The sequence below is a fragment of the Echiichthys vipera genome, assembly GCF_963691815.1.
Source record: "Echiichthys vipera genome assembly, chromosome: 22".
NCBI classification, from domain to species: domain Eukaryota; kingdom Metazoa; phylum Chordata; class Actinopteri; order Perciformes; family Trachinidae; genus Echiichthys; species Echiichthys vipera.
The window spans coordinates 16,701,329-16,845,507 of record NC_139847.1 but is presented as its reverse complement, the minus strand read 5'-3'; the positions used below and the strand labels follow the sequence as shown (position 1 = coordinate 16,845,507).

Here is a 144,179-nt window from a genome sequence, read left to right as displayed (position 1 = left end):
CTCTCTCTCTCTCTCTCTCTCTCTCTCTCTCTCTCTCTCTCTCTATTAGTTATGTGTGGTTGTGGTTGGTTTGTGCATTGTTGACTACAAGTATAGCGAGACTGGAAATATGACACCTAGATCAAATAAACCTTATTTATATGTTTAATTTGAGTTTTGCAAGCTAAATCTCTACATTCAGTGTGTGGAGAAGAAAACTGATTAAATTGTCACTTCTAGTATCACAAAGAACAAATGAAAGATACAGTATCCAGCTCTAATGCCTTACACCAGAGTACACACATTCACTCCAGGTGTCGTCTCTTTGTCTCATTGATCTGTTGGCCTGGTTCTCTCTTAAAGCAGCATAATGGATGTTGTCTGCATCTTGGTATCCCTGGGAACACAATAAAAAAGAGTTAACTGCCATATTACTAACAAAAAATAGTTATAACAATTTTATTTGCATAGCACATATACTCATACATTCATATATTTATTTTACATATTTGAATGCAGTTAAATCTAGACACAGTAACAGCACCAACTTCAGAGCATAGTGCTGTTTATAATGGAGCACTTGCTCTGAGAATCTTATTTCAAAGTGGACAGGTTTACAGTTAAAGAGCTGATGAATCTGGTGCTGAATGCAGAGGGTCGTGACAAATCTGTGACATTTGATGCTCCAGGAACAAGAATAGGCTGGTATAAATTGAACTGGATATTGTCAAAGTGTTGCATTTTGCTCTTTTGTGTTCTCGCTATTGAATACGTTATGGTCATGGTAGCAAAACACTAACTCACCTCTGCGATGGGAGCCGAGGCAGCTGAGGATCTAGCTTGAGAATCTGGTTTTTAAAAAACACAAAAAAAGTTGTCCTCGAAATCCACTATGCTTATGGTGAGAAGACCCGTTATTATTATCATTTGATGCCTGCTTTGTTGTGTCAATACACATTGATTGTTCGATAGTTACTATTGTCTTAATTAAGTTGAATTAATTAATCATATCAACAAAATTAGTTCCTTAATGCTCTTTGGTATCACACACATTGAACAAACACAAAATCTTAAAGAATAACAGCTAAGCCCACCTGTACATTGGCAACTGTTTGTTTTGTACATTGCCATGTAAGCCAGGAAAACACTCAGAAGGGAGATGAATGCCAAAGCTCCACTCATGAAATACACCAAGACCAGAGAGTTCATCTCATCTGCAGATGAACATTAGGAAACATTTTTCAGCACTTTCCCCTCAAATTGGATTATAAATTATCCATCACCATTTTAAAATCTGCTACTAGGTTATTTACCTTCAAGGTCCAGCTTGGTCCCGTCTCCAAACAGTATGTGTCCACATGAGGCCACAGCACAGTAGTAGGTCCCAGCATGAGAAAGATCCAGGCTCTTCATTGGCAGGTTGTAGACACAGGTGTGTGTTTGTGTGTTGGGTTTCTTCTCACACTGATCATTCCTGCCTCCATGGGTGTAAATGAGTCCTGGCTGAGATTCTTCAGAGGTTTTGAACCAGTAAACACTGTGTTCTCCATCACAGGTCCCAGTGTGTACTGTACAGTTCAGAGTCACTGAGCCTCCTGGCTGGACGCTCTCAGATGCTGACTGATGGACCAAAGCTGAGATGCTCAAACCTGAACCTTTTACATGGATATAAGTGCCTTCCGTGAATTCATACACGGTTAAGAAGCTATTTATGCAGTAGTAGGTAGCTGAGTCTGAAATTTGCACATCTGAGATCTTCAAGTTATTTCTACCGCTTGCAGTTTCCACTTCAAAACGTGGATTGTTCTTAAATTCATCATTAAAAGTAGCATATTTGTCATGTTTATAAAATCTAGACACCAGCTGCGGTTTCTGTCCCAGAGTTTGTTTATACCAGTAAGACATCACCGTCACACTATCATCTGCATAGAAACATTCCAAGGTCACGGCTTCACCAACGCTGACTGATGTGAAACGTAAAGACGAGGACAGTTTAAGAGCTGCCACATCTGCTGAGGAAAAAATTGAGAATGTGCAAATGCGCAATTAACTTTTTACCTTGTCTGGGAGCAAATAGCAAAATGTATCAGCGGCAATATTTTAAAGAACATAAAGTGACAAAATGCAGCTTACCCAATCTCCCCAAGAGCAGACATGACAAATACAAGGCAAACATTGGTGGTGTCATTTTGTTGAAATTACTGTGGTCACTTGAGAGAATTGCTATGCGTTCTCTACTTTTCAGAGGCAAGACTTTGCTTGATTAGCCAATCAGAGATGAGTCTGAATGATCACATGGTCAGTGTTCCCTACAGTGTAGTCTTGTGTAGACATAATTGGGAAAGACTTGGTATGTAATACGGACTTATTTAGGAAACTCGACACTAAAGGGTAACTTACTGTAAGGGGCCTTGTAACCTTTAGCAGTGTTGAATGCGCTAAACTACAAGATTCTGAAATGTGTCTTAAGATAACACTATATGCAATGATTGTGGAGTACACACATTCACTCCAGGTGTCATCTCTCTGTCTCATTGATCTGTTGGCCTGGTTCTCTTTTAAAGCAGCATAGTGGCTGTCATCTGCATCTTGGTATCCCTGGGAATACAATATAAAACCGTTAACTGCCATATTAGACATGGTATATCTGGACCTGTTGTCAAAAATGTAAAGATTGATCTGGATCTGACCTCCTGATAGCAGCATGTTTATAAAGTAATATGTTTGGTAATGTGTAATAAAAGATTGAAATACGGGTCAAACACCAGTAAAGATAGTATTCCTCTTCTCATGGTTCACCATTAATCATGCTTTTTTTATTCATGTTCGAACATAATTTTCAGAATGTGGACAGTAAGAGAAATCTGAATAAAAGTTTTGGTAAAGTCATTTTGATTTTGAATTTTCTAAAGAAAAAAGCACATCTGAGCAAAGAAATCAATCTGACTGGAGTAATGTAAATATTCTATCACCTCACCATAGTTGTTCTACAGTTCACTTCAATGACATAATTCTGTCTGATTTGAGTTATTTTCATGCACAGCCTGTTTTCTGCATCTATAAGACAGTGGGATAAAGTTTACTGAGATGCAAGACTAGTTTTCTGTGGCTAGAAAGCGACAGGCCGGTCTTCCTGTGTTCAAGCTCTGCTAGGACCTTTGTTTCCACCAATGGAAACGTCTACTCTGTATTTCACACCACCGTCACCACAGGAGTGAAAGGTGAACAGTGAGAGCTAGCTATAGACTGAAAGGTGCAACCTGTGCATGTGTTTCTGGCAAAAGAAGATATAAATAGATCGCAGGGGATTTTCATGCACCTCCTTGGCCTACCCAATACAACCCTGTATCTGCACTCTTAGAACATATTTTACATGAAACAAATTGCATTTTTTTTAACATTGTTTTTTTTATTGTACATTTAATCATGGAAGTATCTTGCAAATGAGATAATTTGCTGAATTGGTCGAATGTTTCTTTACTCTTTCCTGCTCTTCACTCGAGAGTATACACAAACATTCACATCGTCCTCTTGACGGTGTCGTTCACTGGTTCTTCTCAGACTCAGGGCAGCATATTGGAGCATGTCGGCATCGTGGTGCTTGTAAAGACAAAAAAGGCCAAATTATGTGAGTAATATAGTAGTAGAAGTAAAAATTATAGCTGTTATAAAAATAGTCTTTTATCATTCAGTTATTTCACCTACCGTGGTATCAGAAGCTGCAGAACTTGCCTCATGAGCAACAGTTCCTGTAATTCAAAATATGTGAATGATGCAGTTTCGTCAATAATGGAATTTTTTTAATCAAAAAACCTTACCTTCGCAGACAGAACATAACTTTCTTTTCAACATGTACATGATGACAGCCAAGACAAGGAGCGGGATAATGGAAACTGCCAATGCCACACTCAGGCCGTACACCAGGAGCAGTGGGACTTTGGTAGAACGTCCTAACATACAGTGGAGAGAAAACGTGTCAGTAAATGTTCAAATGTTGGGTGAGGATAAAAAATACAATAATATGGATCCCCTACCTACAATCTCCACTCTGGATCCATTTCCAAACACAATCTCCCCACAGGAGGCCAGAGCACAGTAGTACATGCCTGCATCAGATGAGTTCACAGACTTTACAGAGAGGTTTAAAGTGCAGTTTTTCATGTGGGACTCTTTATTGGAGATATCCTTACACTGTCCCACACTGGGATACATGGTTGCAGGCTGAGCCGTACCATGTCTGAACCAGTAAAAACTCTGCTTCCCTGCACATGGTTCAGTGTACACTGTGCAGCTCAAATTCACAGAATCTCCCAAATGAAGTTGCTCCAACGCTGGTTGGTAGATGACAGCACGGATGTCGGACTGTGGTGTTTTGACTTGAAGGAAAACTCCTTGTCCAAATTCAATTGTGTTGAATTCTAAAATCCCACAATTATAGGTGGCTGAATCCGACAGATGGAGGTCTTTGATTATGAGATGGTTGATGCCTTCTTTAGGTTGTGCTAAAACTTGAAACCGTTCTTTATAAGCGGGGGAGATGGAAGCTTCTTTGTTGTGCTTCATCTGAGTTGATATAATGAGAGGTTTGCCTCCCAAGCTTTGCTGGTACCAAGAGAGGAAAGTTACAGCATCATCCTGACAAAAGCATCGCAAAGTCACATTCTGCCCAGCTGTAGCTGTTATGACCCCACTGTCCTGATCTATACCTGAGGTCTTCTTAGCAGATGGAACCTCACCTGCATAGAAATACATCAAATCTTATTTAAGCTTTCAAAATCTCATCACTCTCACTTCAAATAAAAATCATGCACATAAAAACAGGGAAAAGGGTATAAAATACTCACAGATTTCACTGAGAAGCACAAGCCAAATGCAAAGTGGAGCCATCCCTGCTCTTTAGTCTGAATCATACTGTGTGCGTGTTGACGGACGCACTCAACTCTTATAGGAGACAAAGGCTATTTGTGATTGGCTAAACTGATTTAGAGTCAGTCTTGCGATTTGTTCTTTTGTAAAAGATGAATCTCATCAGGTGACCAGAGGTGTAATTGAAGTTGATTGAGTCTTTTGGTCGCTGTATATCATTTTAGTAGGTGTGACAACATTTTGTGTACAATGAAAAGGAAATTATTTCAAGTCCAGTTTTGCATGGAGGCGTAGACGTCGGTGCATGTCAGTTTTTGTTCTCCACAATATGCACAGCATAGGTGGTGGAGGTAAGTGTTGATATACTGTATTTTTCAGATTTGGAAAAGCATGTTATAATCTATAGTTATGCACATATAAAAACATGTGTTATATTCATATGTACTTATATGCTTATTTATAGAAATTATTTAGTTAAAAGGTGTGTTTGAGGGGGGTGTTTGGGGTTAAAGGGAGTGGGTGGGAGAGTCTAGAAAGAAAAACAGAAATCAGGTCAGATAGTTTAACCCATTTTACTTGTACTTTGAAGTTAATGTAGAGTGTAATGTAGTGTTGCAGAAAGTGATTATTTTTGTTCTTTTGGTGTTTCTGATTGGAACATTATCTTTTTTTGTTTAACTTGTTCACAAGGTATTATGTTGGAAGTTTATGGCTAGCCACCTGTGAAGTCAAGTGAAGCTAGATTGTCTGTTTATAAAAACATAAAAGGAGGATACATTTTAAAGTGAAGGGAAGACCATAGACTTTATAATAAAAAGGATGTAGCCTCTGGGTCTGAAAAGTGAAGCCAATGCAAAAGTGCCTTAAAGTGTAATACGGAAGTACCAGAAACTGCAGTTCTCCGAGTGTCCAGTAGGAGTAGTTTACATAATAGAGCAGTTTCTCATTGATCCCCATGTTAAACAGGCCGTCTTCACAGCATAATTAAACCTATTTAAGGCCTTGTACAAAAAAAACATTGTAGCCTTTATGCTTAGTTTATATCTCCATGACAACGCTGAGGGGGTGGATTTTTTTGTAACAGGCTCGTTTTTATTTTATTGCAGGTTAGAGATTATGAATTATTAGGGGCCTCTTGAGTGACAGCTAGCCTCTGGCCCTCACCGCTCCTCAGAGGCTAGGTGTCAGGATTAGCATGCTAACTCCATCATCTCAACCTGGACTGCGGTTATTCGTGTGGCTGTGTTGCTATAAGTGACAAGATGGTTTGCTCTTCGAATAAACTGCCGCAGTTGCACCATGACTCGCAGTACAGCCTGCTATCTATGGCACATACACTAGATGCTAATCTGGAACAACGGTAGGATTTGGGCCGTGAGGGTCGGTGTTTTACAGTCTATGGGCATGGTACTGTGTTGAATATCAGTTTAAATCAGAGATCATAAACGCTGTCTGCGGTGTCTTTTTCGGCAATTACATACATCAAATAAACCATCCAGACAGTTTTTTTCATGAATGAACAATTAATGGAGATATTCCAAGAGTCCCTACCAGCCTGACTGATTAGCTCGGGGCAGTACGGTGAAGGCATCCAAATGTCTTTTTTAACCACTAATACTCCTCAAAATAACACTAAACCTCTGCAGTAGCATGGTAAGCGTTCCTATACATAAAACGAAGCACCAGCAACATAGTTAGAGAACCCAGAGTTTATTAAAAGAGTGTTTTAAAGACTTACCTTCTGGCTCCTGTACCAGCTCCTGTCATAGTAAAGTCCATTTAAGTCGATTACCAAAGTCAATCCAAAAGGAAGGAGCCCATCGGTGCTTTGTTTTCTGTGTAGGGACTCTTCTCATGCTACTGCAGAGTTCTGGTGTTATCATGAGCAGTATTAGTGGTTAAAAAAGACATTTTAATTCCTTCACCGTACTACCCAGAGCTAATCAGTGTTAGCCACGTTCCAGTTGTTAGTGACTGTTAGCGACTCTCCGGGATATCTCTGTTAATAATATGTACATGGGAAAAAAAACTGTCTCAATGGCTTATTGTTATTTTCAGGAGGGGGCAACTCCAGTGGTTGCAAAAAGAAATCAGACTGTTTCAAGTCTTTTTCAATAGAGCATGATGTACATTTAGAAACGTATGGTCCCATTTAGAGTAAAATAGACCACAGAGCAGGGCATTGTGCTTCTGTCACAAATGGGCAAACGGATACAGCGAGAAGAAATACCTCAATCTTAGAACTTTTTTTGGGGGGGCTTTTCACACCTTTATTATTTATATATTACAGCTGGGGGGAGACGGGGCGGGGGGGGGGGTGACATACAGCAAAGGTCCACAGGTATGGTTCCAGCGGGGGGGGGGGGGGGGGGGGGGGGGGGGGGGGTAAGCAACCCTCAGATAGGAGATGCCATCAACCTCAACCACCTCAGTGTGTTATCTGGAGCACATCAAAGCCTTGTGATTGTTATCTAATAACATTTATATCCCCTGTTTCAGCACGCACCCATTGCCTTGTATATGTATCTCGTAAGCAATTTACAAACTGGGAGCACCCATTGTGCTGTTAAGTTTGTTTTCTCAAAGGGTAAAATGCACCCCTAACTGCTGTCAAGCAGATAGCTTCTCTGTGCCCCTGTGCTACTTGCATGTATGTAAATGGGGTAATATGCATACATTTTGTGCAAAAGTGGCCACTTCTATGCAAACGAGCATTATCGTTGCAAAAACATTACAAAACACAAAGATCAGTGCTAATAGCCACACGCAGTTCCAGTAAAGTAATTAGTCTCTTCAGAGAGTGGGTGGTACTGAAGCACATTTATAAGGAGTGTCCTCTGCTTCAAATCGTGAAATCCTCTTTTGAGACTGGGATATTAAAAGTAACAAAGAAGCATTCTCAGTAAGTTAGGCTATTAATAACTTATAGAAACATTGCATGCAATACTCCACCTTCTCTGTGTTTTTTCTTTTCTCGTTCTCTCTCTCTCAAACACACACACACATTTGACTGCTCTGCAGTGTCTGTCCTCAAAGTACGTGAGCACAGCAAGTGTCATTTCCAGCTTCTCATTAACGCATTGTGGTAGGAAGTCTCGAGAGACGGAGCATTGAGTTCCTTAGTCAAGATTAGCTTTGCATGAAGGAGTCATGATTGATTGTAAATTAGTGGTTAAACTATTTTGATGTTCATATGTATGCTGCATGCATTTATTTTATATTCCCCTCTAACCTTCTCTTGCAGGTTTAACAGCACTGTCAACTCATGCTGCAGCAGCAGGCTACTGTGTGTGACTCAAATATGTCCTTTGATGTTTGTGGTCTGTAGATGCTTTAACAAAATTGTGGTGAAGGCTCTACAGTTGTTGACTCAGTAGAGACGGGCTATACTGACCAACACTCTTCTCACTTCACCCCATACTTCCGGAGTCGTGCAAAGTGACAGTAGGACAACCTCATTTCCACTGTTTCTCAAACATGTTGAAGCTGAAATGGAAAATAGCTCCTCCCATTCTTGTTTTAACCCGTCAACGGTCAGAGGCCCACTCAGGCCCTGCTGACTTTTCTTTCAGAGGCCGTAGTGACCTCAATTGTAAAGCTACAGTCAATATGATGAAATTATTTTAAACTAAACCACCTGCTTACTGTCTTTAGGGCAATACTGGGTTCTGTTTTAGCTTGTCAGGAAGAGGGATAAATAATGATGCAAAGTAAGACTAGATTTTGGTGAGGCCATTTTCAGAGGTCACTTGACCTCTGACCTCAAGATATCTGAAGGAAAATGGGTTCTATGGATACCCATGAGTCTCCTCCTCTTTTTTAGAGAAACTTGACACATCATGCTGAGCTGCATCTCAAATTAATCATCACGTTCCCCGCTTTCAGATGATGTGTAATACTTCTATGTGGCATCTGTTCACCTGCTATCTGCCCCTGAACATGGCCTGTCCCCTGTCCCCCACCCCAACCCTCCTTAGAAAAGGGGAGTGACTCAAGATAAGAGAATGTGAGACCAGGTGGCAAATTAATGAAACTGTAATAAAAGAACCGTTTACTGCGGTTTTGGCACGTGGAACAAAAAGCTGCTTGTCAAACTCTACTCTGTCTTCAGTGTCATTTCAATGTCATTGGGAGCTACAGTAAGGGCTCAGTACAGTCATGGTTTTGTACTGAACTTCCTGAAAGTGTAGTAAATGCAGGTGAATTGCTTTAAATCAACTTTTTAAAAGCTCTTAGATTTTCCTGATTTTAGTGGTTTAGTACATTAATAGACTCACTCCACATTTCCGCTCTTCATACACAAATTACACCTATGCAGTATGGAGGTAGAATTGTCTCAAAAAGATTAATACACGTTTATTTATACAAATTAGTTTATTTATTTGTATGTCACATTTTTATATTTGTATATTTGTATTAGTTTATTTATAAATCTATGCATATATATATATATATATATATATATATATATATATATATATATATATATATATAATTTAGATATGTATTAATCTTTTTGAAACAATTCTACCTCCATAACGCAGCAGGGGTACATTTTATGCATGAGGCTCTTTGGTTCCTGTAATCAATTTGTTCAACTGTTGAATATAGGTCAGAAACACTGTGAGCTGGCTACCAGAACACCTCGTCGGGCAGCAGACACAAACTGCAAGTAAAGTAATACTAGGTTTCCTTTCCACTGAATTTTTGACAAAAAGAAGTAAATCATGTCAGTTAGGGGAGGATACACTGTACGCCCTATGTACATCATTGTTAAACACAAATAAGTGTTTTTGGTGGCGTTCTGCTATTTACAACTTTAATGTGTTTCTAGTAACATTTATCCGAAGGTACATAAAACAGAAACATGAAGGTAAATGTTTAGCTAGAATTAAAAAGAAAAAAACCTGTTGCAGGGAAGAGAAAATGAAGCCTAGCCCCAAACCTTGTCATAATGCTCCTCCTCCATCTGCTTCCTCTTCAGAGAACTCTGCTACAATGACTTTTATCAGTCCTTTTTTATTGTACAGTATTTGTGACTTCATGTATTTGCTTTTAGCCTGTTCATTTATTTATAAATTAAAAAAAATATATGCAGGAGAATGAGAAGTAAAAAGCTGAGGTGTTACTTCAGTGACTTGAACAAACAAACAGCATCACAACCAGACCACACACACATCCTGTCAGGAGGGGAGGGCGACAAAACCACTTGCGTCGAACCTGATGTGAGCGTGCTTGACCAGAGCGGGAACTCAGAAGCGAGAAGGTGTTTTTTTCTTCTTCTTTTTTTCTTTTCTTATAAGTCAGTCGGCTACAGGACTTGAAAACACATCATTGTCTTTATGAGTGTTTGAGTCAAACAACTTCAAAGTTGAACAAAACACCCAACCTACATTTCATGGTTCCCAAGTGGCTTTTTTGTTTTCTGAGGAGGGAGGGGAAAAACACTTGAAGTGAACATTATAAATATATATAATTTGATAAATGACCATAGATAAATTGATTAAATGGTGACCTACTCATTGAGGAAATCTGAAAATACAAAATTAAAAGAATGAAAAACTGAAAATAAATGTGTATTATTGACTAAATTAATCAGAAAGCATAAAAGTGAGCGTTGCTAACTATACAGTGATATGACACGTTGCTGTCATGGTACTGACGGTAGGTGTATGTGAGATATTTATGTCAGTCGACCACAACACCTCCTAACACATCACTCAGGTTGAACAAACAGGACACAACTTACAAGAGTCTTTGAAATGTTTCTGTGGTGTGTTCAACAACTTATCTTTCCTGTCTTCCAGTCCAGCAAACAGGTGGTCACGACAACATGTAACTGTTGAGTGATCAGTTAAAAGGTAAAAACAGTATGAGCATCACGATGTAGCACTTCACTACTGTAGGTGGACTGTGCTCCCTACTGACGGAGAGCTTAACTGCACGAAGTTCTGCACACAGAATCCAGGTCTGACTCCACCGGGTTTACACATGAAGTTCAGTTTACTTATCAAGAAAAGAACGACTTGACCTGTGGAAACGGTTGGATAATGAGCTTTACAAAGTCTGAAAAAAAACCCTGACGAGGATCAAGTGTTTTTAAACCCTGACTTTATGAAAGTGGAAGAATACATTGCTGGAATACCATTAAAGCCCCTGTGTGAGATGTTAGAAGAGGGTAAAAATAAGTAATGGTAGGCCACTTGTTTAGATTATACAATGTTACATAAAGTACATGTAGAGTAACATGTAACATGTACAATAAACTCATGCAGGTCACATAAGGACAGAGGGTTTTTAGGATTTAAAGAAGTTACTGCATTTAAGGAATACATAATTATTCATACTTGTAGTTGCTTTATGGAGCTCAGCAGTTTGATCATAAAGTGAACATCATTGATTTTGAGTGATAATTAAAATGTTGCCACACTGCCTTTTAAGAACAAATAATGATACATTCTTTACTTAATCAGTTTTTGAAATTTGCTTGTTTTGTATTTATCAAATGATCGAAACACAAAAGTTGATCTTAATATAATACTACATACTTCATTAAAAAATGAAATTACAGGAGTTATAAAAAGAGCAGCAGTGGTGGCCTTGGGTAGGCACTTTTGAGGCACTGTATGGGCTAAACTTTCTTTCAGCAAATTGTTATTTATTGAGCTAAAAGAAAACCTATATACAGTACCTCTTTTTTGCCCGGTTTTCAGGCTTTAGACAATCTAGCCTGTGCACATACACGTCCTTTCAGATGACGAAAGCCTGATTCAATGGCAGACAAATGCAGAGAAAGTTGAGTTCAGCATTGGAAACAATTGCCTTCACTGCAAAGCAACCCACGAGTTAGATCCTTGAATCATATCGTCTCAGAGGGATTCACATAGAAAAACATGAAGGTGACTCTCACAGAGATGCTGCTATACAGCATCAGGATCACAGTGACAATGTGGATGACTGGAATGAATGACTGGTACAGGTACAGGTTACTGTATGCAGGGAGGGGCTCAGGACAAGGATGGGAGAGTTCCAGGAGAAGCGCTGAATTTTACAGTTCTGATATTTCTTTTTCCTTTTTTAGAAAACTGTCAGCTGTAAACAGTAAGAATCACTTCCGGGCTGACGATCTAACTCCAGAGTAAACCGTCCCCTCCTCTGTGCTCCTCTGTCTCCTGCTCTCTCCTTGCTTCTTTCTGAAGTCCAGAGCTACGTACTGCAAAGCATCCGACTCTTCAGTCTGTAGTTATTAAGAAAGCTAATTTGTTCTTGATGTTAAACATATTAAGATATGGTTTGGGAAATAAAAAATTCTGAAGATTTTCAGCTTACCTGTCTGTAAGCAGTGTATTCTGCGAAACCCGAGTGGGGCTGCAGCCCTATAATAAAGAAAATGAAAAGTGTCACAGAGTCTGTGAGTACTGGTAAAACGCTTATTTTAGAAGCATTTCCTTTTTTAATAATAAGAATTCTTTCCATATCTCCCTTTCATTGTACTACCTATGTTTTGTATGTATGATACCTTCTTATTGTATGTTTTTGGCATGTGTGATAATTTCCCTGTTTTGATTTGAATTTTGAGGCACATGGATTTATCGCTGTCTTATGAAATGTCCTATAAATAAACTTGTCTTAACTGGTGGATTATCCTAAACTCGATATTGTCTCTTTAAAAAAAAAAAAAAAAAAAGACCTGAATGGCTTGGTACAACTTAGGTTGAGTAAGAAAACATGGTTTATTACAACAAACTTCTTCTCTTCCTCTAGATATGAATTAATTGTACCTTCAGAATGAAGATCTTTTCTCCTGCTGGACATTTTGCAGAGGATGCCGATTACGATGATGTTGAAGATAACAGACACAAGCAGAGCTGCAACCACGCAATACATCAAGAGAGGAAACATGTCATCCGCTTTCCCTGTGAAAACATAAAAAGCAATGTAGACTAAGACTTCCATCTAGATTTTATTTACAGTACAGTGTGTTGCTCACCTCCAACCTCCAGTGTTGTTCCTTCCCCAAAAAGTATCTCTCCACATGAAGCCACAGCACAGTAGTACGTCCCAGCATCTGACTGGCTCACATTCCTCTTGGATAAACTGTACACACAGCTCTGTGCAGGGGGCTTGGACTCCAGGCTCTCTACACACTGGCTTTTGCTGTGTGCGTGGATGTACATAATTCCCAAGTGGGAGTTTCTTGAATTCTCCTTTTTGAACCAGTAAACACTGTGTTCCGTGTCAGTGGTTCCAGTGTGTACCGTGCAGTTCAGAGTCACAGAGCCTCCTGGCTTCACAGAGTCGGACTCCGGCTGCTGGAGGAAAGACCTACGACCGGACTCTGGAAAACAGACATTTTTAGAAAGGTTATGAAATGGAAAATCAAATGGAAGAAAATGTATTGAAAATTGTTTTGTGTCCAAAATCTAAGACAAAAATACCCTTTAAAATCAAGAATATTCCATGATCAAATTTAGTGACTGTAACACTGGTTTGTCCACAGTAGTACATAGCGGAATCCGAATACAGGACATGAGAAATGTTCAGATGGTAGAACCCAGTTCCAGTATGAACGGAAAAGCGTTTGTTTTCTCCAAAGTGGTTGTAGAAGGTGTTGGAGTCAGGTGAATGCTTGTAGAAAGAGGAAATTATTTGAGGTTGCTCCCCTGCAACCTGCTTGTACCAAGACAGATATTTGGCACTGGAGGGGTAGAAACATAGTAAAGTCACATTGTGTCCAGGGTAAGTGTAGAGCAGAGCGCCATCTGAAACACAGATACATTACTGTAATGGCAACTGAATACAAAAAGCACTTGAAATTACACATTTAAAACATTTCACTTAATCCACATTCATTTTCAGCATGGAAAATATTGTATGCAGTGACTTACAGGTTCTAAGGAGAGGAACCAAGAGCACATAAAACTTGAACATCCTTCACTTTCCGCCGTTCAGACTCTTCCAGTGTGATTGCAGTTTCAGTAAAGGGGTCGAGGACAAAGCTACACCGTCAGCGGAAATAAGTATGTGACCCAGGTGGTGCAGATTTGTGTCAGTACAACACGAAAGGAAATGAGAAGCTCTGATTTTCCAGCAGCAATTTGAATTGGTCCGTTGACCCTAGCTTACTTTAAATCTTTCTTGAACATCCTTATCTTTCTTCGGCTTGCCTTGATTACACTTTCTGTGCTTTTTTTTAGTTTTCGAGTGCATGAGACTTGTGTGCAATAATCTGCATACTTTTGTGCATAAAATAATGCCTCACATGACTGTTTTCCTTCATTTGAATATAACACTCATTTTTAAACAGGGGCGCCAACAACACTCCATCATTTTTCCAGAATGAGATGTTTGCTACTGCAAGGCAGGGCTAGTTCATTTGTATAGCACCTTTAAACAACAAGGGAATTCAATGCACACGCTGGAGATCAAAATTAAAGAACAAATTATAAATACTTCCTTTATTCTGAAATATTGTTATTTTTTTACTGTTCATAATTTGATAGAATATCCGCTGTGGCTATACCACAGCTGTACTAGCATGCTTTTTTTTTAAAATAACCAAGGCATTTCAATAGAAACCTTTATTTTGTGAAAAAAGCAGTGAGCAAAATTAGAGAACAGTAACCACTGCTCTGGTTTGATCTTGGTCCATTCTTCTTCAGTCTGTTTTACAATTCAGTAACTGTAGTGGGTTTCTTAGACATTACTTTGTTGCCAAGGATTTTCCAGAGATTATCTAGGGATTTTGCTCGCTCACTCGCTCGCTCTATCTATCTATCTATCTATCTATCTATCTATCTATCTATCTATCTATCTATCTATCTATCTATCTATCTATCTATCTATCTATCTATCTATCTATCTATCTATATATCTATCTATTTATCTATCTATCTATCTATCTATCTATCTATCTATCTATCTATCTATTTATCTATCTATCTATCTATCTATCTATCTATCTAAATATTAAATATGTACACCATGTCAATACAGAATTGGAGATGTAGCATTACAATGCACAGAAACACCACAGAGGACCAGCAGATGTCAGTGTAAACCTAGAACACAACACAATCAAACCCGAGGTTTGTATTTGCTCTATAATGATACATCACAGTTATTCACATTCTCACAGTGGGTAAAAGGGGAAACTTGAGCAAGCATCTCTTATTTAGCATTTACCCAAACAGTGACATTTGGTACTGATCTTAATTTGTGTTTTACACATTGCTTTTCATGTTTTACAATGTAACAGGCTCATTCTCCCCCATGTTTGGTAACTTCTGCCTCTGTCTGTGACACTCATGTGTAGCTGTGTCTTCTTTTATTGTGCTTGACGACACAGCAGTGAAGTGCATTTATAACTAAATATTGCACCTAAAAAATACAAAGTAAAAACGTATTAATACAAATGTTATAATTGTAAATTGTAAGTCACAAAATATTGTCATATGACAAAGCCCAAAGACTATACGGGCTCAGTTCAGTCCAGCTTTCTTCTCTTTCACTCTAATACTCTAATTGATTTCTGAATTTCCTAAAAATGCAAACTCTTTGCCCTGTAATATAGATATTAACATCACTAGATCATATTCAATGTTTAGTTAAGCTTTATTTAATCAGGAAGTTTCACTGAGATCAACATCATTTGTAAAGGAGAGCCCACAGAGTAGTCATCACAAGTGAGTGTCTCTAACTACGAGTGCCCCGTATTGGGGGGCATAGTACCAGAGTCCTCCTCACTTCAGAGTTGGTATGAGGACATGTAGCTAGAAAATACCTTTAATGCCTTAAAGCCCAGTTAAAGCTGTAATTGAGAACAAAGCAGTGAATCAAGGAAATAATATGTTATTTTTGCCATTTTATCACTGCTAGAAATGCAGCTGGTATCTCACTATCTCTGTCCTCGTTTTTATTTTACGATGCTACAAATGAAACCCAGGTCAGAAAAAAAGCCTAAAAAGTCAGAAGTTAGAATGGAAGTACAGCAAGTCGTCTCGTCTCGTTGGTGTGAAATGGCAGGTTTCAGAACGTTGCAGACCTGAACATTGCAAGCAGCTGTAAGTTTCAACTTGTTGCAAATCTTTGGCCCGACCTGTACTTTAGAGTTCCATTAAGAGTAGGAACATCAACGCTCTGTGTTACAGCAGTACAATAAATGAAGTACATTTACAAAAAGGATCAAAACAGAGCAAAGGAAGTAATGACAAAAAAACCCTATAATAATCTGTTTGAGTTGTGTTTTCATACCTCAGTATGTACATTTATTTATCTTGATTCTTGATACTGTAGTATAAATGATGGAGCCAAGTTCGGGTTAAACCCATACATGAATTAAACTCCTGTTTATATTCAATATATGCTGTATGGTCATAATTGTCTGTTGTTTTCCTGATATTTTAGAATAACTGGGTCAGTGTGTTCTCTTCATATTGGTATCCTTTGATGTTCACACTGGTGGCATTGAAGTTTTTCATAGTCGCTCGGCTAAAAGGTCAGCAGACAAAAAAAGGTTTTAGATCGACAGATAACACCGATGGGAAACTAAAGGATTATGTAATTTTAACCCACAAATGTCTGTACATGGAGATTTTGTGTTCAACTCAAATCATAGTGCAAGAAGCTCTATAAATTCCCTATTCCTCACTCCGTTTCTTCTCATATTCATATCAAAGGCCTGAGGTGGAGTTGAATTAGGTTGATTTCAAACTTAGCTGTACGTCTAAGAAGTTTAGGTTCCTTTTGAGGTTTGTGACTTCCTATTACAGTACTTATACGCCCATGAGGCTGGTGCTGGGTACTGTGGCATACAGTAAGATAACATGACAGAGCTCTCATCAGACCTGCAAGAGACACAGGCACAGGTAAGTGATTTTTGCAGGGAGGTCTGTGTGTTCAGGGATAAGGGGAGAGACCATTCCCCTTATCCCTGACCATTGAGTCAATATCTTTCAATGAGCCGGATAAATAATGTTTTCACTCAGTAAAAAATCAAACGAATGTGCATTTGAAATAAAGTGGAATGACATTTGATTATTTGTTCTTTTAGCAACATTCAGATTTGAAGACATCACGCCAGACTTATGTGTTATGTGTGTTTCTTTGCTGTTGCAGAGCTCACATCAGCTGCATGGTAGTAACACTACTACCAGTAGCACTGGGTCTAAATATTATTTTTCCACTCAGTGATACACAAATGATGCATTACACGTTTTATTTCATATGTGCGGCTGAGTCCTCATGTTTTGGTCCTAACCGTTGTACTAGTGCATTTAATTGTTACAGCTATGTGAGCATTTACATCTGTGTTTAACAGGATACGCCACATGCATCATGCTCAGTGCATATCTTACATACAAATCTAATTTAGAATGATGTGATATTTTGAGTATGTTTTATACACATTTGCAAGTTGTGTGATCACAGTAGACAGGCTAACACAATTGACACTGAATAGAATTATAGAGAGGATGTGGGAGATGTGAAAGATAAGACTGCAGTGCCACAAAAACTGTAAACTGAATAATGCATTCTTTTTTCATCGGCTTTGAAACAGAATCAATTGCTGTACTGCTAAACTAATCAAGTTCTTTTTTTTAGTATGCAAAAATGGATAACTATTGGACAGTGAAGTTATTATACAATACTTGTTTACAGTACGGGTAAAATCATGGTGGGAGACATTGTGGTGTTCATCTCATCATCATACTGTGAGTTGACCACATTGGAAAGACAATTATGGTGTCTAAGCAAGTAGAGTACAAGTGAGTACTAACTGTGTGTTGGCCTGGGTCCAATGTAACTTTCCTGGTGTTGTAACTTTCCACACTCGGTTTCAACTACTCAGCAACTGGGGGAGCACACTCTAGATTCTCTGAACTTTGAACTGAGCATTTGCTTTGTAATTTGGGCGGAAGTAGCTCAGTCCATAGGTGACTTGGCTTGGAACCGTAGGGTCGCTGGTTCAAGTCCCCGTGTGGACCATGTATGGAGCGTGGACTGGTGGCTGGAGAGGTGCCAGTTCATCTCCTGGGCACTTCCGAGGTGCTGTTGAGCAAGGCACCGAACCCCCAACTGCTCGGGGCGCTGGTCACTGGCAGCCCCCTCGCTCTAACATCTCTCCACTAATTGCATGTATAGGCCCTGTTTGTGCATGTGTGTATTTCGGGTCTCTGTGTGTAACATGTATAATAATAAGAGTGAAAAAATCCAATTTCCCCGTGTGGGATAAATAAAGTAATTCTTCTTCTTCTAATGATTTTACTTTATTATAGAGTTTTGTATATTTCATATATTTGGCAATAAGTTGTTGTTGTTGTTAAAGTTTATTCACCATTTTAGGTATTTGTAAGGTTTCACAAGATATTCAGATCATTTGAATGCAGAAGCCTGAGTTAACAACAAAACAGCACACCCATCTTCCTCTCACCACTGCTACTTCTTGTTCTTGGTGTTTGTGAAGCATGTGAAAATGTATTCTAGCCTGAAAAAATCATATGTCATATGGTATTCACAACTTTTACATTTTAGAACATGTGCTTGTAATGTCAGGAACAACTTAAACTGTTAAGCAATGTATTGAAACTGTTTATGAATTATTATCATTATCATTACTATTGTTATCATTATTATAGAACTAACTCAATAGCCATGAACCCATAACCATATAGCAAATGCATCCCTATTTATCTCTGAGCCCTGAGACCTTAATGTGTATATTGTAATAGACCTTTTAGAAAACATTATGTCCCTTTAATGGAAAGTTTTTATTTACAACTGTAAATAAGAACAGTACTTAAGTAAATATACACAGGTATTGTCCAGTTTATGGATCTGGTAAGATAAAGTACTGTCTTCAGTGTGGTAGTTTAAATATGTAGAATTTTTTGTTGTCTGGTGTATTTTTGTCAAACTTTGAGTTACATTAGTTATGTATAGAATTGTTGTTTTGTGTTCTCCTTGGGTAGCAGCAAGTTTTAGTTCTGCATTAGTTAGCCTTTGCATGTAGAAAATGAGAATTTAGTCAAGACGGGTCTGTCTGTTCCACATTCCTGCCTGATAAAAGGAATGTTTTCGTTGCCACTGTGTGCACAAGATTGCTGGATAAATACTGTATGTAGATATTATTATTATTATCAATAATAATAATAATATAGATATTGCAATGTGCTGCTGCTCATGGGGGAATTGTTGAGTCTCTGCAAATCATGAATAAGCCATACAGTATGGTCTAGACCACGTAAAGTGTCTTGAGATAATTTTGGTTATGATTTGGCACTATTAATTAAATAGAATTGGATTGAATGTTCTAATTTCTGTTGTAGATCTAAGCTCAGAACGACATCAGGACGTTTCCCTCCAAGATGGTGTACTGTCCTTCCAGTCAGATGGCAAATATCAGCATTTATCACGCATCAAACCAAACAGCCAAGATGCCAATGAGTTCATTGAGTGTCTTCACCATTTTCCTCCATGGCTTGTTCTCTTCCATTGGCATCATAGAAAACCTCCTCATCCTCGGAGTTGTGGGCTTTCATGTCCGTCGCTCAGTCATCAGCATCTGGATCCTGAACCTGGCAGCCTCCGACCTCCTGGCCACCTCTTCCCTGCCCTTCTTCACCCTCTACATGGCCCGTGGCAAGACCTGGACCTTGGGCCCAACATTCTGCCGCATCCATTCCTCCATCTTTTTTCTCAACATGTTTGTCAGTGGCTTCATGCTGGCGGCCATTTCTATGGACCGCTGCCTGGTAGTGCTGAGACCAGTATGGGCACAAAACTACAGGAACGTCCGACTAGTGGGGAGGATATGTGGGGTGATTTGGGCCTTGGCCGTTGTTTTCACTATCCCCTTCTACATATTCCGTGACACCATTTCCCTTCCAAACGGCAAGATCCTGTGTTATTACAATTATGCTCGACTCCTCCCTGCTGAACCCTTTGACCTGGGATCTTTATGTAAGCAGCGCGAAGAGGCCTTGACCTTCATGAAGCTCTTTCTATCCTTCCTGATCCCTTTACTGGTCATCATCCTCAGCTATGCTGCCGTGAATACCGGCTTAGCGCGCAGAGGCTGCCGACGCCCTTTCCGTTTTGTCCGGCTCGTTACGGCCGTGGTGGTGAGCTTTGTACTCTGCTGGGCCCCGTACCACTTCTTCATAATCATGGAGGTGATGGCCCCCAGTGGGCATCCTATGAAAAGTGTCGCAGCCAGGGCCCTCCCAATCTCAGCAACTATCGGCTTCCTTAACAGTGTTCTTAACCCCATTCTGTATGTGTTCAGCTGCCCTGACCTGTGCAACAAGATTAGGCATTCTCTGGGTGCAGTGATGGAGAGTGTTCTGACTGAGGATCTGGCAGAGCTGGTCCGACGCCGTAGCACTGCTCACGGCTCTGTAAGCACCACTGAGCTTGTGTTGAAGCCGAAGAATTCTATTGCAACCTTGTGTCTGAAAGAAGAGGATGAGGAGCAAAATCAAAGTTTTGCTAAACCTGCTCAGCTGAATGAAAACGTCTTGTAGTTATCTTTTTCTAACAGTGGACAGGCTTGAAAATGCCTAACTTTATCTCACTGATAACACTGTAGCATACATTGGTATGAGAATTCAAAGATTTAGCCAGCATACTCTGTGTTTTTAACCTCCAAATGAATGTTGGAGAAAACATTCTGCGTGATTTTCTTTTTTTTTTCCACTTGGATGCTTGATTGATGTGCATATTTTGTTGAATGACCAATACATTATTGCTTTTTTTTTTTTGCCTAAGACAGGGTTTAGACATAACTCACAAATACACTCACCCGATGTGTCAGTAGCTGCAGGAGCACAACATTCTGGAGATACAGCATGCTCAACTTATTTTTTACAAATGTGCCTGTCATACTTATAATAGATAATAGATGTCTTCTTAAATATCTGTTATTTTTCCATTCATGTCATGTCTATATGTGTTAATTCTGTGACATTTGTAATCCTTAATAAACAATAATAAAATCATTCTGGTATTGCTGTGTGAGATTTGCCTTGCAATTCTATAAGTTACAGTCATGCTTGTGTTACTGTTCTACTTGACTCACACCGATTCTACTTTTTAAATGACTGACAGCAAACAAGTAATTAAACATGATTTTTTTTTAATCATTATAAACATAACGGTAAAAAATGTGTGATTGATGTCCACATTTGTTCATTTCCATACACTCGCCAGAAAACAAATCTAGTAAATAGATGAAATTAGTTAAATTGCATTTCCTTTGGCTGTATATGTCTTCAGTATTTTGAGGCTACAATGGATATGGATATGACAAAGGGTTGATACATTTCTGATCATTTAGTTTAGTTTTGAGTTTATGTTAGCAACAGTTTAAGTCTCTTCAGTTTGAGATCTGTGTGCTGCACACAAATGTTTCTATCCTACTGAAACAGTATTTAGATCATCATGAGAAACTGAACTCCTGGAATGGCCTTACCCTGGAAATTGAGTGTTGAAACTAACTTGCACTTCCACTGGGTGGCACAATTGCTTTGACTAAATTCCAGGAGTCAGTTCTGTGGTCAAATCCAAGTTATAATGCTAGATGATTATTATGTCCAGTTTCACTGTCCCTCTGGTTGTCTGGGCGGGCTCTGGTACTAAGGACAATCTTTTTGCCGGTGTTTTGCCCCCTTCCCAAGCAGGGCAGGGATCTTTGCAGCTCTAGCCGGGCGTCAGGGCACAGAAAGATGTAGAAGAGGGGGTCCAGAAGGGTGTTGAGGCTGGTCAGACCGTAGCACAGGCGATAGATGAGAAATAAGGAACGCTCGAAACCACACGGCTCGTCAGTCAGCAGCAAAGACACAAATCTGTATCCGCCCACGAGATGATAGGGTCCAAACACAACAATGAAGTTGATGGTTATCACGACTAGGATGCCCACGATTTTGTGCCGCTCATGGTCGGAGAGGGAAGGAGATCGTCGAAGTGTCACCCCAATGTGGGCTGAGGTGTAGCTAAGGGAGTAAGTAGAATTGCAGATGAGAACTCATCACCCTCAGAATAAACAAAATGTATTAATGTCCTCTAAGTACATTCTGCCATTTCCTTTGATAAACTTTACCACTCACAAAAAAAGAAAGAGCTGCTCAGATGCTCAGAATCACAAAAGTTTCAATGATGATTTGCTCATTAACTCCGTGTTTAAGCTTTAACCCTCATTTTAATTTGTGTTGCAATTATCTCCATAAATCTTACTGAATTATCTTAACCTGAAGTTGGTAAAAGGTTTTCTGTTTTCTGATCACTTGAATTATTTAGACGTAAGAAAGGTTATTGTGCATTGGGAATAGCAGACTCATTTGACTACAGAACCTGTACATGAACAGGTTTACACATTACAAAATATATCCCCGCTGGGGTTAACTCACCCAAGTATGGCACATGGCAGCAGGAAGCCCAGGGCTACGGTGGCGATCTTGAAGCGGGCATATCCAGGGCTGACAGGGTACTGCTCCAGACACAGCAGTCTGTCAGAGTCAAAAACTGATGGTAGCAGCCCACTCAGGCAGAATAGGAAGGTGAGGGTCCAAACTGCCACACCTGAAACCGCTGCCACCTTCACAGTCCGTACCCTTCGGCTGCTCAGCGGGTACACGATGGCCAGGCAGCGGTCCAGAGCTATAAGGCACAGGAACATGACACTGGCGTAGACGTTTACATAAAACACGTAGCCAACCAGCTCACAGGTTAGCTGGTCATAGGGCCAGCGGTGCCCACCTTGGAGATAAATGATCCAGAGTGGCAGGGTAAGCAGCTGGAGGAGGTCTGACAGTAGCAGGTTGAGAATGTAGACCAGCTGGCAGCCTCCTCCACCTGAACGGCCCAGGTGGTACAATCCCCAGAGAGACAGTAAGTTGCTGGGGAGACCCAAAGAGAAGATCAGGCCATAGATACAGGTCAGACCAAACGTGTCCGTATCTAACGGGAGGTTGCAGCTGCTATTGGACATGTCTCTGTTGGTTCATGCCCCTGACATGGGAAACTAGAGGTGGCCTTACACAGACATGGATGGATACTTGCAGGATGGATGCAGCCAGGTTAGTTGTCCATGGTTTAATTTTCATAAATGCATTCTCCTGTGGAAAAGTTCATTCTCAGACTACGTGCTGTCAGTCAACCAGTCTTCAATGCGTCCAGGATCCATCAGGGAAGACAGACACCTGCAAAGTAGATGGAAGAACATTCTCAGGTGGTTAAGAAAGGTGCATGAGCAGACAAACCATATAATTCAAAGTAAGATTCTTCACTTGCCTCTCAAAGCTGTGAGACAGGCTTTCTTCCACAAAAGCGTGTTGCCTGCTCTGCAGCTGGGTGACCTGTACTCAAGAAATGTTGGGAACTCGGTGTCTCGACCAAGCCTTGTCTATTCTGCTATCGTTTCCTCCACAGGAAACCCACTTCTTCAGCTTTAAAGGCAACATCCTGAGGCAGGAGCACGCCTTTCTTCCCCAGAACAAAAACATATACTCTCTCTTTCTCTCTTTCTCTCTGTCTCCGTCTCTCTTACTCCAGTAGCAGACAGGATGATTGAGGTGGACAGGAGCTGTGAGGGAAGGAACTGATGTAACGTGTCCACAAATGCCCTTTAGATTGTCGGTTGCTGGCTATGTGCCATTAAACACATTAACTATTTTGCTGTGCTGTCTTTAAACAACTTTTCAACACATCTGAATGTTTATTTTACATGTATTCTGACAATGAATTTAGCAGATTAAAATTTGTTTTCCTAAAGTGAGTTCAGGTTTGTATATATGCATTTTGGGGGTTAGGAATGTCCCCTGGGAATTAAATTAAGTCAATGCAATGTCTTCCAAAGTGACAAAAGCAAGAAAAAGTGTGTGTGTGTGTGTGTGTGTGTGTGTGTGTGTGTGTGTGTGTGTGTGTGTGTGTGTGTGTGTGTGTGTGTGTGTGTGATTTACATGAGAATTGATTGATGGACAAGATTGAATGCCTAGTCTAAATTAAATGCTGAAACATTTCACCTGGACTGAATTTCATTATTCCAGTTCATATACAGTATATTACTGTAAATTACCCAAGCTGAACTTTACTCTGGGAGAAAAAAAACCCTAAACAATTGAAATTGTTTTGGGGAAGAATGGGTATGTTGAGACAATGGGTGTTAGGCAGTATTTTTACCACACGGTTTCAAAAGGAGGAGGGTCTAATCACTCACTTAGTTTCCTTTAAAATGTCACCATTCTCTGATTTATTGAAGATTATAACTAATAAACTATCCTGTCCCCTGAGACATTACTACCACTTCTTACTATGCTTCTCCAGAGCTCTGCATTAATGTATTCGTCTCCATTTGTAGACCACAATGGACATGGCTGTACACTGTGACTCCAGGAGGGAGGGTCCCTTCAGAAGAAGTAGTTCCTGTCACAGATTGGCGTTAGGCTATGTTGGCTGGAATTTCATCTTGTTCTGGCAAAGGGAGTTGTACATGCACATAGAAAGATGGGGAGCCCTTGCTACATAAGCTTCACCAACATTAACCACCAGCAATCTGAGCTACTAGAACCCCTATGGGGAACACTGAGCTAAACTTGAAGCTTACATTCTGTGGCCAGAAGTTCTGCAAAATGAAAATCATACAGGAAGCTGCAGTGAGAAGAAGAAACTTGCATCCTCATTGTGACATTATTCTGCCTCTAAAAGTCAGTATACTGGTGACAACTAACAGTACTACAAGAACGAAACACTCTTTCTTCTAATATCTACTTGTTCAGTCTTTCTGGAAGCTGTATGAGAAAAAGGCATTGTCATCGTGAAGAAAATGCTGAAGTTCTTGCTTCTACTGTTTCAGCCAATGGAGCATTATCATCATAACACTACATCTATGTCTCTGTAGAATAAGGTGAACTACAGTAGGCCTATATGTGCTCTGGGCAAACTGCATATTTTATTATGTGACCCATTTTCCATTTTGCTTTATCAGCTTTATCCTTTATCTTCCTTTTGAATCACCACCACATGCATATATACCAATCACTGGAGAAAAAAGGTAGTTATCATTTTTATTTTATTCAAAATCTGTACAGGTGACATACAATTCCAAATGGGCTTTGAATATGATATGGTGAAATAATTGCACCTCTGCTACAGTCTACTGAACAAAGGAGTTTTTTCTCCTCAGTGCTACTGTTTTCCAAATTTAGCAGCTACAAAAACAATTGTGTACACCACAATCTCACACTTGTTTGTGGCGTGCACTAAAGCGATCTCAGGATAAGACTCCATGTGTGTTTGCAATCACAATCTGCAGTCTGTTTAAAGGTGCAGTAGCCTATAGCGTTCGTATCGTGTCTGACATCGTCCCATCGTACGTTTTTACATTTATAAAATCACTATAGGTCATTAATATGTATGTATTATTGTGATGTTAGTTTATTTTAAGTGCAGTCTGTAATACTGTAATACAAATATTTGCATAACTTGCGTACATGTGTCGACATTTCTTAAGTAAGAGAAAAGAGTAGACATTAAAATATGTTTGGTACAAAAATATATGGTGCCAGTGTTTGTCGTTCTTGAGGATTTAGATTGTATCTTCATGAGAGCTCTCAGTAGGTTCCACTACGTGCAAGTTTGTGTAATACAGGGAGTGGGCGGAACTAATAATAAACTTTCCATGATGAGACTGTCAGATGGAGGCTGTCTGTGAGCTCTTTGATAAACCACTTGATATGATATGATGATATATGTGTTGCTACTGTGAGGTAAACAAATCATGTATTTTATTTCAGTTTGATGTAAACTACTGTTTGGGCATCATGTTGTTCCGCCACCTGTCTATTCTCAGGTCAGAGCATTAAATAAATTGTGGTGAAAAGTTTTGGTCTTTACCCATGAAGTTTTTTATTTTTTTTTTAAAATCAAAATAGAACTAAAATTATGAAATCAAGCATAGAAATGGGAACCTATAGCCCCTTCACACATGCACAGCAACCCTGAAATTCTTTTTTCTACAACAAAAGCACACTAAAACAGCATATTTAAGACCTTTATCTAAAATGATATAATATCAGGCAGAAATGATTCCAAATTGTAAATGATAGTAAGTTGCTGATAAACTCCCTTATTATGTGGATGCTGTGTGCTTATGACCCCAGCAAACACGGAGCAGTGTCATTGCAATTTGGACAAAAGAGGAACAGGACAAACATCTTTTTACAGTACTGTCACACTTTATTTATGCTCCGAGCATGGTACACAAAACAAAGCCATAGGTTAGTTGTGTTCCCCGATAAGAAGCTGTTCACTTCTTTTATACCCTTGGAGTGGTCCCATCTTAAATACCCTTATTTGATCACACTCCCTTTAGCTAGGGCAGTTTATTATCAGTCTTGGTGTTTTTGTTAATACAAAACTAAACAATCTGCTGGTTCTCACACAAGGTTATGGCTTGACCCTCGTCCCATGAGACGAGACCACTTCTGTCAGAGGCCCCTCAGTATGTTTTTTTTTCTTCTTAGTTTTACTGCCTGACAAAAATGTTATACAGTGGAAGCCACCGATCACAGTGGAAGCCACCGATCGACCACTTATATGGATCAAAAGCTTGGGACAGAATTATACTTATAGAAATGTTGTTTCGATAATAATAAAAAAGTACGGTAATTCTTTTTTACTTTACTCCTATGATACTTTGCCTTGCAGTAGCCTGTCTGCTTCTGGCTGGTGAAGCTGGTGCTTTGTGCATATTGAAGTCCTCATGGAAAAAAGAAAGTAATTTTCTCTTGATTAAATAAACTAAACAGAAATGCAGCAGCAAAACTTGGTGTACCAAAGGCTACTCAAGCAACAAACAAACAAATCCATAGGAAAAGACGTTATGGTTTGAGCCTGGTTAATGCCTGGTAAAGTACTGTAATGCCCCCTTGAGCCGCGCTTGATGAGGAAAACAGAATTGTCAGCGAACATGAGAGAACAAACTGTCTTATACTTTATACTCGTAATAAATATTAGAATTAGATGGTAATCTGAAGTAGAAATCATACTCGAATAATGATCAATTTGACCCAGCCATAACTGTAATGTCAGACAAAACTTGCTTGGTCATACACATTCCAAGTACACAAATGTTACATTTATGATACTCTCATAAAGAATGAGGCTAAGGTTCAATCAAGTGAAGGTAAAATGGTACTGATTCAGAATGATCAACAAGTTGAAATCACACATGATTACATGTCCCGTATAAACTGTGATAAGGATTATGTGTAATAAACATATTCAAACATGATCGTGTGTGTAATTGTATAATCTCCCTTACAGCAGTCATTAAGCATGAGTTATGTTCAAATCAGTTACTCTGCTTTTGTCTTGCTCCTGGACCTTCGGCAGCACAGAATCTTACAGATTAAGACTGAAGCCCAGATAAAACCTCCAATGAGGGCTATGATTAAAAGAGCCACATCCAGACAGAAGTAGGAGTACCAAGGAAGTCTAAAGCCTGCTGACTGCAGATGGGCTGCTCCTTTGTTCCGGATGACATACTCAATCCAAAAGATAGCGGTGTCCATAGGAGACACCGGCCGGTCGTGGTGTAGCTGTGAGAGACGCTGTATGTTGTCACGGTAGGAGGGAGTCTCCAGGATGTCCTTCAGAGCCTCCAGGAAGTCTTCTTTGGTGACTGAGTTGGCCTCCAACACCCGAGCTGCCCCACGTACCTTCAGCCTCAATAAGTTGTCAAACTGGTCAAAGAGGAGGGGCAGGCCCAGAACCGGCACGCCATGGTAAATGGCCTCATACATGCCATTGGTGCCTCCGTGGGCTACAAAGGCTCGAGTCTTGGGGTGTCCAAGGAGGTCCTTCTGAGGCAGCCAGTCCACCAGCAGTGTGTTGTTCCCCAGGGTTGAAGGCTTTTCACCTACAAACCTCCACACCACCTTCTGAGGTACCTGAGCAAAAGCAGCAGCTATGGCCTCTGTAGTCTCACGGGGCAGGGCTGACACCAGAGACCCCAGAGACATGACCACCACCCCATGATCCCCAGAGCTCTGCATAAAGGCCTCCAGTTCAACAGGGAGGGGACGGGCCTTTTTGCACTGGAACCCCCCTATGTAGACAACGTTGGGCATGGTGGGCCGAGGGAACTCAAAGACAAAATCCGCCCTCAGCAGCCAGATATCGGCTGCAAGCTCCAAAGACAGCAAGTCAGTTCCTGGAGGAAAATGTCGCTGAAAGAGATCTGAGTAGGCAGGATTAATGATAAAGTGGTGTTCAACAAAACTAAGGAGATAATGTAACATGTTCTTGGTCCTTTCCAAAAAATCCATCTGATCATGAAGTTCACTTCCTGACACAGGGATATAGGAGACAGGAGAGGGAGCTATGGTTAAATGGCCCTCACCATTATTAATCCAGCGCACATTGAAAACCATCGGTAACTTGAGGTAACTACCCAGAAGAGTCCCTGTCGGCAGGGCAGGGTCCGTTAATATTAAGTCAAACTTGGCATCTTGCATTTTCTTCATAAAAACAGGGTCATCCAATATGATCCCAGTTGATCTGGCGAGGATCTCATGGCCCTTTGCCAACATTGATGTGATCAAGTACTGTTGGCAGAATGTGCGCATAAAAGTAGGCAACCTGCGGCATTCCATAACATCTTGTAGCATTTTATTGTAGTAGTTCATGTCCGCCTCATCTTCCAGCATGGGCACATTAATAGATGTAAACATTGAAGAGTTACTAGGGATGTACCAGCTCTTTGCAGAACGCAGCACAGTCATGTTGTGGCCTCTGGAGTGCAGCTCACGGAGGATCACCTCCATGTTGATCCAGTGGCTGCCATCAACGGGCACCACTAGGATCCTGCTGCCACTACAGCAAGTGGGCCTGAGTAACAGGAAGCAGAGCCCTGTCAGGAATACAGGGATCATGCTGGACGTTTCCTAGGAGACATAGCAGAAATGATTAGACTTGTAAAACTCTAATACTTATAAAGTAACTTTAAGTTGACAGGCTCTGAGTGGAGTGTGACAGTGCTTAGTTGAATGGGGAAGGGTGGATGGACCCACAGGGGGGTCAAAAAGTGACAAAGCAGAATTCATATTAGTAATTCATTAATAATTTACAGAAACTTTGCTAGCAATAGTCCACCGTCTCTTCCCCTCCACAGGTGCTGCTGCACTGCAGTTTGTCTCTAGCCAACTGCACAGACTGAAGCTTTATCTGTATTTAACCTTACTTGGGATGACATTTACACAGTTTTACATATTTCTAATAGTTTTTATTTATTCATTTTATATTTATTTTTTGTCCCGTATAAAATACACTTTTTAATTTACAGTGACATTTGCATAAAATATGTTTAGTAAAAGCCATTTAAAGTGTTTTTTGTTAATTCAATTAAAAGCTAGTCAAATGCCTCACCTTGTTCTTGCTGAATCACAATCCAGAGGTTTGGCTTGAGCTCCAGATCCTGAGTGAGCCAGGAGACCATGTGATATATGTGTTTCAACACAGCTTAACATTTACACACAGAGACCCTTTCCTGCCGGGTTAAAGTCCAGGAAATGGATTATAGGCCGATAACTCCCGAAGGTCTGTGCATCGCCTTTAAGAGCAAAGGTTGATATTAAAAGTATACGTAGGTGTGGTCGAGTGCATAGTAATGGTTTGTAATTTGCATTTGTCTTGATTGTGTCAAATCATATCAATGTATTTCTCTTCACATGACTCATCTAGGGAAATCAGTACGAGATAACGTTATCAGATATATTTAAGTGAGTGCGGTGATCTGAAACCTGTGAGCTTCAATACGAAAATGGGGTGGAAGCGCAAACTCTCAGGTACTAAGCCTTGGATAAGTACCTGAGAGTTGGCTTATGGCTTTTTGTTTGGTGCTTAGAGCATGTGTTTTGGTCTTTTTAAACTAGGGGCCTTTGTATGTTATTTCAATGATGGTGGTGGCTACAGGAAATCAGGAACCACTCGTATCACCTGTGAATATTTGTGTTTAGTCCGGTTTAATCCATCCCTCACACAATCAATAACATGTTACTACTAATAAACACAATTCCCTTCAACAAAACAATCCACCACTATTCATCTGCAGCTAATCTGTACAACTACTGCTGGAAGTCGGCAACCAGACATTTAATGTCTACGACAAAGTCATCAGTTGTTGTTGTTTGCTGTAGGTACCGGGAGCTAAACAGAGCTGCTGCCAGCTGCAGGTAAGGTTGGCGTCCTCTTTCAGCTCCTGGCACCTATTATTATTATTATCATTATTATCATTATTGTTATTATTATTATTATTATTATTATTATTATTGTTATTATTATTATTATTATTATTGTTATTATTATTATTATTATTGTTATTATTATTATTTAGCTTACAGGAGTGTCATCTGTCTCTTGTTGTATTCACTTTCACGGACATTGGATAAAGTTTTGCTCTTCGCACTGGCACCTTTAGCTCGGCCTTGTGCACGTCCCTGATTGGATGACAGTTTTAATTTCTTAAATATTCCCATTTGAATACTCACAGGAAAGTTCAATGCACGGATGTTACAACCTGATTGTTGAGGGAACTTCAGAGAACTGGGGAGAAAGCCAAACTGGGACACAGTCAGGGAGACGGGAGTGGCAGGGAAGGAGAGAAGGAGGAAGCAGCAAGGTCACACAGCGGAGGGAAAATAAAGTGAGCATTGGTGATTACAATAACAGCGCAAGTCACTGTGCAACAGTCATATCAGTGAGCCACAGCCTTCCCCTCCTCTCCTCTGCCACTGTGGGATTATATAAACCTGAGCCAGGGAACAGCACTCAGCTTGAGCTAACAGCAGCCCACAGAGATGAAGACAGCAGCTTGTGGATCAAGAGTTTACAAGTAACAACATAATCAGGACTTATGAGAATTACCCTCAAGAACGTCTTTCAGATAAGAATAAAACACCATAGCATGTCACTCCTACTCGCAGTATCCTGAAGTAGCAACCTTTAAAAGCAGCTTTTAAGTGATCACATGATTAATCACATGTGATCAGAGAGAACATCAGAGAAGCATTTAATGTACATGTTCATTCTGTTAGAAAAGGCAATGCATTTTCTCAGCCTGTATGTCTGAAACCTTGATTTCAAGTAGCATCCCGTACAGACTAGACTAATAGGCGTGGGATTATAGGGAATTGAGTGAAATTATAAAGAAGTCAGACTAGAGTAGGTCCATGAGAGAAAACCGATTTTAAGAAAAGTATTTAAAAAAGTATTTAAAAAAAAAAAATCAATGCCAGCTTTATTCTTTCAAAAATTGGGGGACAAGTGATTTAACATACTTTCAAAAGTGCATTTGACAAGGTTTAGGGTTAGTGAAAAAGAAGCATCTGCAGCTGGTACAATTAAACTATCATATTACATTCAACTATATGCAACAAACTTCACGTAAGATGGTAGGTTGGGGTGTTGGACGGATCAAACAAACATCAAATTACAATGACAAACACACTTATTTGAACCCCACCCACAATCGTTTCCTATCCCTAACTAGGTGGTTCTTTTGCATAAACCTACCCAAATAGTTTTGTTTGAATTTAAGTTCCTCGTGTTTAAAACATTGACCTTCCCAGTGCATTGACGTGTGAGGCGAAAGGGTCCGGCTGAATGTGACGAAATTGGACGAGGACAGGTTGGAGGAGCTCATGTTCGCAAACATTGAATAATCATTCTTCAGATAGATGGCCCTACCCTTTAGAAAAAGAGTATTTTTGAAAACAATCATGAAAATTCGTATATAGATTAAGGACTGAGAAAAAATGAGGGACCCATATTATCATTTATGTTCACATTTTGAATAAGAACTAAAAACAGTCCTACCTGAGAGTGGGACAAAGTGCTATTTCTGAAGCTACACTCCTTCGAACAAACAGTAGAAGATTGATTTTTGGAAGAACCTTAAATCTATTTAATCATGACATCTTTGGCTTTTACCAGGCTCAGAAATAATTGCATGCAGGTAAAATGAGATGTATTACAAGATGCATGTAAAAGCATGCATCATAGTCTGTCTAAAACTATGAATGAATAGTTTTATTTCGGTTAAATTAATTATTTCACATAATAAAAATATAAAATCAGCAATCAAAAAAGGAATAGGCTGAAGCCCAAGGCTTATTTTTGCCTATCCTATACAATCCATTAAGATAAGATAAGCAATGCAAAAAAGAAATAAAAAAAATTAAAATAATTAAAAAAAAACACTTTCCTACATGTTTCAAAGATGTAAAATCCTCTGAAATGATGGTTTCCTTCTCTTAATTTAAAAAACATGTTGAATACAACCAGGAAGGCTTTTATTCCTAACTCGAAACACTATTTCCATTGTTTTTAAATACACAATATTTAAAAAATGTAATGTACAAGACTCAATAAACAACTGGTTTGTAGATTCATGATAACCAGCTTTATTTATAATTCTAATAGTTTTTTTCTGAAGTTTAATTAAAGTCTCTATTTTTGTTTTATATATTCCCCAAACTTCAACATAATATTACATATATGGCATTATTAGTGAACAGTACAATATATGCAATCATTTCTTATTCAACAAATCCCTTGATTTGTAATGAATAGCAATAGATTTAGATCATTTCCATTTAGTTTATTCTATACAGTATGTGGCTTCCAACAAAATCTGTAATCTGTGTCCTCAAAGCAATTTCAGTCAAAAAACAACTGGACTTTCATCCCTTCCCAGGAGATTCAACAATCTTACCTCGAAGAACAACTGTTCACACATGGCCCCGTGTGACCCCAACGACTGTCGTTCAGACTCAATGGAGCACTAACGAAGTCCAAACCAACTTCCCACCAACGACTGTCACTCTAACGACGGTTGTTGGCACTTGGAGCACAAAGGGTTCCAGTGACATCATCGGCCTTGTGAGAGGTTATATACCTGGATCTCACACCAGTTAGTTGGACCAGTCCCAGCCTGGTCAGATGCGTACATGAACTGATGAAGCCTCTTGGATGAGAGGTGAAACGTCTTCCTAGACAAACAACCAGTCCAGTTGTTTTTGACTGAAATTGCTTTGAGGATAACCACGACCTGGATGAATGAGAACATCCACAGGCTTACTGTAATCTGTGATCGCTCAGCTTCCTGTTATTTTAAATCGAAGTTGCGCAAAATATGCATCACTATGAGAATTATGGGCTGGATTTTCCAAATGTTTTGATTTCATTATATTATTTACAGAAACCCTTGTGGACATGGAAAACAGGTGGAATGCATTATGGGATGCTGTCGGCTCCCAGCATGTCCAGCAGGGGGAAACAGAAACACACAAAGCAAAGGAAGCACCAGAAGGCAACCAGAAACAAAGATTTCAGATTTCAGAATACAACTTTCTAAATTGAGCCTTCAAAAGGCCTAAGTTCCCCAGTTTGTTGTTTATTAAGTGTTTATTTCCTGTCAATATATATCACATTTTATCTGGTTGTGCACAGTTTTCTTTGTTTTTTTTTTAACTCAAACTTGTCCTACTCTGATCCGTAACCAGCCCCTCCCTTGTGGGAGCAGGGCCATAAAGATTCGAACTTTATAGCAAATTCCGACCAATTGTAATCAGGACAGACTACAAGGCCAGAAGCTGTATGTGAGTCAGACTTGACGCCATTTGGACTCTCAGCTGCTTGGCCTGGGACTTGTTTCACACTTGACTTAAGTAGTCTTGACTACAGTCCTAGTTTAAAGTAAACTTAGTTTAGACTCAAAGCTCACTTTGGCAATATTTGCAAGCACAGGAGTTGAAATGAAAAACACCTGCTATACTACAGGTAAAGAGACTAACAGACATTTAAATCACACTGCACTGGACAGCGATCAGTCAGCGAGTTTGGTGGGGGCTGGTTACTGATGAAGACATTTGTCGCCATGGTGATCACTCAAATAAGGAAGGCCTGAGAATGAAAACATGTCTTATATTTTTTTTCTCATGAGAGTCTTTCTATATTCATTGCACCTTTTCAAAGTTGACCTCAAGTCCAAATATGTGAACAACGCTCCCGGGACACTCGCTGGTTCTAAAGGTTTCCTTCCTTCAATTGTTCCGTGTCATGATATGGCTCATTTCAGTCCCCATGACAGTGTTCACACCATGTACTCACACAGCATGTGCTATCACTGTGAATCAAAACAACTGTGGAACTCCCTTGCATGCATCATAAGGGTTTACTCCTTTTCCAGTTATACTTTAATTTGACACACTCACCTGATGTTGGAGACCAGTTTGATCAAATGGAGCAAAAGGTTGTATTTAAAGGGTCATATTGTGCTCATTCTCAGATTCATACGTTTATTTTGGGTTTTTATTAACCTTGCTTTTATGTTCAATATATATTTACTGTATAAATTCTAAGGAGCCCTCTTCTGACATACAAAAACACTGGTTTGTTTTTATTTCACACTGCAGGTTGGGAGGCACCCCTGATACCCAAACGAATGTATGTGCACAAGCACTGAAAAAGTGAATTTTTCATATGTTCCTCTTAAAACAGCAAAGATTTGCCTTTCACAGATTTGTATGCCTGGTTTGCGAAGGATAGGAGGACACAGAGATTTCTTGTATTCAACTTGAAACAGGATTTGAGTTTTATTACACTGTGGAGCGGACTCACAAAGTCATTTTTAAATGTAAAAATACTTGAATATGAATGATATGAAAAAGCCCAAGATGGAGGAATTCAGGAACATAAATATGAAAAATATGTAATAAAAATATAAATGTTTAATAATAAATGCATCTACAGGAAAACTTCCCCCAAATAAGAACAATAGTATATTTTAATTGCAATAAAAAGTACAATATAACAAGTCGTACAAGAAAAGTGATCTTGCACACGTTTATGATAAAAGATGTGCAGGAAAATAAGTGTGAGGTGCCATGTTAGCAGTGTATCTAAGAGCTAAATGCTAACATCAGCATGCTAACATTCTCACGGTGACAATGATAACAACCCATGGTAATATTTACTATGTTCACCTTCTTGGTTTAGCATATAAGTATGCTAATATTAGCCAATGAAACTAAACATAAAGTACAGGTGAGGCTGATGGGAATGGCTTCAGTTTTGCACGGGGTCATGAATCAAAAATTGATTGTGACCTGATGATGAATGGATAACAAAATGATTTATCCTGAATGGGGTGTGAATGGGGGTATTAGCTTTCATGACAATTAATTTATTCATTTCAATAAAAAACAAAAATGTCAACCTTATGGTGGCGCTGGAGAACAAGTCAGAGGTTCATCAAAGTCAGTAGGATTCATCCTCTTGGGATCATGAAGTTCTGTACCAAATTTCCATTCAGAAGTTGTTGAAATATCTCAATGTGGACCAAAGTAGTGGACTGGCGGCCAACAGTTCAGCAGTACCATCCCTAGACTCACGCTGCTGACATGGCTAAAAATGTTAAAAAATGCTAATGTTTACATAAAAAGCTGTGTTTCATGCCTTCTTTGGACTTTCATATAACAAGTTAATAACAACCGATACTGGACCAGGCAGTCAAAGCAACAATCAAACATCCACATTGGAAAAGGCAAAGAGAAGAAAAAAAACATATCCCCAGTTAAAATTAAAAGACATCTGTGTGGAATGTCAGTAACAGTCGTAGAGGCCAAGTGTCACAGTGCTTATCTTGTCTCTGTCTTCGGGTGATGCAACATTTATGAACCTCATTTGCTGATCTTTCACCAGCTGCTCAATGACATTCCTCAGGGGCAGACATGCTTGAAACAGATCACAAATCAGCTACTTGGACTGATTCCCAACAGCTAACCATGAAAAGAAACCGCGCATTGTGCCGATGACGTTAGTTAATGGCGATGCACTGACAAATTCAGCATTTGGATCTTATCAGGGCACTTTACATGATGAAGGTAATAGGAGACATCCTTGTTTTGATCTCTCTTGCTATTTGACACCAAGTGCAGGGCCCGCAGCAGCATGAGTACACGCAGTCATTGCAAATTGAATCCTGTGAAGGCAGAGACACAGTTAAGGGCAAACAAATGCTTTCAAATGGTCCATGATCACAAATACTGTTTTACAAGGAATACATTTAGTTGCATTAAACTACAGCTACCATACAACACAGCTTCATTTTTGGCAAGAAACATCAACCTGAACAAAGGAACACAGTGTACTGTAACCCACTTTACTGCATGAATTGCTGGATGTTGTGTAGGAACGTGAATACACACTGTGACAAAAGGCTAAACGGGTTTAAGACTGACCACAGATCAGATAAACACTAAAGGCAACAGTGACTTATATGCTGGTGCGTGTAAGTACTGACGCTGTTACATTTTATGTCCACCAGGTTAGGATAGCATAGCATCTGTACCTCAATGCCATATCGTTGGCGTACTGACACCCTGAGGGCTATGGTCATAGGAGGGATGATTCCAAAAGCGTCCAGCAGAGGTAAACACAGACACTCCCCGGCCTCATGTGCTGTCTTACAGGTGAAGCAGGGAAGACACCAAAATGCCAAGCAACCTGAAAAAAGTCAGTGTCATATCTAAATATCATTTCTTAAACTGTTTTCTGAAAGTCGTACACACTCTAAACAAGTCCAAATGTTTCAGTGCTGCGGTTTTGAGATTTGATATCTCATATTATCTGACTGAAACTGCTGCTGATTTATCATATGGAGCATCAAGAGGGGTTTTAAACAGGAATTCCCAAATGTGTTGCCACTGATCTCGAATCGGCTGTCTGCTGGATTATAAACCCAGATCAGTCTGATGATCCACATGTTTTCAGCTTCATGCGCGAAAGATGGACATGACGAGTCCTTGTCTTAACAGGTGTGCTATCAATTGCACCTCTTTATGACCCGGTGTAAAATATGTCTATAAGTCGAATGGCATAATTACAAAGTACTTACACTGGGGAAGGTCCTCACAGCAGTCACAGATGCCAGAGGTCCATTGGTTGGATGTTGTGGTCCTGATGTAGGGCCTGGGCTGGGTCACCACCATATTTTGAGACATGACTTTAGCTTCTGAAAAAAACACATTTCGACAAAACCTTTGCTGTATGTAAGCAGTCGAGATTAAAATGAAGGCCAAGTTCAAAAATGGGAACTTGGCCAGACAAACTCAGAGTTCATTTTCAATTTGCATTAGGCGTTATCAACAGTAGCTTGGAAATCAGACAACTGATTTATTAACATAAGATTAAGATTGTATATGTTTGAACAGTTCAGTGGTTTCTGAACTTGCATTTGTCTTATAATTGTAATATTTTTAAGTTTCTTTTCCAAATGAGGGATCCAATGAGCAGTGTCGTGTTTTAGATCCTGGTTATGTCACAAATGTGACATGTATTTAACAATGGATTGTCTTACCTTACTGTGAGCAGAGTGAAGTGAAGTGATGGATTTGCAGGGCAGTGGGGCATCTTATAGACCTGCTGCAGAGCAGTGAACGTGACAGGACAACACAGGATGCATGTCACTGACTGGTCTGTCCAGTCTGACTTGAGTAAACTCCTTTGACAGTCAGACATCAGGCTATCTGACCATCACGCATCCTTTTAAATCTCAGACGTCATCGTGCACATTGCATCGTATTAACTGTAGCTCCGTTCTTAGACAGAGGTATGTGATAAGAACAAAAGAGAATGTCTTGTACTTGCACTATGCTTACACTGACATGTAGCCTTTGTTTGAAATGTTTAGTATTCAAATCAGTTGCTAAGTGTGTGTGTGTGTGTGTGTGTGTGTGTGTGTAGCGTGTGTTTTCTCATTGGTCAATGTGTCTGCTTGCAATAAAGACACTTACTTGATCCCCTTAAATTATTTTTTTTCTGTTATTTTTTATTCCTCCTCTCTTTCTGCAAGAAGTTGAGCTAGTACGCTCAAATGACAGTCACAAACTATGTCAAGTCAAAAAGGAAGATTCATTTTAGACATTTCACGTTTTATTTTCAAAATGCTGCATTACTAGTTCAATTTACAATTTTATTTCTACGATTACGCTTTTTGGGCCCTAAACAGTTATTTCTTTTTATCAAAAACCATCTTAGAGGGGTACCATTGTCGAAAAAAATGACAAATGTCCCCAACTAGATACTGCTTTCACTGGGCAATACGGTTGGAAATCAATGGTTTAATCCGTATCAATAAATTGCATTTAAAAATGGAATACATATTTACTTACAAAATCTTAAAAATGACCTATTAACTAGCTGTCAGATATATGCGGAATAGAAAGATACAGAAGCATACAATTGCAATACCCAAGTGTAGCAGAAGATCTTTAATATTGTACTTTAGTACATTACTTGAGTAAATCTACTTTACTTTTACACGTTACTTCCCACCACTGGAGGAATATAAGACAGCATGTTTATTCTGCTTCTCAATCAGCTTTTATCATTCGTCTTTCACTTCATCGTGGGACAAAGTGAACATTCCTCTCCGTGGGACAGACTGTGTCCCTGCTTAATTCTCTGAGGTAGCAGGGAGTGGCTTCAGTTCAGACAAAGTGTGATTAAATCGACTCCTGCACACTGGAGGGCAGGCTGCAGCAGAGGACAAGAGTGCTGCGTGTGTCTAGACCAAGTGCGCCCCCTGCAGGGAGGTCAGAGCAGTGTATCTGGCTGAGGAGAAAGAGGAGGAGGAGGAGGAGGAGGAGGCGTGGGATGCTGCTCTTCTCTTCAGCTCTCTGGCGATCTGGAGCCAAGATAGCGGATAGCAGCAGCATCCGTACAGGCAGTCGCTCCACACACTCCCCTGTAAGACACAGAGAGAAAGAGAGAGGCCTGAACACAGGTGGGAGGCTCGAACAAAAGGTGAACATTTGCATATTGGTGCAAAAAAAAGGCCTTTTTACTGATGAAAATAGCAGTGTTTTATTTACCTGTTGTACTCGGATATGAGTCTGCAATTAACAAGTTAGTTTGAGAAGAAAATAGTTTTATCACATTCCTTTTTGTTTCACGTCTTTGTTTTTTACGGCTATTACGGATGTTAATAGATGAAGTATTTGTCAGTGTAACAGTAATAATCGTGCTCTTCTGTTTCAGTAAATATCCTCCCTCTGAGGACAGTGAGTTTCTTGAAGCCAAGTCTTCGCTCGTAGCAACAGCAGCCAGAATCAGGAGCTTGTCAGTAATGTCAAGATGGAAATGTTGGTGGGTGAGATTTGATAAATCAATAAAGTCTGAGAAAGCAGCAGCTCCCGTTGTTCCACGTGCAGCCTGAGCATGTGAGCTCTCCTTCATTACTCTGAGTCAGCACAAACCAAATGACCGCCTTCTGTCACCTTTGATTTCTTACGGTTACTTCTTCACTGTCAAGTCCAAACATTATTTTTTCACGATTTGACGTCCTCAAAAGACATCGTTCTTAGTTGTAGCTTGGTCATAATGCGTTTGTGAACTTTATCAACAGGATAGTCATGGAGCATGACACATACAGTAGGTAACACCAACTACGTTACAATCTGTGCATTTGATGTTGGAGGTGACAAAACCAGCAAAATAGTCTCTCTACCCAGAAGCATCTTTACAGGTCTGAGCATTTGAATGCACCTTTTTGATTCTGATACAACTATAAGTGCTGATAAGCAGCCGCGCGAGAGCAAAAACAATCTTTATTCTACACAATTTACACACTTGTCTTTCCTGAGCAACAGACCTGGGTTCTTCTCAGTACACTCATTTACTGGGCTGCCTTCCTCGTGAATTCAATGTAGGAGGGTGACATTAACAACTGAAATTATCACTACGCCTCCCCAAACATACAGGTCTGAACGCAACATGCAACACAGGGATTTAAAGTTTTTATACTGGTACAATCAAACCACAATAAAAACAGAAACGGAAAGAAAATGCATTGCCTCGATTAAAAGTTTGGATTGATATTGTTGCAACGATTGATGGTCTGTATAGTGATTTAAGATCGCCTGATAGGCCTCCGCAAAATAAAGTACTATACAAAGAAAAACACAATCCCAGCATGAATTTAACAAAGGCAACATAGAATTAAAAAGAGCTGAAGAGATGAAGTCATCATATTACAGAATAAGTCAAGTCAACAGTAGCAAAACTATAAAGATGTAATGTTACCATGTTCACCGTCTTAGTTTAGCATGCTAACAATACTAGCACTAAACACAAAATAAAGCTGGGGCTGATGGGATATCTTTAGTCTTGCAGGTGTAGATTGCTGCAGGTTTGATGAGGTATTTTTTGTTTCTGATAGTTTTGTTTGTTCCCTCGGCAAAAAGTCAATGGGATTTTTGATTATTGTAAATAAAAAAATAAAAATAAAAAAAGCTCAAACAAAAGATTATGATAATTGCATGTTTTGTTCAGCAAGATAATCTTAACTTAATTAACTCCCCATTTATGATTGGTGAAGCATAAAGCAATTGCCAGCAGTAAAAAGCTAATGTTTGGCTCTAAACCAACTTCTACCTTCCAACTCATTTCACTTTTATGGTGGAATGGATAATGTGTGTTATCTCAGAATCTCTTGAGTCTGTGTTAACCCCAGATTTATATTTTTAAGGCATTTAATAAATAAAAACATTTTAAAAACCCATTGATTTGATGAGACGAAGGAATCAGAAGTGCTAACTCATTTTTGGGTTGTAGGACTCATCCCTGCAGCACTCTATTTGGTTAAAACTGTGACCTAATGATGAGGTTGGATTAAACTTAAGGGATCACCAAATTTAGGTCGGTCATCTCAAGGGGAACATGCATGTCTATACTGAATTTCACAGCAATCCATCCAGTAGTTGGTGAGGCTTGAGGTAAAGTCGGGAGATCATTTGGGATTCTGGGGACCACAAATGTCTGTTGAGGATGTTATGGCGGTCTAATGGTTGTTGTCTGGATCCAAAAAGTAGGCCGACCAGCCAACGCTGCCATCCCTAGAGCAAACGTTTTGAGAAATAATAAAACTGTATGCAGAACTCTTAATGCATATCCATATGGCTGAAGTAATCTGTCTGAATCTACAGTCTGATTCTCCCGAAACACTGTTACAGCATTGTCTCCTTCCACCCATTAGAGAGTTTGCTTTACTAACAGCCTACATGCTGGGACTTGTTTCCATAAGAACTTCTGGCACCTTCCTAGCTCGTGCTCTGCAGTATTGACAGCGATCCACGGCCCACTCCACCTCCAGAGAAGCCAACATTACCAACCACCTCCTTCTCTCTGATGGCAGCGCTCCAGCTTCTGCCTGCCTGGCCTCCAACCACTCCCACCTCCTCCTGCCTTATCTCTCCTTCTCTTCACTGTCCCAGAAACATCCGGCTCCGCTTATCCAACATCAGACTCACAGCTTGGCCCCGGTATGGGTTGTTTGCACGTCGAACATCTGTGTTTCGCACTGGATGTGTGCACCGATCAGTGACCTGATGTGTGTTGAGATCTGTAGTCATGCACGCAGGTGTGTGGTGTGTTTAGTGTGGACCAACAGCACTGCAGTGAAGCAGTGGGTGGGTAGCCTGGGCAGCTTAAAGGCACTAACAGATTGTTGTTTATTCATTAAGTTATTTATGGTTTTAGTGCAGATTTATTCATTTATTAAACACATCCTGATCTCACTGCATACATCTAAGTCATCAGTGAAACATCTCCATCTTCCCAGAAATCATAATCACCCACAACTCCTGCAGCTCTGTGTAATTGAGCTGGGGACACAGTGTGGTACGCAATCAGCTGCATTGTTCAAGCTACATCACAACTGCTAAACTAAACCACTAAACTTGACTGAAAGAATTTAATCACAAATTTACCCCCCCCCCCCCCAAAAAAAGTAAGCTATCACATGTTAGCTGTGAAAGATGTGAAACCACTTACTATAGGTAACAGGCCTCTGTGAGAGACCTAAGCCTGTAAGCATCTCTAATATTTCCCAAATATTAGACAACAAATTTCCAAAAATGGAAGTCAAATGAAGACAACGTGAATATTCCAAGATGCATAACACTTCACAAGAACATACTGCCCTCTTAAGGCACATTTATGGTTAACTTTAGACACGGACAGGCATTTGTGCATTTTCTAAGCTTACGGATACGAGCAAATGGAGCAGTACCTCCAGAAATTGTGGGGGCAGTGTAGGCAATAGTTAGATATGACAAGATATGACTATAGGACATGGAAAAGACATCTAAAATTTGAAATGGTGGAATCAAATAGTTGTTGTGTTGTGTCTAGATGGTAACCCAAGATTTGCAAGAGTCTTGCGAGGTGGTTGAAGTTAGGCATATAAACCTCAAGTGGTTAAAGTTAGTATGGGTCTTAAGAACCGAGGCTAAATGAGACTTTTACTTGTTGTTGAAATGTGCTGTTTTACAGTATGTTAAAAGGAAACATACAAATAGGTGATCAATGAAAGGAAATACTTGAATAAATGGGTGTTTAAAACTAACCAAATCAGATGCTTTCATACAAGAGTGGTTTGGTGAGAATGCAATGATGCTGGCCTTCACACTCACTAGATCTCAACCCATTGAATTCCTTTAAAAAAACAATAGAACAATATTTGATGTTGGGATAGCTCACAGTACACATTCTAATCAGATGGGTGCTCATATTGTAGACCTAAATCAATGCAATTTGGTTCATGGACAATTTCTATCAATTATTATTCAAACAAGATAGCAACATCCTCAAACTGTTGAGTTTTGAGGCAGCACAATTTTGTTAAATTCTTCTTTGAATATCATAACACAGCATAGTCTCAATCGAGACAACCCACAACATGTGAAATAATATAAGATGTTTTTACCTGTATGCCGTATCGTTCCCTGACAGTCGCCCTCATGGCGAGAGAGGCCGGGGAAACGCAACCGATGCAGTCCAGCAGAGGCAGGCAGGGGCAGGCCCCCACTGCACTGGTAACCTTACAGGTAAACACTGGGAGGCAGCACAGGGCAAAGCAACCTGCACACACACACACACACACACACACACACACACACACACACACACACACACACACACACACACACACACACACACACACACACACACGCACACACACACACACACACACACACACACACACACACACACACACACACACATAAACACACACACACATACACACAAAAACATGATACTGTATATTTCATCCTGCTTAATTTTTTTGAATTCAGCAGAGGAGGTCAGATATACTATAAACCTCATCATACATTCTGTATTATTGTTGGACACTTACAGTCTCCCACGTCTTTATAGCACTCACACAGGCCAGTACTCCATTGACCTGCTCCTGGGACCCTGCTCACCGGCTGGACCCGAACCACCTGTCGAGACATGGCTCAGCTGGCCATTCACCACCAGGAGAGGTGAGGTTACGTTATGGTTTTGATGCTCTTCATACTGTATGTTCAAATACTGTATGTCCGGCCTCTCTCGCCATGAGGGCAGAGGCCTTATCCCCTCAGCATGAGACAATGTATGTCTTCCATGCACCCTTGACTGTATAAAACACTATAAAATGTAATGATTCAGATCAGCATTTGTGTGGTTATATTTAGATAACCACAAAGTCTTTTTAATTAAATAAAGATTGTGCAGTGATAGAAGAAGTTACTTGGGTTTAACAGTAATACCATCGTTTCAGAACACTGATTGACAAAATGTAACTTAAATAAAAATAAAGAATTAGTTCATATGTACCTAAAGTATCAAAAGTATGTGTATGTCAGTGTTAAAAACACTGTATTCTGAAATTACTTTGAACTGTTTTACATACGGTTGGGTAGTTTTATTAAGTGAAATGTAAGGAGGTAGAAGAGTAAAGGTACATAACACTGATATATATGAGTAAAGTACAAAAAAACTCAAGATTGTACAATAGTACAAAAAGCACAGCCTTAGTAAATGTACTATAATCTGCCTCTGATATTGTTTGATGTCAACATTTCCTGAATCTAAGAAACACCTATGTTTCCGCCAATTCTATCAAAACAAAAAGTATTAAATATGACTAATATGAGACTGAGATGCTATCTGATCTACTAGTTTGCATCCAAAGGAAACTTATTTGACTCCAGTTGCTAGCCAGTTTATCACCTCTACACATTAACCAATTAGAAAAAAGAGGATACAAAGCAGCACACTCTGTATCTGTGACCCATTAATCTGACCACAGTCAACATCCACAGGAAACCATTAGCTCAGTTAAAGGATAAGCTCAACAAACCAGTGAGCTGCAGAACAAACGTCCACGCCCCTCACTCAGCGAGGGTTAAACACGGCTGTCTGTCTCCTGACCTGAGTTATTCTTTAGCTTTGCTCTGCTCACTTTCTCTGGTACATGTGTGGCTCAGAGCCAGCCAGCTGTACTCTGAAGAATGATTCACATAACTGTAACCAGGCGTTCTATGAGAAAGAATAGATGACTTACCTGTCAGGGTTTAGTTATCAAAATCACAGGGTAAACCAGCTACTGGGAACAGTTTTGTTATCTACCGTGTGGCTTTTCTCTCTTTCTGTCTTCTCACTTTGACTTTCACATGTGTGTGCTCTTCGCTTGACTGCAGTGTTTTGGTGTAAATATGAAAGTGCCAGATAAGGTGGGTAAACAGCTGACCGTGCTCCCATGACAGTTAACTCCGCTGAGCTGCAGTGTTTTGACAGTTTATTCAGACCTCAGTAAGAGATTAACGCATGTCTAAGAGGATAGACACAGTTCACTGATCAGTGTTATGTTGGTTATTTTCTACTTTATAGCAGTTATTGCCCCACGGAGAAGAATAACACATTAGTTTGAGAGTTACACCACTGGACTCTCTTGATCTGTAACAGTTGAGTAAGAGGCTCGAGAATTCACAAAATGTCATCACAGAGCACCATAGACTATCGTATCATATAATTGAGAGTAAATTAAAAAAAATAATTACCAAGATCGTCAAACGTTTGTGAAAAAGTGAGTTATGTTGTTCATTTAAATGTCTCAGTGAAAAATGCATCAAATCAAATGAGAAGCAGGCCATGGAATTTCACCCTACCATGAAAAGTGCTTTACTGTGATATCTGATTGCTCATTGTCCTGACAGAAGTGAGTGAAACAGGAAAGGCCGGTGGTGTGAATCCCACCCCTATCAGGCAAAACCTGTCTCAGCTTCCATAAGGGCTCCTGCTGACACACACGATCACGCAGGATTAACAAAGGTGACATTCATGCTGGGTAAGAAAGTAGCATATCCACCCAGAAATGAAGAACCTGGTCATTCACAGATGGTGCCACAATCCTTTTTTACATTACTGTAAGAGGATAATAAATAAATTAGGGATTTATCATTAAATGATATATATTAAAAAGAACTGGCAAAGGAAAAAAAACAAGAACTATATCAGAACTGTATGTGATATTATGCATCCATCTGAATTCAGTAAAGAAAGCTTTAAGGCAATAGTTCTCTTATTCTGGGAAATAATCACTTTTTTCACAAGATGAGAAGATTGATACCGCTCTCACATGTCTGGTAAATACGTAGCTAGCAGCCGGTTAGCTTAGCTTAGCTTAGCATAAAGACAGTAATGGGGGAAACAGTTAGCTTAAGAGGCAGTCTGGCACATAACCCCCATTAAAACAGTCCTTTGTTATTAAACTTTTTTTTGTTTTTTATAAATACAATATAACATGCTAATTTTGAGCCAGATGGTCATCCCTATGGTCCCACGGTCCTATGTTCCCCGGTCACATAAGACTATACCTCCGCTGATTTAATTAATCGTTGTGTTAGGTTTTAGCGTGAAGTGCGGGCCCAAGATAGGTTAGGGGTTAGGGGTTAGGAGTTAGGGGTTAAGGGTTACGGTCAGGGATAGGGGGTAGTGTTAGGGTCTACATGGCCCTATTTGCAGCTGAATTCGGCAATGCTAGTGGAAAACATACACAAAACAACATAGTACCTTTTTGGGGAAAAGCGGAACAACCTTTTTTTTTTTTTTTTAAATAATCATAACCATAATCCCCAGTCACATACAAAGCACAAAGCGGGGAACAAAGTAATGCTCCTGAGCCAGGCTAGCTGTCTAGCTGAGCTAACCAAAGGCTGACTGTGGGTTCATATTCACTGAACAGACATGATTGGAATCAATCTTTCCATCTTACTCTCAGCAAAAAAAAAGGCATGTTTTCCAAAATGGCATACTTTTGCTGAACTCCACTAACATTCAAACATACAGAAACACAGACAAAAACTAAGTCTCTCTAGTAGAAAATGTCTTTATTTACAATGTATAAAAGGTCATAGACATCTCTTCTATAATAGATTGATTGTTCCGTGGGGGAAATATGTTTTCACAGTCTATAACATGAAGATGGGAAATATACACAGACAAATACATCAACAGATACATAAATCCAGGTATATAGACACATATGAACACTAGGATACAAGGATGATATGATGCGTAATGTGATGTAATTTCATGTCATGTTATATCAAGTTGTAACTTGTAACATAAGTAGGTATCAAATATGTTTCAAAAGTTAAATTTGTCAGAATATCACATATCAGTTATGGATAACTACAAATAAGAATATTGGTCTATTGATACTACTTTGAACTACTTTACATACAATTGGGTAGTTTGATTTTAAACTCATTTATCACCTTTTGGATACATGCATTATGTGATGTAATTTCACGTCATGTTTTGTCAAGTTGTGACTGTTGAGTGACATGACACGAATGGAGTCGATCATCAGTTTATCTTGTGTGATGTGGTCTTTATGTTCTCTCACTCATGCGCTCTCTGCGTGATTCCTCTCACTCATACCAGGGAGATTGGAAAACCAGGACCCCATGTAGTGCAGGCTTCCTTAAACTCTGGAAACTCTACAAATTAAGAGAAAAGAAATGGCAACAAATTAAACATCTTTACTGAATATTAGCTCCAAAAAAAGAAAAAATCTCTCCATCTCACACCCACATACTGTGTCAGTTCACTCACTGTGCTGGTTTGCTTTGCTGCAGAAGCATTTGATCAGATTCTGTTTCTCTCGGTGGTTTGTGGGGAACAGTGGGTTGCGACACCTCATTTTTCCATTGGGGAAAACTGCAATGAAAACAGAGGTGGTCACTGAAATACACACAATACAAACGCAGCTCATAACCACTTAAATACATTATTGTCTGCTTTACCTGCCTTTACTTGACAACAGGCTGTAGTAAAACAGTGTCATATCAGCCCCGATGATCACGCTCGTTTTCTATGATATGCTGATTTTCACCATTGCAAATTTTTAACCAAAATGTTTGAAAGGCCAGTGAACACTCACCTCTGCACCTGCACTTGCGGATGTGCACTTTGGACACATGAAACCCAGCCTGTGAAGCTGTACACAGTGGAAAAAGACAAGTAGCAATCATTTATGTTGGGCTACAATACATTACTCATCAACTGGCTTAGAACATCTGCTGCGTTGTTGTCGATGTGGACGAGTTCATAAGATGCATTCATGCAGAAACAATTCAAATACAAATTATGTTTGTATTTACCTGAGCTGTCGTAGAAGATGTCAGACAAAATGACAAGCAGGAGAATAACACGTATGATCCTGGACATGATGGCAGCGTGTTTGCTCCGTTCATGACAGAGGTCGATTGTTCTGATGATGAGAAACTGATGATTTTATACCAACTCTGTCAACAGAGGTTGGTATACAAGCAGATCAGTCTAGACATGACAAAGGAGACATTTTATGGGTGTTTGGTAATCCCTCAGCTGTGCATGGATTCATCCTTAAAATGTGATGAATAACGGAGATAACACATTCCCACAGGCAAAAACAAAACCTGGGTTGAACTTTTACTTTTGTCCTGTGCAGTTTGTTAGGTGGAAGGTTACAGTTTTAAATGTACAAAATCAGCCTCACACAAATTTGTTACCCTTTTTGGCTGTTTATTCCCCCACTGAACTCAAAGTTGAGGCTGTGCATATCTTTATACCTAATCATAATATCTCCCCCTTTGAAAAAAACTAGAGTACTCCAACCTCTGATTGGAAAACACTGCTATATGTTGTTAGAACCTAAAAGTAACCTCTTAACGTGTCATTTTTTCCAATTTATCAATTTCCTCCTTGAGCTGCTTTACTTTTTAAAAGTATTCTACATTATCAGACAGTGTCATTCTTCATTGAAGCCATATAACGTATTGTGTGTACATTTCCCCCAAATTCAGTCTGGAATTTTATGTATCTTTGAAACTTTGGTGTCTCCAAAAAATGTTCAGAGTTCTGTGGTTTTCAACAATGTTTGGCTGCAAAGTACAATTTTACATCCTTATTAAACAGATTCAGATCTTATGAAATATAATGTTCAATTCAAATCAGTGTCAGGAACGGGTACATGACTGTGATGCTTTAGTTTGGGCAGCAAAGTGACCATTACATGACCAGTTAACGTTAGGCAACCAAAGGTGACAGTTAAGGTTCGGCACCAAAACCACTTGGTTAAGATGAGAAAAAAGGTTGGGAGTTAGCTTAGTACTTCTGGGACACAAACACCAGTCCTGTGTTTTGGGACTCATCCACCCTACATTGTCCCTACATGATCATTTCTACAGATTCTATACAGATTACAATGCATTACTTTTTATATGCACACGGAGTGAATGAGGACAGACTGGATGATTACAGGCAAAAGTCACGACAGAAACATAAGAAATATGTTCTTCATAACTGAATGACCCTCCGTGTATTGGGATAGGTTTCATATGGTTAGGTGTAGTAGAGATGACTGGTTGCGGTTAAATTAGGGGAAACCCCAAAATGAGGATTTTGAGAACCGATTTTGACACTGATTCAAGATCTTGGAGTTACGACAAAGAGTTAACTGAGCAAATAATCTAGTTAGTAAATCGCTGAGCAGAACTATTAAAACAGGTTGGACATTTTGGTTGATAATTGTTGTTAGATGAGTAAACTCAGTGCAACCCTATGTAACAGATGCTTTTCTGTATGGACTACAGACCTGGACTTAACTGACTCTGCCTCTGACATAAAGCACAACAGTCCTGTTGTGCATAGACTGTAGCCTATGGGGATTACAGCGCAGTGTCTGCCATTGGCTGGCGCCTGAGTCACTCTCTCATTATTGAAGGTGCGTAATTACGCATTGCGCCCTCGAAACTTTGGCACACCTCCGCTGTATAATCCGAAGTGACAGCACTGTCCCTTATATCAACCGCACAGTGACGTCCGCATGCCGCTGTGAGTCAAGACAATGCGAGGAAATCCCCAAGGCCGAGAAAACGACGAGAGGCCCCTTTAAATCGACGCTTCCTCAGTGTTGTGCCAAGAGAGAGAGAGAGAGAGAGAGAGAGAGAGAGAGAGAGAGAGAGAGAGACGGAGAGACGGAGAGAGAGAGAGAGAGAGAGAGAGAGAGAGAGAGAGAGAGAGAGAGAGAAAGAGAGAGAGAGGGAGAGCGCTCTGATAAACAACAACACTGCTCTCAGAAGCCGCGTTTACCGGATTCAGCTCTTTACTGCGGCCTCGGTGAAGAAGAGGAGAGGTAATATTTGTCATCTCTAACAGTATTTATAAAGGATCGTAGTGAATGCGACCTGGTCGTGTTGGTGTCAGTAAACGGGCGGAGAAGCGCTTTATGACAGTGACTAGATCACACGGAAGACACGTTATGGTACGGTCCAGCTACTGTAATGGCCAGGGAGGCATTTGTTACACCTGTTAGTATTAATAGAGTGGCAAAAACATATTGCGCACACACATGAGATATATCGCTTATTTCAGTGTAAACAGAGGGGAAATGGTTGTGCGCACGTGCCAGGAGCTGGCCGCTCTCTGACGCACGAGAGCTATTTCTGACAAACGTCTTTTCTGTTCCTTCACAGGCTGCGAGGACTTTCTCTCTCTTCTTTTCGACAGCCCGTCGTCAGTTCGCATATTTTCATTGTTGAATGCCGTTGCGGAAGTGAGCAGCTTTTCGACACGACGATAAGCCTGAGCTGTGCGGACATCTAGCGGCCAATCAGGAGAAGGCACCTTCTAGACATGTACGGAGCCTCAGGTATCCCAGAGCTCATCCCGCCCACCGGGCCGCCCCGGCAACCGGGTCCGGCAGGGCAGTACAACCCGGGACACCCACAGGTCAACAGCGACGGCGGCGGAGCAAACCCTCAGAGACTCGGACAGAGAGCGCCCAAGCTGGGACAGATCGGCCGAACCAAGAAAGGTGAGTGACTCACTGTCCATTTTAAAGTCTGTTGTTTGTTTGGAATAATTGCATAATGACTGTGACAACAGCTACAATCATGAATACTACCTTCATTTATTATTGTTATTATTGTTGTTATTGGCTAGATAATATCCAATTAAATGTGAGATGTGAGAAAATAGATACAACACAAAGACAAACTGAAAATAGTAAGTAGACAAATCAGGACCTACTGTATATAACGACAAAGACCAAAAAGAAAAGTCTCTTTTTCAGAAGATGCTTTCCAGAAATATTCAGAAACTAGACACTATCTTCTTAACCAGTCTTTCGAGGAAGAGATGAATACCTTTCCTACATCGATAGTCGAGATGACAATATGTTTTGTTCAATTTGATATTTAGGTAATAAATGAATGTAATTTGCTTTTTCCACATTGTTGCCTGAGTACCAGCACTCATCAGAGCAAATTGGGGCTGAAATGTGTATGTCCACCCATGTGGTCAAAGGAGAAAAACATTCTTCTTATTATAATGCCTTGTCATGTAGGGGGCCGATTTTTGAATGGGCTGAGGGTCTGTGGTGAGTCCAGCGAGGAAACACTTGTCACTTTTGTTTACTGACAAACACAATCATTAGAACAAACCATGTGTGTTGTACTGGCTGAGAAAGACAAAAACAAATCTCCCTCTGGGATAATAAAAACAAACAAATCTAAAATCTACCCGGACCATGCAGGAATTACTGATGTGCACAATGATAACTCATTTTTGGAGGTATGAAGTGCTTCAGTGATGACCCCATCATTCGGACATCAATAACACCACTTCTACAATTTAACATAAGCACCATTTTTTTCTTTAATTATCCTCTGAAAGCAAAAAAGACATATTTTGATTGGAATAATTAAGATTATGCGTTTCAATACTCATACTAGCATTCTGTTAGATTAGCAGAAAAATATTTCGTATGTCCCGGTACATTGCATGTGACATGCAGTGTGCCAAAAATACCAGGATGTCCTACCAAACCAGTCGCATTATGCATCATGCAAGCCAGCAGGCTTTTCTGGCTATTCTGACCCACAATCCTACAGCTTCTGAAGCAGGGATCTAATTGTAAAGTTTAAAATATTTAAAGGACTAGTTTGACAATTTGGCAAATTGGCTCTCTTGACTAGAATTAGACAAGATGATTCATACAAGTGCTATCAATCATCTTGTCAGATATAAAGGTTAGGTTAGCTTAGTTTAGCATAACGACTGAAAACGAGGCAAAACTTATTTTTTCTTATTTTTTTCCCGGCATTATTTGAAGACAGGCGTCCACAGGCAGACTTGTACCATTTGTTATCATCATTGTGAATTTTTTAGGATGTGAATTGAGGGAGCCAAAGTAGTGTCGGCTACAAATATCGGCAAAAGAAAATTGGCAGTCCATATCGGTCATCAGCTGAGAAAAAAAATCGGTATCGGCATCTGCCCTAAAACATCCATATCTGTCGATCCCTAGAAACCTCTAGCGGCGATAAGCGAATGAGCAACTTCCCTAAAATGTCAAACTATTCCATGAAGAGAACTGATCCAATTTCTCTCCCTATATGGACTTAATAGATGTAAACCACCCTTCTTTATATAATGCATTGTTCACTTAGAGGCACATGTTCCTGATTCCTGACCTTTGACCTTTCCTCCTCAGTGGACTTGGATGATGAAGACTTGGATGACATCATGAACAACAACGGGCAGTGTCCCGTATCCCTGTCACCCATCTCTTAAACTTCACCAAGAAGTGCCAAAAAAAAAAATTCCCCAGGACGCCAAAACTCCCTGACAGTGATGTTGGCCTTGATCCTGTCCTGTGTCCTACTGAAGCTTCTGACGGCTCAACCAGGCGCACACCCCGGCACATTTAGCGGCAGCTGAAGCCTCGGCCCTGATTGTACATAGTGTTTATTTAACTTACCTTTTGGTCAGACTGTGAATGGATTGTATTGCATCGCTCTCTAATCTTAACCCTGGGTAGGGAGTAGGTTATCAGGACCTGAGAAGGATTTGGAGGAAGTGTCTATGTTTTTCAGAGCTTCTTAACAAGGGCTACATTTCTAAAGTTGCACTGAGCAAATGGTCCGATGAAAAGCAGCTTCTCACATGCCTGTTTTCTGGTGAGGGGTTTCTGCGGGTTGCTTGTGTGAGGAAACACACGCCTGTTAATGTGTAACACGCAGGTGAAATGTTAAGCTTTGGTTGTGCAATGACTATCACTCTGTACTCTCACACTGATGCAAGCGGTGTACTAATATCCAGAGGATGAACGCTCACTATTTACAGAAGAAAAACAAACTACTGCTAATTATTTATTGTTTCAAAAAATGAGAAGAAACACTTGGTTGTGTTGTTATGGCTTCTACGTGTTTTTTACTTGTTTCTGAATGGACATTGCTTCAGTCATCTATTACTGAGATTTATTATGTTTCCAAATGGTGCACTTTGTGGGAATGCCTGTTATGTGCAGTGACATGTTGCAGAATTCTATGCATGGAGTCTGTTAAAGCATCAAAACACGTAACTGGTATCCTGTTATTAAGGGCTATGTAGTCGTATTTCAAACCACAGCGCCGTTACGCTCTTTAGATCATGCAGAGTCAACATTTTCCGGAGCTCATTGTTGGCTTGAGCTGCTGACTCAGCAGTAAAATATCATAAACAACACCAGATTTATAGAGCTTGTGTTTGTTGTCAAAGGCTGGGTTTCCAGGCAACATGTAATCAAAGACATTTACAGTTCTAATTCTTTTAAATCAATTGCCAAATGATATTTGACGCTGTATTAGACTGATAATTGAAAATCGATTGGCACACAAACATGCCGTTATGAACAACACTTACTTTGTATTAATATTTACAGCAGCAATCTGCTTGTTAAGCTTCACCAAAATGGCGTCACAGTGTCTTTGTGGTGCCGTTGAAGATATTGTCAACCTTGATAATTACAGTATGAAATCATGAAAACAAGCAGCTCTCTATGATTAGCTCTCACTGCTGAGACAATCAAAACACTGATGTTTTTTGGGGTTTTCTTAAGAATGCAGTGGACCTTGAAATGACATGCTTTTGTCTGTAGAGGCTCATGCTGATGTCATTGTTACGTAGTCGGCTGTGAAATTGTTACTAGTTCACTTTTGCATTTTTGCGTCATGAAAGCACTACATTTCACAGCCCGACTTTCTCTGACTCCATGGTTGTTGTTTGAGGCTGTGGCTACCATTTGCATGGAAATGATCAACTTTTCATAATGCATCTCGGGAAATAAAAAATGAATCATTCTGGGTTCTGTTGTTTTGATGCAGTGGTTGACAAATGTGTTCTAAAACACTGAATACGCAATGTTGTTATTTTAACTTTATACTTTCACATACATGCATACACACGATCCCGACCAGAATTTTGTTCTGTTGTGCTGACTCATTCATTGTGTGAACATATGCAAAAGTACATTTGACTCCATCACCCAGTACAGTCACATGTTAGGGGAAATCAGTCATCTTTCATTTTTCAATGTTTTTAAAGCCACACATACCTGTGAGGACTCCAGGGCTGGATTTATCACATTAAGCATGTTTAAAAGGTCCCAATATTGTCAAAGTCAGATTTGCATGTCTTTTATTTATTATAAATCAGGTGGACGTGCTATATAAATACTGTGAACGTGTCAAAACACTCAATCCACAGAGAAATGCACACAGTGGAATTCAGAAAGTGTTACTTTAAACGAGCCGTCAGGACTTCTGTACAGTTGTGATGTCAGAGCTAAAAGATAGATAGGTAGAAGATTCTGCTACAGTGCTGTTACAGTCATACCCCTGCTGCTGACCAATCCAAGCAGACTATGCTTTTTTCTGTAAGTGTTTTTGACAGAGGGTAAATACAGGTACTATATATATAGACGGACAACATGAGAAAAATAATGTTTGTTCTAACATTAAAGCTCTAGTAGAAACCCAAAATACAAGAGAAATTAGTAAAACATGAGCACAATATGTCCCCTTGTGGTCTGGTGCTATTTGTGGAGTAGAAAAGAGACATGTTTTAAAACATAAATGCACACCTGCTCTGAATATTCATTTGTGCCTGATATAATATGCAGTAAAACCGAATCCTACTTATTTAAAAATCCTGAATCTATGAATATGCTAATACAGTGCTTTTCATTTAAAAAAAGGATACTAGACTACTTCACTTGAAAGTCCACCCTCTATGCCTGTGCGGTCAAGGTTTCAAGTTTTTCACATCACACTCATTTAAGTATAGTATATTTATACTAGTAGTAGATGAGTGGGAATGTCATGTCAGAGTATAGAGTCAGCTCAAACATGTAGTAACAAGTAAGCGTAACACATTTTTGGATGGAGGGGGGTTTTGTTTATCACCACAAAGTAATAACAAACGTGAGATTTGACACTTTCTGATGAAATTTTTTTTTTTTCTGTGTTGAGCATATGCCACGACACAATTAACAATGTTGCGATATCTTTATTATTTAAGAACTGTTGGACATGTTAAAAAAGTTCTTTCACACATTTCTCATTACACCATTATCTGCTACATGAGCCAAGTGTATAAAACTATGATATTTAAAAAAAGAAAAGACAGCCGACACCGTTCAGAGCATAAAACATATCGATACAAATATGACTTTAGAATCTCTGAAAGCTAGAAATGAGCCACAGTGATGTACCTATTATAAAAACCTACACAGGAATCAAAACTTCATCCTACGTCTGTCAAATAAATAGAGGCAGTTTAATTTCATAGTGGCTGATATGGAAGCTATTAGAGTGATAACGGAACAGTGACTACATAATTAAATATTTCATATCTGAACAGGGTTTGTAACAGACTGGTATGAAGAGTCTGTTGTAGTAAAAGGCCTGTGTGATACGGGACACCCTACACACTGAGCCCTGTGTGTGAACCACACCCTGACCACCGTAACGTCTATTTTTGAACCACCAACACTTTATATCAAACACTGTATTGTCGCCCTGTGTCTCTGTTGTACGGAGACCCCGAGTCGCAGCCTGGACACCAAACTAGAATTGATTACTTTCAATTACGCGGCAAACGCTAATAATAATGCTGGTACTAACATGGAGGTGCAAGTGTTGGCTATAATCCACCATTTAGGCTACAATTCAAGAGGTTACGCCCCGAGGGCTTGTCTATTAAGTCAGGGGATCCAATTATAATGTATTTGAGAAGATCACTTGTAAACAATTGTGGAATGTGTGGACGGAGTGAGAGACATCATTCATAAGACAATTGAGAGGGCTGCGAGATAATCAAGGGGTTATCAAAGGTCTGCCTGAAGGAAAATAAAAGGATGTCCCATTTCAGTAATTTTTTTGCCTCTATGATTCACACCTTCCCATAAACCTTCTGTTTGGGGCGTCGGTTCTTGGTCCGCTTCTGTTGGAGTCCCGATCTGTAGGGGACGCTCTCAGACGTATTCTTTAGTGCTGCTTGGAGGACCCGAGCGAGGACCGCCCATGGAAGGGTACTTGGACACATGTTTCTTTCGCGGACAGGAAGCAGCCAGCATGGCTCCGCCCAGGACATCCAACAGGGAGCCGCCCCAGGCGATGAAGATGGCGGCGCCAAACTCAAACCTGGGGCACACAAGATGGTGCTGAGCATTCTTTTCAAAATTAAAGGTTTGACATATTGCATCCCTGGTAAAGTGGATTTGCCCATTTTGCTGTTACACACAAATATAACATTTCTATAGTTCAGTTCATTAGAAGAGTAAGTTGATTTCTAAACCTTGCGACCAGTCAAACCTGCAATGGTGGATAATTTAGTGACTCAGGTCTTTTATTTAAAGTGACAATATTGCTCGATAGCAGCCAATGTGGACACAATTGTGTCATTTATGGGATAATGGTAAATGCTAAAATGTGATGAGTAGCACAAGAAGAGGAGATTCATGGGCAGCAAATATTACCAGACCAGCTAAGACTGCATCCGCAAATAAGTGTATTAAATTGATCAAGCTTGCATTTTATTGCTTGTAAAAAATACTTGTCAGTCACATTCAAAGCCACATACACACACGCACGCACGCACACACACACACACACACACACCCCCACACACACACACACAAACACACACACACACACACACACACACACACACACACACTTCTTTTGCACAACATATTGCTGTTTGTTTTTATGCGATTCTGTACAGGTTATCCGACCCCATGTGGGGCCCAAAGGGTCTTTGCTGACGCCAAAAAATCTGTTTCTTTTAATCCTGTATATTATTCCTTCAAAGTAATTGTTGGACATTTTGAAAATACACATCATCTTCTTGCCTAGAATAAGATAAGATCAGTAACACTCTCATTTCTGTCTGTTATATTTTAAGAAAACTGCGAGAAATAGCGTAGCTCTGTCCATAGAAAGTCACTGCATCAGGTCAAGGTCCAGCACATGAGCGTAAAACCGCATAATTAAAATTAATTATATTTTTTGTACAAATAAAACCGATGAGACATAACATGTTAATTAGTGTGCTTTCAAGTTGCTGGTAGGTGTCTTTTTTTAACCTTTGGACATAGCCAGGCTAGCTGTTTGGAATGAAAACTATCCTTTCATCTAACTTTTGGCAAAAAAAGGCAAATGAGAAATTATTAAAGATGGCTACCTATTCCTTTGATCCCTATTCTTGAACACACAGTGTTTTTAGGTTAGGGTACTTACTTGGTGTTGACTGGAGTGTAGGGATTATAGAAGGCTCGGATCACATTATGGGCAAACCAAGAGCATGCTACGATGGCACACAGCCCTGAGAAGAGAGAGGACAAATAACAAACATCAATGAGTCCATCAGCACATCATCCCAGCCTGAGAGGGTAGGCATGCTTTTACCCCTTTATAGCACCAGGCGGCTAGCTATTGACTCCAGCACAATTAGCTTTTAGTGTTTCTGGTCTCTTCAGAGCCAGATAGACCTCTCATGTTAGAACCAGTGCCATGAGTATTGGACTCATTCAATCTAATGACCTCTGGAGGGCCGCAGCAGAGGAGTGGGAGGAAGGCTTTTTGGACTTGGGATCAAACTTCCTCCCACCTTCTGTGTGATGTACGCAAGATCTAAGCAAGAATGTGACAACAAGGTGAGTTTTGATGATATGTTATGTAACTGTGCTTGTATTGATTATCATAGTTCCTATAGATAATGGTATAGATTATTTATGTCCAGCAAAGAGTACCCTGGTCTTTAGATTGTGATGTTGTGCAGGAGTGATTTTACCAGAGCCACAAAGCAGAAATTGGTACACTTAAAACATTTTTTTACCACCCTATTGTATTACCATTTCAGCCGTATAACCATAGAGTAGTAGGGTAGGGTATAAGTTGTGAAGGCCCTGGCCCAATAACAGTGAAAGATAGTCACAAAACTTTACAGGTGTGTAGTTGACATCAAAATGAAGACCGAGTTCAAAGATGGGTGTGGTCTGAGCAAGGGTGGTGGAAGTAGAGGGGTAGGTGGTAGGAACCCCCACCACCCCCATCCACTTACTTTATGCCCATGGGCAGATTTGGCATTGCAGCTGGCGTGAGCCCATCGCTAAATCCTCTCTAGTTAACCTTGTGTTTCTGTTTGGCACAGGGGTATGGGAGAAACGGCTCTTCGAAGAAATTCACATTTGTTTTCGGGATAACTGTCGGTCATTTTTCTTACTGTTGGGGGTTCGGAATTATGAGCTGTGGAACAATGGCATGGCACCGTGGTTCTAGGTCCTGCAATGGCGTATCCAAGAGTATCCATATATTTATATCTAGGTGCCAAGAGAACAAATCCTACTAACTTTGATGATATCCTGACATTTAGCTTCACATGCAGGTCAAGTTGGATTGGCACTAACTCTTCTATAGACAATCATTGTTCTGTTGATGTATCCTGTACCTGGTAATACTTTTCCCATGTTGTTTAGATGCCTTTGCAGTCACCAGTTTTACCAAATGATGCTGTTCATCCCTCCAGTAGAGTTCCACACACACAAGCTTTTTTTGCTTGTGGTGGAACAACACCTTAATGTTGGTTTTCCCTTTCATTTGTCACCCATCTGTATGTAATCAAATTTCACTCACAGTAATTATCATCAACAATGTATGGCATTCTCACCTCCCACTAGTAGGATGATGCCTCCTGTCATGGCGATGCGGGACTTGCGCAGTTTGTCGTTCCCTCCACAGGTAGTGCACTTCATTCCCATACAGGCCACACCCAGACCTGCGATGGACACAATGATGCCAACTATCATCAAGGCGCGAGTGGCCTGAAGTGAACCTGTGACAGACAGAGAGAAGGGAAACCATGAGAAGGGAAAAACAATGACTGTGTACGAGTGTGCTGGTTCCATCATGGGAGGCAGTAAATAGAAGTCTTTCTGCTTTCTAGTGTAGCTTAAAACGACAAAAAAAGATCATAATGTCAAACTGGTAGGCTAAATGATTAGGGAAGACTAATAAACTGGCCTTGACCTATCAGACAGACTTTATGTGTTTGTCCAGGGGATGTGAATTACACTCACATTAGCCTGTCAGGACATTTGAATGTGAGCTTTTCCTGGAAGAGAAACCATGGGATACACATGAGCACACACCAGCATACACAACCACAGACAGTAAAAACACACTCTTTCTTTTTTTTATTTCCCTCCCATCGGTTGCTGTTTAAGAGGAGGAGGCCTGCTGAAACACTGCTGTTGGGATCCTCATCTGTCAGTGCCCCCCTCCTCAGCCTATAAACCTATCAAAGGGTAAGTCCCCCCTTCGTCTTTCCCCCTGTCCACCTAGAACCAGTCTGTGCCAGTCTAGGCCATCCCTGCCCTGCCCAAACAAACAAAACCCTCCAGCAAGGGAGGGATGGATGGATGGGTAGAGAGAGAGAAAGAGAGTAAGAAGGTGCAGAGGAGAGGGCGAGTAATTCTATAAAAAAAAAGTTAGACAGGGGAACAATAGGGTGCATTATATAGTAAACGTAGATAGAGAGCAGGATGCCCAGTATCTGTAGCACCACACTCTTTGCATTACTGAGCTGTTTATAGTAGCTTTGCATCAGCTTCACAAATGTGATTCCATTTACTGTAGAGAAGTTATTATATTTATCATAGTTCATGGTAGTAGAGGCTCGCTATTCTCAAATAAAGGTTTCCTTGCTACAAAACTGAATAAGAAACATAACATACTCAACTGTAGAGGATATATCGGTCGGCCGATAGTATCGATATCAGAATTGATACAGCTATTTATTTTATTTCTATTTAAATGAATGGTCAGCAATTGAATGGTACTGAACATTATGTTATTTCAGTGTTTTGTTTTATTTTTATTTATTCTTTAGTTTTCACTCAGACTTGATTGACAATGTAATACATTGTATATACAGTACAATGTATAATAATGGTCGATATTCTTTAATATATGTATTTGTTTAAGAAACCATCCTTCCGAGTACCTTTGCAGATTCATATCGGTGCAAAATCAGTGCATAATCCATAATAGAAAAGGTTGATTTTCATTCCAGCTCAAACATTCACTATATTGGTCACTATTATCTGTGAATTTTTCCCCTCTGAAATCAATATCTTGGTATGGGTATTGGTCTCAGTGTCAAAAAAAACCTCATCGGTCAGGTACTTAACTACTGTGTTAAATAGAGAAACAACATTTTAGCCAATCATGTTTCCACATGCACAACACATCCCACAAAGAAGTCCTGAGGGAAAAATTAGCTGCGGGTCCCTATTAACATAACACAATTTTATTTAGCAATCTGCAGAATAAACAATTTTCTAAATAGGGTGTTTTACATGATGGATCGTCAAGAGAGGCCTGCTAGGGGCCCTTGTTGTTTCAGCTAATGTTGTTCTTAGTGATATGATTGTAAGTCAAAATGTGAACATAATTATTTCATCGCAGACTGATGAAAATAGGCCCCCCAGAGGCCCCTGAGGGTCTGAGGCCCAAGGCTGTTTGCCATTCCTGGTTAGTAATCCAACTCAGCCTGCTGTATACTGAACTGCACACAATACAGTAGTATGCAACTTACATCTCTAAACAAAAGAAATTAGATTCTAACTATCTCTCAATTTTCATTCTCATACATTTTTTTAAATGAAATGATCAGTCTGACCATTACAAGAGATGGGTTGTGACTGGCTTCCAACCTACTGCTGTTTCCTGAAAGCTTGAATGTGTCTGCACATGGGGCTAGAGTCCTGCAGGTCTTTTGTAGTTATTGCTGAACTGCCGAGGCTATCACCAAAGTATTCAAACCAGAGCTCCCAGTTTGCTACAAATGAGTGTGTATTTCTGCATGGGAAATGTTTTAAAAACCATTGTGTGTGTTGGGTGGGTTGGGGTGATTTACAGTAGATAATTGGATGCATGTACTGCAACAGTGGAGTTACCATGGTCACCCTTTCTAGGAAGGATGATTATTCGTCAACTTCTGTGGTGTTGGAATGTAGTTTCTATTTTTATGGTGGTAAAGGAGATAAAGCTTTGCTTAATTACAGAAATTCTTAGTCAACTAACACATATCATTCTTTTTGACTCGATTAGCTAATTAAATACATTTTTTTATGACGACCAAAATTACTGATTAGTCGACTAATCCACTAAGAGCGGGCAGCTCTAGATAAACTGGCATAAGCTACCGTAGGCAGTTGTGCCTTTTCACTTTAGGGATACGTTTGCACAATGTTGGCATGGCCATAGAGACAAAAGGTATGTATGCTCATATATGCCTCTACAGCTGTCTGTCTTGAAGATCGATCATGAAATAAGCTCTTGAAATTTGGATAAGGCATCGTCTACTGTGTGTGTGTGTGTGTGTCTGTGTGTGTGTGTGTGTGTGTGTGTGTGTGTGTGTGTTGAATTGTGAGAGCTTGGGAAATGTTAGGATGTGTGGTGGGAGGGTTTCCCAGAATGTGACAATGTGTGGTAAGGATTCTCAGGAATGCTTTTAGCAGTAGAGATAAATCTTTCCAAATCCTCACCAACTTTTTCACCTGGAATCATCATTTATGAAGAAGACAATGTCCCACTTCGGTGACAGATAACACTGGACTGTGACTGCTGATCGTATAGGCACAGAGTGTGGTTAGTGATAAGGATGTGATGAGCAGGTTATACCCTCAGGTGCCAAACTTAACCAGTGCGGTCCACTGAGATCTCACACACACAGGTGGAGGATGGAGCAGGTGGGTCCTCAGGTGGAGAGGCATGAATAAGAGACAACGCAATCCAAGCTGCCGTGATGATTGACATTACTTAGACAGAGGGATACTTACTGTCGAGCTGCAGAATGGAGTCGTAGATTTTACACTGGAGCTGCCCGGTACTTTGGAAAGCGCATGACATCCACAGTCCCTGGTACATGGCCACCGCTGTGATGATGTTGTCCCCGATGTACGCCGACATCTTCCACTGCGGCAGAATAGTTCCGATGATCAACCCAGCGATGCCAATTAACGACAGGAAGAATCCCAACAGCTGAATACCGGAGTTGGCCATTGTTTGCGCGCACACACACAAACACACACAAAAAGTATCCTTCTCTAAATAAACTTAAACGAGTGATCCTGTATCCTTCTCCTCTTTTGCAAAAAGTAAAGCTCCAGAAATGTGTGTTTACAGTAAGTGATGCAAAAAGCCGCTGTTAGTGCGTCCGTCCGTGTCGCTCCTGAGTTGTGCACCGGGGGTCTTCAGTCGGGGATGGGCATCCGAGGTGTGGGTGATGGTGTGAAGTGGGTGTGTAGTTATCATGCCTGCTGATGCATGGAGTTGCAATGCTCTGTGGTCGCGGGGAGCAGCCGCTGGGAAATGTTCTCTCTGCTTCCAGCAAAGCAACAGGTCGCCTCTGCACTCAACACTTTATCAATTTAACCTGTTCGACGGTGAGACTCTCCAGTGGCTCCATCATTACACACACACACACACGCACGCACGCACGCACGCGCGCGCGCACACACACACACACACACACACACACACACACACACACACACACACACACACACACACACACACAGCCACACACAGCTTCTTTTCAAATGATATTACTGTAATTATGTCTATCTGATATTATTGCTGCTTATGTTCAATATTTATTTTAAACATAATGGAAAACATGGCATCTGGAGTTTGAATATTTACCCCAATAAAAGCATCATGCCTTTGGAAAAAGAACACAAATGCTTAATACAATGAAAAAGTTAAACGTGTTACTTAAGATGGAAATTAAGGTGAAATTGTGGTTAAATGGTTTTGAAGGGTGTACAGATGAGAAAGCTATCAACAGTGGATGTGTTTTACAGTTTCTTCCAGCATCACTTATGAATTTGACTCAAAATATTCTTGTTTTTTTCCCTTCACTTCATTCTAGAAGTGTCTGTGTGTGTTGGCTTTAATTGGTCAATATGGTCTACACAAGGGTGCTCAACTTTCTTTTACCTTGGTAAAATAAAAGGAGGCCACAGGCCAAAATCATATTTATCAGATTAAATGAATACACATTAAAGGGCCCATAACTCATCATTCTTTGAAATTCCTTATTTTCTAATTAACTGAGCTCAGGTGTACACAGGAGCATTTGATTTACTTAGCCTGGACTTCTGTTGGCGCTCTGGGTGATCACATGGCCCCTTTTTACTCATAAACAAGTTCTATTGTGATGCTTTTTTAATGCACTCTGGCACCTTATTCACAGTACATCCAAAGTACAAAAACAAATTCCAATATGAATCAATTTATTTTCATTGTGAATTAAAAATTGCACCCACTGTGGGCTGTATTTGGGTATCACTGGTCTAAAGTATACCCAGTGACCCAGATCCATGCTGTACAAAGTAGACTAAACTCCCCACAAGTCACCAATCACTGGCTCAGAGCAGGTTCATGACCTCTCTGTTGTCCTATGTGGTATGGAGGTAAACTTCTCGGCAAGAATGGAAAGACTAAAACTAAAACTGTTTGAAACTCATCAAGTCAAGTGAAAGTTGCAGTTTCAGGTACAGCTCCGCAGTAGAATGCACATGTCTGCCTTCCTGCTAAAAGCTTTTGATGGGATTTAAACAGGCAGAGATGGGGACTTGGGACTTGGAATCAAGCCACACTTAAGTCGCACATATAGTGACTTGAGACTTGACTTAAGAAAAGACATAGGACTTGACTCAGATTCATGATTTTGGACTTAACAATCTTTATTTTAAGTGGCCCAAGCAACCCTATTGTTTTTGTTCTCATTAATCTTCTTAGTTTTCTCAGCTAAAAGTGTCCATGCTGCAAAAACAAAATCGGATTGAGACTTTACTCTGACTCTAGCGGAAACTTGCAAAAATGACTCGTGAGCTGGAGCCCTGATGGACTTTGGTGAAAGATTTGTCCCTGCCAGAGAGGCTGATATGTCCCCTCCAGGATATGAACACCACAGAGTGAATCCATCCATGCAGGCTCACCTTTAGCTCAGCTCCTCAGAGGGGAGACCAAGGCCTCTCCATAAGTCTCTATGATTAAAAAAAAAAGATGGTTTCTGATATGACAGCATTAGTATCTTTTTTCACATAATGATAATGGTGTTGTTTGGATTTCATACAAGGAGCTGGAAGAACTACAGGACAAAGGACTGATGGATTCTGGGAGGAACACCTCCTGTTACTTAATAATACTTTATTATATGTTTGTTCCTTTTGATCTACTAACATGCCAGCTGTAGCCTTGCTGTGGTGAAAAAAAACAGAGACAATAGCAAGCATTGTCCATATCAGAGGTCAGGCGATGCAGTGTGTGTGTGACTTCACACTGTGGCTAAACAATAGTGCTTCAGCAATGGGAGAGGAAGTAATAACACATAATCCTGGAGGAAGTTATCCCCACTGTCGGGTTAATGGGAATGTGCTCACCTACTGGCTGAATTACCAATTTAGAATGTAATGAGGCTTTGCTAGCTAAGTCTCACAGGTCTGTTACTCTGCTTTTCCTCTTCCGCCACTCAGTTCTTTCATTTTCTCACATTCCTGCCCTTTCCTCCCACCTTCACCCACCTCTTCTATCGCTATAACTCTTTTCCTCTATACCTTATCCAGGCCTGGGTAATAGGCATCAAGTTTTAGTTGTTGAGGCCAACAAATACCCCATTGTTGCTAGGAAGCAATGACCCCGTAGCTCAGAGAATCTGTTTCCCTGTGATTCAGAGTTTGAGGAGGAAGAGGAGGAGGGGATGGTTTGAGGGTTGAAAGAATTGTGAGGATCAAGGTAGGATGTGGAAGATGAAGGAAAGCCAAAAAACATGAAGGTATGATAGGAGAGCTCAAAGCGCTGGCTGAGATGTAGAAGAGGAAGAAGAGGAATAAGAAGATCAAGGGCCAGTCCCGGGCCTACCAGTGCGGTTGCCACGAGTAACCTGATTTATCTGATGTCCTCTTGGCTGCTTTTCCACCCAGGTCCTAGATTGCAAAGAACACAAAAGAACATTGCTCTTTCCTCACTCTCCCTTTTACTACTGTCTTTTTTAAAAGCGTAAACACACATTTGTCTTGCTGGTTTAGCCGTTGCTTAACGCTCAATAGGAGCTGAAAAAGAAAACTAAATCAACCCAAAGAAGGGCACTAACAACATTCTCGGGGGCACTCCCTCCCATTTCAGAGGCCTCCTCTGGGTCTGAAGTGAGCAAGTGGAGTGTAAATCCAATGATTGAAGTCCTTTAAGTGCCCTTGGAAGTCACCGAGGCATTAGCAATAAAACACGCTGGGCCCACGGCTTTTCCCTGAAAAGCTCAGAGTGCACAAATGAGGGGGATGGCGCCCTTCTCTACGTGTCCCCTGTCTTTTTCTTCTTATGCAACAAGACTTGGCTTTTGTGCGGCAGCAGCAGGACGGAACCAATAGATTGTGTTGTTGGTCTTGTGGACTCACTCTTCTCATAAGAGCTTGGCAAGTGCTTCATGCAGGGTGTAAGCATATTTGGACAGTTGGACACTATGAATACAATCACAGAGTGGCTTTATGCTGCACCTTAGTGAGCATGAGCATGACTACAGTGCACCTGTGGAATGTGCTACGGTATATGCTGCTCAATTAAAACACGGAGAGGTCAAGTCAGAGAAAATGTATTCAAGTAAAGGTCCGGAACATCATGTCTAACTTGCGTTAGTGTGTTATATGTTGAAGAAGTCGCATCAGCGTCTGCACGTAAATAACAGATAAGTAAACATGTTATAAAACATTAACATTTTGACAATATTTGTCACTTAGTATTGAAGTGCACATATACACAATCCCTCTGAAGAAGTGCTGCATTTTTAAAAAAAAAAGAGAAAATAAATACAATAGCTCCTTGCCAAGGATTTTCCAGAGATGCCCGTCAAATTCATTTACCGTAATAATAAATGGATTATAGATCTGGGTACGTACAGGATTGCCTCTGGGTCCGGACTCGGACCGCAGTCAGCCAGTTAGTGAACTATGCTGTAGTGTAAGACAAACCTAATCAGCTACCAGACACAAGAACCAGCATATACTATTCTATACTATCAGTGGTTTTTTTTAATAATGTAATGCATTATGTATTACTTGTTACTGTCATTTCAAAGTAATTTGTTACATTATAATATTACTGTATTTGAAATGTAAGGCTTTTAAGGTACTTTTAAGTTACTCTCACCAAAATGACTGGAAACATGGATTGAGCATCCTAAATGTAGTTTATTAGGCTTAATGCGCACATTACACATCCAGTGAAGGGTGATGTGGTAGCTGCCTGAGTTAAGCTTAAGGCTAAAAACAGTAGAATATAATAGCAGCATTGATGGCTCATGGGCCGATACAAGGAACAATCATGGCAAGAACAGACAAAAGGTCAAAGTCTGGTAAATTACGTTAGAGATACTGTAACTTTAGGTCCATTCATATTTGAATCAATAGAGCTGGAGCCTACTGTGTTGTAACCTAACGTCTAAAGACATGACGTGCTATTCAGGGAAGTAGATCGATTTTTTTTGGATTTGCACACAAAGTGCACTTAACTATAATATTCTTCATGTTCTTGTCTCTGACAAACTGAAAGTAAAGGATGTATCTCCATCTCGCAAATGTTTTGTCCAACGTTGGGTCTGATGCTGCCGCAGTCATCAACTCATCAGTAACAACAGGAAGTAGCTCCTTGGCATGGATTTTTCTCCTCTGCTAATCTCACAATGTTTTTGGCAAATTTCTATAAAAACAAAACACAACCTCATATCAGGTTAAAAATGCTAAGATTTGAGTAAAATACTGTATTAGCCTTTTTTTTGGTAATGCCTTACATTACCGCATTACAGAAAAAAGCAATGCATTACAGTAATTACATTACTTTTGTAGTGCATTAAGCCCAACACTGTAAACAGTACTGTTCTATACTATACTAAAAACCACTGATACAAAATAGACCCAATTTGAGTCAATATAGCGCTGATACGATACTGATGGGTTGTTTTAAAGCCAGTGTAAGTGTCACTTAAATATCACTGTATGGGTTTTGAAGTTGTTTTGCGGTTGTATGTAGTTGTTTGGTGTTTCTTTGTAGTTTTTTCTGTGTCTCTTTGTAATTGTTTTTGTTTCTTTGTAGTTTTTTTTGTTACTCTTTGAAGTTCTTTTGTGTTTCTTTGTAGTTGTTTATTAATTATTTAATTTTTTTATTTCAAACTTGAAAAAAGGAATAACAACATAAATAGAAAAAATGTAAATGTAAAAAACAAACAAACAATAATAATAACAAACTCAGAATAACCTTTTTTTGTTGTTGTTGTTTTTTTGCCAGTAATAAAACACAAAATAACCAACAACATATTTAAACAGTTTAACATGTCTAAAAGGATTAACAAGAAGAATGACTTATTTAATGCTACCCCTTCTCCATTTTCAAACTTTACCACATACTGAAATGCTTTCTACATCTATTTCATAATATAGAGTTTAGATATTTTGCCTAGACACTTTTTTCCCTTCTTTTTTAAATACATCTTTATAATCTGTGATAAAGGCTTCCTTCTTCCTCTCTGTACTTTATGAAAATTCCTTCTTTATACATCTTTTTAAACTGAATCAGACATGCAACTTCAGTTTTGTGTTTCTTTTTAGATGTTTTGTGTTTCTTTGTAGTTGTTTTGTGTGTCTTTGTATTTTCTGTGCCTCTATGTAGTTGGTTTTTGTTTCTTTGCAGTTTATTTTTGTTTCTATGTAGTTATTCTGTGTCTCTTTAAAGTTATTTTGTGTCTCTTTAAATTTATGTTGTGTTAGTTTCCAGTTGTTTTGTGTGTCTTTGAAGTTGCAACCTATGAGGTTATTGTGTTTCTTTGTGGTCATTTGACTGAATTCCCAGCAAGTCTTGGCTATGGTGACCCTACCTTTGGACCTAAATTTAAGCAACTATTGTGTCAGCACTGTATTGAACCCAAATAGGTCAATTCTGTAAGAGCATTGTCGACTTCCTGACGCCGTAGTATGCTTCAAGGCGTCTACAATCATCAGACCAAATTCTTTTCTTGATTTCTGCGAACACACAGTCACAAGTGAATGAGTATTTGTGGCTATAGGGCCTCTAAACATCAGTGTTTCCTTCACTGTGGCAGAACGACTGGGTGAGTCGATGTTAGTTTTACAAGATTTAAAGCCTTTAGTCACATAAAAATGTTTTATAGTAGCTACTTCTATTGCCATTTATTTAATTATATTCTAGGTTCCAACTGTCCGTAGAGCACTGGTTCCATAATCTGTCAGTGAAGGACAGAAACAGTCTCAACAGTGAGCACTGGAAGAAGTGTTCAAAGATGACTGGAGTGAAACAGAGGGATCAGAGTTCTGCTTGTGGTAAACACATTATTTGAATACCAATAAAAAAAATATATTATTAATATTGTTATCTCACATAATGATGTTACTTGTATCTGAGAGAGGTTTCCAGGACCCCAAACAGAACATTAGTGTTAAACCTTCTTATATTCATATGTATGGAATTATGTATCTTTGCACCCCTTTTAACAACGGTGTTCTCATCTTTTGAACTGTCACTGCCCCCTACTGCTCACAAGCCTACATAACAATCATTAATTGTAATCACTGTTTTAGAGAGGACAAAACTAGTAGTTTCCTACATGTTCCACAAAGTAGAGAAGGCAAAAACACACTCACTTCTGAGGAGAATGTATTTCAAGTGTTTAGACTCAAATATCAAATATCACAATGTGTTAAATACATGATTTACACAAAAAAAGAAATGCAAAACCAGCAAAAGTTACCGCATAAACCTTCTAAAACTCTATACATGGATTCTGTTGTTGTGGAGGTTATGTGAACATGGTTCTACTTTATGCAGATATGCTACCTGCTTACAAAACATTTCAGAGAAGAGAAATATAGAATAAAGTCATGGAAAGTCACATCCGGTGATCTCAGAAATCACCAAGAAGAAGAAATGACAACCAAAGAATCAATTGAGCTCCGACTGTTTCTATTTGTGTTTTGACTTCTATGGGAAGGGGTTGTCGGGTGTATAGTTGAAACTGGCATCCAGGAACATGGCCAGGGTGCCCAGTGTGGTGATGATGACAAACAACCACAGGAAGAGGCGGTCCACCACGAGGGCTATGTACTGCCAGTCTCCTGTCATCTGGAGGGAGCACACACACACACACACACACACAAAAGCACTTACTGTAAGCCCTGAATCAGCAATGTACTGTATGTATGCAATGACACATGAACATCGCTGGGGCATGTTTGGAACACCCTGTGCTCAGGAGCCACAGACTGAATAACAAGCCGCCTGACAGTGCGTGTCGTGTCGAGCACATTTCTCACCGTGTCGTCCGTGTCCTGCTTCTTCAGCTGCTCGGCCATGTATGTCACAGCAGAGATGGCTGACTTCAGGTTGGGAGGGAGGATCAGACAGTAGCTGTCAGTGTTCGGGAACCGCTGGAGATGCACCGTGCTCCCACACCTTGAAGAAAGAAAGAAGTGGGAAAGTAGTGAAAGAACATTTAAACAATGCTGGAGTAAGGAATTAAGTTCAGTTCTAAGTCCTTATTTTCCAAGTTTCCAAGACATTTACATAGCTTTGGAACCTGCTGGTGCGTTCGTATAGACTGGAAAAAATGGCAGTCGTACTCTTTACAAGCATTTATAATCTAACAATCATATGTCGGATTTCCCCTGCTACCTGTTTGCAGTCTTTGTGCTGAGCTAAGTGGACAGACATTAGAGTAGTATCAATCTTCACATCAGACAAACTCAAGTTAGTAACTGTATTATTCAAAATGTCAAACTATGTCTGAAAAAAGACAGTTTATTATATTTGTATGCAATTTGTTATTACTAACTGCCAACCAAATATGTATGTGTTACACCAACTCTCCTGTTATTACCTCCCTTCATTTTATTTATTTTTAATTTATTTTTATACATAAAGAAAAAAAAACATCAAACATTGGGCATAAAACATGTACTTCAGAAGGAATTCAGCACTGTCTTGTCCTACATTATCATTTTAGCAAGTTTGTCATATGATAAGACAGAACCTGTGTTATGCACTATGGACACATAATAAAATTAAAATAAATCTAGAAACAAATATACATACAGGGAGGTGCAATTACAATGGACCATGCAGGATATCAGCTATTGAATCGTATAAATGATAGAAAAATGTAAAGAGATGTGGAAAATTTTACAAAAAGGTGCATGTTGTAAATATTACAAATTCTAGGAATAAAGTATCATATAGTTCACATCTGAATATGAACTGTATTATATATATATATATATATATATATATATATATATATATATATATATATATCAGTTTATTTTAATTAAGTCTATTATTTTTAATTACACTGAATGAATGAACAAAGTAAGTTGCTGTTTCCAAAAGAAACACGTTCTGATTTGTCCTTCTAATATCTAGACGAATGTCCTCTGAAAGAAGTGAAAACAGGCAGCGACCCCCTTCACAAATGCTCAATGAGCTCAGATTTATGTGGCGAATGTCATGAGTCACTAGCACAGCGTTGTTCACCTCTACTGTAACAAACCATCGCTGACATTAGCTGTCCAGTGTAGGACGACAAGTACAGATGTAGAAGTCAGTGTTGTCACTTCATAACATACAGTATGTGCCCTTGGGTGCCCTCTAGCCACTGACAAGCAACACTGCTGCAGGCTCCTTCATGCAGCTCCTCTGAACAGCTGAGTGACAGCAGCAGCACACTGACACAACACTGGGGCAACGTTCAAGCGTTGCCATGACCTCTGACCCCCTCGCACAGCTGTTCCATAAACCAAAACATAAGAGCGGAGAGAGAGTGTTATCGACAGCGTTCCTGTAGTGCCTTCATGCTTTTGTGCGTAACTCCGTAACTGCTCAACCATGGATATTGTTTTTTAAATATACCTCTACAATTTTTACTTTTTTGTATCCTTGATCAAGTGAAAACGGAACGTGCAGTCTGGTTTGTGCCAAGTTCAAGTTCACACCATCTTTTTTAAATGATTCAAACTCACTATTTGTTTATTCATGCATACTTGACCCAACAATAAATACTGTTCTTATATGAGGTCAGGTCACAGACGCTCGCGCCCGACCACGCTTACACAGGTCAAAGCGGACACTTAAATAGGGTGTTAACTATCTGCTCTTGCTGCCTTGTGCGTCCCATCACCACATTCACCGCTCACCTCCTGTAAAACTTGGATGTATTTTCTATACCCTCTCTACATTTTATGATAGTTATATATTAGTTTAAAGTTTATAGAACAGCCATTTTATTTCAACTGGGCTGATCATGATGAAACTTAATTTCTTCATTGTTATAATCCATACATATACTTAGAGTCGATCCTTTTAACAATACACAGTGTTTTTTTTATACATACCCTCATCAAAGCCAAAATATTCATGTTAAAATGAATCCGAACCTTTCTAATTCCAAACTCTATTTTGAAATGATGGCATGATAAGTAAGAACTAGTGGACTCAAAGATAACTTCATCGTTTGTTTCTGCTATCCCTTCATATGATGTCCTTGTGACAGTCATTTGCATTAGTGTACAGCCGGATTAACCCATCAACACATGGAATCAAATGATTCTGCTCATTTCTCAGCTTTCTGTCAGCTTTCTCTATTCAGTGTACAGTTTTCTTCATTGTTAGCTTTGCTCAGCTATCCATTAACTTGCTCATGTGTTAAAATAAACAGCTATTAACCCTCATTCTACCACCATATTTATCATTCAAAGCCTACTGACTCATGAATAAACTACTGTAAGAAATAACTATCATAGAAATAATGTACATTAGTATGGCTTAATTCTTCTCCAAACATTATACATTATGTAATTAATGGCATCTGAAGCAAAAAACCCAGAACACATGGTAAGTCACCATTATTTTAACTCGCTATTTGATTGATATTAACTTAAAGGTAATTAAATAGATGGAAATCAACTTGAATCTGTTTTATTTCATCTATTTAAAAAAAAAAAAACAGCTGAGGTGCTTTTGACTGGGGTCCTGGGTATTTTTAAAAAGTAGTTAAAACAGAAAGAGAAAACAACTAGAAAAGTGCCCTCAGTGGAGTGCAGATCTCAGCCAGGAGTGTCTCTGTGTCTTTGCTCATGAGAACTCCAGTCTCCTTGGTAAAGGACGTGTGCGTTTGACCCACTCATCTTGTATCCTGCCTAACTTAAGTGAATTATAACATATAATGTTTGGAATTAATCTGCATACACTCCATTACAAAATAAGACCAAATTGTTCAATGGATGTTAGTGTTTGAGCCACAGCAAAGGCCAACAAGGCTTGTAGCCAGAAATGCCTTCTGCCAGCAGTCAGTGACGGAATTAAACAGTAAATAAAATAAGGGTTTCAAAAAGTTTGATTTCTCACAACCACTAGAGGTCATTGGATGTAGTCAGTAGGATGAGGGTTAAGAATACAAAACACATTAAAGATTGGACATTAGAGATAGAGAGGTCTCCATTGATATACAGCCAGGGTCACCTCCTGAAGGAGTCTGGCACGACACAGTGCACCTGTCAGATTGACACCTCAGTACATGTCTGCAGTCCTTGCAGTCCATGCATGTAGTGCGTATACTGTAGGCTGTACATGATGTTAATTATGTGCAGAACCTCTGGCACCAGAGAGGGGAAGGCGTCAGTGAAGAAGCAGGACAAGTTATCAGGGTCACAGAGAGACAGCGCGACAACAGATGGACCGCAGGGCAATAAAAAGGAGCTACTAAGAGCTCCTGTAGGAATGGTGTTGCGTGTGTGTGTGTGTCAGTGTGTGTGTCTCTCTCTCTCTCCCTCCCTCTCTCTCTCTCCTTCTCTCTCTCCTTCTCTCTCTCTCTCTCTCTCTCTCTCTCTCTCTCTCTCTCTCTCTCTCTCTCTCTCTCTCTCTCTCTGACTTTTTCTGTGTGTGTGTGTGTGTGTGTCTGCATGCATGTGTGTCCACAGCTCATGGCTGAGCTATGTGTTGCTCTACATGCTGGATGCCATTCACATTCCACGGCTTGTATTCATTACTGCAGAAACATGGAGCCCCTCTCACTATGACACACACACTCACACACACAAACACACACACACACACACACACACACACACACACACACACACACACACACACACACACACACACACACACACACACACACACACACACACACACACACACACAAGCTCATGTACTGTTACTGTTTAGATTTATTTACATGTAGATATCCCTATTTTAAATATATTCATACTATAAACTGTACTCAGACACTCATCATGGGGGATTAAAAGCAGAAACAAAGAATATTACACACACAGTGATACCAGCTAAATACATATGAGCATCATTAAACATGCAGAGATATGTGTTGTAAAGAACAGCACCTGTCTTCTAACTAGCCCTCTGATGGAACAACAAGATACAGAGGGATGAATAAATTAAAAGACACACCATCTCCTCCACATCCTAAACAACACAATCATCCTCTGCCCCGATCACTCATCACCAGTCTTCCCTGCCGCACATCCATTCTTTACCCTCCCTGAATCCTCCTTTCTGTGGGATTACCCCCTAATGTCCAACCTAAACAGAGGCTTAGTGGCTGGCGACTGTGGACGCAGTGTGGGGCTTAGCTGGCTGAATACGATGCCTTTGGAACGGGATGAGAGATGCCCAGCAAAGGGTCTGGTTCACAGAACTGTGGAGCTGTTTATGACGCCACGGCTGGGTGGCAAGGCTGGGGTCTACTGGCAGATTAGCCCGAGTGAAGCCAGCATGGCTAGAGGGACAGTACAGTAAGAAGCAACATCTTAGATAGGCCTAACAGATTGTTATACGGTCAAGTGCTCAGCTCATTAAAGCGTTATGATTTATTGATCTATACACCCAGCGTTGGTACAGTAGGCCAAGCAGAAGAACAAAGAACAGACATAGAAAGAGCACCAGCTACAGACACTTCAATGCCATCAACAGAAAATAGAAAAAAGACGCTGCCCTCCTGCATGCACTGCTTGATAAACGGGAGATCTCTAAAAATGGCAGTACAGAAACACAGTAGCAAGAGCTAATTGCACCAACAATGGCCCCACAAAAGAAAACCTGATGGATCACTTCACAGAGTGGTTAGTTGGAATCCCAGTTTGGTGCTTTTACTTTTAATCAAAAAGTCCCAACAGTTCCAACAAAATGGCTTTAAGCTGTATTTGATGTCATTGTGCTAACATGCTCACAATGACAATGCCAACATGCGGATTTTCACAGGTAATCTTCGCTGTTTACATTTAGCACATTAGAATGCTAGCGCTTGCTAAATAGCACTAAACACACTAAATTAAATGTTTTGACTTTCCATTGGATTGTTGAGGCATTTTGTTTCAAACCACAAATGTCAGCCTCGAGGTGGTACGAAAAGCCAGGGGATGACCAAGTCACAAACATTCATTCATGGCAATCCATTTAAACATGCAGATTATCGTACTTCTAGCGTGGCTGAATCAGGATGAATGACTGATGGGTTTTACTGCAGGTCTGTGGTGTTTAACGGTCTTGACAGGTAAGACTATAGGCACTGTAACTCATTTGGCAGTTCATCTCTCTCAATGACTCAAACCAGGAAAGCTCGGTTTATGTTCCAATCAAGTTTGTTATACTCAAGACATATGTGTAAGCCTTCAGACATCTCATCTCATCTCATCTTCAACTGCTTATCCGGGGTTGGGGGCAGCAGCTTTAGCAGGGGACCCCAAACTTCCCTTTCCCGGGCCACATTAACCAGCTCTAACTGGGGGGTCCCGAGGCGTTCCCAGGCCAGTGTGGAGATACAATCTCTCCACCTAGTCCTGGGTCTTCCCCGAGGCCTCCTCCCAGCCACCCTCCTGAGAAAACCCATCCTCATTCTTTCGGTCATGAGCCTTCAGACATTACGTGCATTATTTTATAGGATGTTTCACACAAAAAATGTTTTCTCAGTTTCCTTAAATGACCCGGATAACCTTTCTTTAGTGAGTCGGATATTGGAGGAGACAGTAGGAATGGTTAAGCTGATTAAGTTATGCATGTGGTAGTTAACAAATGTGTCCTTACGTGTCTCTCCAGGGTATAACTAGATCAGGGTTGATCTCTCGAAAGAAGTACTCTCCTCCAGGCTGCCTGCCATTGAAGCTCCGGATGGTTGAGTCATCACTAGATTTCTCCTTCAACATAGGTTCCTCTGGGTTTGGCCTCATCATGCCGATGTACTTGGGCAGGATGTGAATGAATACCTGGAAGTAAAGAAATCAGGGACATAAGGGTTCTCACAGGCATTGAAATAGCCTAGATGGGTGAACAGTAGGGTTGGGAATCAACTCATGATACTATCATGTTGGCATTGCGATACAGCGGTACGACAATTCTGCCAAAGTCTATACATTAAAAGACAACCATGTAAAATACATCCAGATCTCTGTGTGTAACGGAAGAAGGGAAAATAGCCCTAAAAAGGCAAAAAGCAGGAATTATGTATTTTTCCACTGCATCGTGGTGCCAGTTTCACAGAATCAGGGAGACTATAAGCCGTAATCTATTTCTCATACATCCCACCTTCTCTCCTTTCTTGCCTACGCATTCATCATGTCCTCATTGTCATTGTTTGGGGATGTCAATCACCTGTTCATCACAGCAGAGCGACAAACCTACATGGTCCGCCTTTCATTTTGATACTGTCTCTATTTAGATTTAGATATGATATTCTCTTCCCGCCTCTAGTACGTTCATTCTGACACTACACACATCCTCCAACTCCACATCACCACCAGTTTCCACCGAGTCATCATTTCTTCAGCCCAGTAAGCCTCATCAGCCTCCATAGTGTCTGGACTCCATGGGGGATTTATGGATGCCCCTCAAGGCAGTCGCTCCTTGATTACTAAACTCCTGTAGAGTAGAGTACTATCTCAAACTATCTGTATTAAAATAACTGCTTGTTGCTACTAACTATCTCATATCACCTTCATTACGGAATAAATATATATTTTTCTCTATACGAATGGAACAATACACAATAAAGTGCATAGAGTCTTAGCTTAGTGCCACACACACACACACACACACACACACACACACTGACTGCCACTTGTGCCTGTCATCATGTCATCATTTCAAAGTAAAATGACTTATATATAATTTACAGAAAACAAAAAAAAGACAAAAAAATTAACCATAGAAATACTAATATCTCTCTTTAATAAAAATATTGATATTTATTACCGGTGTATAGCTAATGTTTCGACAAAAGAAAGTAATATGATATACTGCCATATTAATATTTGGTCCCACCCCTAGATATCAGGGAATTTGTCAAATCTAGCCTCACCTTTCGAACCCAGTTGGGCATAATGTGTGTGCTGGGAGTTCGGTGGTGCAGATTGAGGACGACTACGCTGAGGATGACAGAGAAAGTGACCAGGATCATGGTGAACATGACGTAGTTGACAATAATTGGGATGCCGAGGGAAGTCTCTGGGACCTTGTCAGCCAGCAGAAGCATGAAGACAGTGAGGGCGATGAGGACGGAAATGGAGAGAGTCATCTTCTCTCCTGGAGACAACAGGGAGAATGAATTATCTTCTAGCTTCTGTTTCATGTCGACAAGGGCAAACTTTAAGACGTGATCACATGACAATTTGTTGACGTATATGCAACTAATGAATTGGCTTTATCTAAATGTTGGAAAAGGCAGAAGGTAGCTGTTGTAGGTAAAAAGGCAGTTGCCTGATTTAGGACTGTCCAACAGATGACCTAAATCGAGTGTATGCTCCAAAAATTCCATAATTGTTCCATCAATTCTGTTGCTTTTTGTTGAATCTATATTTTCCGCTGTGTCAGTGAAACATCATTCTGAAATCTGGCCACACAACACCAAAGATTGACAAAGTACATGGCTCGCCATGGTCCCTTTCCTTCCATCCAAAATATATCAATCCTTTATATATCGTTGCCTCATAAAGTAGTCTGTATCAGACTAGTTTCCTGTCATGACATTAGACACTGTATCAAGGGGTAGTCTCATCTTGGAAGTGATGTGTAGTCACAGCGTCAAAACATGTCACATGTGCTGACCTGCTCCAGGAGGCAAGTAGAAGACAAATATAGCCAACACGCCGGTGAGGATGCAGGGCACGATGATGTTGATGATGTAGAAAAGAGGCTTTCGCTCTATGATGAGGTAGAAGGTGATGTCCTCGTACAGGTCCTCCTTGACATTCTTTCTGGAGGGTTTGTGACAGATGGCCCATTCTCCATTTTCTGTGGAGAAAGATGGAAAGGCGGTAATATGTATGCATAATATTATTTTAAATGTTCAGGACATGCATTACAATGGCCAAAAAGAAATAAAACGGTAGAAGAAAAAAAAAGAAAAACAGGATAATAGGTGCTAGATGAGGTCACTGAAGGCACCAACCAGTGAAAGCGTTCTCATCAATTACAATCTCTTGAATCTCTTTGCCCTCATCATCCAGAAAGTACTGCAGTTCAACCTCAGAGGCGTCATAGGTGTACGAGCGGAAAACCATGCTGCAGTTCTGCCAGTCAAATGGGAAGTACGACACCTGTGGGAGTGGACATTCAGAATTATTATTGTGGTCACTGTGGATCTCTGGGTCTCTCTCTCTCTCTCTCTCTCTCTCTCTCTCTCTCTCTCTCTCTCTCTCTCTCCCTCTCTCTCTCTCTCTCTCTCTCTCTCTCTCTCTCTCTCTCTCTCTCTCTCTCTCTTTCTCTCTCTCTCTCCCAGGCTCTCTTCAAACTTTGATAGGGGAATTGTTGGGTTCTTAGATTGTGGTCTAGACCTATTCTATCCTCCTGAGACACAGAAGAAAACATGATTTTTAAACATGATTTAAACTTTTACTCCATAAGAATTGAGATATCTTGTTTCTAGCGGCCTCTTTGGCAGTAAGATGTAATTGCAGGCGAGCCTGATCTTCCAGAGCCCTTCATCTTGTCACATTCATGGTCACTATAGGTGTTGACTTTTTTTTTTTTGCTCTTTTGTAAACTTTATTGAAACACATTCACCTCTCTACTTCCGGTCTGTCCACTATATGCTCCCCTCTTAAATCCATACACATGTCCCTATTACTCTTCTGCCCATACTACAAGTCCGACTCAGAAGTTGGAAGTTCCTGATTTCCGATTACAGGTGAACGCAGCATTACCGGCGTGACGAGATTGGCCAACGGACTAACTGCTGGGATGTCGCCACAGACACACCAATTGGAATACTCAGCAAAGAGGTGCCAAATGCTTTCATTAGGAACTTAAAAGACAACTTTAAGTAATTTGAATGTTATAAATGTATCACAAAAATGTATTTATATAGTACAGTAAATTTACAATTACATTTACGTTTAAGAAATGCCATATTTAAGGTATGTACATGCTTTTAACTTTTTTTTGTGCATGTCCAAAAACAAATAATCTATGCCTTTTCATCCAAATCTTTTCTACCTCATTCAGTGCTCTGTTTCCTATTTATTGAATATGCTTGAAAAAGGGAAGAAGTCCCAATGCCCCCGACAAAGGACATGGGTTAAAATGTGTATTTTTAGAAGGCTTAAAATGAACATGCTTTATAATATAGTCACTCACTTATCTCCCTTATTGCCAAAAAATGTTTTGTTCCCCCCATTCTGACACAATGTGTTCTGTTGGCCACACGCCCATGTGTGTGGCATCACTAGAAATCCCAGGATGTCCACTGTGACTCAAATAGAATGCATGCATGGTGTTTGAAATAAAGGCCTCGGTGTCATGTTTCCCCAGTCCTGAGATAACTTCAGCGATGATTTTATCACTAAAAATACAATTGAATGAATGTCCATGAACATATTTAACATTAGTACAATCAAGCCATAAATTGTCCTTCCTAACTTGCCATACGAATACAGACATTACCTCTATAGAGCAGGAGCTGCGGTAGATAGCTGGAGGAAGCCAGTTGACTGTTCCATCACTGTAAACCAAGACGTTGACGTAAAGAGCCACATCAAACTGACCATCATTACTGTAGGGAGAAAAGACAAATGTGACATGTTTTAGAAATGTTTCAATACCATGACCTTGCAGTTCTTTAAAACATATATCCAGGGCATATCTGTATATGTTAACTAATATATCTTAATATCTCAGTGATTTTTTTTATGAACAAGTGGTGGACTGAGCGATTGACTGTCAGGCTGACATTGCCATCTCTAGAGCCATGCTGTAGTGTGCAGTGTATCCTGTAAGGACAGACTGCAGACAGATCACTCACTTGTTTATGAGGTAGATGTCAGGACGCCACACTTTGTTGGGAGGAATCCTCAGAACTTCAATGTTGTCATATTGCTCTGGGTTCCATGACAACCTGTAGTCTGTCCATGCCTGGGAAGGAAGGAAGAAAGGGAGCGAGGAAAAATAAAGGAAGTGAATTACAGGGATAGTGGAGCAGACAGGACGACATGTCTTTGTCACACATCCTACATCCTAGTTTTTCCTTTGATATGGAATTTATATCCCAATGACACTCACACCACTGTCACAAACACCCAAAGTGCCCTGATTTCTAATTAGCGAGGGCGAGGGACAGAAATGAAAGAGCGGGTCAGACAATGAGAGAGATAAGGCAAGAAATAATTTGTGGTTATGAAAAGTGACAAGTCCATTTGAGGGCAGAGCGACAGAGCAGTGGAGAGAGAGGAGACAGGAGTCGGAGCAGCAGAGCGTGGCTCCGTCAGTGATGAAGATGAATGTTTTCATTCTCATACCAGATTCATGAACACGTTGGTTGTCATCTCTTCGTTCTTCTCATTCTGTAGCGGGATAGAGAGACAGAGAGAGACAGACAATGAGATACATTAGTGACGCCAACATATCTTGTGTGTGACATTGCTGTTACTTTCAAACCTGCTATATGGAAACTAATTAGGTATTCACCCAGCAGTGATCTGGACTGCTGAAGAATAGCGCGGCATTTTCTTAAGATCACTTCATAAAAACAACCTGATAGCCTATGGAAAAGACTCAAATATTTCATACAGATGTATTTGCATGTGTGTATCCGTGTGTATGTATTTGAATTTACCAAGCTGACAAGCTGGGAGAGGGTCATCCCCACTCGAACCATCACCTTCTCTTCCCAGTAATGAGCTGGTCTAACTTTCATGTTGTAGTTCTCAAACAGCTTCTGATGGAGCCTCCGCTCTGTTTCTGAGGCTCCTGGATGAAAGGATCGATGCAAAGAGACAGCAGTGATGAGGGGGGAAGAGGTACTTAATATTTCAAGAGCTACCTGAAATAAAAATGCGGATTGTAAACTAAAAAGCAGTAAAAAAAAAAATGGGAAGATTGGATCTATATTTTTCATCCAGTGAGAGTGCCTTAACAAGGTAACAATTGGCTTGACAAAAAACCTCACTGAATCTCACAATAAAATAGAATGGATGCTTCACACACATCTTCAACCCGACAGAACAGAAGATCGAAACAATCACTGCAGTTTCAAGATTAGTGTCATCAATTCCGTATCTGACCAAACATTATTTTATCCTGTTAGACATTTGTGTGAAATGTCAGAATTAATGTAGGAACTCTTGAGTTACGGCAAAAAAACGCTTTTTGCGAGGTCACAGTGACCTTTAACCTCTAGGGGTTCCTGAGAAATCATGATCACAAGAATGGGACAGGCGGCTGAACAGACAACAGGCAAACATAATGCCTCAGGCAACAGATGTCGCAGGCGCAGAGGCATAAAAACGTGAGATATAACATCTCATATGTGAGACATGATAAATTCAAGGTTTTTGCAAGATACCTTGAAGCGTCATTCCGGTGTACGATCATCCCAATGTTTTTCGACAAATTTGGTCATAAAATAAACCATTGAGACAATTTTTTCCATCTATGAACAATTAACGGAGAAATCTGGGAGCTGGACTGGCTAACTGTGATTAGCTCGGGGCAGTACGGTGCAGGCATTAAAACTGCTTTTTTTTTTAACCACTAATACTGCTCAAAATAACACCAAACCTTACATGAGACAAGTCCCTTAAAACAAAGCACCAATGGGCTCCTTCCTTTTGGATTACATTTTGGACTTGAATGGACTTTACTACGAGACGAGCTGGTACCAGGGCCAGTAGGTAAGTCTTTCAAAACATACTTTTATTAAACTCCAGGTTCACTCACAATTATTTGAATCCGTATTAGTGGTAAAAAAATAAAAAGCCGTTTAAATGCCTTCAACGTGCTGCCCCTGGCTAATTAGTGTTAGCTAACAGCCGGCGTTGTACTGGCCCTCCAGGATATCTCCCTCAATCGTTCATACACGAAAAAATTGTTTCAATGGCTTATTTGATGGCCGAATTTGCTAAAAAAGACCCTTGAGATGATATTACACCGGCATTACGCTTTCATTTTGACATTTGAATTTATGTAATAATGATAGATGAAGCTTGCCTGATATCAGACAGAAATGCCAAAGACTTATACTCTCACAATACTCTCTAAACTCGGTGAAGTTGATGGATTCAGTGGTCTAGAAGAGTTTGCTATCGATGTCTGGGATTCATCAGTGTTTTCTTATTTTTGCTCTTCTTTAAGGTAAGAGAACATGTTCAGAATGGCCGAGGCCACTCTTATCATGATGTGAAAAAAATATCTGGCTTTCACAGGCCGCAAATCGTTTGTCCAATGTAAAGAAACATAAGTTTGAACCCATCACGTGTCACTTTTCCATTACACTGCCACTTTATTTTATAAACTTGCTGTTTAGACAAACGGTCAAAACGGTTTTAAGTTACAGGATAACTTACTTATTTAAGTTATAATAACTGAACATTGACTTTTGGTTTCACACATGACATGAACAGCACCCTTCTGGGTGAAAGTCTCAGTGCTTGTTCGACCCACCCATCCACCCCGACCTCCTCCCTATGCACACTTTGTCGCCTCAAACGTCACCTCCTCGTTTGTTCCCACCATAATTACTACTGCCACTACAGGTGGCCACCTAACAACAAATGTAAATGTGGGTCATAATAAATGGGTCGTAATAAGCTGCTTGCACAAATGACCTATGGGGTTGTTTTTTAGGGGAGACATTCAACATTAAATTTGAAGTATTCAAAGCACTCTGCGTGATGACAGGCATCCAAAAATGTGCCTCAATACCTACTGATGATGGACTGACTTTCATTCCAAATACGTGACAAAACAACATGTGGAAAAGACAGAGAAGGACAGACAGGACATGCAAAAGAAGCAGTCAGCAGGGCAGGTGGTGGTGGCGTACGATGGGTAGCAAAGGTGACTGAGCTAATGTAATTGATATGCAGCAGGGGAATGGGATCAAAGGGATGTCTCAGATACCAGCTCCATCAGGGACAAAAATAGACTCTGATTAACAAACAATGATGTGTTAATATGATTCATTATATGTTCCAGAGCAGGAGAGTCTTGGCTTTTTTTTTTTGCTTTCACAAGGAACAACATATACATCTTTGACAGGACAAAGACTATTTTTTTTCCACTGGGATTTCCCCCTCTGTGTCTCTCTTCCCTCCCTGTTCTCTTGCTCTTGGCTCCTCTTTGGGGAAATACAGTTGTAAAATTACCCTTGCTGAAGGACTTACAACGATACAGGTACAACAGCTCCTGTGGAGGTCACAAACCAGAGCAAGGCAGCTTTCTCCTCTCCACTCCCATTGAGTGGTCAAAAGGTCAAAGTCAAAGCCCTTCAGCTGAGATAAGAACTAGTCATCGCAAATCGATTTTAATTATGATTTTATCAACAACAAAAAATCACAGAGGAAGTGGAATCAATACCAATGTAACTGAACAGGCAGAGTGCGGTGGTGTGAGATGGTTGTTTGTTATCTAATCTGATCTCTGGAGCTGACTGCAGAATGCTTCAATTTTTATGCTTGCCAATGGAGGTGGAAAGGTTTCTCCTCTGGGAAGCCCAACAGGAGATAGGTAGCAGTGTTAGGACGGACAGGAATGGAAAGATTGCACCACAGGTCACCAGCAGGCACAAGGCATTTGTTTGTTTCCCAAGCCTGATATGGGGTCACAGGTCAAAGTCAAAGGCAGTAAAACATTTTTGTTTTCCTTTTTCCCCCTTTTCTCTCCATCTCTTACTGTCAAACCTTAAGCCAAAAGGCACAGGAGCTGTATATTTGGTTAGTTCAAAGGTTATTGAGTTGGTAATTGTAACCAATTAGTGCCAACAAGTGCTTCATGTCTTACATACAAATTCAAAATACATTTAGATTGATCACATTTTTTCTACAGAACTTTAAATCAGCTCATGTAAAACAGAGAAGATAGTCAAAGATGCAACAAGCATTCCATAAAATTGTACTTACCAGTAAAAGTGAGACAAAGACAGCCGCATACAATGATAAATGTATTCATCTTCACATGAATGATCATCCTCCTTATTTGTCCAGTCATGACAATCATGACATCTTACACTTTGATGTGCAATCGAAGGCCCAGCTCTCCGCTATAAAAACACTGTGACGCCTTCACCTGGAGTTAAGACGGAGTGCCCTGAAGAGACACACCTTTCTATCTCTTAGCTACATGTACACCTTCAGTTGGATTGCGGCTAGCTGGCACATTCAGCAGCACACACTGTTCAGCCCTCTCTCCTGTCCCTTGGTGTCTTTGTGGCCATGGCTCCATGGGTGAAACCTCGGCCTGATTGGGTGCGCATGCTGGGAGTGACGAGAGGGTGGAATGTGTTTGTACTGGGAAGCCTGTGGGGCAGGCACCTGTTGGTGCTCGCCAATCTGTGGTTTGCACTATTGGGACGGTGGGTGGGTGGGAGGAAGAGGAAGTGGGTGGGATGGGGTAAAGGAATGGCAATGGGCTACGGGTTATGACAATGGAGATATATTTGGGGGGAGAACAAGTAGGCAGGGTGGAGCGTGGAGTTGATTGGGGGGTCGACTTTCTCTGTGGACAAAGAATGATTGGTGGTGGTTGGGAGCCGCAGTGGTTAATCGGTGGCATCTCCTGCTCATTTCATGCCTCCTTTATCCTGTAATTGACCTCTCCTCCTATTCTTCTTTCCTGTCAAATCTCCTCTACCTCTTTCCACTCTCCCTTATTTGGTGCAGTGAAAGTCATTCCACTTGTCCTGTGTTATGTCTGGTAATAATGGTGGAATTCAAGCTGCATTATATCCCCGGATAGAATTATAAAAATTTGATTTTGTTTTTCCCGTCACAAATAAACACAAAATAATGTAATTTAACAGAATTGACACTCAAACGGGTTGTGGGTGTAATTGTTTCGTCATGGGAAGAACTTCTCTTCAATATCCCTGTTCTAAGTCGTTTGCAGTTGTAAGAACAAATATTTTAAAAGTATCCAGGAAAAAAAATGCAAAATGAATCAAAGCCACTGTGTGTAGAATTGTAAGATTCCTAACTTCCCAATTGGTACCTCCCAGTGGTACAATCCAAAAACACACTGTGGTAGATGGCAGTAGGCAAAGAGAGAAAAGTAAAGGAATAAAGAAAAAGCAAGAATTGGATCTGACCTAGCACACTGAACGGAATGGTCCCGACATGCCCATGTCGGCCTAAGTTATGTTTTACCCGTTTCGATTGAAACAGGCCCCGCCCTCAAAAGGGCCAGACTTGTATGCTCACATATTTCAACCACTTTTTTCTACTGTCACTTTACTTGTGTTTCATGAGTGCATGCTGTTTACATGTCCCAGGACTGGATGGTCAGCAGAGCTCTTGAACGGCCAAACGGGTCTGCGGTCAAATTTCAATTTCAGATGTCAGTTCCAGTCATGGACTGGCTGGGCCAGTTTAATACTGTCTGGATGCGAGCAGCCGAATGGCCCCTCCCAACCTGGCCTGCTCTGCTTTTTTTCAAATATAATTGGCTCAGCCGGACCCTCGTTACACAGAGAAAACAAAAATGTCAAAAAGAAAAAAGGGTGGTGGTGGAGATTAAAAAGAAAAGAACAGCAACGTATTAAAGTTCATTATTGTTACCATTGTTATGAGTCTAGTCCAGTGACTATTGTGGAAGTGATGCTGGGACACAGGAGGACTCCAGTTATGGTGGTAATGAGGAGGAAAAGGATAAAGAGGAGGTGGACAGGCAGCAGGACCCAGTAAGTGCAGTTTGCAGGGTTGGATAGGACTTGGCTCTGCAGTAGCTACTCCGTTGCTACCATACAGTCTAAAGCCACTACTGTTGCTGTAAAACGGGGGAGCGTCCAAACCTCATTTTACTGTTAGAATTTGATTTGGTCGGGAAGTTTGGAAGAGCCAAATGATTAAATTATTTTGTCCTCCATTCATGTTATTCATCTTCAATGACATTAAATTACTTTATAAAGAAAATGTGTTCACTATATATGTATATAAACCTGTTAACTTATAACATATAGTCCCTGGAATTGGGCCCCACTTTGGCACTTGAAATGGACCCCCAGATGCTTAAGGCTGCATCTGCACAATGTTAACTGTGGTAAAATTCCTCTGAATTTAACAATGAAAACACCCAAAGACAAGTTAACGTCTATTTTAATGTATACATTATCATGTATCGTTAAATCTCTATCTTGTTGCTAAAACAACATGTGTGTTTTACTCTAAAGCATTATGTTGTACTGAAGAAGACTTGAACTAGTGACTGAGACCATAAACTCATGTTTACTGAGGTAAATCACTTGAGAAGAGGGGTCATTTTCCCACGGACTTCTAAAAAAACAGACTTCTTTTTATAACCAGTGGACATCAGAAATAATGCAGGTTTAAGGCATTTTAATGTAATTTATCAAGACAGGGATCCATGGATATCGATCTATCTATATGTTTGTGCAAAAAAGTAAGAGAGATAAATAAATTGCAGGTAGTAGAGCAGAAAACACATCATTCAGCAGAGCAAAGATGACATGGTGTGAGTAAAGAGGTCTCCGAGCCATTAAAGTGAATATACTGTTTGTATGAGAATTAAAATGACAGATGCTGAAAGACTCGGCTCCACAGATGCTGTGAAGTGAAACACTTCTTGGCAGAAGCAGTGAGGTGTTGTCAATAGTGATAGAGACGTGTTATAGAATTCACGAGTTTGAGCAGAGAAAGAGCTCCTCTGTCTTGCTGGTGTCGAATTTGAGCCCAGATTGAGGCATGAAAAGATAAGCATGTGTTGAATTAGACAGAGAAAAAATAGAGATGGATGTTGTTGCCATAGAAATGGTGAGGGAAGTACTGAGACTTGAAGACTTCGAATGTTATGATCGATAAGGTGAAGGCCTGGGAATACATTTTGGATCTTGCTGTTTCTTGAATCCTTCATGTTCCTTTTTATAAAGGTAATGTATGTGTTTCAAGGGTCATAACAATATGTTGTCAGTTACACAAGATATGAAACACCTTCTTTCCATCACCTACTCTGTGTCTCTACTTTGTGCCCTACTTCTGTGGCATCTGAAGTCATGCTATCCTTACAACCGCATCATGTTCAGGGTTTCCAGTACAAAGACACACATATCCAACCCATTTTGCTCTTTGGGAAGCATAGGTCGTTCATGAACCTTTTTCCAGCTTGTACGAGGTTCAGCGATCGTCTGTGCTTCCTTTCAGGATGTTCTGCCTCCGCCGACCTTCTCCAGTTGTTCTTGGGTCCTCCTGGCTTGCTTTTGTCGTTGGTTTCTAGGGATTTCCTTAAAATGTGCCCAATCCAGCCCCATTTCCTGCATTCGGCTGGTGTTTCAGTTGGTTCTTGTTTTGCGATTTGTGTTTTGCCAGACCACATATCAGATCCATGTTGGGAAAATGTCTTCAAATTGCCCAGCTGAAAGCTAGAACCTTCTCATTCCCATGTCGTCAATTACCGACGCTCTGTCACAGCCCTCTGTCACAGCCCTCTGTCACAGCCCTCTGTCAGATACCAATGCACAAGTCAACCTATAGCGTCTGTATTAGAATTTCCAGGCTTCAACTGAATCCAACGTAAACCCATTCGCAGCAATATTAGACTCAGAGCAACTACCATAGCAACTGCTTGTCCATGACGCAGTGAGATGATGAAATATAAAGAGGGACAAAGTCAGCATTAGGAGATTGTGGTGTGTGATTTGGTTAAAGAGACTTTTAACCAGGTGACTGCAGTTCATGTCCCATATGGAACCAAGTCAAGATTATTAATTTTAACTTGCATACTTATATTACATAACAGACTTAAAGCTAAATAATGTAAAAAGAAAATAAAACAGAATCTGAAGCAGAGTGAGAGCTCTTCCCGCAGCTCTTCCCTCTCTGTCCTGAGCCAAGGAACATTCTCTCGCTGTGATTGGCTAAAGTCTACCGGCATAGGCTAGATTTTCCAAAGTCTGAAAACAGAGCCAAGAGGAGGTGCAGAAACATAGTTTTCTTTCAGAACACTTGAATAACAATACGAGGAAAGTTAATGTTTTCCCCAACATTGCCAAAATTAAATTGCCTACCCTACCTTTAACTGGCGTTCGTAATGTAAGTTACATGAGAGTCGTAAGTAACAAAGTTTTGTTTGAATGGGTTGCGTATGCCACCATTCTGTTAATATAAATACTTTTGTGTTTTTGTGTATCTGTTGAATAGCTCATCTTCTCAAAGCCCCAGTTTCATGCAAGGTCAAAGTGTGAGATAATAAGCTGAGGATAGAAATGAGTGCAATTCAAACGTGTGCTGATAACTCTGCCAGGTCTATAATACTGAACCTCTATCAGCACTGTCGCCACAATGGGCTGTGGAGAATGACTGCAGACGTTCACCCTTCACATGCTACGGCTCACACTGCATATATACACGAGTGCATTTACACACAGAAATATCAGGGAAGCCCATGCAGAAGTGTCCAGTAACCAGTGCCAGTGTGTGTGCGTTAGTGTAGGATTAATAACAGCAGAGCAGGCAGGTGATGAGCGAGGGTCGCAACTCTCACGACAGCATACTGACAACAGATTGAGCCTTTGAAATCTTCCCTTTAGATGTTTATTTTAAAAAAAGAAAAACAAAATGAAACACAAGATTAAAAGGGCAGGTGTGTGTTTATGTCATGTGAGAGAGAAATGACACGTGGTATGTGTGTGTCGGTGTGAAAGCGAGACATTGAGAGGCACAGGTCTCCTATATACAGTACAGTAATGAGAATTCCACAGGCTATTGGTGCAGCTGGTGATTTGAGTTGGCGTGCTGCTCCACACTTCAGCATAAGAATAGCCTCCATGCAAACGCACACATACCCTTGTGCCGAAAATACAAAGAGGATTACTATGGTTGCAAAAATATCCACAAAGCATGTGCCACACTCTGGCACATTCTGACACAGGGAAATGAAAGGCATACAGCTTGCTCATTATAGCATCTGATTTGTCTTGGTGTTTATGTGTGAACACCATATACAGTTTGAATATCCAACTCTAAATCCACACACAAACCAAAATACCTACTGTATATACACTAAAACACTCTAGAGTAGTTTAGATATGTGTATTTATGCATATGTCAGGTATGCTTACATTAACTTGGTTGGTATATTTCATGCAATTATCAATGCCCTTGCACACATAATGCAGTTTTGGCTAGATTAATAAATGAGCTATGTCAAAAGACATGTTCAACTTTTTCTTGGCAGAAAGACATTGTGACCTTGTGATTAAGGCATTGTTGCTCATTCAGCCGAGGAACCTCAAGATGTTCATTGATTTGCATTTACTTGCAAACGGAGGTTGAATGCAGACAAAAACCTTGCAGGAATTGGGATCCTCTAAGGGAAGGTAGAATAAACATACATGCCCTTCTGTTCATGTTTTATGTCAATAAATTGACCCGGTTTGTCATTCCATATGGTCGAGAATGACAATAAAAGGTATTTCAACATTTGGCACTGTCATTGACACTAAAAATGAACATCTTGTCATTTGTGGTTCCCAGTCAGAGAAAGTAAGGTAAATCAGCAGTGCTTGATAACAGTTGGAAAACAAGTAAGGCGCCTTGGACAGGTTTCTTTCCATATAAGAGTGTATAAATTGTTGGCTGATGGTGAACTACACCCAGAGGATCATTTGTCAGATGACAGTGATTGCTTCCTCCCTATTCAAAAAGTAAATCAGGTTAGGTATAACTTTGGAAAGCCAAATGTCCCGCTCCTTCAGGAGGCTTTGAAGGGGTCGGTGGGTGTGTGGTTGAAGCTGGCATCAGCGAAGATGGCTAAGGTGCCCACAGTGGTGAAGACGACGAAGATCCAGAGGAACATGCGGTCCACCACCATGGCCACATACTGCCAGTCCTCCTTCAGCTGGACAAGGATGGATGGATCGAAGGAAGGACATGTAAAACAGAAATGGAGGAGGAAGGAGGAGCAGATAAGAAGAGATATAAGAAAGGAGTAGCGTTGGGAGGATGGGACAGACAGAAGGGATAAAAAGAAAACAGGGCAGAGTTCAGAAACCAAATGATGGCTCTTATAAAATCCAAGGAACAAAAGAAAAGGAACATAGGAGTGAGTGAGAAAGAAAAAGATGGAAGAGCATTAAGGCTAACTCAGACAGACTTACAGCTTCATAGTCCTTCTCAGCCTGCAGAGCCTCAGCGATATACGTGATGGCCATTATGGCTGACTTGAGCTCGTCGGGTAGTGTCAGGTAGCTACTGGGGCCGTCAATGAACTTCCTCAGATCTGTGCACATACTCTCTGACTGAAACCTAAACGACAAGACGCACGGAAATTACTGTCACAGGAAAATATCCATAATGCACGGCATTTGATAATACATGTACAACTCAGGATTGACTGAACCGAGTGCACATCAAGTGTTGACATCCAAACCAAACAACTTTGCAGAATGTAGCATTAGATGACAATATGAGCTGTAAAATAATAAAGCCTTTATGAGGCAGGCTGCACGTCTACTTTGCACTCTTCTGTCATTCAGAGAGGAATAAAGAGAGATCAGAGGAGCTCCCTGGACTCGCTCTGCCAGTGTGGGAGTCATCACTGTGCATTTGCTGACTGGGCGGATTTGTGTGTGACTGTGTGTATGTGCATGTTTCTGTGTTTACTTGTTGCCCTAAGTTACCAACCAACCATAATAGTGTGCCATTATTGTTGGGGGAAGCTTGCAGAGGGTTGCTGTGGGTGTCTTCATAACTTTCTGGGCTCTGCTGTCATTAACAACGTTGCACATAGAGGGTCTAACGGTGAACCAAGGTTATTTTTATTCTTTATCAAATTAACAACATAAGCTACCAGATGGAGTAAGGATTGAGTGTATTGAACTGAGCAAAGGAGCATTTGATTGCTTATGAATTCAAGTTTTCCCAAAGTTTTTCTGCTCTGATCTTCCCTGCAGAATTTCTACACGTACACACAGTACAGAGTGTCCTTGAGCAATGCCACATGGATTTCCATTGGCTGCTTCCAGTAGAGCATCAGACGCAGAGCTCTAATGCTCCTTTAACTTTAAGCAGTGATACCGCAAGCCCCCACTACTGGAGGGCAGCGAAATGCTTGGCTGAGAAATGACATTGCCTCTGAATTTAATTCATTTTCTTAGCTCTCTCTATACTCATGATCAAATCTCAAACAAGAATGTACAATGGGGCATGAACTTTATGACCTGTGTGTTCTCCCAAAATTAACTTTCTTCTATTTTATTTTTCAAATGTTATTATTACACCCCTACCCCTAACCCTGGGAAATAAGAAATTAAATGAATATAATGCAGTTCCTGGGAATGTTAGATACACAGGGATGAACAGTCAGCTATGAGGCATATCTTCTGAAATGTAAACCTGTTTCTAAAAGCTGTATAGAGACATAATGTATATATATATATATATATATATATATATATATATATATATATAATATTTTTTAGCAGTATTCAGCTTTAAAAAAGTCACTAAAACTCATCTACCCTTGGTCCTCGCCATGACCTCATCCAAACACCCTCAAGTTTTCTTGCAGAACAGAACAGCTGCCTTCATCTGTTTTGTAATGAAACACCTGAAAATAAACACCTTACATTTTTTTAGATCCTGTGAAGAAAGAAAATAAATTTACTTTCAGACCAAGCAGCTGACCACCAGAGGGCAGTATGGCACTTTGTCTTTAACTGGAAAACATTAAAAAAAAGAGTGCAACCTGACAGTCAGGGCAGCATATAGAGCTGCTTGTTATTCAGTGCAGCAATTTGGGAGTTTACAATGCAGCGCTGCCAGTCCTGTGAGTGTGGCAGGTGAAGCGGCTGTGACCTAAGAGAGGTGGAGCCTCATATAGCCTCTCTCATATAGAGAGAGAGATAAGAGAGGGAGTGAGAGAGGCACAGCTTTGGCCTCTTAACCCCTCCTCCTGTTTTCTTCCTGCGTGGCTCAAGGTAGCACTTCATCAGCGAGAAGTAAATGACTGTTCAGGAGACTAATTCAACTAAAACTGGTGCCAAGACATGCACTAAACCCAATTAAGAAAGTGTGTGTGAATGTGTGCGTATGGGCCCAAGAGAGATACTGCTGTCTCATCAAATTGCTCTAATAGAGCCCCCCAACCCCCCACCCCTCTTTTTCTTCCATCACCTACCATTCCACCTAGACACACAGCGTCCCGTTCTAATATGTCAGAGTCGATTCATGCAGGTCATTATTATTTTAGCAACGACTCTCTGCCGCCTCCAGTCTTTCCCTCTAGACATATTTCAGTTCTCACAGGAGGTGAAGGATAGAGAGGCAGCGACAGCTAAAGACTTTGAGGAACATTTCTGGTATTAATAGAGCAGCAGGGAGGCTGAATATTTAAGGATTTGTCACTTTTGCCAAGTTCCCAATACAAGACTTTCAAAGTTATAAGTTTGCTGGACTTTTTAAACCACACAACTTGTTGTCTTGTGTCGGGAGTCTTGAAGTTGTTGTTTTCACACAACTCGCCAAACCCGTCGACAAGGAGTCCCCAACTACAAGATCTTTAACCAGGAGGAGTCTGAACCTGATGTGTGTGTCTGGTCTCCAAACTGGAGCACTGGTTCTAATATGTAATACTACTGTGGATGGGTTTACAGTTGAAACCCTGGTGTGTTTGAAACCAACGCTCAAAGGTGCTTTTTTGCATCAATATTAAACACCAAGGGCCTTGACAAGAGTCGGCAGCTACCTTACTGTTTCGCTGTCTTTAGGGCTAAAATCACGCAGTGGGAACTTGGCATTAGTGCTGTAGCTGATTCCCAGGACATACAGTTCCCCATTTTGCCAAATTCAACTAAGCAAGGTCACTTATTACCTGTGTACAAAGTATAAGACTAGGGTTTGACTGTCATTTGATTTTGTGCCAACATTGGCCCAAATCCAGCTCCTCACTCAACAGCTTTAGGGGAAGCAATCATTAGTCTGGGTTTCACTGGAGGTGTTTGGCTCCTAACTGCTACATGACTTTGGAAAGGCTTTGTTTTGTACTTCTTTTTTCTAACAAGGTACAGCCAATATTTCAATCCAACCACTGGTGCAAAAAAACAGGTCACAGTTTAAATCAAAGGTCAGAAAGTGAAGAATTTACTTTAAAATGGCTCCAAAAATTGTTTTGTTTGGCAGCCTCAAATTTGGCAGTAAGTGCAGCTTTTACTGCAAGCATATAAAAAAATGACACTGTGATATTTGCTCGCAGGACATGTGATATTTGACTTTTAAGAAGTCAGATTGCCTTGCCAAGAACCACTCCTCCAAACAGCTTCACACAATACACCTGCCATGACATAGTATATGTATTTTCTAAAGGCTAGTTATTTGGGTCCAGGCTATTTCCAGGAACAAAAGCTTTTATTCCTAAATTTACATTTGCTTGAAATATTTGAGTTTGCTACTGTAATCTTCATCTCCTGTCTCTCTTTCTTTATCTGTTCTTGAATGTACTGTAGAAAGAGACAGACAGTGAGCTGTACTCAGCATGCCATTCAGCATTGTAATAGTTATTAGGGATCCGATCTCAGTACACTACACAATAGCTGTTTCTCAGTACCAAGTACGCCAAGTTTGGACTTGGCAAGTTTGACTAGGGAGTCCAGACTCGGGAGGACAGGAGGACGCAGTTCGGGCGTTCTATAATTACAACAGCAGCATACATGATGACGTCACCATCTCAGCTTCTTGGTTGTCAGGGTTACCCCAGGACCTCACACAAGTTTTATCAACTTTATTCTCTTAAATCAGCTTTTCCTGAGTAGTATTTCAAAAATGATAACTCAGTTGTGTGTTGTCTCGGCGGCATCTCGCTGATGTCAGGGTGAAATGCATTCTGGGATACTGGGCGGGGCTAGTCACATCTGGGCATTTGGACCGTACTCGCCGAGATGCGGACTATTGAATTGGAACAGTACTTGGGCTGCGACTGATGACGCTTCACAAGTCCATGAGAATACAAGTACAGAGAAGAACGCAGATTGAGAAATGGCTAAAGTGTACATAATGCACTACTAACAAGTATGTCCCGTAGATGTTGAGCTCAACACTGCACTTCCTTGGGTCCTGAGCAATATACCTGCTAAGTGTGAGGTCGATCCGATGGATTGTTGTCACGATAATTGAAAGACAGAAAAAATATATCCCCATAAGCACAATAACACACAACCAGTAATATATACACTTATACGTCCCCGGACCCCAGAGCAGGTTTGTCTCACCTGTTGGGCTTGGGGAAGAAGATGGAGGAGTCAGGTTTGCGGATGAAGTATTCATCAGCCACCTTGTTGATGTTGACCATCTTTTTCTCTCGGCGGGGCATGGTCTCCAGGGACAAGGGGGTCTCTACCTTTGGCCGCAGCATGCCCAGGTAAGGAGGCAGCATGTGGATGAAGATCTTGGGGGGAAAGGGAAGATTAGTAGAGTTACCTCAACAACTTACAGTAAAATCAGCTTCTGATTTGATATGAATACAGTATTGAGCTGTTATGAGTTAAAAAATACCCATCAATCTCTGACTCAAAACAACATTGGGAAGCAGAAAGTGATTTAATTGTACATCCCGCTTTTAGTCAATAGCTTGTTGGCTCTCCCAGACCACCAAAATCCATCGTCTTCCCTCGTAATAAAAATCCATTTGTGTGGATTCCTGTTTTGTGATTTATGGGACGGCTGAAATGTACTTGCCCTGTTTTTGCCTATTAGGTCTGAGAAATGAGTCAAAATGTTGAATTTAGCAGTGAGATAACCTTTGAGAACAGTTGCTGCTGAATGATGTGGGTGTGGAAATCAAATGGGTAACACTTTCCAATTCCTCAACGTCTACGCTCAAGGTGTCCTTGGGCAAAGAACATACACTCTGGATACTCCAGTGGAGCTTTTACAAGTAAAGACCAGTAGTACAGTAGTTATACTGGGCACGTCCTACATGTATGATATAAAAATGAGATAAAGTACTTCTGGGCTGTCAGATTTGGAGCTGATTTTCAATGGAATACCAGAGGAATTTGACTTGATATCAGAGCAAACCATTGAGTCAAACATTAGTCTTGACCAATAACATTAATACTGTATATCTCTGTTGATGTCTGTTTTACCTGCACTTTGAAGTGATTTAATATCTTCTTTTGAAATAACTCTGGGCTATATTGACAGATGGATGTCAATAACTGCCCACTGGAATTAAACATACTGTACTGTAGCTACAATGGAGAATGTACTGTGAGGTGAAGCACATGGACTTATATTGTTGTTTCAAATAAAAAAGGCTTATTATTCAGAATCAGATATGCCCGTGTTCTCATGTGACATATCTTTCCATCCTCCCATTTCCCAGTAAACGCTGTGTGGTACAGCAGAGCAGTGAGTCACACATAGTGACAACACAGAGCAGCCAAACAGAGGGAGCTCAAAGATATGGTGTTAAAGTAGTGTGTGGAGTAGTTGTTCCAAAACCAGGAGCGTTTCCCCCCAAAGATCAGTTTGCTCGGGCATATATGAAAACAGCGATCCCACACGGATAGGGAGAGATCGCCAAGAAAGCTTTTCTCACTTCGATTCCTGGAGCGGTTTGTTTGCAGTGCGAAGGCAATCAAGCCAGCATCTATAATAACTGACTCACAACGTTGGTTCACACTCCAAACATGGTAGCTAACTAATGATCAAGTCACTATGACTCTATATTATTAGTTCACACTTAACAGATCATCAGTTGTTTTTTTTATTGTTGTTGAAAGCAGTGGAGCTTAACATGTCTGATCATTTTCATCTAATTTGATTAGATATGAGTATATGTATCATATATGAATAATATGAGTTGGCTACACTCCGCTGGTCCTGAAACAAACTTTAATGTAAGAGGGATCCAGCTAATTTGGTTGCATATCAATTTATGTATGAAGTAACCGTCCCTTAACTGATGATCTATTACATGTGAACCAATCACATAAAGTCACAGTGAGCATTCATTAACTCATGTATTAAATCATCATGAGTCACAAATTTGTTAAACGTTACTCAAGTATATGATCCGTAGCTTATTGTAAAGTGTTAACAGTTTGTTCATTACAGTGATTCTACAGCTGGAGAGGAGAGATGTTTTTTCCTAGGCACTAGATTTGCTCCATCAGCAAAGTGGGATATGAACCTCTGTGGTTTCCTGCTTCTCACTCTATGAGGGCTGTGACATGAAGAATGTTGCATGGAAAATATCAAAGCACGTATACCAGATTTTAGTCAAATATTGAGACTTCAAAGTATTTTTTAAAATGTCTGACTTTCTCCCTTCTTTTAGAACATTTCCGCTGACTTCTGCTGATTCTGCAGATTCTGCATTAAAAATTTGTTTGAAATATGGCAGGGCTACATGCCCAGAATGGAAGTGGTGCCAATGAAGGATAATATCTGTAATAAAAAAAGATGCTACTCGATGAAAAGTCAAAGTTTCCTTCTTTTTTCAAATTATAATTATTGAATTAGTTGTATGGATAGATGCCATTTTTTAAGTGATGATATATATTTACTTGAAATTAGATAATTTGGATTTTGTAATTTATCAAAGACATACCATAAACTGCTTTGCCGCAAACGGTATAACTTAATATGCCCATGTACTTGTTGGCTGTTCATACTCTTTGCATTTTGCACTGCCTTACAAGCAGTTCTGGAGTTAAGAGCAAGATAAATACATGTCTCATCACATTTACATATCCAACTACTGACGACCTGTGCAAAAATCTTTCCTTTCCACATTTCATAACTGATCGTCAGAAGAGGAGGATTGAAGAGAAGCAGAACCTAAAATGTTCTTTTCTCCCATCAATCCAGTACAAAGCAGTTTAGTTCCATTAAACTGTACAAATCCCCTGTGTTCAAGCCTTTCCGACGTGAGTGTTCTCTTAAAGCATGACAGAACTTGAAGCAAAGTATAGAAGTGCTGCTCAGGTCTGTAATGTAATTAGCTTCACATAATGTACAGTGAGGGCAACAGCCACTGATGGAGGTTAATGGTTTAACATGACACTCGGTTGTTGAGGACTGTGTCGACCTAATACAATGGTCTGCCTGAACCAAAACTGTTATGGCCTACATGCACAGAAATTTAATATGTATACGGTAATACAGTTTTTTTAAGGATCTAATTACACTCATTTTGGGCCTGTGAATATTTTTATTTTTCCAAGTCGTTGTTATCCCCAAAGAAATTTCAGTCAAAGGCAACTGGACCTGGTTATTTGTCTAGGAAGACGTTTCACCTCTCATCCAAGAGGCTTCATCAGTTCATGTACACATCTGACCAGGCTGGGACTGGTCCAACTAACTGATGTGGAGATCCAGGTATTTAACCTCTAGTTAGGGCTTACACACGGCCGATGATGTCACTGGAACCCTTTGTGCTCCAAGTGCCAACAACCGTCGTTAGAGTGGCAGCCGTTGATGAGAAGTTGGTTTGGACTTTGTTAGTGCTCTATTAAGTCTTAACGACAGTCGTTGATGGGAAGTTGGTTTGGACTTCGTTAGTGCTCTATTGAGTCACAGGAGACCCTTGGTGAACAGTTGTTCTCTGAGGTTAGATTGTTGAATCTCCTGGGAAGGGATGAAAGGGCAGCATTGTAAATTGGAGGTAAGTGGTGGGTCTCAGACCTCCTCCTCTGTTTAGCGATTGTTTTCTCTACTTTTACATAGATGGCTTCTTTTACTCCTCTTTCAAACCATCTGTTCTCTCTGTCCAGGTTGTGGACATAATTGTCATCAAAGGAGTGGGCTTTCTCCTTGAGATGTAAGTGGACAGCGGAGTCCAGGCCTGAGGAGTTCTCCTGTGTTGGGCCATGCGTTTATGCAGTGGTTGTTTTGTTTCTCCAATGTGGAGATCTTTGCGTTCCTTTTTGCATTGGACAGCATAAACCAGATTGCTTTTGTGGGTGTGTGGTGTTCTGTCCTTGGGATGTACTAGTCTCTGTCTGAGTGTGTTACTGGGTTTGAAATACACAGGGATGCAGTGTTTGTTGAAGATCCTCCTGAGTTTCTCTGATACCCCAGCCACATACGGAATGACTATGTTGTTTTGCTTTCTCTACCACTTTGGTTTTCTTTCTGGAAGCAGCTGCCATTTTCACAAAAGTCCAGCTGGGGTAACCACAAGATGTGGCTCAGTATTCCTTTGAAGGAGTTCAATCCCTGTCCTATACCTCCTCCATGTATAGTTTTGCCACATTAGGGGATACTGGTAAACCCATGGCACAGCTGTGTTTTTGTCTGTAAAAAGTGCCATTAAACTGGAAATATGTAGTGTTCAGGCACAAATACAGACGTTGGCAAATGTAATCTGGTGTGAGATTTGTTCAGTTGTGTAAAGAGTTGTCCTGTGTGAGCCGCTCTCCAACTGTGTTGGAATACAGGTGAGTAGTTGGATTACCCCGATTGTATTCATGTATTCAAGTCTTATTACCTCCACCACGATTATGTTTTTGTTTTGGTTTGGCTCGTTTGTTTTTCTGTCAACAGGATAATGGAAAAACTACTGGCAAGTAGTACAAGGAATCTCTGTTCATCCATCCGTCTGTGCGTGTGTAATTCACATATCTTGAGAAACACTAATCCAATCTACTTCACAATTGGTGGATGTATAACTGGAGACCCAATGAAATGCTTTGTGTTGATAGTAGTGCAATTTGTCCAGATGGTGGCTCTATAACAATGAACTTTACATCTTGGCTTGTAACCTTTGAGCCATAAGTCTGAGATGTTCTGGATTCTGTAGATCCAGACAAATCTATCCATTAAAGCCACAATCATTTGCATCTAGATTGATTTTTGCTACTCCAACTACAAATTTTGAGCAACCATATCCATTTTGTACAGAAAAGCTCTGAGCCAAGCTGGAAAAAGTGACTTTTGTTGTGTCATAGCTGCCCTATAAGTTAGCCCAAATGTTGTGGGCGGAGCTTATTTTACAAGACATGTCATATCTCCTGAAACTTTGTGCTGTGCATCTACATTTGGTACATGTGTAGATATGATGTCTGATTGGCCATGACAAATGACTAGCAATTTGACCAACAGGTGGCGTCGTAGCAGCATTATTGATCTATAAAGGATTCGGTCTGTGTACAGTATGCATTCACATATCTCAAAAAATGCACTCTGAACACCCACATGCTCTGAACTGGCACAACCTGCCCAAGAAGGGGTGAACCCATATCTGGGATCTTACCTTTCGGACCCACATGGGCATCAGGTGGGTGTTGGCTGAGCGGTGGTGCAGGTTTAGGACAACCACACTGAGGATGACAGAAAATGTGACCAGGATCATGGTGAACATGATGTAGTTGACAATGAGGGGGACACCCAATGAAGTCTCTGGGATCTTATCAGCCAGCAGCAGCAGGAACACAGTGAGGGTGAGCAATACGTTGATCGACAGACCCATCTTCTCTCCTGGTAGGAAAAAAAATTGAATACAAGTACTTAACGAGGTGGGGAAGCTCTTACATAGCATTCCCAGTTTACCATCAGTGGCTCTAATTTATTTCACTCAGATTTTACAATCACATTGTGTTCCCTTATGTCTGTGCTACATCTAATCTAGTTTTAGCAGGGCAACGTGTGTTCCTCCTTCAGCTGGTCTACTATTTTAACATGAGCTCGTCCATGTAATTCAACAGTAATGACTCTAATGGAAAATTCATCTCCCATTCTAAGTGAAGCTGATTGACCAGTAGACAAGCCATCCCAGGTGTATTCAGTGGTCACTTACAGATTGTGTTTACCACAGATTGGTTAGAGTTGGAAGGCAATTGGAAATTGATGTGCATTAGTGCAGTGCATGCCCCCAGAGTGAGTAACTGTTAAATCAGAGGCAATTCCCTCACTCACTTCATTGCAATGCATCAGCACAAAGTTCAACATGTCAGAGTTTGGTTGAAAGGTGTTCTCTGGGAATTACAGTGCAAAATAAGTTATGTTTTAAAGAAAAAAACTGTCACGGATTACAACTTTTATATCCTTGACTTGCAGAAGCAGGAGCACAGGCCAGAAAAAAGTGTAATTTATGTGAAATTGTATGATGTGAACTCCTCCTTGGATTCACACTGCAGGATGAAATGGCTCAACTTTTTGGACGGTCTCATGTGTTATGTTCATATGTTGCAACAGTAGAATATACCGTATTATGTAATGGCCAGTGTTATATCTCCCATAGGCGAGTGTGGAAATGTTCAAATGTACTAAATTTGACCTGCGTTGCTCCTCCAGCTCTGTAGGCCTCTTCTAGTGCAACTGGCTGGAGGATTGGGGATTTCAGACCTCTGGGCATCTTCTGGGCATTTTGTTTTACACTTTTACAGCCTGTTCCTGTATTGTGAGTTATTTGGTCAAGGCTCAGTCCATAGCTCAAGTGTATGATGTTATCATAGACTGCAAAATAAGTGGATGTGCCACCGTGAGGTCATTAATTGGTTTGTGGAATACCATTTTGAAGCCTCAAGTTTAGCATCTTTGGTCATCGCATTTTTAACAAGCTTTCAATCACAAGGTAGCCCTGTCTTTAAGCATCTGCTTTATTGTCTATTTTTCTCTAAATCGGACCATAATTAACAAAATGAACATCATGCTGTATTGAAGAAGACTTGAAACTAGCGATTGAGGCTTTGAACACATTAGGAAAATGTTTACTGAGGTAATGACTCAAGTAAGAAGTAGGGTAACTTTCTCATTGACTTCTGTACAATCTGACTTATTTTTAGAGCAGGTGGAGTCTCCCCCATGCTGGACCTTAGAAAGAATGCCAGTTTAAGATACTTCACCATTGGCTTCACTTTTAAGACCTGGAGGTTGCCGCTTGGTTGTTGCCAGCTGAATATTAGTCCATTAAACACTGGGTTTTTTTTCTAGGGATTTTAAAATTCTCAGTCATTACAGGATGTAAAAGGAAATTGACAAAGCAACTATCATTTTGTCTTCCCTTGTTTTTAAGAAGTGTTGCATGTTCTCTTCGGCTTTTTTCTTTAAAGGGCCAGTACAGCATTTGCTACAGCACTGTGAGATGTTGGATGCTGCTGTTTAATACTGGAAAAACATGAATGGACTAACATTACTACAGCCATTAAAACATTCTGTGTGAAAAGATAAATTAAAATGAGGTGCAGTGCTGCTGTACTGTAACCATGTGTTTTTTGTGTTGAAGCTTGAATCTGTCATTTTAGCAAGTCGGAGTGAAAGGAGGCTGAGAGTCCCATCTTAGTCTTTGTCATGGAGCATTTTTTCTTCAATGCCCATCCCTATTATACATCTACAGACTGATTACCCGAGGAATCCATGTACAAGTTCCACTTACAGTTGAAAGTTAAGTTACTCTGAGTAGATGTGAGGCTGATTTCTACTATTTCATTTTTGAGGTTATTTATTCAGAAGTGCGGGACACAGCTATCTAATCTGTATCTCCTTGTGACAGTAATTGGGCAAACGTGTGATTGCCAAATTCAACCAGACCACACAAACCCAATTAGCATATGGCATTAGTTTTTGAAAAGCCATGATAAGGGAGTCTAATCCTAACCAAAGCTGGATGAAAGTGGAAACTGTGTGCATTATTATCCAGTTTGTCTCATAGTAAACTGGTTTCTATGTATTATTCTATATCCTTGGTATACCTGCGTCAGGTGGCAGGTAGAAGTTAAAGATGGCGATGATGGTGATGAGGATGCAGGGGAGGATGATGTTCAAGACGTAGTACAGGGGCTTCCTCTCGATGATGAGGTAGAAGGTCATGTCCTCATATTGATCATCGTTCATGTTCTTTCTGCACGGCCTGTGTGTGATGATCCACTCGCCACCCTCTGGGGAAACATTTTAAGACTTTAGAAATAAATCTGCATACCACAAGAGGGTCCATACAAAAGTGCAAACAGTTGAACAAGTAAAAATCCTGTGACTACGGTTCAGATATTAAGCAAAAGCAGTAATGAGATCATATAAAAAAGAGCATAGAAATAACTCACTGTACCACGCAAATGAGTATATCCTTGTATTTGTATTATTTTGTATTTCATCCGTAAAGCCTCCAATTCCATTCACTGCTTACTCCCTCCCTCCCTCCATCCTCTCATGTGTTCCCCCTACTAATACTCACCAGTGTAAGCTTCGTCCAGTTGTATCTCTTTGATCTCTCTGCCTTTTGAGTCTAGTGCATACTGTATGTCAATCTCTGACGTGTCGTACGTGTAGGAGCGGAACTGCATGGTGCAGTTCTGCCAGTCGAAGGGGAAATAAGTTACCTAGACACCGAAACAGACAGGGTAATAAATGGAAAACATGAAAACTGAAGGAGAACCAATGCCTTCGAGTTGAAGTTGGTGTTTGTGTTGCTGTTCACCTTAACTCCACAAGAGCTGCAGTAGAGAGCAGGAGGAGTCCAGGTTATTCTGCCATTACTATACGCCTGGACGTGGACATGCAGAGCCACATCAAACACACCGTCATTACTGCAAACAGTTCAAATACAAATTAAAAACAAATCTTTTCTTCCTGAAAAACCTTTAAAACATCTGTTATGGATTTTTTATAGTCTACAACCTTTTTGCTTCTTTTAGTTTTGTCAGTCTTTGGATAGTTATACTGCATGCTGCCTTATTGTTTGAATGTGACAACGTATACTGGGGCAAAGCATCGACTAAAAGACATATTAATGAGAGGTTATATTATATTGCCCCATCAAGTGCTTACTGGCAGAACCACATGCCAACTTGAGGCCACACAACCAGACTTATGACAGCATGCTGGAGCTGTCCTGTCTGAGTTTGTGGTTCTGTTTGGTTTGCATGTTATCCCTTGTGTTGACCAACAGGTAATTCCCATATTACAAATGCATGCAACAGATTGCCTCTATAAAATCATTTTGTATACAATATTTGACCTGCTAAGGTTATATTGATACCTTCCACCAAGTGCATACAGGTTTGCATCCTGTTCAATACAATAATCAATGTTGGTTTATATCAACCATGACCACAGTCTCTTCATGCACTTAACCAGGTAACTATCTTTGCATTAAATGTTCATATCAATAGTTTTTTTCTTGTTTTGGAAGGCACAGACATGTCCATAACTATTTTGTTATTTGGAGGATTTGTTTGGTTACACAGCTAAAGGCTGATAGTGTACCCTGTCCTTGAAAAATATTCAGGTTCAGTCAGTCCGTCTTGGTCCCATTAGGCCCCTGGGTTGTACAGCTATGTACTCTACCTGAGGCTCTTGTTTTAACCATGCACTGTATGTACCAAGGGGCCCATGCGTTGCACTTTGCTTTTTAGGGAAACACTCATGCAGGTAGGCAGCTGTAAGGGAGGTTTACTAGACGCTATTTGGGACGTAACAAATACTGTTACTTTTGAAAAGAGTAGTGAGTAATATATTACAATTTTTGATTAACAAACCCAACACTTGCCAGGGGCCCCTAGTGGTTATGCTTGGAGCTGATGGCTCCCATCTTAAGATGCTCCCTGAAATGGTCAAGCTGCATGCTAAACCAAAGTGGGGAGGGCATTGCAGAAAACCCCCAATGGGTAAACAAGAGTGTGACTGCCAGTGAAACGTCTCCATTTTTCAGTGCAACAAATATTAACAGCTTATGCTGCTGACTCAGCAGCACATATCATGTAATAGCAGCATCCCAGGTTTCAATTTGGCCTGGGGCCTTTGTTTCACGTCATCCCACTTCCTCTCACTCAACCTATCGTTCTCTTTACTCTTTTGAAATAAAGCAGAGTTTACATAACTTCTATACAGAGAAAGATAGGGTGAAGCTATGGTCAGAATGAGTAATTATGTATATATAATAACTATATCTCATGTGTCTGATTATTGCAGTCACATCGCTCCGTTCATTCTCTCACCGCAGCTCTGGAGTACATCAACATTTGGCTGCTGTCCCGTACTGCAAGACCCGTCTAAAACATTTTAATTGGCACGGCTGAAAGGCAGGAACTCAACACTTTTCACAGGACACCTCTAAGTGCAGCACTAATGTCGGATGTATACAGAGCTGTTTTGGCCGTTAAGCTCATAACACTATACACAACAAAGACATCAAGTCAATTAGACACAGATTTAGCCGTCTGTCAGGCTGCAGTATTTAGCTTTAATGGCTCTGGTAATTTAACACAGAGAAGCTTGTGTCCTCAAAGCGGGCCCTCCTAAAAACCCTGTCCCTGTGAAGGTTCTACTGCTACTTAAATGCGCAGTATTGATCAAACACACACGGAGAAGGGTATATAGGTTTTTGCATTTGTGTGTATGTACATATTTGTGTGTATGTGTGTGGTTCCAAGTGAGCGCCTCCAAGGCTGAAGTAGCTGAGCGGAGCCATCAGCTCAGATTTTAGGGAGCCATGCTGCTTAATTGCCTATAAAATGTTGATGAATGGAGCAGTGGGGATATTTACAGCGGTGTTAATGGGAGTGTGTACTGTATGTGTGCGGGAGTGGAAGAAAAAGAGAGTACGCACACTGTTCTAAGTATCTAAATCTTCTTATTTAATGCTGTGACAGAGTTTTTCAATTATATAGGTAGTGTAGTGTACTATACTGTACGTGGACTAAGTTCTTTACCCTAATGTCCACTTGTGAACAGCTGTGTGGTGTCCAGGCTCATCCCTCAGCCCTTCCTCCAGAAAATGACTTTCCAATACAGTTAAACTGCATTATCAATTACATTTGCATCAATGAAAACTTACAGACAACAATTTGTATGATATCTACTGAAATATGATGCATTATGTAACCCTGTGATATATGTTTTCATGATGTCTTACGGAATGTGTGAAATGGCGAATTTCTACATAAGTTAAAGTTTCAGTCTGCATCATTTGTTTAATCATATTCACTGAAGCTGACACTATGCTCCGGTAGAACAACATAAATCATCCGGTTTTAGGAAAAAAAACACGGCTCTCCGTGCGCCTGGAGCTTGTTGTTCGTTTTGCAAATATCCCCCGCGCCCGTACCCTCCTGTCCACTCAGCGCAGTTCACAGTTTGTGCACACGCCACAGATCCTACATCCCCCTCCGCTCATGTTACAATATCAAATGCACGTGCCTCAAGCTAGACAGTTGCTATCTATGAGTAAGTTAGCCAGCCTACCTCAGTAGTGTGTACCCCATGCAGTTTATCGATGAGAGAAGACACAGGCACGTTCACAGGAATCTGGTGCACCGACGAGCCCTTGATGGGAGGGAGCGGAGGAGCTCAGTGGTAGTGTGGGGGAGGGCCGTGAGAGTTGTAAACATTCGAAACTTGACTGAGTCAACTCGATCTGCCAGACTTGCCGACTGCAGCTATAAAGCATCATCGACTGAAGATTATAAAACGTTTGTGGTGTGCTCGGTACATCAGGGACAAGAACATCGGACCCCCGGGTGAAAGTTCTGTGTTTCCTGTGTCCTCTCTGCACTGGTTTTGTTGCAATCGATTCAATAGTGTGTGTATATAGAGCAACTATTGTAGCATTGAGGAGAAATGGATTGTCTGCAGCAGACATCGCTGAGACAAGTCGTGGAGGTCATGGGGAGGTTTTATACAGATTTACAATGCTAACTTGTCTTCAACGTGACCTTTTCTCACAACCAAAAGATTAACTACTTAAAATATATATTTTGTATGGCCGTGAGTGGGGGTGTTAGAGCAGGCTTAGTCAGAGGCACACCAAGTCAGCCTATTTTTTTGTGGTGTGGCTCACTACGTTGGTACTACACGGCCCTCATCTGCTGAACCTGTTGTGCGAACTCACTCTAATTGGCCGCTCAGCTCAGATAATACTAAACGTTTTATACAAGGTAAGATTCATTTTTTTGTGCCACTGAACTTTTTATCAGACACAGTTCCCAATTGTTTTTGTCATTGTTTGGATGTGCACGGTAAACATAATTTGTTCTTTCAACATCAGGTTTTCTTTGTATGTGCTAGTTGGCCGTTGGCTTTAGTCTTTGCGGTTTGTTCAAGTGCCTCGTTTGGGGCGAGACACAGGCGACGTGAAGATACGCAATAGTCGAACTTGGGGTGTCCCTGCCTTAAGGCAAGAATTAAAGAAGGCATGGTTAGCTAGCTGTACAACCAAGCAAGGTGGGTATATAATAACTGACTGAACACAGACAAAAATAACCTTAATTCTGTGTCAGTGGAAGAAAAAAATATATATATTTTGCCATTAACCAAGTTGTAAATTATAATGACTTTGTCTTTATGTTCAAGTTTGACTGTTGCAGGATCTTTTCCTACATGTCTTTCACAAATCACAAGCAAGTTAGGTAAGTATTAATGCCCCATAGGGCTGAGGCAGAAACCATCCTGGACAAAAAAAGGAAAGAAAGCATGGAGGAAAGTGACTAAATGATTTCTCCCCTCCTCTTTAGCGCTGATTAATTCATGCCAATGTGAGTGCTGTGCTTGTGCTTACTTATTGATGAGTACTATGTCAGGCAGCCAAACCTTCCCAGAGGGGATACGCATCACCTCAATCCCATCATGCTCCTTGGGTTTCCACGACAACCGAAAATCTGTCCATTCCTGTTCAAAGAGTTGAAAGAGTTTGTGTTTATGTGTGCACAAATGTGGGGATTACACACAAGTACATACAAAGGGGCTGGGACTTTAAGGAGAACAAAAAAGGAGAGGAGAGGGAAACGTTACACTTACATATGTAACCAATTTGTCATTTAATCAGTTTATTTTTCATTTTTCCTCTGCTGTAATTAGATTCCAAAGGGACGTTTCCCTTGGGCACTTGTCCTTGCATAACAAAACAACATTTGCATAATTTTTCATTTTGCACATACTCTTTCTTATTAGAACTACTCCTGACTTGGTTATTTGTGTATTGGCACTGAGCTGTGCACAGTCTTACATTAATAGACTTAAAAAGTCAAAGTCTTACATTAATACACTTATCTGTAGTGGAGCTGCTCACTGTTGAGTTGGTCAAAATGATTTTATCTTTCAGTACTCTTTGTTAATAAAGACTGTATATGCTGCCTCAAACAACTTGTTGGCAGATTGATTATCGTGCGCTGGAAAGGGCTTAAATGTACCAGCATAATATATTAACTAACTCCAGTTTGCAGCCTCAGTGCTACAAGTACACACATATAATGCTACAAGGTAAGTGAGCTGGCACACAAACACACTTACCAGATTCATGACGACAACTGTGCTCATTTCTTCATTCTTCATATTCTGGAACAAAATTTTTTATTTTTTTTTAAAATGGTGTTATTGGTGTTTCTTTAAACGATGATACATACACAACACTTACAACATGGCCTTTTTTCAGCAGTGTTGTATGACGCTCATACCTTTGCCCATTCTGACTATATATTATGCTCTTACCCATTCTATTTTGGATACTGGGAAACTGCAGAGAGAGCAGTGTGAGAATCCTACAGCTTTCCAAATGAACTTCCGCTTTACATTGAAACATTTCAAACACTACTGCAGAGAGATCTACTTGCAGGCTAAGCACACTAGCTGCACACCTGTTGGTTACTGTCGTTTGCGGAGACCTTTTTTTTTTCAAAGGGGGCTTCTAAATCTAGACATGTCCTCAGAGGATTATGATCTTCACTGTCTAACTTAAACAAATTAATGGATCTGGAGTAAAGAAAGGAAATCACTATACATAGTATAAGAGCACCAAAATCAAAACTGTTGGCGAGGGGGACGGGTCCCAAAACATAGGACTTTGGTGTCATGGAAATACGCCAAACCACAATCTTTTTAAAATCTTATCCAAGTTGTTTTGTTGCCTAAACGTAACTATACTATATACTATACGTAACTATACTCGACGGGCGTGGGCACTTGGAGCACAAAGGGTGTCAGTGACATCATCGGCCTTGTGAGAGGTTAAATACCTGGATCTCCACACCAGTTAGTTGGACCAGTCCCAGCCTGGTCAGATGCGTACATGAACTGATGAAGCCTCTTGGATGAGAGGTGAAACGTCTTCCTAGACAAACAACCAGTCCAGTTGTTTTTGACTGAAATTGCTTTGAGGGTAACTATACTGGTTACTCACAGTTTGCAGTTTTACAGCCCTCAAAAGAATGTTACACTTTGTAAGATATCATATGAACCCGCTGATGTGAATAGGTTGCTTTAATTAAGGTTACAATGGCCCTAATTAATGAGCACACAGTGGTGTCTTCTCACATTAATCCAATTAAACCTTTTCACATACATTTTATTGTTTAAAGTTATGAGAGGGCACATTCTGCTTCCTGTCTGATATGCACAGGCACTGACATAAAAGTGGCCAGCTCAACATTCTGGGATAGGGGGAAAAAATGCTCTGGCTTGGTGTATTTCTTTAAATCTATCACAACTGTTGTGGGCAGAGCTAAGCAGATGGTGCTTTTGCAAAATAAATAGTGGATCCCCACCAATATGCTATACTGACTTCAGATTCATGTAAAGTGCAAGTCTATGTAAAAGAGGATTAAGATCCAGGATTAAAAATAATATAATGTGTCTTTAAATAGTCATCCAACAAAAATATGCAGCATGGCTCATATTTAAGCTTTTGACTGAGTTGATTTTTTCCCTTATAAATACCAAATGGTAAAGTCTTGCTTACATAATAATTCCTTCTTCATGCTCAGTTGCAGTACATATTTAAACATGGACGTTGGACTTCTTTGATCATACTGTGCATGGTTGCTAGGAGAATTATGTCACAAGTTACAGCAAGAGTTGTGCCTAAATAACATATACACATTCAGCCTCTACTTGTTGCTAGTAGCTCCAAACCAGCAGAAAAAACAGCTGATATTCATTTGAGACATTGGTGTGTTGGACACACACCAGCTACTTCCAGGACAAGGCTCAAAATGTGGGCTTTGACAAAGATGAGTCCACTACAGGCAATGAATGAATTTGTATCCAACAGGAAGGTGGAGCTTCCGTGAGCCAGGCCTGCTATTTAAAACGCTGGGAGGAATGTCAGGGAGACAGCTGGGACAAAAACAGGAGGGGTGGAGTGGGGGGAGAGGGAGGTTGACTTGAACAGTCTCTCGCTCTCACCCTCACACTAACACACAAACTATTTCATCACTGACCTATCACTAACTACTTCTTCCTGTAAGAGTTTGAATTCACCTCAGGCGGTCCCTGTGGGGGGAATGTTAATAATAACACGGCTGTTATCCAGCTCGCTAGTTCTGGGCAGACAAGGACGGAGCATCCAAGTGGGTCAGTTTCCAAGATCGTTCCACTCCAGAACTTAAGGGTCCCATGTGACTTCCTCTTTAGAGTGAGACTGACCTTGAGCGGAGGTGTGAGGTGCATGCTCTCTGTAGGTGTGTATGTAGATGGTATACTGTGGACATGTGTTGTGCTACAGAGAAGAGAGCCAAGGGGAAATTAAGGAAAACATAAAGTGAACTGTGTGTGTGTGTGTGTGTGTGTGTGTGTGTGTGTGTGTGTGTTTGTGTGTTTGTGTGTGTGTGTGTGTGTGTGTGTGTGTCTGTGTCTGTGTGTGTGTGTGTGTGTGTGTGTGTCTGTGTCTGTGTCTGTGTGTGTGTTACATACACTGGAGACCACAATTAGAGAATTAATTCTTGTTTTATTCTGAAATATTGTTCTTTGTTATTGTTCATAAATTATTAGAATATCCACTGTGGCTACACCACTGCTGTACTAGCATGTGTTCAAGGCACTTCAAGAAAACCTTTTATTTTGTGAAAAAAGTGAGCCAAATTAGAGAACAGTAACCAGAAGATTTAAACAATGTTTTCTTCGGGCTATTTAATTAAAAAATGAATAGGAAGTGTAGAGGCCACAGCTTTGAATGACTTCAGTACTAAACCCCATAGAGAATCTCTGGAAAACAACAAAGTTATGGCTTAGAAACCCACTCCAGTTACCAAACTGTGAAAGAGTCAGAATGGACGCAGATCAAAGCAGAGCAGTGTGAGAAACTAGTGATGTCCTGTGGGCGCAGATGTGCTGAAGTCATGCAAAGCTGTGGCCTCTACTCTTCCTGTTCATTTTTGAATCCTAGAGAAGAAAACATTGTTGAATTCTTCTCTTCTGACACAATGGTTACTGTTCTCTGATTTTGCTCACTGTTTTTTTCATAAAATACAGGCATAGTCACAGCGGATATTCTACTGAAGCCCAGTAAAAAGTCAAGTAATAAGGAAGGAGACACGTGGGAGATTAGTCTTTACTGTCACATGAGGCTTCTCAAAAATCACATTTTTGATGGGTCCCATACACCAACCCGCTTATTGAAGAATCTTCTGTTCTGAATTACAGTTTAACATTTACACTATAAAGGAGCTTCCATCACAGTAGTTTCTGTATTAGTAGTTATGATGTAGGCCCACTGAGGTAGTGAAAGTAGATCATAAAGGAAATTATCCTATTTCAGCCTAATCTGCAATGTGAGAGTCCCCTGTTATCCAAAGCTGAATAAATGTATCTATTTCCTGCACATTTGGTTTTTGAGCCGGTGGAAGTCAAGCCTCTGTTTTTTATCATACATCTGCCACTGTTTCATTACATTCTGGTTGTGCATGTACACGTGTAAATATATATGTAAGCGTAAGGGTCTCGTGCCTCACCAGTCCAACAAACGAGGAGAGGACCATACCCACACGGACCACCACCCTGTCTTCAGGGCTGGAAGCTGGCCGCACCTTCAGGTTGTAGTTGGTAAAGAGCTTCTTCACCAGAACCTTCTCCGGATCAGATGCACCTATATGACAGATACATAGAGGGCTTATATGATTTTGTTATTAATGGATTATGAGAAAGTCATTGATTATAGTCGTTCAAATGTCAGGGAAGACATCAGCCAAATGAGGCTGCCATTGCATCGCTCCTTTAGCAGCTGTTCATAACCCGTCAGCAGATGATAGTAACATAGCTATACTTATTATTATTATTTATTTAAAAATATTGCATATATTGCTCCTGTTATTCTTATTTTTAACATCCCCCTGTGTTTATATTGTTCATATACATCTACTATTTATTGTTTCTTAGTGATGCTTTTTCAATGTTTGAAATTTCCCCTTTGTGGGACTAATAAATATAATATAATATATCTTATCTTATCCATTGCCTGTCTCTCTCACAGCTTAAAAGTCATCAAATGAACCCAAACACTTTTAACTATAGTTTCTTCTAGGTGCTCCTTGCAAAACCCATCACACTAGTGACTGAAAAATAAAGGCAAAGCTAACTGATTGGCAGGCACGACTTGTTCTGCATCACCATATGAGAACCAATAAGCCCTATAGTCAAGTCAATCAAATAAATGTCCTAAATAAACAGAGTCCGAACTTCTTTCGACCTCACCACCCACTCACATTGCCTGCAAAGATAATGCAACAGGTACACAAGTCAAATGAGAGTTGGGAAGGAGAGTGCTGCACAACTCAGTATAAGTATTCCTTTTCAATCCAAAAATGAAAAAATCTTTGAAAGCCATGGACATTATCCTTGCAGAAACATCAGAAAAAAAAAATCTGGTAAATTTTACTACAACAATTGCGTCTGGATGAATATGGGTAATATCAATGAAATAAACAAAGCTGTAAAAAATGTTTCCTTTATTGCCATTAAATACTGCTGCAAAAATATAAAGCTACATATAAATGGTTAAAATCTATATCATAAATCATCCCTGTTATAGAAGTAGCAGTTATAGAAGGGTGTGACAACAGGCTTGTGAAGCTGTGAACCTACCACAACCCAAAGGCTTACAGTCCACAGCCGTTTCATACATAACTCCTCCTTTATTTCCACCCATTTCCTCCTCAGTGTTGGAAGGTTAGACACATTTATAATCAGCAGCTCTGGTGATGCAGCATTCATCACTTTTGGCATAGCTGTGGCCCCTGCAGGATCTGACCTGACAGGAATAAATGACAACGATCACCAAGCAAGGCACCCCCATTAGCTAGGCACAGGGAAGCATGGCTGCTGATGAGTGAGGCTGGGAGGTGTGTTGAAGGCTAGAATTTAGCATTTTCTCCTCTCTGCCCAATTCAGATGACTTGACAAATAAGCCAGATTAAAGCACAATGCGATCAGATGAGGTAAGGCTGAAAGCTTGTGTTGGGCATGTGAAGGATGCTCGCAATGAATATAACTGATGGCAATAAAGTACAGAGCAAATTAGAATGGTCATTTGTAAGATTTACTCTTCTGCAGTAAATCTTGTCTTTGTCTTGTCTAGTCTACGCATGGGATAGTGAGAAACGAAATTTCGATTCCTTGTATGTCTTGTTCATGTGAAGAATTGACAATAAGGCTGACTTTGACTTTGACTTTGATAAAGGACAAAAGACAAATGAGTTCTGCTACTTAAAAGGCACTTGGAATGTGCTCCCAGCTGTTTTCCTAAGCAGTAACATCACCACAAACAAGTCAGTGCACTTGCTGAGTATGATAAACATGACTCCATATGGACACGGACATCAGTCAAGTTCAGTACGAACTACATCCTTCTCTGAGTGGTTTGAGTGTACTATTCTTGTTCAGGAACCAGTGGTCAGTTATCAAATCAAGTGTCTAAAGATATTGATTTCTCAGAAGAAAGGGATATCTCACATCTGACGATAATATGCAGTCACATTTTGTTTAGTTACTTCTTTTATTGCAGGCGACATGACACAGAAGGAAACCGTGATGTTGACATTTGTAGTTTTATTCAAAGTCCCTAGAGAATCAATTCAAAGTGGTCATCCCTATGTTCCCAGAGTCATGTTCATTGGGGCCTTTCTGTAAGAGATTGGTGTGGGCTATCTTTGCAGTTTAATAGCAAAAGAATGCAGGGATGTTAATGTTGGAATGGTAAAAATCCACCCAGTCACTGTTGAGATATTAAAGCCCCTGAACACCCACACAGGTGCTTTCAGTTAACTAGTTGATAAGACCTCTTCTCAGGACTGTGGGTGTGCCTACTGTGATAGATTGTCATCTTCCTGAGTGTCCTGATAGCTTTGTTTCACATGTTAAGGCGGGACAAAGTACACCTTTATCATTCTTATTGGTAGATGGACATTTATGACCTCATAAATCCCCATCAAATTCTCCTCAAGGCCCCGCCCACCTTCAACCCAAGCAGAGGTCTAATCAGCCAGAATAACTGAAAACACCCCTGTGTGTGTGTTCAGGGGCTTTAATGTCTAAAGTCAAGAAAGCTGTCTTGTGAGGGGGCAAGTTTCAAGGAGTAAAACATCCGAACAGAGCTATGGGTAGGTGATTTCCTCTGATCCAGGGAGATATATGGACACTGGACCTTGGGAAAAAGGTCTTTGATAAGTCTCCTTAATGTGTCATATTAAAAAGATATTGAGCTGGGGAACATAGGTCCCTGAGAACATACACTCTCAATTCAAATTCAGATTCCAACAGCCTCAGCTGTTCCTTGTGTTTAGTGCTAATTAGCATGCTAACACACACAACTAAGATGATAAACCTGATAAATATTACCTGCTGTAAACATTAGCATGTTATTAATGTGTAACTGGAAGCGTGTTAGCAATGGCACGCTTAGGTTAGCATTTAGATGTATAGCCTCACAGAGCTGCTAACATGGCTGTAGACTTCTTGTTATGTGTTTAATATTTCCAGTGTGTTTGTGGTGCGTTTACTTACCAAACTTTATCTGCATTTCCAAGCTTGTGGTGTTGCTGTGACACATAACTAGCTAGCATTGCTGTAATTCAGTTATTTCAATGCACTGTAGAGAAAGTGATTCATGAGTGGACACTTGAGCAACATGAGCATAAGAGAGCAGTGAGCAGTAAGTCTAGATTATTATCCTTTTTTGAAAATTCCTTTACATATGCTTCAGTTCTAGTGAACTTTAGGTTAGTATTGTTCCATGTGATATTAGTGTAGTGTCCATGTAAGAAGTATTACATGACTACTACAGCTTTTTTCATTGTAATGTTGTGTCAGTTTGTGCCTTACCTCCTAGTGTGCTCACACTACATAAGCAACATGCCAGCAGGAACAGACCCAGGCTTTTCATGGCGACCTCCCAAACCACAAAGGACTCTCGTCCACAAAAAAGATCCTCAGTCAATTAATCCAGTAGTTATGTTGTACTTCTTTTTTCTTTTCCAGTGCAGCTTTTCACTGTAACTGTTAGTGTAAGTTTTGGCTTGTTCGGTTTGGACTGTTGTTGTCTGTCAGTCAGGCCAGCTTGGCCAACTGCTGTCTGCTCCAATTACATCCTCGGGGAGGGGAGAGTTTGTGTCAGTTTGCCCCCTCAGTGTGGAGGCCAATGAGAGCTTACTGTGCTTGCAAATGGTTCTTCACATTAGTTCTTGTAGGGCCTAGAGGCAGGACGGGTCATCCAGAAAAAGAGTGAAGGTTCAATTATTATTTCATTGAAGGATGGTTTCTCATCCTATTTCCTGTTTTAAGTGGATGTGTCCCTTTGCCCCCAAATCCCATTTCCTGCTTCCACATCTTCCGTGAAGCTACAATACCTCTGAACACCACATCAAACTGATGTCCCACCCCATGGGTCCCTAGCTATGACACCTTTGGGTCTACACCAATTATACGACTAAGCTAGACCCCCATTCTCCCTATCTCTTTTCTTCCTCTGCCTAGTATTCCTAGAAATAACATCCATATTGGATTCTGCACCTCACAATTTACGTCCAGTGCCATGCTTGCGGCACGGTGGGGTGGTGGTTAGCACTGTCGCCTCACAGAAAGAGGGTTCCTGGTTCACATTCCAGCTGGGTCCCTTTTGTGTGGAGTATGCATGTCCTCCCTGTGTCTGTGTGCATTTTCTCCAGGTTCTCTCTTCCTCCCACAGTCCAAAGACACGCAGGTGTTAGGTTAATTGGTGACTCTAAATTGCCTGTAGCGGTGAATGTGAGTGTGAATGGTTGTCTGTCTCTGTTTGTCTCTATGTGCCCTGTGATAGACTGGCGTCCTGTCCAGGGTGTACCCCGCCTCACACCCGATGTCAGCTGGGATCGGCTCCAGCCCCCCCGCGAGACCCGTAATGGACAAGCGGTTGAAGATGGATGGATGGGCCACTGTTCCGTGCCAATGTAGAAAGTAATGTAGTCCACATGTTTCCACATTTGACATGTTTTGCATTAATATAACAGCACAGTTCGAGCATTTGTCAACTTGAGACATGAACTACCTTCACACCAAGTTGGAATTGTTTTGGAAGTGACATTCACTTTGGCAAGTTTCTTAATGTTCCACAGATATCGAGCTTATCTCTGAATATGATAGGTATAAGTGGGAGGATTTTTCCATCGAGTAATTCATTGCCTGGAACTTTCTAGCAATGCTATGAAGTATAGCGAAGAAACTGATCATGAAGTAGGTAAAACACCTTGCTGTGGATGCCACGGATGCAAGTAAATAGTTCCGGTGTCTGATTTCAGTTACACCTGTGTTATAAAATGTACTTTTAAGCTAAAAAAGAATGCACTGCTATCTTGTATAGTCACCTACTGTAAAAGGTGGACATATAGAGGTGATACAGCGGCCATTATTCTCACAATGTAACGCTAAGTTGATGAAACCATTGAACTGCCTCACTCTGCTGTATTTTCTGAAGGCACATGCAGTAAAACATCTCTACCCTTCCTATATCCCTTTGCTCGTCTCTTCATGCCACTCTGCTCTCGTTCACATTCACTGGCCATCCATGCCACCGTAACTTATGATCCACTGTCGCTGCCATTTGGCGTTCGGCCAATTTAATTACCATAGAAGCTAACTATTAACAGCTAGCAGCTAGTGTCAAGTCGAGTGTATATAAAGCTCCTGCTGGCAGTGACTCAAAATCAGGGATCTCTTCGAGGGCAACCGTAATAGATCACTGTTTAATTTAGAAGTAGTCCGATTAGATTGATTGGTTATACATGGCTGTCATTTTCATGGGTGAAAAGTAACAAAAAACGGGATCATAGTAATCAGATTACGTGAAAAATTTGATACCACTTTAAAAAAAAACCAAGATTACATAGTTCGATTATCATTATTTAATTACATCAATGTCAAAGTTGCTACTTTCTTTATCACTTCATTTATATTGAAAACGCATCAGTGTAATCACTTTCTTTTTTGTTTATTTACCTAATTACCCCATAGAGATAACCTTTGTCTTATCTGAGATTTCAAATTAAAAGTCTGCCAATTTTATTTTGTGTTCAGAGTTTAATTGAAAGTAATCAAAGTATATGGGGAGGTTTGTGGACACCGGAACAAAGCATGTAAACATCCTAATCTTACACACATCTTATCCAAAAACCATGAGCATTAACCTGCTGCTGGAAAAGCCTCCACTCTCCTGAGTAAGGTTTTCATCAGACTTTGGATACTGGCTGCAGGGATTTGCTCTCAGTCAGCCACAAGAGCATTTTTAAGGCCTGCCACTAATGTTGAGAGACAAGGTAATCAAATTAACCTCAAAGCTTTATGATGGGGTTCAGAGCTCTGTGCAGTCGACTAATTAAACACCAAACTGGGAAAACCGTTTGTTTTACGCAACTCACATGTTTAAACAGGAAAAGGACAAACACAAACTGTTGCCACATGGTTTGTACGCACACTATAAATTGAATTGTATATTGTTGCGGTAGAAGTAGAAGTGGATAATTCAGTCACTGCAATAATCTTTTCTCCTGTGCATTGACACAGAATGAGTCACCTAAAGTGTCCAATGAATGAAAATCTGCCTGAGCCTCAGCTAGGTCCAGATCAGGGGGAGAGATGTGAGGCTACTGCGTGAGGTGGGAGAGAGTAGGTGTCTGTATTTAAGAGAACAACAGGAAGTTAGTTGTGTTTGTGAGGCCGATCAACACAGTCAGCAGCATTCAAGGTAGTTTCAAACCCTTAGCGCCTGTTTGCCACTTGGTGCATTCATTGTGCTTCTTCTAAGTCGTAACTCAGTCAAATCTGAAAACAGGCATAACACATATTTTTAGATTCAGAGTGACTGTCGCAGCCGTTTCCAATGTTTTTCGGTTTAAGATGGTGTCTGACTTGTTTATGTTATATGAAAATAGACATTTTGAAATGCAGGATATGTTTTGAATAGCTTATTGAACATGTTATATAATACTTATAAGTCTGCTTTGCGTTTTGCTGCCTGTAGGGGTCTGTGTGCGGGCTCAGGACACCGCCCAGGTAATATAAGGGCAGGTGTGTGTTCGTCAGGCAGAAAGCCAAATGTCAAATGAAAGAGGCGGGGGTTGACTTACACTTCCCCAAGATATCATTATATCCAAATAAACATTATGAATAAATGTTTGTTGATCTGCTTAGAAATTATAGAAAAAAAGACACAACTTTTAGAACTCCAAAACCTGCCAGAGAATCTCCATGTACTTCACTGCAGATGTGAAAGCGACCAAAGGGGCCCGGCCCTAACCATGACAGATCCTAGGACCGTAGAGAGTGATCAGATTTGCTGTTTGTTAACTTGGTTCAGTATTGCCAATTTATGGCATGTGGGTTGTATGTCTTAGGAATGACGTCAAAACACACACAAAAAAACTCTCAGCAGACCAGCGATACAATCATACAAATATATTAGTTTGTTTTATTCAATTATACCCAATAATACGTCTCCCTTGACTTTGTGTAAGTTATTATAGAAATAAATACAGATCATATTGCAAATGCAGAGACAAGAGTTTGGGATAATAGTGTTGAGGATGGGGGCTTAAGGGGTAAAGAGTAAATATTCGGTAAAGACGGTTTGCTTTGAAGGTGTCCAGTAAATGATTGGCGCATGCATGCTTGTAGTCCCGCCTGTCTGTGATCCTCTGCCTCAACCCAGGAGTTTCAAACCGCAAGTCCCACAGCTCTGTTGTCCTTTTAGCTCTTTTCTCCGAGTGATCCATGGCGTACAGTAGTTGGGTTATTCCACCTTGCCAGCAACAGAGGGAGTTACTACACCCAACCACCTCTGCATGGATATATTTATATATATTTATATATAGATATATTTTTTGCCCCATTTGTATACAAAAATAGTGTCATTGTGGCTTTGATAGCTGGAAGACTGAAGCACTCTTTTTGCATTTGGAAGACAGGAAGGAAAGTAAGATTATGGAGATTTCCTTAACATCTTTTCTGGAAGACTTTGTCACAATAACTTAGATCGTCCATGCAGTACAAAGAAGATGAAAAAAAGAAAAGAAGAAAAATCCCCCAAGGATCAATCACAGAATCACACCCACACACACAGGTAGAAGATGTGTTTGTGTGTGGTTTAGGGAGGGACATGAACGGTCCACATGCTCCGTGAGCCAATTCAAATCCTCTTAAGAGATCAAAGGTCGGAGGTCAGTCAGTCTTTCTTTGATAGACAGGTGAGTGCTGGAGGATCGTGGGGGATCAGGCGGTTGAACAGTCTTGGCGTACTTAGTTTTCCTCTCTTTGTAGATTGAGCTCTATTGTTCCACATCCCGCATTATTTGATAGGAGAATAGACACAGATATGCATTTAAACAGCAAAATAAACACATCAAATCAACACACATACACCAGGACAGACCAACAATGATTCATACCAATACTTCCTCTTATCATTTCATTACAAGTCACAGTAATTCCACTGAGAAATACCCAAAATACAATCCTTATTTTTTTAAACAAACAAACAAAAAAACACTTGAAGAAGGGGTAAATAAAGACATTTTAGCATAGTGTACAATGTAAAGTCACCACTAAAACAGTGTTGGTGCATTAGCCTGTGAGAGATGAAGTCCCTCCATGATGGGTGTGTAAAGGTCACCCCATTTAGCCACATCTGCGTCGGCTTGCTGCAGGGTGCTGTGTGTGTGTGTGTGTGGGCGCAATGGAGATGTCTCCGGGGAGGGCGGGAGTGCTTTAAAAACACACCCTCATTTTTATATATGAAGTTATTGTGTTGGTTAATACTATACAGGATGTGACATTAGGTGCTCTGGATTCCAGTATAAAAGCACCTTTTATGAAGCAGCTAAAAAAAAGAGAGAGAGAGAGAGAAAATCGGTTTGAGGACGGCGTCACTCTTTTGTCACGTGAGCCTCTCTCTTCCTCCCTCTCTTTTTTGTGTTTTCTGCTGCATTGCAGATGTGGTGAAGGGACTCCACCTCAAAGTAATACACACACACACACACACACACTTTAACAGCAATCCAGCACACAAAAAGGGAAATATGTTAGAAAAATAAAAGCTCTAATAAAACACGCAGTTGGTTTCTATATCAATATCAATCCTTTTTTTTTTCACACCCTCACAGATAATGTGGCTGCGCCTTGTTAATGGAGTTTATTGCTCTCTGCCCGAGGACTCATACTCATTGATTTGGCCTCTGATTTATTCTCTACTTTCCTCCCTCCCTGTCTCTCTCCGTATGCTTTATTCCCTCACACATACAGTGGAGTAGTGGACATACAGAGATATTCAATCACAGTTACAAAACGATTACACACGAAGACCGAAGCTGATGAGCGAGATCTAGAACACACACGCACACACTCACACACACACACACACACACGCACACACTCACACGCACACACGCACACACACACTCACGCACACACTCACGCACGCACGCACGCACGCACGCACGCACGCACGCACACACACACACACACACACACATTCACACACACACACACACACACACAGATGCTGCCTCCAGTTTAAAGGGAAGTTCTGTTGGCAAAAGGGATCAGAGAGAGGAAGTGAAACTTCAAAGGGAGCCTGTGAGGGAGCACAAGTTAGCTACACTACAATATGACACATGCCTCTCTCTCTCTGTCTCTGAATCCTTCACAACCCCGGATGACCCTCGCTGCAGTTGTAATTCGCTCAGTAAGCAGGGAGGGCCCTGACTCGGGAGAAATGGGAAGGAGGGGAGCCCCCTTGGGAGAGAAGTTTGTGTGTGTGATGTGTGAAGCGTGCAGCTGAATCAGATATGCATCAATTAAAACCCTACGATATCCACCCACCCACACACACACCTCTCCCATCTTCTTTTCATACACTACATACGCATACATATTTATACGCGCCAAGCCCAAAGGCCAATATTTAACATGTAGAGCTGAATCCAAAGACATTTATTAGTGCGTTAAAAGCAGTAAATAAAACCATGGGTTGGTTGGGGGGGGGGGGGGGTGTCACTTATCAAACATGTGCTCAGATAGACGGCCGCTGAGATAAATGGCAATCTTTACATCCTGTAATTCACACGGAGCTGTTTGAAGTGAAGCCTGAAGGCCGGGAAGCAGACAGGCCGGAACAGAGAAGCTGATTTCAGGCTCCACAGAGGACTTACTGCAGAGACAAATGGGCGAGTGTGAACACTGCAAAACACACCATGAGTCCATGATACACAACACCAATGCACGCAATCATGCAAACTTTCCACGCGCAATCAATTATTTTATAATCTACCTTTCTGAAAGGTGCAAGGTTCAAATATATTTATAACACTCCAATAACAGGAAAGAGATTAATCTGATTGCAAACTATACAATTTGTTACCGCAAACAGTAAATAGATTATAGATGTGAGTGAAAAATAGTAGACGTTTGTATGGGCGCTAATAAAAAAGATCTTGCTGAAGAGCATGAGTAGTGTGTTAAAATAAAACTGGAAAAAAAAGATCTTATTTTACAGATAAACAGATACTAATGACTGATGCGATTTTAAGTGGCAGTTGGATCATTCGTAATGGATTGCACTTAATCACACAGAGCGTGAATATCTCAGCAGACGGATGAATCCATCACTTACTAGATGTCAGTGTTGACTGACGCTCAGTCACGACATCCGATGGCTTGGTTTAATAGAATCTTGGCTCGTGTTGCTTCAAAGTCACTTTAACACAAAGTATGGAGGAGGGAATGAGATGACTGTAGCCCTACAAATATCTCAAACAAAGTCAGCATCCTCTTATCTAGGAACACCACCTTATGTGCTATTAGTTTTTTGCATTGGTACAGGCAAAAGAAAATAACCCTGCTTTTATTCTGAGGTTTGAAGGGGCTCACAAGGTAATATACTATTGCACTTGAATAAAGTTGGTGCAGAGGCTGAGATATCCTGACTTTTAGCGCATTGCATGAGCCAGGCGATCCCATATTTCCCATAATCATCTATTATTAGACCCTCCATGCCTCCTTGAATGCTCACACACTCGCTTACTCACCTTAAGCGTGTGATGCAGGATGTGTGCATGAGTGACACGTTGCTTATTGTCCGTTCCTATAATCTAAACTTTGTCTAAATTACAGAAAACGTGTTTTTTTAATCATATCCACAGTCCACCTTAATAGCTTAAACTACAATGTTAGCCCTTAACTATCTTTTATATAGCTCTTTTTCTTTTGAAAAGACTTAAAACAACAAACATGACATACACAGTACATAGCAGTAAGAAAATATTGCAACATAGAGTTCCCAGCCCTTAAAACATACAGAAGTACAGAAGTCATGGCTTTGTCTGTTTGCTTAATTTCTCCTTCCCTCTCCTCTCACACTATCTCTCTATCTAGTCCCACACAGTCTTAATTCTAGTCTAGTGGGCAGGAGTCTCATTTAATTAAACATTTGAGTAATTACTTGGCGAATAATACTCAAACATGGTGTTCTGGATTTAGCGATCCACAGGGGGTGACACGCCGACCTGAGGGTCTATTTAACAGTTTAATTAAGGTCTAAGTGTGTAAGTGAGGTTTGAACAGTGGCTTGTGTTCAATCAATCCAAAAAGTATGGGAGCGCTCAAATGTTATTTTTCTTCGTTGCTTCGAAGTCCTTCCTTTAGTTTATTTGTTGAATCCTCTTTCTTTCTCCGTCAGCCGTCCTCACTCGCTTTCCCTCTCGAGCCGCCTCTTTTCATTCTCCTCCCGTAAACTAATCTGTTCGCTTTCTCTCCCGGGGAAAACAGAGGTAAAGTTTGCTTCCTCTCTCAGCTAGCAGATTAATTTGCTCAGCAGCTCGCCTCTATTCTGCAAGGGTTATCAGCTATTATTATTTACAACTACGGGTTACAAAGGAGTAGGGGATTATGCATGAAATGAGAAGTGTGTGCAAATGTGGATGTGTCGTCCACATTATAATCCACTCTTTAAACTCTTTTTTCCTTCTGCTCGTCAAATTATTTCCCCTAAAAATGTCTCTCCCTTTTGGTTTTGTTTTCTTTCTGTTGGTCCCTCTCTCTGAGCCCCTATCATCAATCTCACCTCACCTCAACCTATGGAACACAGAGGACTCCCTCGCTTCCCACAATACATAAACATTAGGCAGAAACAATTACCCCGCCTGGCATATTGTACCAAGAAAGTTTGATATGAAAAATGATTGCTTTTTGTGTTGAATGGAAAGAACAAATGGAAACAAGGTCTCCTCAACTAGCATAGTGGAATATTTTAAGTAGTTTCTTTAACAAGAGAGTGTTTCGGATAGACACTGAAAGAAATGTGATCAAAGTCAATACAACACAGCCATCTTTCCATCCTCTTCTTACGTACCGCAGCTATCAATTATTCATAGACGATCCTGCTTTCTTAATTTTCCTCTAGAAACTCTCAATCATAATAGTGTAATACTTGAAATTGATGTAGGCTTGAATTCCTTTGCATGAAAATCCACAGGAAATAATCATGGCACTTCATTTGAACACATTTAGAAACAGAAATCTGAGCGAGCTGTTCATGTGAAGCATGGTGTTGCCTGATTCCATGTGTAAATAGAGACTTAAAGGACCACTCCAGTGATTTAGTATTGCACTTCCATAAAGGTCTGTGACTTCCAAGAGAAAGATGAAAAAAAAAAAGAATGGTCAAAATCGAAGCAGCAGGGACCAAGATATCCTGGTCTTTAGTCCTTACTCTGGGTCAAACTCCCCAAAACACTGGATCCTACAACCCCCACAATGCACTGTGCTGAAATCTTTCATTAGACCTTCCTCGTCTGGTCATTGTCTGGTAATCTTTCACTGCTCTGCCTCCCATCCTATCTTTTCTTCTCAATTCTGATAAATTGCCTTAAGTGATTTCACATCAGTCAGTGTCGGCATTTGAGGCTGAAAACTACTACAGTAGTAGTCTGAAATGGAAAAATCAACAAACCTGGGGCTGTGGCGTGAAAAACAAGGGACGTTACCAGACCTCTGCTACATTAGCTGCTACGAGCATAACGCACCACAATCTCCCACCAAACTGGCAGTGTTTCAGTTGCATTGTGGTTAATGTAGGCGGCAGGTTTTGACAGGGAAGAAGAATGACTGGCACAAAAAAAATATAGGAAGTTCTGCTTGAAAATATTTTTTAAACTACACATTGTGAGTCCGATAATATGACAATACGAGTCATAAAATGTTATATGGGAGTGCAATGCTAAGTTGGCCGTGTCTTAAATATGCAGGTAAAGCCCAGATTTGGGGTTCAGTTTTAGGTCTTTTGTGGTATTCTACTTCACAGCTCCAGTTCATATTTCAGTCTTTCAGTTAGACTTTAATGTCTCCAATCACAACCCAAGATTACTCAAGTGATGTCAGTGGAGTAATTTTCTCCCTTGGGGCCTAGGAAGACATTATACAATTGTTTTCATGGGCTCAGTAGCACTCCCCATGGCTGTAAACTGACTTGGTGGAGTGTACGTACATACAGTACAGGAAGCGCAATATTTCTGGCATAAGGAATGTGATGGGGTAGCATAGAATCTGCAGATCATATGCACAATTTGTTTTTTCCTTCATCATAAGGTGGTATCACAATTTGGATAATTAAACAAAACTATTTTTAGACAGGAATACCACATTGAGTGATAGAGGGTCCACGGGTAATGTGTGGGCCTCGGGGTTTTTGTGCAATGCATGGTCGACCACAGTGAAAAAAGCTATTGCAGTGCAATCACAAGCTACACAGTCAGGCTCCATCAGTACCCCATCTCACTGATGATACCCTCATCATTTCCCAGAGTCTGCACACACACACACAACCACGTTGGCATCTGTGCGTGCATTTATGAGTGTGTGTTAATGCATCTCATTGTGTTAAGTCGTGAGATCATTTTCTGTGGTTGCCGCTCATGGATATCAGGACACTTCAGTTTGTGCACACGGTACACATACCTCTGCGCGTGTATAAATGTCAGTGTATGTCAGTGTATAAGGAGTGTGTGTGTGTGTGTGTGTGTGTGTGTGTGTGTGTGTGTGTGTGTGTGGTTATGCGGCGTGTCGAGGGAGCTCTTGGCCTCTCGTTTAGGGGTCGAAAGATTCTGATCAGCCTCAGACTCCATTAACAGAGCCGGAGAGCAAGGGAAGGGGTTTTCTTGTGCCGCCGAGTGGAAAATTGAGTCCATGTCACAAACTAATCAAATCGCGCCAAAGGTGAATGGAAGAAGAAGGGAACACACACACACACATACACATACACACACACACACACACACACACACACACAAACACACACACACACACACACACACAAACAGGGCTGACAAGTATCCAGGCCATCTCACAAAGTCGCTGACACACACAGAAGATGTGGACTGAGCAGATGGCTGCAGAACAAAAGTCTGCAAGGTTCTGTGTCAGCCTCCCATTAGCATGGCTCTGTGTCAGGCTAACATTAGCAGGGAACCCTGTGGGGAAATGAAAAACACAACACCTTTGTAAAGTATGTGCTGCAGGGGGACCTGCTGTGGTAAAACCAGGAAGACTTTTGCTCGGATATTTGGTTGACTGGAAGGATGTCGCTGATGATGGCTAGAGGGTGTCAGTGGGGTTTCCTTCCAGCAGGTTAAACACGCTGCGGTGACATGCTATACGATTCTAGGCGACTGTTCACCTCTTCATGGAGTTATTGCTTTTAAATCCCAGGCTTTGATAATCACAATCTAATACGAAGGTGGAGGGCTGATGTGGGTGGGGGTCTGTGAAGGTAAAATGGGCTTCCCATTGGCCAGCTCCACTCTGCCTGGACCTGTTCCTTTTTCTCCAACTTAACACCAGTGCATTGTGGTACGTAGAGTTCTCGTGGGGTCAGTGTTGCAGGTGGAGGTAGCCCTAACAATCCTATTCAGGTGTCCGCTGGTGTCCTCCACCTCCTCCGTCCACCCGTATCTCTAAGCGCTAGGAGGAAGAGGTTTTGGTTTTGGATTGAAGGTCCTTCTTGCCGTTCTGGAGCACGGGCGAGTCACTGGAGGTTTTAGGTGTTTTCCTGGGCGGACTCTGCTCGGCAACGTCGTGTAGAGAGGGCTCCCTGTACATGGCCACTGGGGAGGGAGGAGGTTGTAAATAGTTAGTACAGACAAGTGACAATATAGGTAGATGTAGGATGAAGTGTTTTGTCAGTCATTGGTTGTTTTTTGACAACATCGCTGAGAAATCATGCACACACTGGCTTTAATAATGTGAACAAGACCTAATTTATTCAAAATGCAAGCAAGCCTCGAATAGATAAAAAAAAGTGGGGACAAAATAATATAGGGGGATAAAACAAAGAGTGTCCTGACACTGGGTTACTTCTAATCTTTCATCTTAAAGCTGCACTGATTGTAACATCTTCATATGAGAGATGTAAGGTGAATCTGTGTGAAACAGAATACGGCACAATAGTGGTTTCATCTTGATTATCTTGTAATTGAAATAAAAAAATCTAATTAAGTCCTAGAGCAATGGATCATATGACTATGCATAACAGAACAGTGGTCGTTCATAGTGATGAAAGCATAACGTTTTACCAACTCTGCAGCACTGATGCATCTTTAACTTCAAAACAGTGCTTGATCAGTTAAAATTAGCATTTGTGAGGGTCATTATCTCCCTGCCATTTCCTTTACTGCATCTGTTATCCTGCACCTCTCTGAGTACAGGGCTCGATGTGCACACAGAATAAGGTAGACATAAGAGAAGAATTTAAAGTAAAAACATGTAACTAACCTGACCGGCTGTGAGATCACTTGGCGTTTAATGCTTCTACGGGTTAATAAGGTGCATTATTTAGGTGACTTCTTTTTTTCCTTTTGTTATAAAGGATATATAGGAAATGGGGTGAGAGAGAGAGGGGGAGACATGCAGTGAAGGGCCTCAGGCTGGAGTGAAACCTACGGCTGCTGCCTCATGGACCTTCAGCCTCTTTACATGGGGCGACGGCTCTAACCACTGAGCCATCAGCCGCTCAAAGAGGTAAATGCTTTTTGACATAAAAACAGCTCAAGGTCCACTTACCTACTTCTTAAACTAGGAAACTGGGACTGTTTTGACAGCCTAATATTTCCAAGGACTATTTTCAAGGTCAATACTGAACTTTTTGCCATTTACATAAGACAGTGATGACTTTTCCTGAGCATTAGCTGCTGACCTGCATGTTTTATGGATAGGGTGACAATATAAAAGCACTGAACATTTTTTCAGGACAACACTGACTGGTCCCTGCCTCTGGAACAGCTTGTGCAATCTGCAATCTGTTGTACCTTCAATAAGTTTGGGCAGGAAGTGCGCAGCTCCCTTCGTCTTCTTGACACGGTTCCCTTTCATGACGTGTCCATCTCGGTTGATGCCGATGTACCACGCCCGACCCGACTGGGTCTGTCTGTACAGGATCGACGAGTAGGTGACGTAGTAGTTCTCAAAAACAGACTCCTTAAACTTACACTCGGGCGTGAAGTGTTCCTGAAAGACACAAGCAGGGAAACAGAAGCTCATACATCAGGTCAGAGGGAAAGAATAACACAGTTAGTGTGTCTGCCATTTTTTATCTGTTCTATTATTTATATATTTACTCTCCAATTCCACTGGCCTCAGCTGGGAATGGGAGGAAATGGGTCCCACATTTCATCGTGACAGGGTTACAGGAGCATCTTTGGCTGCATCAACAAACTGCGCACACACACACACACACACACACACAAACGCACGCGCACGCACACGCACACGCACACGCACACACACACACACACACAAACACACACACACACACACACACACACACACACACACACACGCAAACTCATCCCAACATGTGCATGTACATGTCTATTTGCCACATGGACAAAGTGGTTTGTGAGCTGGGATGCGATAACTCAGCCGATTCGGTTTACCTGTAACAAACAACATCACCCGGATCCTTCACCCCTTCTATATGGTTTAACTGTCGGCCTTCAGCCTTCACACACACACACACACACACACACACACACACACACACACACACACACACACACACACACCCACACACACACACACACACACACACACACACACACACACACACACACACACAAACACACACACACACACACACACACACACACGGCTCTGCATTAGACAATATGTCAGCACTGGGACATCCCCCACCCTCCTCCTCCCATCTCCCTCTCGTTACAGCTCCCACATATTCCCTCTCTATCTCATATTCTGCCTCTCCTTCTCCACTTCATTCCCCCCATCCCTTCGTCATTTGGTAACCTTGTTGAGGAACAAACCAATTTGCAGGATTGATTTGGAGCCTTGATGTGACGGGTGAGCAGAAAAGGCCTGAATAAGGAGTTTGCTCTCTCTCTCTTTCTCTCTCATACATTCCTCTGTCACCCTTCTCACCCTCTCCTCTTCCTGCGCTCCGTCTTCTCTCTCTGCTTGTCTGCCACCGCAGGTGCAGGGCCTGAACGCCTGCCTATATCCATTCTACTGCACATAAACAAGCTAATTACATAGACTGTATCGCCCATTCTTTAATTACACATCCATTCACTTAGGCAGCCATTCATTTCCTCACCCACCCATTAACTTAGCTCTAATAGCACAGAGTGAAATCCAAAGGTCTGGAGTCTCTTGGAAGGTGTAATCAGATTGCTATCATTAACCGTGTTTGCACTGCAGTGTATTGCCTCTCATCTTCTCTGCAGTGTGTGTGTATGTGAGACACACACACACACTGCCCACCCCAATCTTTGGGTGTGGTCAACAAAGTCAACAAAACTACCTAGTAAGGTTTAGATAATGAAACTACTTGGTAGGGTTTAGTCAGCAAAACGACTTATCAAGGTTTAGTCAGCAAAACGACTTAGGTTTAGTCAATAAAATGACTTAGTCAGGTTTAGTCAGCAAAACTACTTAGTTAGGTTTAGTCAACAAAACTACTTAGGTTTAGTCAATAAAACGACTTAGTAAGGTTTAGTCAGCAAAACTACTTAGGTTTAGTCAATAAAACGACTTAGTCAGGTTTAGTCAATAAAACGACTTAGTAAGGTTTAGTCAGCAAAACTACTTAGGTTTAGTCAATAAAACGACTTAGTTGGGTTTAGTCAATAAAACTACTTAGGTTTAGTCAATAAAACGACTTAGTTGGGTTTAGTCAATAAAACGACTTAGGTTTAGTCAATAAAACGACTTAGTTGGGTTTAGTCAATAAAACGACTTAGTTGGGTTTAGTCAATAAAACTACTTAGGTTTAGTCAATAAAACGACTTAGTTGGGTTTAGTCAATAAAACGACTTAGGTTTAGTCAATAAAACGACTTAGTTGGGTTTAGTCAATAAAACTACTTAGGTTTAGTCAATAAAACGACTTAGTAAGGTTTAGTCAGCAAAACTACTTAGGTTTAGTCAATAAAACGACTTAGTTGGGTTTAGTCAATAAAACTACTTAGGTTTAGTCAATAAAACGACTTAGTTGGGTTTAGTCAATAAAACTACTTAGGTTTAGTCAATAAAACGACTTAGTAAGGTTTAGTCAATAAAACTACTTAGGTTTAGTCAATAAAACGACTTAGTTGGGTTTAGTCAATAAAACGACTTAGGTTTAGTCAATAAAACGACTTAGGTTTAGTCAATAAAACGACTTAGTTGGGTTTAGTCAATAAAACTACTTAGTAGGGTTTAGTAAACAAAAATACTTGGTTTGTCAACAACACTACCTGGTCTGTTTTGTTTTCAGAGAATCATTCATTTATGATTTTTCCCTTGTAAGATAAACCTTTAATTTTTCACGTACTGTATTTTAACTCAGTGGAATGCTTAGCATGGTGCTACAGTACAGTGAATCCCCCAGCAAGGAAATGGAAAGACTTGCTTGCATGCATGATTGCAGGAGCACAACACAGGGAGTTCATTTCATCCATATTTTGGGGTCATAAGAATGGTGTAATTACTTCAAAAAACTTTCATCATTGTACTTTTTTTTCACCTAGTATTTTTAAATATATCGAAAAAACAACATTCTACCATAACATTTCAAAGTCAATTTAAATAAAATCCGTCCTTCTTCACTTTTATCCTGGCCCACCACATGTACTGTCACAAACACAAACAGTCACGGGGCCATCAGCGATGCTGCTTTACAGGGTAAAACACAGTCTATACTATTAAGCAGTGATTTATATAGAGACATTATTCACACAGCAGGCACCCAGGGGACACATGTACATCAGTCTGCAGAGCGTTTACTCTGACTAGACTTCAAGCTGATTTCACACTGATCATTTCCTCCCTTTCACAAAGTGACAAAAGGGCTTCCCTTCCCCTCTTCACTTAGATCCTCTAACAAGATACTGAGTTACACAAGATTAAAACAGAGAAAGTCACCTGAGTCCAACATCTAAAGAGAAACCAGATTTAGTACTATTACTGCCGCAGTTCCTCTTGAGTTCAGCAGGGGCTGCCCAAAACACACAGGCAGTTCCTGCTGCTGCTCCAAAACGATCTTATGTCTACTTGCCACTCCAGAATACTCAGCTCTCCCCTAAGGGCCTCTTTTAGCATGCTGAAAACCACTCGAGTCACAGAGAAGCCACAAATCCACACAAGGATTACTTTCAGGTGCTGCTATTTATGCACCAAACTCAATGCTGTAGTTGTATATTTTAGGCAGAATTTGTAGAATTATCCCATCACGTTGCATTACCAAATTTAGGATGCCCAGACAGATAAAAACAATAATGCGATATGATAGCATTGGCTTGAACAAGTCCAGCACCTAAAAACTGTTTTTACTGACCTCAGAAAGATATTAAGGTCCTGATTTCACAATATATCTGGCCATGATGCATATTTATACTGTAGTTTTCCAGTGAAAAACATAATCTATCAGGAAGGAGAGAGACACTAATCAGATCATGTCCTGGTCAGTTAAAGTATCAATATAACCAAACACTTTTTGACACACGATTTACTAAGATCTTTTGTTACACAGAGACAGGAGGACTTTGTATGTGTGTGTGTGTGTGTGTGTGTGTGTGTGTTTGTGTGTGTGTGTGTTTATGTGTGTGTGTATGTGTATGTGTGTACATCTACTCATGCGTGTCTGCTGTTGTGACAGAGAGACATGACGGATCCCTTTTACATCAGTGGGAGGCCACCCGGCGCCAGATGACATACACACACACACACACACAAACACACGCACACACACACACACACACATCAACAGTGACGGATGGACTGGTTCCCTCCCTCATCACTCAACCCCACAGACAGACGAGAGAAAGAGAGAGAGCAGAAAAGAAGGGACAGGATGAAACAAGAGAAAGGAGAGAAAGAAAGAGGACATGAGAGGGGAGGAAGACGATAAAGTGTAGTAGGATTATTTTCCGGTAATGACACATACACACACACCCTCGTCTCATTTCCATCCGTTGACACCTAAAGGCATTATTCAGCCCCGTTCACAGGCTGCCATTAACCATTGAGCTTCCTGTGTGCTCAGCTGGGGAATTGATTCAATGTAAGACCTCTGTGAAAAGTCAATAGGCATTAGTCCGGAAAAAAAACCTGGATTAGGCTTTGATTGGACGTGCGACACAGCGCCACAACCATGCGTGAAGAACTTAAAACGACTTGAAAGCTACGATCGGGCAACGGCAGGTTAATCCAGGGGCTTTAAGACGCAGACACTTATCGACCACATCCCAGAGGACAACTGTATTTCACAGCATCAATAGGGCACACGTTTGAGTGGGCCTGTATGTTTGTTCACTGTACATGACAAGGAGAATGGACGAGAGCTTATATTTTTATAGCTTTCAATAAATGATGTTTGCAGTTACATGTGTCAGCAACTACAACTGATCAATACTGCCGTTCCTTTCATAAGAATGCACAAGCAAAAGCTGGCAAGAAGAGGCAAGTGTCAATGTTTGTGATTGAACAGATATAGATATTTAGGCTGACATGTCAGTGATATTAAGTCCTGATTCAAGTTCCCAAGGCAAGTCCAAGGAGTAATCCTTTTGTTTTGAGTCCTGAATAAATCATTTTGCACCCATTGCCAAATGTAACGCCACTTTACTTTTTAAAAAGTAAAGAGTCATTTGTTGGTATATATCCTCAAAGCAATTTCAGTCAAAAAAGGACTGGTTGTTTGTCTAGGAAGACGTTTCACCTCTCATCCAAGAGGCTTCATCAGTTCATGTACGCATCTGACCAGGCTGGGACTGGTCCAACTAACTGGTGTGGAGATCCAGGTATTTAACCTCTCACAAGGCCGATGATGTCACTGAAACCCTTTGTGCTCCAAGTGCCCATGCCCGTCGTTAGAGTGACAGTCGTTGGTGGGCAGTTGGTTTCGACTTCGTTAGTGCTCTATTGAGTCTGAACGACAGTCGTTGGGGTCACCCGGGCCATGTGTGAACAGTTGTCCTTTGAGGTTAGATTGTTGAATCTCCTGGGAAGGGATGAAAGGGCGGCATTGTATCCAATTTACAATTTACAATGCCGCCCTTTCATCCCTTCCCAGGAGATTCAACAATCTAACCTCAAAGGACAACTGTTCACACATGGCCCGGGTGACCCCAACGACTGTCGTTCAGACTCAATAGAGCACTAACGAAGTCGAAAGCAACTGCCCACCAACGACTGTCACTCTAACGACGGGCGTGGGCACTTGGAGCACAAAGGGTTTCAGTGACATCATCGGCCTTGTGCTTTGAGGATAACGATGACCTGGACGAATGAGAACATTCACAGGCTTGTTGGTATATAATTTACAGAAACATTTGATGACATTTCACCCTGTTTTTGTAACATGTATAACTTGTTCAAAAAACACTATGACAAGTGCACATTGATTTACTTAGTTTGGTCCCATCCAGTAACACTGAGGGGGCGGAGTTTATGACCATTACTGCAGCCAGCCACCAGGGGGGCGATCCAGATGTTTGGGTTTCACTTCGAACCATCCATCTTTGTATACAGTCTATGCTTTCACTCATACTCTACAACGATTTAAAGGGAAATACTGGACATTTTACTCCACTCCATTTAACTGAAAGCTTTTGTTACTTTAGAGATCAATATGAGTTTATAAGATACACTGATATAACTGTAGCTTCCTAACAATGTGAGAAATAGTTAAAATAGGTCCAGCTCAATCAACTACAAGTGTAAAATGGCACTATTAGATTTCCAACCCATCCCTCATCCCGACTGGTCACATACAGCCGTTTTGTCAGCACCCTTTGCCGTCATTTCTCAATACTTGTCTTTGGTAGCCCTGCGCGTCAAACCCCCTATGGCAGTTGTTTTATACACAGGAAACACTTGGATAATGTTGTGAATTCAAACAAAACTATGTGGTTAGGTTAAGGCAACACAACCACTTAGTTAGGGTTAGGAAAAGATCACGAATCCAGTGCTTGTTTGACCCCTTCACCACCCCAACCTGCCTCCTTACGCAGAGGGTATTTGATGGGATTGAGGATGCAAACCATGAAATTGGAACATCCGCCAAAAGAAATAAGAAACTTTTGCCTCCAGTGTGTGTAGGCTGCTGTAGACTGATTCAAAGCATATTTTTATACAACATAGATTCTAATCTTTAGGCTCGGGGAGGATATTATTTCATATCCATAGACTGTATAGAAAATAAATGAAGCAAACCTGTTGGGGTCCGTTCTCTCAACTTGATCCAACCGTCCTCGCCTACGGGAGTCGCCATCTTGTCAGACTTTGACTCCGCCTCATTTCCTCTTACCAAAAAAGAGCATTGATGATGTTGGGGGGAGGGAGATACGTCCGTTTGGCTGACGTTTACCTCTGAGGAGAAGTGAGGGCCAGCAGCAAGCTGTCACTCAAGAGGCCACATCCCTAATTATTCATAAACTTTAACCTTCAATAAAATAAAAATTAGCCTGGTACAAAAAAATTCACCCCCTCAGTGTTGCCATGGAGATATGACCTAAACAAACAGACTAGAATGTTTTTTGGACCAGGCCATAAAAAGGTTTAATTAATGGTGTGAAAACGGTTTGTTTAACACGGGGGTCAATGAGAAACTGCATTGTGCAAACTAGTGGACACTCAGAGAACTGCAGTTTTTGGCACTTCCTTATTGGATCAACCAGGAAGTCGCTGTGGTGGGGGCTTGGTCACATCAAGTCAAAATAAAGTAATCAGTGATTTTCTCAAGTCTTATCCTGTGTTCAAAATTGTGTGTTTTTAAATCAGATTACCTCTTATTTGATTTTTACACATCTGTACAAGCGATTTTATGTCTTCGTTGCATGGGGATGAGCGTCATGTCATGATAAAGGTCAAAAGATCAAGTTTGCTTCAGTCACTCAATAAGCTGTCTGTGAGATCACATATTCAGCCTCCTGTGTCGTTATTTCAATCCAATCCACTGAAAAAGAAACATAAGCGTCATTAAAATGTCCTGCGGGGAAATGTTTTAATTAAGAGGAAATATATTGGATTGATCATGAAGTGAGAGCTGTTTTCTTTCATCCTATAAGCACTTGATTCAGTGGGTTTATTGCGGTACCGTAGGCAGATGTGACACGACGCAGGAAAACAGTTTTAAAGGGCCTCAAGGAGAGAGTTTGTGTATGATGCAATTACATGCAAAGCATTTTCTACCATAACTATACATTAAGAACATCTGAAGATTTAAGATGAGTCAATATCAGTGCAATAGGATGTGATGCCACAGCTGTGAGTGTTAATGCTATAAGCACAATATGAAGCAGTGGGAATACAGGATTTTGTCTGAAGATAACGGTGGAATAAAGTGGGTGGTTTTTGTCCCTGCATGATGAAATATTTACCTGCAGATGCAACTCTTGTCGGAAGGATAAGAATCAGCATTAAAAGCACAAAGACCAAGGTTAGCCGTACAAAAGCTTGTTTACCAGCAAAGCTGATTATTATCTGAGCAAATGAGCAGGAAAAAAAACAACTTTAATTGAGGAAACAGCTGAGGAGGCATCACAGGAGCTTGCAAAAATAATTGTCTGACGATGGGAGTAATTATCATTTATTAATTTATGCACATGTAGCCCCGCTGGCATTCTCCGTAGTGTTATCATCAGCACTGCTGTTTTCAAATGCTTTGTAGAAACCATCACTCAGCACTTAGTGAAGAAAACTCACACGTAAAAACTTCCATTTCTGTGCCAGCATTGTATTCTTGGGTGGACAACCTAAAGCCAGCTAAAGTGTTAAAAAAAAACAAAAAAAATCTACAGCTGTTAAGTAAAAAATAACCTCTGTCATTCAAAGCAACTCTGTCAAGTCCTACGGTAGCACCAGCAAACAATGTGCTCGCTTGACTTTCAGAAGCAACATTTTTCTGGGTGACTTGCACGACAACTTGTAAGCAGGGCGGTTAGGAAACGCTCCCCTCAGTAAAAGATGTGTGTCAATTTCACTGTGTGAGTCTGTTGTATTCCTGTGGAGAGCATGCTGCAAAAAATAACAAGAAGGCCAAAAGATTATAGTTCAAATCAAGCTTACTTTAAAGGCCCTATTAGTGTTTTTAACATGATATATTACAGATATATCAACATATAACCGGGTTTGGTGCAATGATCAGCTACAAATGTCAGCTTATTTTATAATGTCTTCCATTATTATTGTTGTATCATATGGACAGATAATATGTATTTATTATACATTCATGAGAGTTTTTACATTTAGTGTTTTTTGCCAGCAGGAAAAGTCAACCAGAGTTCAGGGAACCCAGTGAGACTGTTTGGCAGATGCTGTTCCTGTTGCTTTTAAACTGCATGGACAAAAAGTTCTTCAACCTGCATTATTTCCCACACTCCTGAGGGAAATATTTCATTCTTAAACTGCTTTTTTCTTCCGGTTGTTCACGAGATAGTCACTAATTTGTCATTTGGGATGGAATTTTAAACACCCCAACCTGGGCAAGCTCCATCTGCTGATCGAAAGCTGCAGAACAGCTACCAGATCAACCCTAAAGGAACCATATTATGCTCACTAAGTTTCATTTTTCAACTTTTTGAAGATGAGTGAAGATGTTGGTGTGTGCCCCCCTTTACAGACATGCCCACTTTATGATAATACAAAGCCCACTCTGCTCTGGTCAGTGTTTTCTTGTCTTCCACACATGTGTTTTCTGTGTCTCTGCACCATCATTACAGCAGGGGAATGACTGTAACAGCACTGTTGTGCCACTTTCTACCTATATATAATATAATGGTGACACCCCAACCATACAGAAGTGGTGATGGCTCGTTTAACACACACACAGTTTCTGAATACAGGCTGTGTGCATTTCTCTGTGGATTGAATGTTTTGGTACTTTCACAGTATGTGGACTAACTTTAAATCTCAAGGGGGTTTGAGTGCAATAAACAGAAGAACTAGATACTTAGCATGGGCTGTAATTGCTACCATAGCAGAGAGAGTATCACCTAACTCAAGAGTAAAGGGTCGTAATATGTTGTTCCTTTAAACACAGGATATGTCTTAAGTATCATTGTGTATCTAGGCTTAAAAAGTTGTTCCAAATTTGACTCACAAAATGGAACGTTCCTCCTCAAGGAACATTGGTTTTTGAATAATCTGACAGCTCTCCCAGCTCGCCATGAATCAAACAGACCTAACCGCTGGCTATAAAGGTCACTTCTCTGTCTGAGTTCCACCTTTTGGCCTCTCTGAGCTCTTGTGAACCCTCATGTGTGTCTGTGAGTTGCTGACCGACAGAGAAGAGAACAAAGTTTTTAGCAGTCCAGACAGAGAGAAGGCTTCGTCTGTGCCAACATTCTGGCATTTACAGGGACGCCCTGAGGAGTGCTGGAGCTCGACCAGGGCTGATGTGCTCACAGCATCCAGAAAACACATGCACACACACACTAAATGGCATTTTTCACACAAACATACACAGGCAGGCAAAAGAAAATTTGCACACAAGTTCATAATATCTGACTGCACAAAAGGACAAATAAACAAGACACATGCATGAAACAACCCTTTGACACAAACACACATGCAGACAAAAAAAAAAAAGCGTGCACACACGCAAGCACAGTAATGAGAACAGCTGGAGAGGGTGCGGGCGGGTGCACAAGGAAGAAGCAGAGAGGGAGGGAGGGATGTCCTTTGCTTCTCACCTTGACTGCTGGACCCTCGCTGTGCGTTTGGGGATTTTCCAAAGGGAACCAGAGATAACCCGCCTTACCGCTACGCTGCATTTTTCATCGCTCCCTCTCTGTTCCTCACTTGTCTTCCCTTTCTCTCAATGTCTCTCTTCTTCTGACCTCATCTTTCTCTCAACATCCTCTCCGTCTTCCTCCATCCTTCAAATTTCTACCCATCTCCGTCCTCAGGGCCACGTGTATCTGTGCGCTTTTGCTGCCACATCAGACGAGGAAGGTGTGTCTGTCGGTCTGTCTCTATGTACTGTATGTATGTGTGTGTGTGTGTGTGTGTGTGTTTGTGCATGTGTGTGTGACAAGGGGGGTCGATGAGAGTGCAAAAGAGGGATAGAAAGAGAAAGGTAGGAGAGGAAAGGAAACAAGAGTGCTGACTCAAAGAAAAAGAGACAAGCAGTTTCTGATTCAATGGGCGAGTGAGGAAGGTCAGAGGAGAGGAGTTGTATATGTGTGTGTGTGTGCGTGTGTGTGTGTGTGTGTGTGTGTGTGTGTATGCAGCTCAGTCCTCTCAGGTCATACTGTGAGAAGACTTGGAAAGCTTTGTTGAGGGAACGGACTAATTGCCAGTTTGCCACCTGTCAGGTGTGTGTGTGTGTGCGTGCCTGTTTGCGTGTGTGCGTGCATCTGTATGTGGTGGTAAGGTATGACAGTATCATATCTGATGAGTTTATTTGCATTTTTGTATAAGAAAACTGCTTTGAAGCCAAACATTACTGTAATGCACTCTTTATTCTTACCTGTGTGTGAATTCCTTCTACAGGATGCAGTAAAGCATTTAGCTGAACTTAAAGGGGATGTGTACTAGTGGTGCTATGAATGCAACATTGCAAAAGTAATGGAAGGAAATATTGAAAAAGCATTAAGAGGAAGAAAATGCATAATCCAACATATCCACGCAATGCATTTTGGTGAGAAACACGGAATAAAAAAACAACTATCATGATATCATAATAGTCCAAACTACTTTTTACAAAGAGCTTCCTGTTGCAACCTGTCCTCATCCGCATTAGTCACATGCTGCCGTTTTGTCACGTCCATGCGTTGGGGACCCCTGTGCGTAAAAAAGCTCAAAGGTGCGTTCCAGTTTCCAACTAAAAATAGATGTGTGCGAACTTTCAAATGTAGCCAGCAGCAGCTTCAGAGCAGTGACAGACAGGTCAGTGAAGCTGAGCAGACTCACCCTTTCACTTCACCTGTTCACTTCAGCTGTACAGCAAGTGTTAACAAGAATACCTTTTTATATTTTACAGTTTGTGTTCCTAAATTACTTCAGCGTCACCAGATGTGCTAGCTCAACCAGTGAGTGGACAGCAGTTTAGGTTACGAGAATAACTGTCATTCTATGAATAAATGTTAAGTGGAAGTTTAAATTTACCTTCAACCTCATGCACCTTAAATAATTACATAATTATGGCATAAGATTTTGAAGCAGAAACAATATTATTGTTTTTAAAACTTGCATACGTTTTGCATTCAAATAAATGAGCTTGTAAATGTCATCACCTTTATTAAGGGAAAACACAATATTTTACTAATTTTCACTGTGCCCCCAAAGTTCTCTTTCAATTTTTTTCAATTTAGGAGCACATTTGCTCCTTGTAAGAGAAGTCAAGCCCTTAAAACACCCTGGGAATGAGAACAAGCTGACTATATTTTGCTGCGGTGCTCTCCAAGGTGCTGATCCTGCTGCAGGAAGCAGTTAGGGAGCTATCCAGAGTGCTCTCTCTCGCTGGTGATGCCAGCTAGAACTTTATCCCAATAACTTACTTACTTAAGTCATATCATTTATTTTAGGAGTTGTGGAGATCAAAACAGAGCAAATAGGGAGTGCATATTGGACTTTCATTCATCAGGTGGACACAATTTGCTTGATTTAGAGTGTCTATTTAAGTTAACAGAAAAAGTTAACTTTATCCTCAGCCCTGCATGAATCCTATGACCTACTATTCACAATTGCTCTGCAGGAAAACCAGTGAACTAAATATCTTGAAGAGACCATCCCCATATGCATACACTCTCCAGCTCACACACCTTCCCTCTGCCAGTCTCTGCAGAGAAAGGAACTGCTCGCTGTTATAGAACAGTGTGATGATGGATGTGCTAAATCTCTATATCACCCAATTCCATCCATCCAAAATAACTGGCTTTGCAAGACATGGCAGTAAAAATGGCACAGCTGATAGGAAATAATGAACAATAAAGAGTGTGTGTACTGGAACGTTTTCTACCCTTTTATCTTTGATAACACATAATAAATTATCATACATGTCTATGCTTACACCTGTGTGTATCCCTGTGTATGTCACCCTGAGGGTGTGTGTGTGTGTGTTTATGGATTGTTATGTGATCAGAATGCAGAACAGAGTGACCCCCTCAGGTCATTGGGACAGCCATTACTCTTATCAAACTGCAGCAAGGCTGCTGTGTTGACTCTGGACGTAGCTGCGGCATTTAAAGTTGGTTATGAAATCCTGTCTTATGTCACCTCCTCCTCCATCTCATCATCCTTCATGATACCCCAAATCATCCTTACCCATTCCCTTGTCCTTCCGTTCTCATCTTTTCCTTATCTCTCTCTCACCTCATTCCCCTCGCCCCACTATCCCTCTACCCCTCCTCTCTGAGGTTGCTCATGTGAGCAGAGGTGTTCCCTTTTAGCATCCAGCCTCTATGAAGGAGTCCCCAGTGAAGCAGAGAACAGGAGAAGAGGGAAAGGGAAAAGACTGAACCACAAGCAAACTAAAGGTATGGGGAAACCGGTATTGATAAATGGAAGATGAGTGATGAGAGAAATATTTGCTTATAGTAGTTTGTTAACTACTGTAGCTGGCAACCTAGCTAGCCAGGACATGTAAGCACAATTCAGTCACAACAGCTTTCCTTTCTATTTTCTCACTGTATTTTATTTCATCCAATAAAGAGTTTTTTTGAAGAGGAAAGGCTGTCTGGGTCAACAGGCTTGTTGTAATACAGTTAGTGTATAAGCTCTGCTGCTAATGGGGCAATACGTTCAAAATATGCATCTCATCAACTCTTTATTCATAAATCTCTGCATAAACTTTTTCAACCATTTTTAAAGTTCCGGTTCACACTCACAGAGGAGGCTTGGTCAGCTGCATGAATTTGTGAGTCAGAGGTCAGCAGATTTGGATTTGTGAATGATTCAGATGCTGTCCTCCGAAAAACAACAGCCTCAGAGGTTTCAAGCGCCCCAAAACGTCCATGTACTACCAAGCGACAGCGCCCCTTAGCAGCCGCAGTAAGTATGGCAGGAGCAAAGGCGTTAGAAAGGTGATGTCGTCGCAACAGTGCAGGGAGGAGGTCAGGGTGGATGGATGTGTCAACTACACATCTAACAGCTTCTTTTGTGGTGATTTGCACAGCGTGCACAATTATTATGGTCGTGGACCAAGAAAAAAACCTAAACCAAGTGTTAGAGTAACCACGACAACCAACTACACATCATTTGAGCCCAAAATTGAATGTTTTCCTAACCGTAACAGAGCACGTTTTAAAACCCATATGAGAACTTTTTGCTAAATCTAACCGAGTCATGTCATTGACATTTCATTTGGAGGATGGTCATTTCTGGAATAGGACAAAAGGGCCTGCCACCTTGATGACACAAACTTCGTTGAAACACCTGTGAGATACTGCATGTGGGAAAATTGTTACATCATACGGCAACATATGTAGGCGGAGCACAGCTGAGTTTTTTCCCTGCTACACTACACAGACTGCCAGCTTCACATATCAAGTTTTTACACAGCTGGTTCTGCAAGTTAGGAAGGCAAGGCAAGGCAAGTTTATTTGTATTGCACAATTCAACAACAGGGCAACTCAAAGTGCTTCAAATAAACATTAAAAGCATTGGGAGAAATAACACATAAAACATGTCAATTTAAAACACATAAAAAGTCATTTATAACATATAAAAGATTCAAAACGCATAAAAAGAAAATGTTTAAAACATATAAAAGATGGTTACAGTTACAGAAGTTACAGTGCAGTTTACTGACAAGCAGCGGCAAGGAAGCTGTGCTGCCTCACAATGCCGTCTGGTACAATATGATATGCATACTAATCATTTTTAGACAGTTTGTAGTCATCTCTTATACAATTCTATGTAGTTTTTACCTGTTGGAGGACTGTGCGATAGAACGGGACGTGTAAAAAAATAGAGCTGAGCAATGCTACTTCCATGGTCCATGTATGAGCTTCAATTGGATATAATGGGAGTGTTCTGCTACCACGTACACAGCCCATGTATTTTAGCCATTATACAATCACGATGTCTTCTCAGGCAAACCAACATGCTATCGATACCCTTGTAGCTTTGTCTCTCTGCTGAAATTACATGTGAAAAGAGGCAAACAATGGGTGTTATTTCTGCCTCCCTTCCACCCCACCAATGATTCTCATTGCAAGTGGAGATGTGTTTGTTTATCCTCTGAGTGCACATCCACAATGTCATCTGACAGAATAAAAGTTTTACTTTGCCCAACTTTTAACTGCACAGAGTCTGGCCAGAGCTGGTCCTGGGTATCAGCGTCCGGCCCAATTATGTCTGCCTGGGTCTGTCAGATTGTTTATACCTGGCTGCACATGTGTGTTTACGGGGATGTGGAGGGTGGCTAAATTGCACTGGGGAGTGTATATGTGTGTGTACCCCCGCCCTATCCACATAATACTCTTCCCTCCCCCTCCACTGCCATCTCTCTACCCAGGAGGCTTTTCCAGAGCACACGGCTAATAAAGTGGGCCAGGCCCGCGGTCGAGCACTATTTTTATCAGAAAGCAATTTTCAGGAAGTGCCCACAGGTAAGCGGGTCCCAACGCCTCAGACAATGGAGCCATGACAAGGAGTTTCCCCCCATCATTAACCTCTGCTGAGCTACTCCCGAGTGCCCCAGCGCTCCAGGAGCACTGCACAGGGACTGCACCTGGTCCTTGTCCCTGTATTAATATAACACAAACCATTCACTGTGCCTGAATTCCTGGAGACAAAATGGATACATGACTGGTGATCACAAATGACTGTTTCTTGCTCTAAGGTGACTGGAGATTTGTAGGTCGTGAGACAGGATGAAAGAGAGGCTGAGGGTTGGTGAACGAAAAGAACGTACGGTGGCCCAATGAATAAAGGTACTGCAGAGGTGAAGTGAGGGGAAAATAAAGAGGTGTGTACTGTTGGGGATGTGTAAAGACAGGTGGTTACATACAGCCCATCTGGCCTCTTACAGCTGGACTATCCTGCGCTGCATTGAAAAAGTTTCCATTGGTGCATGTTATCGCCACAGTCAGGCTTCACTTTTTAATGAGTATTATTATCACTGAACTGCGGCAAAGTGAAATATTTCATCCTCTCTCAGATGTAGGTCACTCAGAAGGACTGTATGGGAATGTGTGAGTAAGGTTACTCACGCATTTGTCTCTCACACACTAAATAGCTGTCCCAGGTGATTGGATTTTTAATACAGGACTTTAACTGTTAATGGAGTATTTTTACATTGTCGTATTTTTTTTAATCAGACTTAAAAGATCCTACTCTCTCCACCACTGTAGTTGCTCATATTATGTCTCCCACCCATCTCACATTTCTAATAAGCCTGTGGGTTATATTTTTTGAGCTATACCACCTACGTGAGTCATATACATGCTGCATTATGCCCGTACAATTAACATTTACCTGGGGCAGCTGCCACTATTTTGGCACCTTGACAGTTCTGCTGTATCATCCTTAAAACAGAAGAACTAAGATGACTTGATTGGTATATGTTAAAATATGGAGCATGCTGTCACAGAAATACCTTAACATGTCTTTTCTATTTTCTTAGTGTCAGTTCATGGTAGCTTTATGTCCAAAACTAGAATCAAATAGACCAACTTGGTATCACCAAATAGCATTTGAATAATTGGAACCGAGACGAATCTGCCATGCTCATGGTTCATTTTAATGCAAACCAGTTTCCAGCCGGCTGGATCCCGGGGAAGCCAATCACAACCGTTTATTTATGTGGGGACGGGTTTCAGATGATGACTGACAGAGGAGCATCATAGTTACTACTGTAACTGGCATTTCCCAGGCTTACGCAAACTCCAATCAAAGTGTCAAACTAGGTATCTCCGATCAACTATGAATCAAGATGAGGTAACTGTATTACTGTAAATATTTTTAGAAACACATTTTAGTGTACTGTTAAGCCATAATTTGAGAAAGTTTGTGACCCAGACATCATTTTTTCCTGCTTCAAAACAGACCAAGGAACTTGCATGTCTCGCTCAATGCTACAGTTGTAGGTCAAGGTACAATATTGTGATTATGGGACTAGGGCAGACTAATAAGCATTTGCATATTAGTCTGGTAATGCCAGGCCACTGCTAACTTATACTGTGATGTGATACAAAACATGACAAAGTCCATGTAAGGAGCGCGACAGTGTGGATGGATGGGTCAAACAAACCAAAGACTATCACATAGGAGACCGTCTTGAGACTGTCTGTTCATGCTCATTTGCCTAAACATAACCATCCACTTCTGTTTGAGGGACACTTCAAGACGGGGAGATAGGGAGGTTGTGACAAAAACCAAGGGAGGAGGAAAGTCGTGATGGTGGAGAGGAGACAAACCACAAGAGACGCCAGCAGACACAAATGTCCGGACAAGGAGCAAGACAGACTGACAGGCGAGTAAAAGCTGTACAAGTGAGACAGAGACAGAAAGAGAGAGGAAGAAAGATGAGCACGGCGGCGCTTGTTGCTCCCAGTGGAGACGTTATGTTCGCTATGAGTCTAGGCCTGTCAGCCCATCCTCTTCCTCTCTGCCTCCCAGCATCCATTGCTGCTCATCTCCCCTTTTCCCCTTCCATCTTCCTCCTCCCAAGACAGCGACTACAATCAGCCCTGTTTGTTATTTCTAGTGGTAAGATCCAGCCTGTCCTGTCAATCAAATTGCTCTGCCACCTCCCTTATCCAGAAGGAGTTTGAGGAGCCCTGGGTATGAATGCAGATTCACAAGGGTATTGTATGGATACACACAAGGAAGCTTTACTTTGCATGTATGAAAAGAATATTTTTATGTTAATGCAGAAAAACTGATGCTTTTCAGTGACTCACTTCTCTCTTCACAGTCTCGACGCTATAACACTTGTCATCCTCCCGAGACAAGAAGCTCATGTAAGGGCAAAAGGAAATGCGCTCCACCATTTATTTATTTTTTAAGCAACTTATTAATCCAAAAGGGGAAGTTTGGCTGCATATCCATTCACTGAAGAAGGTTAATCAACACTCAAGAGACATAAAAGTTCATCCGTCTCCAGTTAAGTCACTTCTGTTAATTTCATCCTTTGTCAAGGCAGGAGCTGCCTTCACTGCCACTGTGTGAAATGAGTCAGGAGGTCCAAGTGTGTTGGGGATTGACCGTGCTTGTATGTGATCAATAATTCATGCTGTGTTTGTGGGGTAAAACACCACTGTGCAAACTAAAGCAATCAAACGTCATGTACGTATACTAGATATTTGTGTATTAGTGTATTAAAGTCTAACTTCCTCAAATCTTGTGTAGGGATATGGAAATTTTAATGATACAGCAGCATGTTTTTAAAGGTGAAAACATATTTATGGAACGCACTGTAAGCATCAAGTCTCTGGACACAGCATCTGAGCTCAGCAGACTAGCGTAGCAAAAAGGAACACAGTTTTTCTGATTGGCGACCCAATTGGTGTGACCAATTTTGGGTCCGGACCCTTACTTTGAGAAAGACTACTGTGACGTTATAGCTGGCAAATGGTGATAGAAGCCTTTTTTTCCTCTTCTATAACAAGACCACACCTTCTGGTCAGATGGTGGGTCGATAAGCTCTTAAAAAAAACAAATTCTCATTGGTCAAACAATCAATGGTTTTACTTTCATATAGCCTTGTGAGACCATCCTGATCTCTGAGCTCCACTGTATTTTATTCGCAGATCAGTCTGGTAACCTGCGGCAGAAGAGAGGTTTTGAAGAAGTTTGCCCAAGTGACCGCACTAATCAGCGTTGGTTTCGGTTGGCTCGAAGTGTGATGCAATGAGAAGCGACTGTTCAGTGTAAACAACATGCCGGCTACCGCGGATGGATCCTTCTGTTCGAATATGGGCCGGGCACCTGAAATTGTGCCTGTAATCTGTAAATTCATGTTACACAAATGACAAATATCCTTTACCGACATGTTGTTTACTTTGCCTCGATGCTCTGGTAGTACGTCATATGCTTCGTTGATCTGATTGGTTGATTTATCCAATCAGCAACCAGTATTTCCGCCTCTTCCCAAAAGATCTCCAATCGAGAGTTCCCACATGGATATGTAGAGAAAATGCGAATATATGGGAATCAATCCATCTGGCGGAGTCAGGTTAACTTTCATATGCTCTGATCCACCAAATAGTTTTTATCTATAGGATGAAGCAAAGACTGAAACACTGAGGGAGGGAGGACGGACCCACCGGTCTTTGTGCCAGGCAATATTCATTTCCCCTCCATTGTTGTTGTTGAGTATGTGATAGTTGGTCTTTGTTGGATTTGTGACTGGATGGTTGGTTAAAAAGTGACAGGTGAAAGTGCTCCCATTGCAAATAACTTTA

The 144,179-nt window shown here is 40.8% G+C and overlaps 9 protein-coding genes across 10 annotated transcripts in view; 2 read left to right on the top strand and 7 right to left on the bottom strand.

The window, feature by feature from the left end:
• Positions 1-19,286: 19,286 nt before the first annotated feature.
• On the top strand, positions 19,287-20,369 carry LOC310963991 (prostaglandin D2 receptor 2-like; the record flags this gene model as incomplete). Its single annotated transcript, XM_083936948.1, has 1 exon — positions 19,287-20,369. One exon carries the CDS (start codon positions 19,287-19,289, stop codon positions 20,367-20,369), a length of 1,083 nt encoding a protein of 360 aa, XP_083793074.1.
• A 739-nt stretch (positions 20,370-21,108) lies between these two features.
• Positions 21,109-23,251, bottom strand: LOC310963806 (G-protein coupled receptor 4). Its single transcript, XM_083936732.1, has 3 exons — positions 23,134-23,251; positions 22,251-23,042; positions 21,109-21,836 (listed from the first exon to the last, which is right to left on the bottom strand). Exons 2-3 carry the CDS (start codon positions 22,829-22,831, stop codon positions 21,413-21,415), a joined length of 1,005 nt encoding a protein of 334 aa, XP_083792858.1. The 5' UTR covers positions 22,832-23,042; positions 23,134-23,251; the 3' UTR covers positions 21,109-21,412.
• Positions 23,252-27,197: 3,946 nt separating this feature from the next.
• On the bottom strand, positions 27,198-28,775 carry ugt5g1 (UDP glucuronosyltransferase 5 family, polypeptide G1; the record flags this gene model as incomplete). The annotated part of the gene is made up of 1 exon (XM_083936946.1): positions 27,198-28,775. One exon carries the CDS (start codon positions 28,773-28,775, stop codon positions 27,198-27,200), a length of 1,578 nt encoding a protein of 525 aa, XP_083793072.1.
• Positions 28,776-38,470: 9,695 nt separating this feature from the next.
• Positions 38,471-44,397, bottom strand: LOC310964180 (placenta-specific gene 8 protein-like; the record flags this gene model as incomplete). Its single annotated transcript, XM_083937222.1, has 4 exons — positions 44,297-44,397; positions 43,103-43,209; positions 42,671-42,825; positions 38,471-38,650 (listed from the first exon to the last, which is right to left on the bottom strand). The coding sequence occupies exons 2-4, from the start codon at positions 43,200-43,202 to the stop codon at positions 38,471-38,473; spliced, it is 435 nt and encodes a 144-aa protein (XP_083793348.1). The 5' UTR covers positions 43,203-43,209; positions 44,297-44,397.
• A 4,722-nt stretch (positions 44,398-49,119) lies between these two features.
• On the top strand, positions 49,120-53,388 carry LOC310964413 (uncharacterized protein). 2 transcript variants are annotated; one of them, XM_083937533.1, is made up of 3 exons: positions 49,120-49,414; positions 49,755-50,095; positions 51,776-53,388. In XM_083937533.1, exons 2-3 carry the CDS (start codon positions 49,915-49,917, stop codon positions 51,853-51,855), a joined length of 261 nt encoding a protein of 86 aa, XP_083793659.1. In that variant the 5' UTR covers positions 49,120-49,414; positions 49,755-49,914; the 3' UTR covers positions 51,856-53,388. The 2 variants fall into 2 exon arrangements, with proteins under 2 accessions (XP_083793659.1, XP_083793660.1); XM_083937534.1 differs by having other exon boundaries at positions 49,120-49,513.
• An 852-nt stretch (positions 53,389-54,240) lies between these two features.
• On the bottom strand, positions 54,241-61,973 carry cldn7a (claudin 7a). Its single transcript, XM_083937402.1, has 4 exons — positions 61,448-61,973; positions 58,273-58,437; positions 56,844-56,928; positions 54,241-55,745 (listed from the first exon to the last, which is right to left on the bottom strand). The coding sequence occupies exons 1-4, from the start codon at positions 61,668-61,670 to the stop codon at positions 55,577-55,579; spliced, it is 642 nt and encodes a 213-aa protein (XP_083793528.1). The 5' UTR covers positions 61,671-61,973; the 3' UTR covers positions 54,241-55,576.
• Positions 61,974-68,657: 6,684 nt separating this feature from the next.
• On the bottom strand, positions 68,658-83,120 carry chrnb1l (cholinergic receptor, nicotinic, beta 1 (muscle) like; the record flags this gene model as incomplete). The annotated part of the gene is made up of 11 exons (XM_083937489.1): positions 68,658-68,798; positions 68,990-69,128; positions 74,769-74,947; positions 76,039-76,262; positions 76,785-76,970; positions 77,128-77,275; positions 78,621-78,729; positions 78,979-79,088; positions 79,472-79,516; positions 79,789-79,922; positions 83,072-83,120. The coding sequence occupies 11 exons, from the start codon at positions 83,118-83,120 to the stop codon at positions 68,658-68,660; spliced, it is 1,464 nt and encodes a 487-aa protein (XP_083793615.1).
• A 4,641-nt stretch (positions 83,121-87,761) lies between these two features.
• chrnb1 (cholinergic receptor, nicotinic, beta 1 (muscle)) lies at positions 87,762-113,348 on the bottom strand. The gene is made up of 11 exons (XM_083937061.1): positions 113,141-113,348; positions 109,777-109,910; positions 106,343-106,387; positions 105,612-105,721; positions 101,535-101,643; positions 101,292-101,436; positions 100,813-100,998; positions 98,376-98,599; positions 93,385-93,560; positions 89,278-89,425; positions 87,762-89,018 (listed from the first exon to the last, which is right to left on the bottom strand). The coding sequence occupies exons 1-11, from the start codon at positions 113,199-113,201 to the stop codon at positions 88,872-88,874; spliced, it is 1,485 nt and encodes a 494-aa protein (XP_083793187.1). The 5' UTR covers positions 113,202-113,348; the 3' UTR covers positions 87,762-88,871.
• A 10,949-nt stretch (positions 113,349-124,297) lies between these two features.
• Positions 124,298-144,179, bottom strand: part of fgf11a (fibroblast growth factor 11a) — a gene marked incomplete at both ends in the record, with an annotated part of 94,956 nt that continues 75,074 nt past the window's right edge. Inside the window, 2 exons of the mRNA XM_083937464.1 lie at positions 124,298-124,440; positions 125,641-125,839. Coding sequence (XP_083793590.1) covers positions 124,298-124,440; positions 125,641-125,839 — 342 coding nt within the window. The remainder of the gene's footprint in view (positions 124,441-125,640; positions 125,840-144,179) is intronic.

Coding starts and splice junctions, on each gene's coding strand:
- LOC310963806 (XM_083936732.1), bottom strand. CDS start 22,831: ATGTCCAATAGCAGCTGCAACCTCCCGTTAGATACGGACACGTTTGGT. Junction 21,837..22,250: donor CTGCCATGTGCCATACTTGG/GTGAGTTAACCC, acceptor TTACTCCCTTAG/CTACACCTCAGCCCACATTG.
- LOC310964413 (XM_083937533.1), top strand. CDS start 49,915: ATGTACGGAGCCTCAGGTATCCCAGAGCTCATCCCGCCCACCGGGCCG. Junction 50,096..51,775: donor GATCGGCCGAACCAAGAAAG/GTGAGTGACTCA, acceptor TTTCCTCCTCAG/TGGACTTGGATGATGAAGAC.
- cldn7a (XM_083937402.1), bottom strand. CDS start 61,670: ATGGCCAACTCCGGTATTCAGCTGTTGGGATTCTTCCTGTCGTTAATT. Junction 56,929..58,272: donor CATCATCCTACTAGTGGGAG/GTGAGAATGCCA, acceptor CTCTCTTCTCAG/GGCTGTGTGCCATCGTAGCA. Junction 55,746..56,843: donor TACACTCCAGTCAACACCAA/GTAAGTACCCTA, acceptor TGTGTGCCCCAG/GTTTGAGTTTGGCGCCGCCA.
- chrnb1 (XM_083937061.1), bottom strand. CDS start 113,201: ATGAAAAGCCTGGGTCTGTTCCTGCTGGCATGTTGCTTATGTAGTGTG. Junction 98,600..100,812: donor CTACCTGCCACCTGACGCAG/GTATACCAAGGA, acceptor TTTTCCTACCAG/GAGAGAAGATGGGTCTGTCG. Junction 93,561..98,375: donor TGCCCATGTGGGTCCGAAAG/GTAAGATCCCAG, acceptor TTTCCCCCCAAG/ATCTTCATCCACATGCTGCC.